Consider the following 117,450-nt stretch of genomic DNA (forward strand, 5'->3'; position numbering starts at 1 on the left):
CACTGGACCACCAGGGAAGTCCTCCATATATCATTCCTTTATGACGAACATTCATATTATTCGCTTGTATGGATATGCCACCTTTACTGATCGTGCATCGGTTGGTTGAAATTTGGATTGTTTCCGCTTTTTAGCTATTATAAATAAGGCTGCTGTGAGCATCGTGTACTAATTTTTCTATGAACATATATTTTCATCTCTCTTGGGTATATACCTAGGGTGAAATCTCTAGGTCATGTTAAACCTAAGTCATACTATGTTTAACATCTTGAGAAGCTTCCAAACCCTTTTCCAAAGTGGCTGAACCATTTTATATCCTCACCAACACTGTCTGAAGGCTCAATTTTGTCACATCCTCACCATAACTTGTTACTATCTTTCTTTTATTTTAGCCATCCGGGTGGAGGTAACATGGCATTTCACTGTGGTTTCTTTAAAATGTGTTTTATTGACGTATAGTTGATTTATCGTTGCTGTTCAGTTGCCCAGTCATGTCCCACTCTTTGCGACCCCGTGGACTGCAGCACGCCAGGCCTCCCTGCCCTCACCATATCCTGGAGTTTGCCCAAGTTCGTGTTCATTGCATCAGTGATGTGGTCCAGCCATCTCATCCCCTCACACCCTCTTCTCCTCTGCCCTCAATCTTTCCCAGTGTCAAGGACCTTTCCAATGAGTCATCTGTTCACATCAGATGACCAAAATACTGGAGCTTCAGCTTCAGCATCAGTCCTTCCAGTGAATATTCAGGGTTGATCTCCTTTAAGATCGACTGGTTGATCTCCTTGCTGTCCAAAGGACGTTCAGGGCTCTTCTCCAGCACCACAGTTCAAAGTTGATTTATAATGCTGTGTTAATTTCTGCTCTACAGCAAAAAGGTTCAGCTATACATGTATGCATACATTCTTTTTCATATTTTTCCATTGTGATTTATCACAGGGTATGACTATAGTTCTCTGTGCTATACAGTAGGCTCTTGTTGTTTATCCATCCTGCATATAATATAGGTTTGCTTTTGCCAATCCCAAAGTTCCAATCCACTCCTCCCCTCCCCTTCCCCTTGGCAACCACAAAGATCCTTCTTTTACCATTGCTTTGTCATCGTTGTCATAAACCAAGTATCCATATATATTTGTGCTTATTTCTGGAGTTTCTATTTTGTTCTGTTAGTCTATGTACCTATGGTTGCCCCTATTCCAATCTGTCTTTATTACTGTAATTATGTAAGAAAGCTTGAAAAAAAAAAACCAGTATTGGAAATCTTCCGATTTCGTTATTCTTATAAGATTTTCTTCGCTTTTAGCATTTTTACAAGTGCATTAAAATATAATCAGATAATGAAGGATGGGGACTTCCCTGGAGATCCATTAACACTCTGTTGCTGCCAGTGCAGGGGGCACAGGTTCAGTTCCTGGTTGGGGAACGAAGATCCCACGTGCCGTGCAGCTTAACCAGAAATTTTTTTAAAAAGTAAAATAATAAAAGGATAACTAGCCTGCTGTGGATTGAATTATGCCCTCCCCCAATTATATGTAGAAGTTCTAACTCCCAGTGCCTCAGAATCTGACCTTATTTAGAAATAGGGTCTTTGCAGATGTAATCAGGTTAAGATAAGGTTACGTTGGAGTAGGGTGCGCCAATATGTTGGGTGGGGTTCTATTCCAATATGAATAGGGTTCTTATAAGAAGAGAAATCAGACACAGAAAGAGATGGTCATGTGACAATGGAGGCAGAGACTAGAGTGATGAGGTGGTAAGTCAAGGGATACGAAAGGGCAATGACTACCACCATAAACTAGGAAGGGTAAGAAAGGAGTCTCCTCTACGGGTTTCAGAGGAGCATGGACCTGTTGACGCCTTGATTTCCAACTTCCAGCCTCCAGACTGCGAGACAGTAAATTTCTGTTGTTTTAAGCCACCCAGTTTGTGAGATTTTGGCAGAGCAGCCCCAGGAAACTAATACAAAGATGTTATAACAGAAAATTTTATTCTAACACATTCAAAAATTTACATGAAATAGACAAATACCTAGGGAAACACACTTAGAAATTGATAAAGAAATAAATGTTTTGAAATCCTCATATCTATTAAAGAAATTGAATCTGTAATTTAAAAAACTTTTCTCCACGCAAAAACACTATAGCCCCAGATGACTTCACTAGGGATTTTACCAAACTTTCAAAGATGCAGTTTTAAACCCTCGGTAATGTGGAGAACTGGCCAACATCATAAATAGATGTTATAAGATCCCAGGGGAAAGTGATGGAGACTTAACATTCTTTCAGTGAAAATGGGATGGCAAAGACAGGACGGATAGAAGAGATTTTAGGGAGAAAAGGCAGAATCCACAGAATTTGTGGATGTTCCGGACATGAAGGAAAGATGATGGACTGACATCCTTGCTCAGGTGTCTTGCTTGGACATCTGAGTCAACAGTTGTAACATTCGCTGAAACAGAGAACATGGAAGGTGCAGCTGAAGGAGGGGGTTGTAGGGATCAAAATTTGACCCATTGAGTTTTAGGGGAATGTTCGAGGATGGAAGTTAGCTACATAGTGGATATGTAGTTCAGGCGTGCAGTGTGGGTTGGGGGATACAGTTAGGAGCCCACTGTGTGATATTTGAAGCTGTGAGAGTGGCTGAGATCTCCCCAGGAAGGACTGTTGTCTGGAGAAGAGGTTAAGGACAGCAGCCTGAGGAATATAAAGACCTAATGGTTGTCAGTCCAGAAACTATTGCAATTAAAAAACAAAGTCAGGATTTCCCAGGTGGTGCAGCGGATAATAATCCACCTGCCAGTGTAGGGGACACGGGTTCAATCCCTGGGCTGGGGAGAGTCCACATGCCTCGGGGCAACTGAGCCCCAGCACCACAATTTCTGAGCCCGTGCTCTAGAGCCTGTGCTCTGCAAGAGGAGACGCTGCAATGAGAAGCCTGTGCGCTGCAACTAGAGAGCATCCCCTGCTCACCACAACTAGAGAAAGCCCGCAAGCAGCAGTGAAGACCCAGAGCAACTAAAAGTAAATAAATAAAATGTAAAAGACCGAAAACAAAACAAAAAGCCCTCTCCACCTAGGTGGAATGATAAAGAAAAAATGCAATTATGTATAATGCGTAACAAGTGGTCTCAAGGTAGGGTTGGTGGATAGGTGGAAAGGACCTGGATTCACTTCCTAGGGCTGTCATTAAAAAATCACACCCATTGGATGGCTCCAAAGAATAGAAACTTATTGTCTTATAGTTCTGGAGGCTAGAAGTCCAAAATCAGTTGTCAGCAGGGCCATGTTCTCTCTGAGGCCACGGGAGAGACACCAGTCTCTGCCTCCATCGTCACATGGCCGTCTTCTTTCTGTGTCTTCTTCTTACAAGGACACCAGGCAGATTGGATTAAAGGCGCATCCTACTTGAGTATGACCTTAACTAATTACATCTGCAGCCCATGACAGACCCTTTCCATCTTTCTGCTCTGCCTTCTCAACCTACTGGCTTGGCTTGAGTCTGCTTTCCTCACGATCAAACCTGTCAACGGCAGTCCCAGGCCCCACCTCCAGCACAAATAGTCAATTCCTAGAATTGGCTGGTTTTCCTGGAATCCAGGTAACTAGGTGAGTGATAAGAGGGGGCAGTGGGTTTTGATTTACTGCTGAGCAGTGAAAACAGGTTTACCAAGACAGAACTCAGTGTTCTGAGCTCAAGTTCAAACCCAGCCACATCCTGAGCTCTGAGTTACAGATAAGAGGTCGTGATTGTGGGGGAAAGCTTAGTACATATTTCCTCATGTATTTGCTGGTCCACACACCTGTCTCCCCATATTTCAGATGTGCCTATGGACCATCCCTCTCCACCTACTTCTCTCTCTGCACATTTATTGTGTAGCTTCACGTATACACATAGCGATCTAGAGACAAGTCCATGTTCTGGCGTTTGCTACTGGAAGACCTCTCTCAGCCCCCATTGTCACAGCCGTGAAACAGAGATAGCAACTGCACCTTTCACAGGATTGTTGTGAGATCTGAGATCATTGTATAAATAAAAACAGGCGTATGGAATTGTTATTATGGCTACACTCTCTCTACACATCACATCGTCGGGCCAACTGACAGTTGATTCCCAAGTGTTGGATGAGTACAGTTTTAAAAGTGAAGTCGCTCAGTCATGTCCGACTCTTAGCGACCCCACGGACTGCGGCCTTCCAGGCTCCTCCGCCCATGGGATTTTCCAGGCAAGAGTACTGGAGTTTTAAAGGTATATTTATATTGTATGATTCCATCTATATGACATTCTGGAAAAGGCAAAACTATGGACACATTAAAAGATCAGTGTTGCCAGGGCTTGTGGAGGGATGGGGGTGCGGGGGAGGAACAGGCAGAGCGCTGAGGGTGTTTTTGGACAGTGAATCTACTCTGCAGGACATTTAGTGATGGATATGTCTGTCCAAACCCATAGAAGGTGCAGCAGCAAGAGTGAAGCCTGATGCAAACTACGGGCTGTGGGTGACGGATGTGCCAGTGTGAGTTCATCATTTGTAACAAACATACCAATCTGATGGGGGATGTTGATCATGGGAAAGGCTATGTCTGGGGGTGGTTAGAGGGGTACATGGAAAATCTGTGCCTTCCACTTAATTTCACCATGAATCTAAAACTGCTCTAAAATGTCTTTTAAAAAAAGTATATTTATAGCCTTCAACTTATACCCACCTACATATGTCTATACCTAGAGAAACACTTGCTTCTAGCATTGCATATAAACATACACACATCTTTCCACTTGTCTACCTGTCTTTCCAGCAGCTACTGCATAAACAAGTTCTGCACAGAATCTCCATAGGCGACACTGATATATACAACTTTCTCTTCTTATGTAAATGAGAGGTGTGCCAGTCCTGGGCCTCTAAGAATCAGATGCCCATGTGGAATTAAATGGACAAGCATTTTACTAAGGAATGCCTGTGATGGGGTCTGGAGAGGGAGACAGGGAAGGTAAGGAGAGCTGTCAGACTGCTAGGTGGTAAGTTTGGTCTGAAGTGAAGGAGAGAGAAGGAACGAGGGAAGGAGTCTTCCTGGACTGCGTGCAGTGGAGAAAAGCTTTGGCAAGGCTGTCGGGGAGTCCTATAGCTGGTCGCTCATCAGAGGGGTCCCCGTCTCCCAGGAACAGGTCTTTCTTAGCATCCCTGCCAGGATCCGTCCCTGGTCTGGAGCAGTCCCTGGGAGGTGTGGCCTCGACACCAGCCTCCTCCTCCCCCCACCCCCACCTGGGGATTTCAGAGCTGCATCTGGAGCCCTTGATCAATTACCCTCGGTGCAGCCCAGGGATGGGGCATTCTCACGGCCGCCCTAGGAGGTGCCGTTTATTTTTGCAGTTGATCCAAACACTCCAGAATAAAAAAACAGATTAAACAGTTCCAACTTGGAGAATTCACCTGGGGACAGTACCGGCTGTGTGGTCCTCTCTGCCACCATGGCTTTTCTAGATGGAGCCTCTGCTCAGAGAGGCTCTTCAGGCTGGCCTCCGGAGGGCCAGGGCTGGCCAAGAACTAGGTGTGTGCTCTGCTCCGGGCGTGCCTTGGGGAGCTCTGACTGAGCTGCCTCTGCTGCTTCCTGGCTGCCTTCAGGGAAGATTCCTTACCCAGGGCAGAGGCCAGGACACTCTTGGCTGGTTTCTTCCAGGAAGCAAACCTCAGATCAGGAACAGGGGGATGGGTAGCACCCCCTAAGGGATTCCCATCATGTCTCCCTCTCCCTGGGGTCCATGCCCTCCTTTGAGGCCGGGCTGCCCATCCAGCCCTGATTAGAGGACAAGGGACCAGGGGAGGCCAACCAGGCCAGTGACGTGGCATCAATCACCTTGCGTCCAAGGCTGGGTCCCACTGATGAAAGTGCAGAGCCACAGTGGCCCAAGCCCAGTACTGTACAGATGAAAGTCTTATTTATGTGAAAGATATATCTACAGAGGGAGCAATAAACTGCGAAGCAAAGTATGAAGGTTTGCAGCAAATGCTGTAAAGTTTTATATTCCTGAAAACTAGGGATAAAAGATATAACCATTTAAAGCAAAGTGGATGAAAGGGGCTTCCATGCGATTGTAAAGCATCCTTGCAATAGTTAATTGCTAGTTTCTTATTACAGCGGAGAGAGTCAAAATAACCTTTAAAATAGCCATCGTTGGAAAGTGAGAGGGAGAGGGGTCAAGGACAGGAGGGAGTGCTCTGCCAGAGAGAGGGTTGGGGCCCCAAGCGATCTCAGAGGAAGGACCACTGACATTCCTGCAAGGCGGTCCTGCCCCCAGTACTAAGGGACCGGTCGCTGCTCACTCACAGCTGCAGAGAACTTGAGTCACCGGGACAGGTCACTTCGCCACCCTGGACCACAGCAGGTTTTTCAGAAGGAAAGAGTGCGTAGTGACCTCCCGGGCCCTCCCAGCTGCAGCGCTGTCCGACAGTGCCCCACATTCCAGGCACTGTGTTAGGAAGGTGGAGGGGCGAAGGCCAAGATTCTGGGAATGGTGGCGATCACTGCCATTCCCATGTGATATGCTGTGGGACAGGGGTGTGCGCGGGTGTTATGGACACTCAGAACTCTCAGAGAAGATGACAACTGAACTGCATCTTGGGATGGGTAGGGACTTGCCAGGATGACATCCTAGGCAGGGGGACTAGCATGTGTAAAAGGCCCAGGATCAGAGCTTCCTGAGTGGTTCTTGAGGTCTGTGTAAGTGTTCCTTCTGGGGTTGTACGGTGCACAAGCCGTGCAGCCCGGCACAGCCACCCCATGAAGCTGGGGCCCAGGTGCCTGCAGGGGATGGTCCGGCTGGTCCCAAACCCTGCGTGCACCACAGCAGACCTACGGGGTTGGACCTCTCTCCTCCATCCCCTTTCCCACCAGTTCACTTATACCAGGCCCCTTACAGGTGCTACTGCTTAAAAGTGGGCTGGCCCCGGGGATTTCTGCTTTCCTCCCAAACTCTGGGGAAGCCCCAGAGAACTGTCAGGAAGCTAGGGAAAGGCCCAAATCCATTTTCCCCTTTAGCAATACAATTGCCCTTTCTCTCTACTCTGCAGGAGGGCATATGGGTTTCCTCCTCCACAAAAGGGATTATTAACAAAAAGTAAACTTTTAAGACAGTGGTTTGCCTTGGGATTCCTTGTCAATCCAGCCCCAACTTTCAACCCCATGGGGCACATCTCCTGCTAGCAGTGCCCGCTCCACAGTGCACCCCACCCCCACGTTCAAGCTCAAGCATCTCTGAGGGGGAGGGACCCCCAGGACCCTGTCCTTCGGATGAGGGGGGTGCAGGGAATGGGAGCCTCAGAGCCCCTCCCTGCCTGCCTCCCAGCCCCGCCCCCCCCCCCACTTCCTGCTCCAGAATCAGCCCATCCTTCTTCCTGGGGGCAGGGGGGCAGAGGCCCAGGGAGGACTCCTTGCAGCTAGCTCTACTGAGGACATGCGGCATTTGACCTGTGACCCCCCCACAGGAAATCCTTCCAACCTCTGAGACCAACCTCAGGAGGGAAACCATGACCCCGGAATGGACAGAGGGCAGTGCGGAGGCCTCCGCTCCCCTCCCCCAGCCCACGATGGCTCAACTCTCAAAACTGCCGGCGTGGAGGCTCTCAAAACTGCCGGCGTGGAGGCTCTCGCAGCCAACCAGCCGGCTTAGGTCTCAGCCTTGGCAGAGGACCAGGGGACCAGAAAAGGGGAGTAAGCTGCCTGCACGCCGCCTGCTCGGGACAGCCCATATGCAATTATTAATGTCATGGTCTGCGTGCAGGTTGGAAAAGAATTCCCACACATGAGGCAGAATGAGAGGAGAATAAAGTTTATTAGAGAGGGAGATGCTGTTAGAATAGCGGGCTGGCTCAAGGGAGAGCCAAACCCTTTCACAGGCTAGTAGCCAATTTTTATAGCTTCAAGACAGAGACAATTCCTACTGGAACAGTGGCATTAAGTGGTGGTTAGGATGCTATAGGGTGGGCATATTACCTAATATGGGGTCAGGGAACTGGCTGGTTTAGATCCAAGGCTCATGGCAACAGTTGCTATGGGGCTTGGTCAGTTCCAGAGACTTTTATCCTGTGACCTTGGTACAGGGCTCCACATCTGTGACCTTGATACGCGTGCTGTGCTTAGTCGCTCAGTCGTGTCCAGCTCTTTGTGACCCCATGGACTGTAGCCCACCAGGGGCTCCATAATTAATTGTGCCTCCATTTCCAGTACAGAAACGCTCTGGTCTGGCTGGTAATTACAAGATCATCCTGGCAGAAGGGGACTCACATGGAATCCACATCACCAGCCCCTTCATTCATTCGAATATTGAGCTCCCGCCCTGAGCCTGGTACAGGTCTGGTCCTGGAGACACAGAGCTGAGTAAGAGGCAGACAGTCCTGATCTCGGGTGCCCTCAGCCTGCAACAGCTTGGAGCGGGGCTTGGGTTCCCAGCCGGAGACTGAGGCCCAGTTAACCGCGGTGAAAGCACCAGATCCTAACTCCTAGACCAGTGGTCAGTGACAAGGGCTTGGCCCTTTGGCTTTGCAAAAAAGAATTTCCACAAAAATGGAAAGTAGTGAAGCAAGCAAAGTATTTATTAAGAGGAAAAAAGAGTACAGTACATGTGGATAGGCACACAGGCAGACTCAGACGGAGAGACCCTGAGTCACGCCCTAGTGGTAGTTTAAATCACTTATATGAGGCATTTCTTCTGGTTTTTCTTTGGCCAATCATTTTGATTTCCCTGGGTCACAGTCCGTATTTGGTATATCTCAGGATCCTTCCAATTGTGTGCGCCCATCTCTTAGCCAAGATGGAGCCTACCGCTAAGGTCTGTGGGTAGCTCACCTTTCACCTCCAAGGAGCCTTTCCACACATGTGTGGTCAGAGAGGTCTCCTGACTTTGAGAATGAGAAATATGTGGTCTGGGAAGGGCCCAGCCTCCTCCCTTAATTGTCTTGCTGTTCTCATCTTGGAGTTTCTCGGTCCATAGGGAATGAATCTCCAATTGCTTTACCCTAGGGGGGCCTCCCCACCTTCTGCCTGAGTCTGGGCTATGGGAGCTCACAGATTTTGGCTGCTACAGCCCCAAACCGACTATGGCACAGCATGGAGGTGCTGGGGGAAAGTGCTTCACTCTCTTCATTCCCCACCTCCAGATTCCCCAGTGCTGTTTTGGCTGCCTGGGTCTCTCTTCTACCTTACTCCCTGCTCCCCACCCCAACTGGCATTGACGGGGAGGTGAAGAGTAGATTAGAGAAGGGGTTGCAGATAAGGGCTCCCCTTTGCACACCAGGCGTCTCTTTCTCCAACCATAGCTCATTCACTCATTTGCCCTCTAAATGCCAAGCATGGACTATGTGCCAGCCCTGGGTGAGTGGTCAACAAGATGAGAAATAACCTGCCTTGGGGACCTTACGGGCTGGGAGTCAGGATAAATGCTAAAGAAATCACCCGAAAATAAATAAATGAATTACAGTCCTGGAGAGAGTAAAGAAACAGGATGGGTGTCGAAAGAGACACACTGAGTGAGGCCAAAGCAGGGAGAGAAACACACCGCTCACCTTCACGTGACTTTAGAAGGGGGATCTTCTCGTGGGGATTTGAAGCCCAGTGACACACCCATCTGGTGGCTAGATTCGAGTTTCACGAGTGAGAGCAGAAAGATGAGTCCTTGGGTGGAAAGGACAAGGGGTGGATATGCCAGCAAAGAGAAAAGGAGAGAGCACAGAGCTGGCACCTCGGGCCGTGATGAAGTGTCACCAAGCGGAAAGGCACCATTTCCTGGCCCCTAACCTCGGAAGGTCCTCCAGGGGCTGTTCTATCCACCCCCCTGCCTGTACTACGGTCTCAAAGAGGGCAGATCAGGAGAAGGGGGTGTTTGTCTCTATGAAAGTCTTAGTAGGGAGGTGATTTTGCGCCCCATTCTATGTTTAACACCTGTTGCCTCAAGAAGCCCTAAGGCGACTGCCTAGGTGGTCCCATGGTTAAGACTTCGCCTTCCAATGCTGGGGGTGTAGGTTCAATTCCTGGTCACGGAACTAAGATCCCACATGTTTCTCGGCCATAAAACCAAAACATAAAACAGAAACAATATTGTAACAGATTCAATAAAGACTTTAAAAATGGCAGAATGATGCCCCGCCCCACCCCCCCGCCCCACAGATAACTTCTTCCTAACACCCAGAACCTGTGATTATGTTGCATTACAAGTCAAAGGGTCTTTGCAGATGTGATTAATTTAAAGATCTTGAGGTGGGACTTAATTCTGGATCATCTGGGTGAGCCCATCAGATTCACAAAGGTCATTATAAGTGAAGAGGGAGGCAAAACAGAGAGAGACATAAGAAAGAGAGATCTGAAAGATAGTATACTCCTGGCTTTGAGTCTGGGAAAGGGGCCATGAGCCAAGGAATAGAGGCTACCTCTAGGCAATGGCACCCCACTCCACTACTCTTGCCTGGAAAATCCCATGGACGGAAGAGCCTGGTAGGCTGCAGTCCATGGGGTCGCTAAGAGTCAGACATGACTGAGCGACTTCCCTTTCACTTTTCACTTTCATGCATTGGAGAAGGAAATGGCAACCCACTCCAGTGTTCTTGCCTGGAGAATCCCAGGGATGGGGGAAGCCTGGTGGGCTTCCGTCTATGGGGTCGCACAAAATTGGACATGACTGTAGTGACTTAGCAGTAGACTACAGAAAAGGCAAGAAAACACAGTCTCTCCTGGAACTTCCAGGAAGAGCAGAGCCCTGCCAATCCACTTTGGACTGTAAGATAAGAAATTTGTGTTTTTAAATCGGCAATTTGTTATTTGCAAAACAGAAACAGAGATACAGACATAGAGAATAAATGTATTGACACCAAGTGGGGGAAAGGGAGTGGGATGAATTGGAGATGGGGACTGACGTATATACACTGTTGATGCTGTGTATAAACTAGGTAACTAATGGGAACCTGTGGTACAGCTCAGGGAACTCCAGTGCTCTGTGGTGACCTAATGGCAAGGAAATCCAAAAAAGAAGGGATATATGTACATGTGTAGGGGATCCACTTTGCTGTACAGCAGAGACTAACACAGCATTGTAAAGCATCTATATTACAATAAAAATTAATTTTAAAAAGAATCCACAAGGGAAATGAATAAATAAATTGGTAATTTGTTACAGCAGCAGCAGCAGACTAATGCATACAGCTAGCATGCTGCAAGAGCAAAAAGTTATGGTTGTTGTCCTGGGATGGGTGAAGAAGTCATGCCATTAACTCTGCTCAGGACCAATATCATCTCTGGTTCTTACCCCAGAGCCTTGGATGAGTGTCTCCCAGGGTGCACCTTCTCTAACTACTGACCTCCACCCCCACCCCCACCTTCCCGGCTCCTGCTCTGGGCAGCCCCTCACTCTCACTTTTCTCTTCCTAGGACCATCGAGGATCATCTCAGAGCCTGTGTGATGTGGGCTGGAGTTGGGGCCCTAGAGACATGGGCAGAAGAGAAACGTGGGGAGTCCTTCACGGACCTGTGTGTGTACGGGTTTTAGCTAAAACGGCTCCTTTCACCACGAGGTACCGATATCTTCATCACACAAGCAGAAAGGGGGAAATAAACTAGATGCGCAGCTTGGTGTGGGCTCGAGGCCGGAGCACAGAAACAAAAGAGGCTGCTGCTGAGGGATCAGTATGGGCACAGCCTCTGCCCAGAGCATCAGAACAGGGCACCGAGCTCTCTGAAACATGATCCTTGGTGCTGGCCAAAAGGAAGGGGCTTGCCTTGAGAAGAGGTGACTCAGAGACTCCAGAGGAGATGGGGCATTTGGGGGGAAGTGGGGGGAAGTGGGGGCAAAAAGTGTTTCGTAGGCCCCTCCATAGAACTTCTGGACTTTGCCGCCACCTTGTGGACAGAGTCTAGAAGGACAGGGTTGTGGCTGCTCTTGGCTGAAGTCTCACACCAGGCCCTGTAGGATGGTACTTCTTTCTGAGCTTTGAGTGGGGGGTTCTTCAGGGCACATGGAAGTGAATCCTAGGTTCCCATGATTCCGACTGTCTTACTCATGTTGTGTCCCTCTGCCAAGAATCTAGTTATCTTTGCAGACAGGGACACAGGAGGTGGAATTGAAAAGAAAAGATCCAACTCGAATCAGGATAATCCACCCAAGTGTTGCCCACTATCCACAGGCTTTCCCAGAGAACTTGAAGCTGTGGTTTTAGGAAGGAACTCTGTACAAAGGAGCCTTGGAGTGCTCAAGGGCAAGGCAGAGGGGGTAATGGAGAAAAAGGGACAGGAAGGAACAGGACATAGAGATGTGGATTCAGCCTGGTGTGGACAGAGCTGGCCTTAGAGTGAGTGAGTGGCCAGCTCACTTTTTCCTGCCCATTTCTAAAATGGAGACAACAGGAAATGGGAGAAGTTCTCACCCATTCAGAATGTGATGTGAGCAGATCAAGGAAGGGTCTATATGCCACTCAACATCCCTCTACTCCAGCCTCACGACCTCCCTGGGCTTTTTCACCAAGCTGGGAGTGTGAAAATCAGCTTTCTCCACAGCCCCTATGAGCCAGTACTAATGTGGGCCCATTTTTCAGATGAGAAGATTGAGGCACAGAGGAGTGAAGTGCCTGTCCAAGGTCTCACAGTGAGCGTGGGGTAGTCCACTCCACATAGCATGTTCATATTGTACCAAATAAATATACAGCAAAAGGAATTGGGCGACCACACTTCTGGTGTCCTGGCTCTGGGTCTCTCCCAACTTGAGCTCTGACAGAAAAATGATGCAGTTTTCTCCCTGGTTTGCCCCTTCCCAACCTAGATAAAGGTCTCTCTTCAAAGGCTTCTAGGAAACGAGGTTCCATTCTTCCCTTTCAGACTCCCAGTCTCATGCATGTCAGGAATATGGCTCTCAGGAAGTTTCTCCTGCAGTCTAAACTTCACTCATCTTCCTTCAGGTCAAGTCCAGATAGAAGGTCCCAGATAGGAGAGAGAGAGCATGTGGACAGGCTTCTGTCTCAGAGAAGGGTATTCTTGGTCTCTAAAAGCAGAGTTTAATTCTCTAACCGTGACAGTCAGGGCCGGCCAATCACAGGCCTTAATGGGAGAGCTCAAATTATAGAGGACCAAGTTAGAGGAAAGAAAAAAAAAATCAACAAAACCCACCCAACTCCCAGCCCCTGGTACTGCAGCTGATAGGTAATTATCCGCTGTTTGTGCGCGCTGTTCGGGTTCCAGCCATGACTACTCGGGATGGACAGTGTGGGGACCAGGCCATTGGGCTGGTGTCAGGCCAAGACAATTGAGAGGGGCCCCGGCCAGACCCTTCTCGACGTCTTCCCCCCTCTCCCACCCCTCCACTCCCCTCCAATCAGGGGAGGAGCTGCCCTCTCTTGCCCAACACCCTCCCTGCAAACCCTGGGAGGAGAGAGGAGTGATTAGCATGGGGCATTGTCCCCAGATAATGGGCCCCAGCTGCCGCTTGCAAGAAGAGACAAAGCGCCCGGCCGCTCCACAAGCATTATCCCCTCGTTAAATCTCTGTTATTAGATTAGATTCAAAATGTATTGATTCAGAGTCTGGTGGGGGCGGGGCGGGTGCTGAGGACGGGGATGTGGCTGCGGAGTGCGGAACCACACCTCTCCGAGGGCGCGCCCTCCCCCTCCCCCTCCCCCTCCCGGTCTCTGAGCGGAATCTCCCCTAAGCCCAAACCCTGACTCTGGGTTTTGCTGCTCGCCTGGACCCTCGCCTGAGCTGCGGAATGTCCACTCTTGCGGGGATGGGTGGGGGGAGGGGGGCTGGGGTCGTGGAGCGCAGATGAACCCCGCCGCTCGGGAAAGGCAGCCTCGCTGAGATGCAGCGGTGAGCTCCACAGCTTGGAGCCCTAGACAGGGCTGGGTCGCCCAGGCTGGGCGCTTTCAAGTCCTTTAAGGCAATCTTTTGAGTAGAAATGACAGGTTTGGAAAGCAGTGCGGATGGGAAAGGAGGTGAGAACTGGGACTGTTGGTAGGTGAGTGGAGAAGGCTGCAGCAGAGGAGTGGAGATGAGCCATAGAGAACCTGTCTAGTCAAGGCTATGGTTTTTCCAGTAGTCATTAAGGGATGTGAGAGTTGGACTATAAAGAAAGCTGAGCGCGGAAGAACTGATGCTTTTGAACTGTGGTGTTGAAGGACACTTTTGAGAGTCCCTTGGACTGCAAGGAGATCCAACCAGTCCATCCTAAAGGAAATCAGTCCTGAATATTCATTGAAAGGACTGATGCTGAAGCTGAAACTCTAATACTTTGGCCGCCTGATTCGGAGAACTGACTCATTTGAAAAGACCCTGATGCGGGGAAAGAGTGAAGGCGGGAAAAGGGGATGACAGAGGATGAGATGGTTGAATGGCATCACTGACTCAATGGACATGAGTTGAATAATCTCTGGGAGTTGGTGATGGACAGGGAGGCCTGGCATGCTACAGTCCATGGGGTCGCAAAGAGTCGGACACAACTGACCAACTGAACTGAACTGAATTGGGCTCTTCACAGAAGCATTTGTTTTTAAAGACTTGGGTGGAGAATGAGAAATATCATATGATATCACTTATATGTGGAATCTACAAAGAAATGATACAAATGAACTTATTTATAAAATAGAAACAGATTCACAGACTTACGAGAAGGAACATTGTGGTTACCGGGGGAAGAGACAGTTAGGGATTTGGGGACGGACATGTACATGTTGCTATATTTAAAAATGGATAAACACCAGGGACCTACTGAATAGCACAGGGAACTCTGCTCAATGTTATGCAGTAGCCTGGATGGGAGGAGAGTTTGGGGGAGAATGGACACATGTATATGTCTGGCTGAGTCCCTTTGCTGTCCACCTGAAACTATCACACCATTGTTGACTATACTCCAATATAAATTAAAAGTTTAAAAAAAGAGACAATTGGCTTAAATAAGAAAAAAATAAATTAAAGATAAAAATAGAAAGATAAGAGAAAAAAGACATGGGTAGTTTCTGGTTTTCTCTCTCTGCCTAGGACAGAAAAAGAGGGAAGGAGCAGAAGTGGCTGAGGAAGGAAAAAGGGAAATTCTGGGAGAGATACAGGTGGTGGGAGCTTCCGTGTGTTCTCATATCCCAGTCAGGGTAAAGGTCTGCTTGGGCGGTGCCCAAGATCGATACTGATGGACAGGAGTGAGAAAACCAGGGGATTCTCGGCCCCAGGCCTCAGTTTCCCATCCCTGGGCAGCACAGCCTGGTTGTTGGATCGATGAGCTGATTGGCTATGGCCAGTGGAGCAGGGGATGTTACACGTGGCGGTTCATTCTCCAGGTGGTTAATTGGCTGCCTCAATGCTGGGCTCTGTTGCTCCATTGATTGTGGGTGAAGAGTGGGGAGGGGGAGATGGGGAATCAATAGGTTGATGAGTGTCTTAGTAGCTGTTTGGTTGGACACTTTGTCAATAGCCACCCACTTACTGATCAGCGGTGCATGGACAGTGCCAGACCGTCCAGCTTTCTTTCTCTGTCTCTCTGGCCTGAGACATGAGACCCATGACTGGCCCATGACTGCATGACTTGGCCCAGCAAGTCCAAGTGGAAAATGGAGTGAAACAGCTTTGATCCCAAGATCAGGCTCCCAAGCATAGGCTGCCAGGACCATCCTGAGAAAGTCGGGATAAACAGGAGAAGCAGGGTCAAGATAAACATCTTTAGCCCAATCTTTTCTCAGCGGAAGGCAACTATTGTGTGCTTGTGTGTGTGTTTAGTTGGTCAGTCATATCCCACTCTTTGCGACCCCTTGGACTGTAGCCCACCAGGCATCTCTGCTCATGGAATTCTCCAGGCAAGAATACAGGAGTGGGTCGTCATTTCCTCCTGCAGGGGATCTTCCCGACCCAGGGATCCAACCAGTGCCTCTTATGTCTCCTGCATTGGCAGGCGGATTCTTTACCACTGCGTCACCTGGGAAGCCCGTTGTGAATGGGAGCCACTCTCCAGCCCCACAGTCTCCTGCTTTTTTTCTGGAAAACCTACGCACCAACAAAACAAAGTAAAATCCTTTACAATATCAAGAGCACACATGTCTGAGGTGGAAGTAGCAGATGAAACTCATCCCAGCTTATATTAGGAACCAACAACTGGTTAGATAATATTTCATGAGTTCCTTCTGCTGGGGAAGCTGGGTGAGAAGCAGCTCCAGGAATCTAAACCAGACAAGCCTGCTTCCTCAGCCTCTAGGCTTTTTCAAACAGGAAGTTCTCAAGGCTCTGCCTTCTATCCAGCCTCCTTGGATGGTCTGAAAACTGGAGATGCAAGAGCCTGGGGTCAAGGGAAGGTGTCAGCTCAGGTATTCTGCAATGAACCCCTTATAGTTGGGCAGCCTGGAACAGCTCATCCTAGATATTTTAAGAAGTCCTTTTCATTTAGCCTGGAAGACTTCAGTTCCTAAGAGACAGGCAGCCCAAGACAGGGAGAATGATAAGACGGGAATGAGAAAGGAAGAACCAGAGACAGTCTCAGGCAAACACAGCAGACTCTAAGCCATCATTCTTAGTGGGTTCTAGCATTCCTCTCCTCTGAATACTTGTTAGGTGGAGGGAGTGATGGAGTCTGGACGTTCCTTGTGCATGCCTGCATGCTCAGCTGCTTCAGTTGTGTCCGCCTCTTTGCGACCCAATGGACTGTAGCCTTCCAGGCTCCTCGGTCCATGGGATTCTCCAGGCAAGAATACTGGAGTGGGTTACCATGCCCTTCTCCAGGGGATCTTCCTCACCCAGTGATCAAACCCGTGTTTCCTGCATTACAGGCAGTTTCTTTACTGCTGAGCCACTGAGGAAGCCTGTGATGTTCCTTAGTGTATCTTTAAACCCTGATGTGTGAGAGAGGGGCCAGGATCTGATATGTAAGATCAGAGACCATGCCTTGGACTCTCCCTCCCTCATGGTCCTGCTTTCTGGTGGCTATGCTGGGGGCTGGCTGCTAAGAGTTCCCAAAGGAGCTAGGTAAGTGCAAGACTTAGCATTCTCTGCTTTCAAACACCAAACCAGTGGGTGCTGGCCGTGGTGCTGATGTTCTTGCTGGAGGAGAGCGGGCTCCCAGTTTTCCCAAGAGGCCATGAGTCCACAATGGTAACAGGACTATGTAGACCCTTCCATCATCTTTCCAGGGGATTACAGAACTGAGCATCATTCTCCCCACCTCCCCACTGCTAAGTGTTCCTGGTTCTGATATTCACATATTGAATCCCACCTCCAATTGTCTCCTTCAGAACAGCCATTTGGTCACCTCTTAATTCCTTGGGCCAGAAAGTACCAAACATCTGAAACCACAGATAATTCCCCAACCTCATTACCACCGATAACTTCAGACCTCATCTTCCATCTGCCTGGATGCTGACAAAGGGTCAATAAGAGAGTTTAGGGATTCATCGCATTTTATTACCTCCTTAATCTGATGGGTGTTCAGGGAAGTGGCCACCGGTGAGCAGGGAGACCTTAGGGTTGGATGAACCTAATGCAGAGTAATGAGGTCCATGTGGCAGAGAGCTGGCTTACCTTCCACCTCAAAACAAGGCTGAGGGGGTGAGCAGAATTCCAAATTGCCAGTTCAGGGAAATGCCCGTGGGGAAACTGAGGCTTGATGTTTAGACAGAGTGAAGTCAGGCCATGTGTGTGTTTCTTCTGATCCAAGAGTGTGTTTTAAAGCCATAATGGGCCTGTATGGGAGTGGATGAGGATGGAAGAATCTTAAACACCAAGTTTGGGGGAGGGAGAGTGAAGGCCCTGGTTTGGGACTGCTGAGATGCATTGGCACTGGAAACAGGCAGGAACTATATATGTGCCTTGAGAACATCACTGGTGCCCCTTGGCCCTGAAATTCCCCCATCCCCATCCTAACAAGTGCCATCACCCCCCACTCCCCCCGTGGCCGGGCGCTGGGCTGGACCCACTCAGGAATACTGCCAAATGGACCAGAGTGTGACCAGGGTGATGCTGTAGGCCAGCACTGCCAGCAGGTAGATGCGGAAGAGCAGCCGGTCCAGCACGGAGCCCACACGCAGCCAGTCCCGGGCCACCTCTCGACTCCCCTCCCGCTTTTCCAGGAAGTGCCGGATGGAGGTTAGCTCCTGCAGCAGCCCGCGCACCGCCAGGGAGGCCTCCCGAGGTGGCGGGGGAGGGCTGCCTCTGCCCCTCGGGGTCTTCTCCAAGTCCCGGGGTCCCCCCAGATGGCTGTAGTGGTTTCCCATGTCTAGAAGAAGGACAGAGCATTGGCAAAGGAGGGAGGCCCGGCAGGCTCGTATGAACACTGGCCTTTACATTTCTAAGGCCTCAGACATTTTTACAACGTATGATTTCAGACCTAAAGAGTATGGAGAGTAACTTACATCTTTGGGTACCCACCGTCCAACTTAAGCAAATAAAGAAAGCCAATGCAGTTGAAGATCACTGTATATCCTTCCACCTTAGTCACATCCTTCATCCCTTCCCAGGTCAGCAAGACCATGAATTTGATGTTTATCCTAAACACACACATTTTTTTTTTAACCCAAGGGCTTTCCCCAGCCATTTGATATCCATTATATCATTTGAACCTCCTGGCAGCCTCATGGAGAGGCTGACTTAGAGTGATTACTAACCACACTCTTCACATGAAGATGTGAAAGCTCAGAGAGGTTAAGTGACTAGCCTGCGGTGACACAGCCAGACCATCATTTAATGGTGAGGCTGCCGAGGTCCAGGTATCTGGACTCCAAATCCTCTGCTTTGTCCACTGCATCATATCACCTCCCTGCACTCCTCTCCATGACTTTGAATCCTTCTGGACCAGAAAATACACCCTCGGATCATTGCCTTCACCAGATGAAGAATAGAATTAGGCATTAGTTTATGGCACGAGCTCATGATGAGATGGTCTTAGGTTAACCAAACGTCTTCTACAAAAGGCCAGGCCCTAGCCAGGACCCAAAGGAGGGGAGAAAGGTGGAGGGTTTAAAACACCAGCTTGGAGTCAGATGAGCCTGGGTTCAAATCATGCCTTCGCCAGGTCCTGGCTCTGTGACTTAGGGCAAGCTCTTTGGCCTCTCTATGCTTCTGTTTCCTCATTTGAAAAATGAAAATGAGGATCCTATTGGGTCACCATGAGAACAACCTGTGATAATGCACAGAAAATGCTTTGCACACATCTGGTAAAGTGCTCAAGAAATCAACAAACCAGTCACTACCACCACCACCGACAGAAGCATGAGGAATTTAGTATCCCTCTGTGCCCTGTCTCTCTGCCTCATAGGTGTTTGAAATTCTAAAGGGCCTGGTCTTTGGCTGATTCTAATGAGAGAGCGTTAGGAACCAGGCTGCAGAGTTGAACTACAGGAGGGTAGTTGTCCCATAAGTGCCTTTTGTTGTCATTGTTTAGTTGCTAAGTCATGTCCAACTCTTTTGGTACCCAAGGGACTGTAGCACACCAGCCTCCTCTGTAGACCCCATGGAATACCCCAGGTAAGAATACTGGAGTGGGTTGCCATTTCCTTCTCCAGGCAATCTTCCTGACCCAGGGATCAGATTCGAGTCTCCTGCATTGCAGGTAGATTCTTTACTGCTGAGCCATCAGGAAAGCTCTATAAGTGCCTGAGGGGCATCCACTTGACCTCCCTTGGGATCCATCTCAGGTGAGGTCACCCTCAGCCCAGAGGTCTTAGGTTCTGACATGCTCAGTCTCTGGGACTCCTAAACCCTCTTCCCCTCCACCCAGGCTGCTGCTGCTGCTGCTGCTGCTGTTAAGTCACATCAGTCATGTCCAACTCTGTACGATCCCATAGATGGCAGCCCACCAGGCTCCCCATCCCTGGGATTCTCCAGGCAAGAACACTGGAGTGGGTTGCCATTTCCTTCTCCAATGCATGAAAGTGAAGAGTGAAAGTGAAGTCACTCAGCTGTGTCTGACTCTTAGTGACCCCATGGACTGCAGCCCACCAGGCTCCTCCATCCAAGGGACTTTCCAGGCAAGAGTACTGGAGTGGGTCGCCAGTGCCTTCTCCACCCAGGCTGATGTGTGAATACAAAGTGAGGAAGGGGTTTGACTGATGTCTTTGGCTGAAGTCTGCCATGAATTCTCGGTGCAGGACGGTACCCAGTTCGCAGGCCCTGCCCAGGCTCTCTGGCCTGGCGAGCCCTCCAGAGAGTCCCCCACCGCCAAGTCCCTGCCTCCAGATCAGAAGTTCCCTTCCACGTGGGACTCTCCCGTTCCTGTCTCACCTGAGCAGTCATCGGTCTTGGCAGCCTGGGAGGTGGCTGCGGGCCTCTGGGCTGTCGACTGGTCCCCTAGGCAGAGGAGCAGGGTGACTCTCTCAAGAACCAGGTGGCGCAGCCAGGCGGGCACCGGCTGCTGCAGGTCCTGTTTGTGTACCAGCCGCACAATGAGGATCGTCTCGGCCAAGCTGATCACCAGGAGAGCCATGCACACGACGAAGTAGACACCTATGCGCCCCGGGACGGGGCGGGGCGGGGGACACACACGGCAGGTAGGAGAGGCTCAGGTCCCTTGGCCCCAGGGAGCTCTCCCCCAGGAGCCCGCCTTACCGATGAGCGGCGTGCCGATGGCCGTGGCGGGCAGCGTGTCGGACACGATGATCAGGAAGACCGAGTAGCCCAGGAGGAGCGTGATCTTGAAGGAAACTCTCTCACCACTGTCTGGAGGCAGATAGAAGCCCACAATGTCCACAACCATGAGGAAGATACTGGGCAGAAGCAGGCTGACTGCATAGAAGAGGGGCCGTCGGCGGATGACCACCTGGATAGAGAGAGGAGCTCAGGGGAGTTGGGGCAGACAGGTTCTGGAACCCCAGGAACCCCCCCTCCCCATCCCAGATCTTCTTGCTTCATGGAGCTTTCAGCCTGGACTGCTGAAAAATGTAGACAAATCCCATATACTGTCTCTGGATCAAAGCTCATGGCTGTTCAGGAAAAGTTAAGAGACAACGCAGCTGTGTTTCCCCAACCACTTTGTTTAGGCTGCAGGGCACCCTGGAGTTGGGAAAGGGCTACGGAGGTTCTTCCCCATATGCCTCCTGAAGTCTGCCGGGGTGTGCCCCACTCACATAGAACTTCATCTCTGCGTAGCTGTCACTGCTTTCTATACTGAACTCCTGAAACTGGGTCAGCACCCCCAGCAGCTCCCACTCGCCCTGGTTCATGAAGACACTCCTGTCGAACTTCACCTTTTCAGGCAGGCGCCACAGGGAGATGTTGATGTCCTGGACTGAGACAGGAGAAACGGGGCAGCTTTGGAGCCCAGGCCAGGGGCATGCCATACCCTGTGAGGGAGGGGCAGCACCCACGTGGCACGACTCAAGTCTCAGCTCGTAATCTTCAGCCTGTTTCTTGGCTGTAAGATGAGGTCATGGTGCACCCTGTACCTGTCTGTGCAGGGGGGCTGTACAGAGGGGACGGGTCCTGGATGGAGACACAGCAAAATGCAAACAGCTGGGCAAACTATTTATTAGAATGCCTTCTCCTCTTTCTGTCTCTGTCTCCTTCTCTCTCTCTCTCACACACGCACACTCATACTTTCAAGCATTCCTCTAGGTTTCCTGTTAGAATTTCTCATGTAGGCAGTGAGCAAGAGGCAGTTTTTCTCATCCTTGCCTTGACAGAGCTGCCTGCCTTCATATTTATTTATTTATGCAGCTACGCCGTGCCTTTGCTTTGGCATGTGAGAGATCTTACACATGGCTGTGGCACGCAGGATGTAGTTCCCTGATCAGGGATCCAACCCAGGCCTCCTGCTTTGGGAGTGTGAAGTCTTAGCCATTGGCCCACCAGAGAAGTCCCTGAGCTGCCTGTCTTTAAAGGTGAATTAGGAAAATAAGCAGAATCCTCTCTTACAGAATAGCAGTTACACTGCTCCGCATCTATACTAGCAAAACAGATATACATGTGCAGCAGAAGACAGCAGTATCTGTTGCAGCAAAATGCTGCGAAAGATCTGAATTCCCACAAGTCAGGGAAATGCTTAATAAAGTTTATGCAGTCCAAACCTTGAACTATTCTACAGCAGTCAACATTGATGAGGAAGAACTAAATCTATACTAACAGGAAAAATGCCCAAGACTGGTTGTTAAGTAAAAAGACTCAGGTACAAGTATATATTGGAACACAAAACATTTTACGTTTATGTAAAATAAAAACCCATAAAACATTTCTGGACACTTTCCATAGATGTGTATGTATGTGTATGTATTCAAAGGCTGGAGAAGGATCTAGAAGAACATATTATATAAAATATATATCAGTATATATATGTATATCATGATACTGATAAAAATTAAGTCTCGGTGTAGGGAGTTGTTGGTAAGAGTTTGAGATTGAGAGTAGAGGTCAAAAGTCAAAGATTATTTGCAATTATGACTTTTGTTCAAGGGAGTTACATATTACGTTTGTCATTTACAGTTAATAAAATCAGGATAGCACTGGAGGATGCCTTTATGCAGCAGAGAGAGGCTCACTTCACTAGACCCTGAAGGCACCTAGCATGCGTCCACTCAGTGGAAGTTTGCCAAGCATCTTCCTTTGTGCTAGGCACAGCTAATCATGGCCAGAAATCCTGTCCCTGCCCTCTCTAAGTTTCCATCTGGTGGAGGAGTAGACGTTGAAATAAGTCTTTACAAATGAACAGAAGTAGAGAGAAAACAAGAGCCTATAAAATTGGGTGATGGAGGTGACTTGTTTGGGGGACGAATGGGGGTTTACTGAGTAACTGACATGGACACTGTGATTAGAAGTTGTGTAGAGTGACTTAGCAGCAGCAGCAGAGGCAGAGGGACTTTGGGCTTCTCTCTGGTTCAGACGGTGAAGAATCTGCCTGTAATGCGGGAGACCTGGGTTCAATCTCTGGACTGGGAAGATCCTCTGGAGAAAGGAGTGGACAGAAGAGAATCGTTACCCACTCCAGGACTCTTGCCTGGAGAATTCCATGGACGGAGGAGCCTGGTGGGCTGCAGTTCATGGGTTGCAAAGAGTCGGACATGACTGAGTGACTTTACTTGCACTTTCTTTCACTGAGGGACTTCACGGGAGGTCCAGTGGTTACGACTCCACGCTTCCAATGCAGGGGCCACGAGTTCCATCCGTAGTCGGGGAATTGTCCCTAGTCCTGCTGCAGGTGTCAGAGGGCAGGAGGGGCGCCAGAAGGAGAAAAGGAGAGGGAGGGGCAAGGTGTCCAAGGAGAAGCAGCAGCATGTGAGTAAGGGAAAAACAAGGGGTGCTGGGGCCGGGAAGGCAGGCAGCTGGGCTGGGGACTGAGTGGCAGGGGAAGCCGGAGTGGTGTCTGTGCGCAGAGGCCTGTAGACCAGGTAAGAGAGCTGGATCATGTCTCAGGAGGGCTGGCGAAACTCTGAGAGTTTTAAGTCGATAGAGACATGATCAGATTTGCAGGACTTTTCAATTAAAAAAATTGGGGGGAGGGGGGGCCACACACATGGGATATTACTTCCCCAACAAGGGATGGAACCTGAGTTCCCTGCGTTGGAAGCTCTGAGCTTTAACCACTGGACTGCCAGGGAAGTCCCCAGATTTGCGTTTGCATAAGATCTCTCTGGCTGCTGTGAGGAGCATGAATTGGTGTGGGGGTGGGGACTGGAGGGGATGAGAATGAATGGGGACGGACTGCTGGGAGCTACTGCAGTAACCTGGGCGGGAGATGAGGGTAGCTGGCACTTGGGGGGAGGGTCCATCAGTGAAGAAGTGGGTAGATTTGAAAGACACTTCCTGCCAGATCCTACTTGTGACTTGGGAAAAGCATCATCCCTGACCAAGCATCTTGCCCTCAGTTTACACCATCTCATTCCATCCTTAGGACAGCTGAGGGAGGCGACGAGGGTTACACGGTCAGTGCCATTTAGAGGATGGGGAAACAGAGGCTGAGCAACATGAACAAATAAGAGGTGAGCGAATTGGAGAAGGGAGACTACATCCCCAGGGGTGCTCCTCATGCAGGCATCCCTGGGCCCCTACCTGTTCTCCCGCCTCCCAAAGCCCCTGGACTCACTGGTGTGCAGCCAGCTGGTGAAGGTCAGCGAGCAGTTCTGTACGTCGAAGGGGAAGTTGTAGATGTCCAGGGTACAGGCGGTCATCACCTGGAGGGGCTTGTAGTTCTGGACCTCGCCGTGATGCCGGACATAGACATACGGGATGTTTGGAGACTTCCCCACGTCCACACTGTCCAGGGAAGAGGGGTGGGTTTGGGGCTCAAGAAGCAGGCCAAGCCCTGGATGTCAGAAGGTCTCTGAGCAGCTCGGCAGGGGAAGAGACGCAGAGAGGGTCCAGACAACAGGACAACCTGGCAGTTTTGTCTGGCCTCGGCGTGTCTAAGCTTCTTATCTTAGGCTTCCTTACCTGCCATCGCCAAGGCCACTTTTCAAGCAGTTAAAGAGCATTTCTCCTTTATTCCCCTGGCAACCTAGCCACAAAATGCAAGCCAGGAGTCCATGGACCCCAAAGCCCCAGGCCATAAGAAGAACACCCAGCTGTCCCCCACATGCCGCCCACCCGGGATGGGCAGAGCTCAGCTCCCAGGATCGACAGCCTGGTGGCAACAGGCAGGCTTGGTGGGAGAGCAGACCCTTGGGTTCCATCCCTAGGAATCCTTGAAATTAAAACAATCATTTCCAGGGTGGGGGTGGGAACAGAACTGGAAAAATCATTGAGAAGAATTAGGGCAAGTAACAAAGTCCTGTATGAGCTCATCCCACTCTCTTTGGGCAGACCCCAGGCCGAGCTCCCCCAAGGGAGCCCTGGAGCTAAGCCTGGGGTCCTGAGCCTGTGGCCTTCTGTGGCATCAGGCTGAGAGACAAGAAGTCAAGGCCAAGGCTACTTCAGTGTTGAAAATGGAGATCCAGCCTGAAACTAGAGATCCCCAGTCCCTCCAGACTCAGCTCTGCAGGGAGTGAGGCTCTCAGTCAGCTGCCTCCCTGAATTGTGAGCAGCACCCCCTGGACATGGGCGATGCAGTGGGTACTGGGTGGAGGACAGCTGGCCCCCACCACCTTCTCCTTCCATCTGTCTCCCCAGCCATCTTCCCAGACCTTGGATTCAGAAGCCCAGGCAGTGGAGCCTGAGGGATGGGGAGAAGGAATGTTGGCTGCTGGGAATAAAGGCTGGTGGGACCTACTTCATCCCGGGGTGCAATCTGTGCCCACTCAGGCACATGTTTGGCTTGAAAGTTTGAGTGTCTCCTGGCCCCAAGTCTCCTCTGCCAACCATCGCTGGCACTTTATTCCTTTCAGAAATATTCCTGTCCCCTTTAAAAACACTGTTCCCCACTAGACTATTATGACAATGTGGATTCATTCACTGGCCTCTTTTCTCCCTGGAAAGGGATCCTTGGGTCAAGGAGAAGAGCAAAGTTTCAGCATCAGACATAGAAAAAGGGGAGTTTTTAAAAGAAAAGAAAGGGAGAAAAAGATAAAGGGGAACGAGGGCCCAATGCAACTTTACCTCCATTTCTGCAGGTCTGGTGGAGCATCTCAAATACAACATCAGTGATCTTGTCTCCTGACCCCCTGCCGTCCCCAGCACGCCCCCCCCCCCCGCCCCACCCCGCCCCTGGCTGCCACACGTCTGATGACAGTACTCACAACTCATTGATAAGGATGTCTGGGACCCAGATGCTGTCTGTGGGGATGGACAATTTGGTGATGTTGTCAAAGTCCTCAGGGTTCCACTGGAGAAACTCATCTGTCCAGTACTAGGAGAGGAGCAGGAATGATCACGGGTGACCCAGTCCGTCATGGGCAGGGTGGTCCGCAACTCAGGCCAACTTCACCGCTCAGAGCCCAAGCAACAAGGGAGGGCATCTTCTTGGGAGAATCTGGGTGTCAGTGGCACCCAGGTTACTCAGTGGTACCCAAGAATCCCTTCCCCTCTGCACTCACACATCCCTACATGCGAATATATACAACACAGGCAGATGTAGCCTCTCCCTGGGGAAGGTATCCAGTCATTTCTAATATTATAAACCACCTAGCCATCAACTGAGGTATGTGTGCTAAGTCACTTCAGTCATGTCCGACTCCTTGCAACCCTATGGTCTGTAGCCCACCAGACTCCTCTGTCCATGGGGTTTTCCAGGCAAGAATACTGGAGTGGGTTGTCATTTTCTCTTAGACAAATCCCTTCTTGGGTCTTGATGTACACATACATAGACAGGGATAATGGTATGCACCTCACAGGGTAAGGTATGGCTATAGCTAAATCTTGATCAATGCCTCCCCCACTCTCTTGCCAGAACGACTGGTCTAAAATGTAAATGCCACCGTGTGGCTCCTTTGCCTCTGAGTCCTCCTTGCACCCTGCCTGAGCGGTGCCCATCAGAAGCTGGAGGAGTGGGGAAATGGCTGGGGATAGGAAGATTAAGTGATGGGATCATCCTGTTTCAGTCACCCTGTTTGGTTGTCATCCAATTTGGCTTTCATAGAGGGAAGAACTTTCTAGCAATCAGAGCTGTTTGAAAGCAAAGTGGCTGCCTTCCGAGCTGCCAGTCACCGAGGTGTTTGATCAGGAGAAGCGGGACAAGCGCTTGCTGGAGAGGCTGTGAAAAACCTTGGAAACCGGGGAGGTTGGGGGATTTCTCCTCCGCTGATCTTTAAGCCGCCTCCCTTTTGCAGTCCTGAGGTTAGAGGGGCCCAGATCCAGGAGACCCCAGATCTCATGAGCATGCCTCTCCCCTCCCCTCCTCTCCCCTTTCTTCCCCTCCTTCCCTTGCCCAAGGCCTCTTAGATTCCCAGCTCCTCTGAGACAGAGGTGCGCCCTCAGCAAGGGTTGCCCACACCCCAGTCCCAGGAAATGGGGATGGGGGAGGGGCTGGTTTGCTCACCTGCCGATACCAGATGTAGGTGGTCAGGACCTGATTCTTCTCATCCTGTGGAAGGAACGGGAGCTCGGCAAAGGCAGCCCTGTGGGCTGGGAGCCCGCCTTGCACACACCAACCCCAACAGGAGCTGCTGCTCTGTGAGCCTGCTCCCTTGAGAATGAGGAAATGGGGTGGGGAAAGGGGCCAGCCAGGAAAAAATCGGCCTTTTACTAGGACACACCTAGGAAGAAGTTCAAGGATTTCTTTTTTAACATATGTGTGTGTGTGTTCACACATATATGTCTTCTATTATCTTCTATTCAGTTGTGTATATTTCACATAAACATATATAATATAATAACATAATAAAAGATAATAATAGAAGACATATATAATGACCGTGAAGAAGGCTGAGCGCCAAGGAATCGATGCTTTTGAATTGTGATGCTGGAGAAGACTTCTGAGAGTCCCTTGGACTGCAAGGAGATCAAAGAAGTCAATCTTAAAGGATATCAACTCTAAATATTCACTGGAAGGACTGATGCTGAAGCTGAAACTCCGATACTTTAGCCACCTGATGCAAATAGCTGACTCTGGAAAATACCCTGATGCTGGGAAAGACTGAGGGCAGGAGAAGGGGATAACAGAAGGTGAGATGGTTGGATGGCATCACCGACTCAATGGACATGAGTTTGAGCAAACTCCGGAAGCCTGGTGTGCTGCAGTCCGTGGGGCTGCAGAGTCGGACACAACTTAGCAACTAAACAACAACATAACAACATCATATATATGTATGTCTATACAATTATATCTGTACGTATGTATCTACACCTATTTCCTACCTTAGCATGAAGTCAAAAGGTACAGACCCACATAAAATGAAGAATTCATCACTCTCCCTCCCTTCCATCCAATTCCCAATCTCCCTTTTGGAAACAGCCAGCTGACTCTAGTAGAGATGGCCAGAGAAGTCAGTTCTGCCCACCCTACCCCAGGGCAGCACCTGCATCTCTGAAGTTGCCTTCTTCTTTATCTCAGCCCAGCATCCAACCCCCTCTGCTGGGCAGTGTACCCCACCCTACTTCAACAATTGATTAACTGCTTTATTTATGATTAATTCTTCAACCACGATTTAGTAACACCTGCCATGTACCAGAGACGTGTGTAAGACAGTGAGGGTGTAGAGGTGAATAGGATGGTCTGCACCCTCACCCAGCTCACCTAGGGAGATGTGATGTGTGAAGAACCACACGTACGCACAACCCGTGGGCCGGAGGGTGTGGGAGAGGCAGCCATGCAGGTGACCCCAGTTTTCAGTTTGGGGAGCATCCTGAGCTGTGGTATCAGGGCTCAGGGGCTATGGGCAACCAAAAGCCCACCATGGACTGCGTCTCACATGGTCTCCCACTCAGAAGGTCCACCCTGGAGCAGGGCAGTGGGGCCGGGCGCTCACCACGCTGAGGATGGCGTAGACAATGACGTCGATGGACACAGTGGTCGGTGTCCTCCAGTCCCGCACGGGCCGCACGCCCTTCTTGTAGTTGGCCAGCAGGTGATCTGACAGCCGCAGCAGAGCCGGCCTGGAGGCGTTGGGGGGCTGGGGGTCCCCCCTGTGCTTGGCTGGGAAGGACAGACAGCGCAGCCTGAGTCTGCCCCAGATCTCTGGCCCTGGTTTCGAAGCTAGTAAATGTATCCCCACTTAATCCCACCTCCCAGAACTCCCAGATACCCCCACAGACTGAAATTCCCATCTCCGGAGCGTTTTTTTGCCTACAGAGGTTCCTGCCAAAACCTAAAGGTATTCACAAGGGTAGCCCCAGCCCCCGTTAATATGAGAAAGGAAGCTGGGCTGTGAGAGCAGGTGGCACAAGGCAGGTGAGGTCTCGAGTCGGCCAAGGATGAGAAGGGTTGAGAGTTGCTGCCTGCCCAGAGGAGGTGGGCCTCTGGGGCCTGGACGAGGGGCTCTGGGAACCCAGGGAAGCTGGCCCTGGCAGGAGATCCTAGAGAGTGTGGCCCCAAGTGCACAGATTCTAAGCCCAGCGGTCTGCAGGGTGTCAGCCTCAGCAGAGGTCAGAGCTCAGTGTCTGCACAGCTCACGGTCCCCAGGACCCCAGCCTTCAGCTGACGAGGAGAGAAGGGTGGGCACCCAGCGAACGCAGACATTCCCTCTCCGACCTGCAAAGCCCACCCCAGGGAGAGCCCGTCTGCACGCTCACGTGAACTCCCGAGGAGTCCTTGCTGGGCCCCCTTCTTAGTCTAGCTTTCTGGGCTGGTTTGATGGGGTTGGGAAGAGGGCTGGGGTGGGGTGTGGAGGAAGCCAGTAGAAACCAAGCTGCTCCCAGATCCAGAGGCCTGCAAAGATAAAATCGTGAAACCCCACACCTAGGCCCTCGCCCCGCTCTGCGGGGATTTCACAGGAGCGCCTCAGCTGTCTCTCTGGGAAACAGTAAGAGCATTTCCTGAAAGATGCCAGAAACACAAAGGGGAAAGACGGGGTTAGGGGGCATTCTGGAGTACACAGGGCGCTGCTGGGGGCGGCGGGGGGCAGGGCCTTTCACAGCCCAGAGCCCGGCAGGCCAGGCTTTCCCTAGACAAGCCTGCTTCTTCTCCCACCTCATCTACCCTGCGTGCAATGCCTACAGCAAATTGGTCCTGCAGGTTCCCTTTACTGCCCACCCCACCCCCGCTCCCCAGTAAACTTTCAGAAAAACAACAGCAGAGAGAGAGGGGAAGATGAGAGGATTACTGAGCGTCCCCTTTGGGAATAATACCAATGAGCACATCGTTCATCTCAGTACCAGCCCCCTGGGCCGGCTGCTACCAGAGCCCACGTTACTGATAAAGATGCCCAAGGCTCAGACAGGCAAGTACTGTGTCCTGCAGGCAAGGGAGCTGGGATTCAGACCCAGGTCCCTGCGTATCTTCACTGCACCAGCAACAGCCCAGGTCTTATCGTCTGGGATTCTGACCAGACTGGGCGCCGCAGACCTCAGGGCCAAGGACCAGTGCTGGGAGGGACAGAGCTCCCCTCAACCAGACAAGCCCCAGACCACAGTCGTAACTCACAGCCCGGGCCTGCTCGTCCAGCTGAGCTACCCCCAACGACACGAGGAAAACCATCGTGCCCCTAAGCCCTTCAGAGCTGTCCATTTAAGCACATCCTAAACTGTGCCCGCCCTGGCTTCAAAGAGCTCTGGCTGGAGAGAAAACCTTCCCACGAAGGGTGGAGGTGGGGGATGACTATTGTCTGCAACAAAGGAAATAGATTCTTTTGTGGCTAAAACTCCTTGTATCCCCAGGAGGCGGGAAAGGATGGGTGAGGGAATGCAGAGAGAAGTTTGGTGCTATCTGAGCTGAGCCCTGGAAGGAACTTTTCTAGAAGACGAAGGCCCAAAGAGCTTGTGCAATGAAAGCAGTGAAGTCAGGGAAGATGACATCTGTCCTGGTCTCTACTGCTGCGGAGCTGTGTGACCCTGGGTAAAATCTACCCACCCTGGACTGCAGCATTCCCGTTTATAACAAGAGAGAGGGGATCAAGACAGCTCCAACTTCCCTTACAGCTGCCCTTCGATGAGTCTGGGGGCCCGAGCAAAGAGGAGAGGAGCCCGCTAAGCATTTCCCACACAGCAGGCTGTGCCACGCCCCACTCTGCAAGCTCTGCTCTCACCCTTTGCTCGAGATGCCCAACTTTCTAGCTGTATCCCCAGGGCGTGGAAATTCCCTCTTGCCCACATGCGGTAAGGTCCCTGACTTTCCTGTTGCCTCACCCACTCCAAAGCCCTCCTTCCTTCAAATTTTGGAGGCGCTAAGCATCCCCTGCCCACCTCTGTCCTCTGCCTGCCAGGTGCTGCGTGCTGTCCCACCGTCTCCTTACCCTCTCCCCGTGGTGCCAGCAGCGTGGGCAGAAGCAAGCCGAGCAGCGCCCGTGGCAGCCAGGGCAGCATAGTCGCTTCTCTCAGAGCGGCCTTCAGGGTGAGCGCTGCGGAGGACCAGCCTGCCCGCTGCGCTCCACCAGCCTCATATCAGCCAGCCTCCCACACCTCCTGAGGCTGCAGCCTTACGCTGCCTCTGGCCACCAGGGCTGGGAAGCCGCCAAGTTTTCCTGCAATCAATCCTTCCGCTGGATCAGGTTTCAGGGCGGGGAGGGCAGGGGAGGAAGCCCGCCAGGCTGATGTCACGGGGCCAATGGAGCTTAGTCCTCCCGTTCAGCCAGGTGGCCTGGCCAAGTTCCCCAAGGAGTAACTTGGGGACAGAGGGCTGCAGGAGCCCCTGGAGCAAGGGGGCAGCCTGTCTGTTGGGAGCCGCTCTGGGCTGCTGCCTTCGCTTATGCCCCTCGCTAGCATTGAGCCAGGGCTTTTCTGGTGGCTCAGCTGTAAAGAATCCACCTACAATGCAGGAGACCCGGGTTCAATCCCTGAGTCAGGAAGATCCCCTGCAGGAGGGCATGGCAACCCACTCCAGTGTTCTTGCCTGGGAAATCCCATGGACAGAGAAGCCTGGTGGGCTATAGTCCATAGGGTTGCACAGAGTCGGACACGACTGAAGCGACTTAGCAGCAGCAGCATTGAACTGGGGCAGAATGGGGTGAGGTAGGAGAAGCAGGAGGACCATGCTCTTCCTCCACACGTGACACCGTGTCCCCAGCTAAACAGGTGACTGCGCATCATCAGTAAAGACCAAATATACATTTAACTGCTCCCCAGACACACCTAACCATTGTCCCTAAATGTCCCATTCTGTGTCCTTGGGGCTCCCTGTATGAATCGGTGAGGCACCCCCACTCCCCTGTTTCTTGCTGCACGTCCTGGCCTGTATGTCCTGGGGGCCCGTGCCTTCCACCAAGTCAGGCACCCCCTCCGCCCGCCCCCGGAGACAGAGCCGGGAAGGTAGGAGCTTCAAACAGTAAACTTGTTCTACAAGGGGTAGTACCAAAGCTGGAGGGAAAATACAGCAAGAGGAAGATGAAAAGAAGCAGAAGGTAAAACTGTAGAAAAGACCTGGAGAAGAAGGGGGAAAAGGAAGGAGAAAAGGAAAAGATGGGGAAATTTGTAGGAAACAGAAGGAAGAGGAAAATAGAATTAAAAGGCAAGAAGGAGGGGGACAAAAAGGGGAAAAGAAAAAAAGGAGGAGGAGGAGGAGGAATCAGACGCAGCAGGAAGATGCTGAGCCCTGAGCCCAGGGGGGCCTGAGTGTAGCTGTTCCTTCCGGAATGGGACCCTGGCTCTTGGGGGTTGGGTGTGGATCACCTCGGGACAGTGAAGAAGCCTGGAGACCCCGTCCCAAGAGCCCACATTGCTGCAGTGAGCTCCTGGGACCCTCCGAGACTGCCCTATTGTGTTGGGAGCGGGGGAGAGCGTGTCATGGGCACAGTGTGTGCATTTGAAAATTAGCTTCTTAGGTAACAGGATTAGAGCGAGCTGGGCAGGCCACAGCCTCCGATGGAGATGTATTGCCCGTGCGTCTCTCTCTGATGGAGCAGCAATCAGGTTTCCCCTGAAGAAATTTCCTATTAATGGATTTGATGGCGCACCAGACAAAGGGAGTTGGAGCCGTGGCCAGTGGCGGGGTGTAAATTGCCTCCGATGAAACCGTGGACTCACTTTTGCCCCTTTTAAACAAGATAAGAATTAGTGCGAGGCCTTGATGAACTCTCCTTGGCCAGTGGCGATGAGGGATAAACAGAGGCCTGGCTAATTTGATTCCTGAGCTCTGCCAGTAGACGGCCAGGCTCCTCCCAGGGAGCGGAGGCAGACACGCAGATGGCAGCTGGCCAGCGTGGGTCATGAAAAGCTCGGAGGCTGCAGGGCCCAAAGCCCCGGGCTTCCTTTGAGTCCGGCTGCTCCATGCACCGTGGGAAGGAGGACTGTTTGCACACATGTGTCTGGAGCTTCCCACCCTTTGTTGTACTGTCTCATGACTTACCCCTGATTGCTTTTCTTGCTCTCAGTTTCCAGGTTCAAACACTCCAGAGTCCAGAGCGCCTCCAGGACTTGCCTCAGCTCCTAAAGCTAGTTACGGATGGAGCTGAGATTCAGCTTTTCCCATTACAGCTGCGTGTTTCCCATCTTCCCCAGTAGATTTTTTACTGGTCTGTAAAACTTTTATCACCAAAGAGCCTGATCTTTTAACACCTATAAACCTATAAAAATTCTGCAACAAACTATAACATCTGGCCCCATTAGGGGCCCACCTGCTAGAGAAGGGCTGGGGCAATCGCGTGGCTTCTCACCATCGTCCTAAGTGGGAGATACAGCTTCTTACTCCCCATAGCCATGAGGAGAGAGATTCAGGAAGCCCCACGGTTGGTTGGACACTCAGGCTTGGCACTTTACTGAGTCCCTGCGAGACCCACCCCTCTTTCCTCTGGGGGAGCATTGAAACGAGTGGAACCCTATGGGCCTTGCCCACCATGTCCTCAGCCTGCGTTTTGACTGTGAAAAAGCTTCAGCCAGAGAATAAATTTAATCAAAAAAGCGAGAAAATGCAGAAATAGTCATAGCTTAGTCGTTAAGCATAGTCAATGACCTTTCGTTCCTCCTCAAGGGCTTTAGCAATGGAACAACGATGATACCAAGAGCTATGGATAATGTTCTGAGCCATATCCATGAGCTGGCTTACAGCTACTGAAACCCCCACCAGGTGGAAGAAGTTAACTACACGATGACCAGACTGCTAGCTCTACTGCCACAACTCTGAGAACTGGCCTCAAGGAAATGGGAACAAACGGACCTTAGAACTGAAGATTAATTGTACTTAAAACAATCAAGATGATTGATGCTGGTCAGACTACCGATGACCAATTTCGAGATGACTGTCAGAGCTGGCTGTGCGGTTTCTACATGTAGCCCCCACCCCAGCCTATAAAAACTCTTGCCCATTGGTTGTGATGGCTGGGGTGGGGGTGCTCAGCCTTTGAACAGAAGTCTGCCCTTCTCCCCAGGTGCCACATCCAAAATAAAGCAAACTTTCCTCTCCACCAGTCTTGCCTCTTTATTGGCTTTCGAGCGGTGAACAGCTGGATCCCACTTTTGGTTATAGCATGGGGGCAGCCTTTCTACTACCCAGTTCTGGGGATCTGACATACTTTGGCATGGAGGCTGGGCCACTTAGGGGTTGTCTGCTCATGGGAAGGGTGGAAGCCAGGAGGATGGGAAGATGCCTGCCTCAGTTTCCCTAGTCCCCCTGCCCAAAGAGGCAGCAGTGGCCTTTATAGGGAGGAGAGTAGAGGAATCGCATTCTCAGACACTGGAGGGTCTCTTCTGTCTTGGTCTTTCTTTCCTCGATGTCCCATCCCATCCCGCCATGACCTGTTCCCTAATAAGGACCCGATCTGATCCTTGGAATGGCCTGGGCCTGGCCGCCAGCAACAATACCTGCTATTTATCAAGCATTCTATGTGCTAGGCACTGTGCTAAGCTCTTTATCGTATTTAATCCTTACTTCCTGTGAAGAAAATATTACTCCCATACTGCAGGTGAGGAAACTGAGGCACAGAGAAGTTAAGCAACCTTACATAGCGATTAAATGGAGAGTGTGGTATTAAGTCTTATAGACTCAAAAGCCTGAGCATTTAACCACCTGCTTGCACAGGGTCCCAGAGCATCTCTTTGAGATCCAGGCTGATGGGACTCTGGCTCCAATCCCTGGAATGGATGGGGATCCTCGTTCTTACCTTGATGAGTTTTGTTGAAAAGCTAAGCTCCAGAGTCTACTAATTAAAGATATTTTTATTGAGGAGTATCATAAGTAAGAATATATAATGACTTAATGGACTGTGAAGTGTACCATTTTCACCACTACAAAATGGATTCAAAAATACCACACACTACCATTCAGGTCCCAGCAAAGCCCATTTCTGCAAATGTCAGGTGTGGGCTGCACAGTGAATGTGGGACTAGTGACTTCTGCAGTTCCCCCTCACGGTATGAATGTGATGCTAGAGAATTTTACATATAGATAATTTTAGTTATTTTGGCTGTGCTGGGTCTTCCTTGCTGCTCGGGCTTTTCTCCAGTCGTGGCTGCTGCTGCTGCTAAGTCACTTCAGTCGTGTCCGACTCTGTGCGACCCCATAGATGGCAGCCCACCAGGCTCCCCCGTCCCTGGGATTCTCCAGGCAAGAACACTGGAGTGGGTTGCCATTTCCTTCTCCAATGCATGAAAGTGAGAAGTGAAAGTGAAGTCGCTCAGTCGTGTCTGACTCTAGCGACCCCATGGACTGCAGCCACCAGGCTCCCCTCCGTCCATGGGAACACTGGAGTGGGTTGCCATTTCCTTCCAATGCATGAAAGTGAGAAGTTAAAGTGAAGTCTCTCAGTCGCGTCCGACTGCTCGTGACCCCATGGACCACAGCCCACCAGGCTCCTCCGTCCATGGGGCTACTCTCTAGTTGCGGTGGTGGGTTTCTCATTGTGGTGGCTTCTCTTGTTGCGGAGCATGGGCTCTGGGGCTTGTGGGGTTCAGTGGTTGGGGCGCCTGGTCTCAGTACCTGCAGCTCCCTAGCTCTAGAGCACAGGCTCAACAGTTGTGGTGCATGGGCTTAGTTGCTCTACAGCATGGGGGATCTTCCCGGATCAGGGATTGAACCCATGTCTCCTGCACTGGCAGGTGGATTTTTTACCACTGAGCCTCCCAGGAAGCCCAATGCTAGAGTTTTTAAATTTATTTTTACTTATTTATTTGGTCAAGCCATATGGCATGGGGGAGTTTAGTTCCCTGACCAGGGGTCAAACCTGTGCCCCCTTCAGTAGAAGCACAGATTCATAACCACTGGGCCTCCAGGGAAGTCTCTAGAATTCTTAGAGTCTAATATTATTCTGTGGAGTATGGGCAAATGGGAGTGAGGCTTCATTAGAAGGATGCGGTTATTACTTGGGTCCTGCCACCTGGGGAAGAGGCTTTTTCTAGCCCTCCAATCAGACAGGATGGAGATATTGAAGTAAATGCACACTGGGGATTTTTTCTGTCTTGATCCCCGAAGGTCAAGATGAACAAGGATTTGTTCCTAGGAGGTGGCTGCTCGTATTTGCCACCTTCCACATGCAGACAGGCAAGAAATAGGAATGAAGAAACCAGGCAAGAGGCCTGTGAAGTTTAGTGTTTCTCTGGGACCCTGTGAAGCTACTGCGGGGCACTAGGTCTGGGAGGACTGAGCACCCTGTGCCCACAGCACAGTGTCTCAGGCTTCACCTACCCCTTTGCTCGCCTCCCTCATCCCTTCCCTTAATACGCACTCATCTGGGACTCCTCCACGCTAAGAGGAGGAGAAGGAAGGGACGTCGCTCCGTGTGCGTGGTGGCAGCAGCAATGGCCTGAGAAGGAAGCCCCGAGTGCAGTGAAGCCCAAGGGACCACGATGGGCTGCTTGAGTCCCCTGCCTGGAGATCTTTCTGCTTCTCATCTTCGGAGATCAGTGACTCGTTTTCACAAGGGAGCTGGTAACCCTTCCCACAAGCCTTGGTGGGGGAGTGGGTCGTGGGTGTGAGAAACAGCAGAGCAGGCAGCGTCGTCTGGCACAGAAGGATGGAGGTCTCACTCAAGTCCTTGCGAGGATCCAAGAAGACGATGGCCCAGCCTCTTGAATATGTCTCCTACCTAAAGATGAAACTTTCCCACTTCTCCTCTCCCCAAACCTCCATCAAATTCCAGCCTTTTTACTTCCTTGAGCTCAAAGCTCATCTTCTGTACCCGCTCCCCCCGCCCCTGCAAATAAAGTCATTTCTAGGGTGGTCTCCAGGGTAGAAGGTCATCCTGAAAAGGGCATCTAGAATTAGCAAGCTGATAGCAAAGGCAAGCCTTAATGGAGATGGTGATGGGTCATTAGTCCACCTGGCCACCCCAGAACCAGACCTGGGACAGAGGCTTAAGTTTGGCTTCAATTTCTCTCTCACTCGAAAGAAGGAATAATTCCAGGGAGGAAGGAACCAGAGAGCACATCTTATTCCTAGTGAATGGCCATTCATCCATCTGGCCACCCCAGAGCTGGACATGGGGACAAAAGATGATTTGGCTTAAATTTCTCCCTTACTTGAATTCCTATCCAGGAAGGAATTTGATAAAAGCAGCCAGGAGTGGCCTTTTTATCCATGCCTTTGTTTTTGGAAAATTAGAGTCTTAATATGTTGTTATTAGCATTTTCTGAGAAATTTTCAAAGAAATCTCACAAACCCCTTTGGGATTCCGAAACTTAGTTTCTTCCAATATCTTACTTTAATTGCACTTCGTACAGTTTGTATCATTTCCTTCCATCCTGTAGAAATGAGTTGCATCTCTATCCATCTTCTCCATTGTCTCTGAGAGGTGGTGAGAACACAGTGGTCATTTCCAGACTCTTCCAGAGAAAAGAAAGCAGAGGCAGAGAATACCAACCATTGTACCACACTGCATGGATTACAATGCACTTTGATGCACAGTCTCGTTCCCTTTGAAATGCACTCGATCTCTTTGAAATAGGTGACATTATCCCCATTTAATAAATGGAGAACTACCATACCAAGATATTTAGTAATTTGTCCAAGATCAGTCAGCTAATAGGCAGCCAGTTCTGCTTGGGAACCTAAGCCAAGCTAGGGTGACACTCATGAAAAATGGGTGCTGTCTTGCACCTTTTCTACTGAAGTAAGAAGCAAAGAAAGAACCCCAACCCACTGTAATGCTTGTCGCCTCTAGGGCAAGTGGAATGTGGATCTAGAAATAGGATAGGCTGGGTGGGGAGGTAGATTTTTCTGTATCTACCTGTTATGCTGTTAAATTTTGTACTATGTAAATATATTACCTATTTTAAAAATGTGGTTTTAAAAAGAAGCTATGGGAAGAATGGAATATAAGCTGGGTAGTCATGGCTCCATCATGACTGTGTGACCTTGGGTAAGCCAGCTAAACTGTCTATACTTCAGTTTCAGCACCTATCAATGAGGATAAGGAATAATTGTCCTGACTACTACATTCACCAGTCTATCGAGTTCACAGGCTTTTTTTATTGGAGTATAGTTGCTTTACAATGCTGCATTAGTTTCGGCTGTACAGCAAAGGGAATCAGCCACACACATACATATATCCCCTCTTCCTTGGATTTCCTCCCCATTTAGATCACCACTGAGCATTGAGTAGAGTTCCCTGGGTTATAGAGAAGGTCCTCGTTAGCTATCTATTTTATACCCAGTAGTGTATGCATGTCATTCCCAACCTCCCAATCCATCCCACTCCCCCTTCCCCAGCCTTGGTTCTGTATGAATGTGACTCTATTTCTGCTTTGCAAATAAGTTCATCTGTACAGTTTTTCTAGATTCCACATATATGCATTAACTCATAATATTTTTCTCTTTTTGACTTACTTCACTCTATGTAAAAGTCTCTAGATCCATCCACCTCTCTGTAAATGACACAGTTTTGTTCCTTCTTATGGCTGAGCAATATTTCACTGTATGTATGTGCCACATCTTCTTTATCCATTCCTCTCTTGATGGACATTTAGTTGCTTCCATGTCCACACAGGACTTTTTTGGAGAATAACGGAGTTCAGTAACTATTAATCTGGAATGGGAAAGGCAGTATCAGCATCACCTGGCTGAAACTGTGCCTGCCTCCTCTCCCAGATATTCTGATACCTACTCCCCACTTCCCCATTACACAATCAGGAAAACCATAATTTATAACCAGTCTGAGTTACAAAAACCATGGATGCTGAAGGCAGGCTAATCTTGAGCTCAGATGTCAGTTGCTCAACTGACTAGTTGTATGATCCTGGCCAAGATACCTAACCCTCATTTTTCTCATATCTAACTTAGGCACAACCATACTTGTCCTCATAGGCTGTCGTGAGCATTAAACGAGATGGTGGATGTAACGCATGTAGCACAGTGCCCAGGACCTCGTATGTACTCGAAAGCTGTATAGTTTCCTTCTCATTACAAATAAAAGGGATCAATGGAATTAATAGCCACCATCCATTCTACTCTCTGTTTATTTGAGTTCAACTTTTTAAAAAAGACGATTCTACCTATAGGTGATACCATACAGTATTTATCTTTCTCTTATGGCTTATTTCACTAAGTATGATGGTTTCAAGTTCATCCATGTTGTCACAAATGGCAGGATTTCCTCATTTATGGGTGAACAATAAATATTCCATGTGTCTATATGCCACATATTATTTACATCTTGGCTGTTTCCATATCTTGGTTATTAGACGTGGGAGTGCAGATATCTTTCTGAGAGTCTGATTTCATTTTCTTTGGATACATAACTCAGAAGTGGGATCGCTAGATCTTACCACGTGTGTGTGCGTGCTAAGTCATTTCAGTTGTGTCTAGCTCTTTGCGACCCTATGGACCGTAGCCCACCAGGCCCCTCTGTCCATGGGACTCTCCAGGCAAGAATACTGGAGTGGGTTGCCACGCCCTCCTCCAAGGGATCTTCCCGACCCAGGGATCAAAGCTGCATCTCTTAGTTCTCCTGCATTGGCTGGGAGGTTCTTTACCACTACTGCCACCTGTGAAGCCCCAGATCTTACCATTCAGTTCAGTTCAGTTCAGTTGCTCAGTCATGTCCAACTCTTTGTGATCCCATGGACTGCAGCACACCAGGCTTCCCTGTCCATCACCAACTCCCGGAGTTTACTCAAACTCACGTCCATTAAGTCAGTGATGCCATCCAACCATCTCATCCTCTATTGTCCCCCTCTCCTCCTGCCTTCAATCTTTCCCAGCATCAGGGTCTTTTCCAAGTGAGTCAGTTCTTCGCACCAGGAGGCCAAAGTATTGGAGTTTCAGCTTCAGCATCAGTCCCTCCAATGAATAATCAGGACTGATCTCCTTTAGGATGGACTGGTTGGATCTCCTTGCTGTCCAAGGTTTACCGTAGTTGTTTTAATTCCCCCCCCCCCATGGACTGTAGGATGCCAGGCTTCCGTATCCTTCACCATCTCCCAGAGCTGCTCAATCTCATGTTCATTGAGTCAGTGATGCCATGGACATGAGTTTGAGCAAGCTGTTCTAATTTTTAAAAGAACCTCCATAATGTTTTCTATAGTGACTGTAACAGTGTACAAGGGTTCCCTTCTCTCTACATCCTCACCAACACTTCATTCTTATTTTTTGATAGTAGCCATCTTAACAGGTATGTTGTGAAGTGATGTCTCATTGTGGTTTGATTGGCATTTCCTTGATGGTTGGTCAGGTTGAGCACCTTTTCACGGACCTGTTGGCCATTTGTATATCTTCTTTAGAAAAATGTCCACTCAAGACCTTTTCCCATTTTTCAGCAGACTGTTTGTTGTTTTACCAAGTTCTATCTGTTTCTCATGTTTTAGATGTGAATCCCGTATCAGATATGTGGCTTGCAAATATTCTCTCCCATTTCATAGGTTGCCTTTTCATTTTGTTGTTTCCTTTGCTGTGCAGAATATTTTTACTTTGTAGTCCCACTTGTTCATTTTTGCTTTTGTTAATTATGCTTTTGGTGTCATATCAAAAAAAAAATCATCACCAAGTCCAACGTCAAGGAGCTTTTGCCCTGGGAGTTTTATGGTTTCAAGCCTTATATTTAAGTCTTTAATTTTAGGTTAATTTTTGTGAGTGGTATGAGATAGGTGTCCAATTTCATCCTTTTGCATGTAAATATCCAGTTTTCCCAACACCATTTATTGAAGATACTGTCTTTTATAGGCGCTTCCCAGGTGACTGACTTCCCAGGTGGCCCAGCAGTAAAGAACACACCCGCAATGCAGGAGACCCGGGTTCGACCCCTGGGTCAGGAGGATCCCCTGGAGGAGGAAATGGCAACCCACTCCAGTATTCTTGCCTAGGAAATCCCACGGACAGAGGAGCCTGGTGGGCTACAGTCTGTGGGGTCACAAAAAGTTGGACATGACTGAGTGACTACATAACAATCCTTTACAGGCAGAGATTATTTTTCCCATCTGTTCTGTTGGTTTTTGAATTCCCAGAACCTGGAAGGCTGCCTGTGACATAGTAGATGCTCAATAAATATTTGTTGGGTGAATGAGTTAATGGCTTAGCAGAAGGGAAGAAAAGTGGGACTATCTAGGAAACTCCTCCAGTGCTCGTTAGCCCTCCTGGCCTTCTTGGATGGGAGGGTGGGGGGCCTGCCAGCTGAGGTAGGAGTGTGTCACCAGCCCTGGAGCTGGGGTCTTGGCAGCCTTCTCTGGTTCTGGGGATGTTCTGCGCAGACTGTCATGGTCTAACTGTTGCCACGACTCTGGTCTGCTCCTCCCTTGGACATATGGGATTCAACTGGCTACCGAGCAGCTTGTATTGACACAATAATGCATTTCTTGGAATGGAGAATGATTTGGGCCCCCTGAGCTGCCATTACCTGGAAGAAGGAAACACTCTGGGTCCCAGAGCCTGGAGTCCTGTGTGAGAACACAGACAGGTGGACAGTAGGGCGAGGCCAGGCCCAGAGCAACCCCAGCCTCACCCCCGACAAGGGGAGGCAGTGAGGCCTTGAAGCAAACTCAGTTAAGGAACATTCTGCCCACAGAACCCGGTGGAGAGGTAAGGCCCACCGAGAAGCCTGCATGCCCCCCTGCTTCAGAGGCCACCGTCTGATTCACCTCGGTGCTCATGGGAGAGCAGTCTGACCCTCAGATCAAAGCAAGACTCTCAACACAACCCAACAGCCACAACCTGCCTTTGTACCAATGTCCTCCAGAGTGGCAGATACCTGAGAAAATTCCCTCAGGCCTTAAAAACCATCTAATCCAGCCTCCATCCAACACCCAAATCTCTATGACATCTCCAGCAAATGGTCTTCCAGCCTTTGCTTGAAGACGTCCAATGAGCAGAGCCCATCGGATTTTTGCAGAAGCCTTCCTTCTCTTGTCTCCCAGATCTGTTTAGCAAAACCTTCCACCCATCCAGTGCCTTCCTTTGGGACTGCTCAGAGGAAGCCGAACTCCATTTCAAGGTCAGAGTCGTCCCATCATCACACCGTCTCTAGGCCCCTCCCCTCACTTCTTTCAGCAGAGTGTAGAGCAGGAGGGACACTGCACAGGGAGGGCTGAGGCCGTGCGTGACCCAGCTTAGAGTCTGCAGTGCTGTGCCATGCCATGTGCCTGGGGCCCCATGGGTAATGGACAGTGTCCCTTGAGTAAGTGGATGAAGCAAAGAATTGGTGCAAGTGTCTAAATGTAAGAGCAAGGAAATGCATCTCAGAGAGAATGTGACGTCAGCAAGGCCAACAATCGTTCACACCAGAACTAGTGCTAGTTCAGGGGATTTTCTCCGGAGTCCCTTACCAGAAGGTTTAGAGAACTTGCTTCAGTTTGTCTTCTCTCTTCTTTCTGGGTTTGGCCTCAAGCCCATCTGGCCCGTGTTCCCTCTGTCCTTACTTCTCTGTCCCTCTTCTTATGACCGCCTCCCCCATCACCCTGTCCACCCTGCCTTAGACCCTTTACTCTAGTTCTCTCTGCCCAGGGCTCTCTCCCCCGACATGCCCGCTTGGCTAATCCCTCCTTCCTTCCTTCAAGCTTTTGGCTTTATTTTACTTGCTTGGTGAGACCAATCATGACTACTTCATTTAGTACCTTCACCTGCTCCCATCCTGCCCTGGCACACCTGATCCCTCTTACCCTGCTGTGCTTTTTCTTTCTCTTTTTTCCCATAGCCCCTTCACCTCCTAATATTCTACAGGATTGACTCATGTTGATTCTTTATGTTCTGTTTCCACTGATAGACTGTTACCTCCTTGAAGGGAGGGAACTTCGGGGGCTTTGTCAGCTGATATGTTCAAGATACCTAGAACAGTGCCTGACACCTAATAGGGGCTCAATAAATATTTGTTGGATGAATCTCCTACTCAGAGAACCCAGCAAGGCCCCAGGTCTGAATTGTCTACCATACGGCACAATAGGGGCTGAGTACATATTTCTTAATAGTTGGATTGATTGATTACACGACATAGCTTTGCTGTTCTATAGCACGTGTACTGGGTAGGCAGCTGAAGCAAGACATGTGTACACAGGCTCTCCTGCAGTCACCACAGAGGTTGCCTCCATGGCCATGGGGGTTCCCTTGTGCCAATCCCAAGCAGATCTGTGCAGTACAACTGGGTTCATGGTTGCCCCCTTTGCTTTCCAACCCATCTCACATGCTCCACGTGGCAAACTGAATAATGGCCCCAAAGATACTCAGGGATTAATCCCTGAATCTTTTGAATGTTACTTTATATGGCAAAGGAAGGTTGCAGGTATGATTAAAGATCTTGAGAGGGTGAGATTCTCCTAGATCATCCCAGTCTGCCTTAAATGTAATTACAAGTGTCCTTGTAAGAGGGAGGCAGAAGGAGATGTGATGACAGAAAAGGAGAAGGCCGTGTGATGTCAGAGGCAGAAACCAGAGTGGTGAGCCTTGAAGGAGGAGGAAAGGGATGCAAGCTGAAGAATGCAGGCAGCCATGAGAAGTTGAAAAAGGCAAGGAAACAGATTCTTCCCTCAGAGCCTCTAGAGGGGCCAGTCCTGCCCAGACACCTTGACTTTAACCCTGTGAAACTGATTTTGGATTTCTGACCTCCAGAGCTGTAAGAGCACATACCTGCATGGTCTTAAGCCACTAAATTTTTGGTAACTTGTTACAACAGCCATAGGAATCTACTGCAGGTCAGTCCACAGGCAGTTTCCCTTCACAGCCACCAGCACAGGTATGTTTTCTCACGACAAATAGAACCTCAGACTCTCACAGACTCACGTTTGGGTGGGAGGATGCTGCAATTTCCTGGGTGATGGCAGCCCTGATAGCCTCGTGTTGCTCACAGTTGATCCATCGCATCCCTTCCTTATCTCTCCTCCTCTGGAGCTTTACAAATGCTTTCCAAAGGTTTTGCTGCTCTGGAGAAGCTTCCCTGGGAAGACCCTCTCCATCTTCCTGCTTCAAGTATCTGTTGCTGCTGCTGCTGCTAAGTCGCTTTAGTCGTGTCCAACTCTGTGCGACCCCATAGAGGGCAGCCCACCAGGCTCCGCCATCCCTGGGATTCTCCAAGCAAGAACACTGGAGTGGGTTGCCATTTCCCTCTCTAATGCATGAAAGTGAAAAGTGAAAGTGAAGTCTCTCAGTCATGTCCGACTCTTAGCAACTCCATGGACTACAGCCTACCAGGCTCCTCCGTCCACGGGATTTTCCAGGCAAGAGTAGTCTAATTAGTTCTAAATGAAGAGTCTTCCAAAATGTACAGTGCTTTGCATATTTGCTGATATAATCATATTTATATGCTTGCTGTTGCTGGTGATCGTCAGCCTGGAAAATTTCCTCCCCTCTGGGTCCCCATAGGTTATTTCAGGCACACTGAGAGCAGCAGCACTTTCCATAGCATGTCCCCTTATTTCCTGGGAACCTTCCAAATTCTAACGCTCCACTTGTCATTTCACCAAACCAAGGTTGAGCTGACCGTCCCCTGAGTATTGATTCCCCCATGGACACAGATCACATGGACACAGATTCCCCCATGATACAGGGTTCCCAGGATAGGGCTTTTTATACAGTAGTCAGCACAACAGTCCTGAAAGGTAGAATTATTATTCCCTCCTTACAAATGAGGAAACAGGTTCAGGATACTGTGGAATGTGATTAGAAATCAGATATGGTGACCATTCATACTATGATCCAAATATTCCAACTGTCTCCTTTTCTGGGCACTTGGAAGAACCAATGAGTCAGTTCTTCACATCAGGTGGCCAAAGTATTGGAGCTTCAGCATCAGTCCTTCCTTTGAATGTTCGGGACTGATTTCCTTTAGGATGGACTGGTTGGATTTCCTTGCAGTCTAAGGGACTCTCAAGAGTCTTCTCCAACACCACAGTTTGAAAACATCAATTCTTTGGCGCTCAGCCTTTTTTATGGCCCAACTCTCACATCCATACATGACTACTAGAAAAACCATAGCTTTGACTATACAGACTTTTATAGGCAAAGTAATGTCTCTGCTTTTTAATACACTGTTTAGGTTTGTCACAGCTTTTCTTCCAAGGAGCGTCTTTTAATTTCATGGCTGCAGTCACCATCCACAATTTGAGTTACCTCCCCCTCAAACACACACACACACACACATACCCTCTACTGTTCAAAAGAAGTGGCACAGGTGACCCCAGACCTACAGAGCTAAAGGGCTAAAGCTGGAGCTCTGCTCAGTGACCTTCAGTTCTCCAAGTTCAGAGAGCAGGGAGAGGCAGCCTATAGACAACAGGGCAGGCCGGGTAGGGGAGACAGGCCAAATGATCAAAAGGATCAGCAAGCTGTTGGGCGCCCTGAAGGCCTGGATCGCAGTCCCAGAGCCATCTCCTGCAGCCCCAGAAGCAGTACCCCATAAAACCGAATGGATGTTTGAAAGCAGAGAAAGTCTGGGAGGCAAGAGAGCTCTCATCTCTCCCGGGACTGGGCCAGAGACATGGTGGCGCAGACACGGGTGGGGAGACAGAGCGTCGCCTCCACTTAAGTGCCTCCTCCCAGCACTGGCACCTCTGGAAGGCAGGCAGTGAGGGGGCGATGGTGGCACGGTGTACCCTCTCACCTGGGGTTCTTCCGCTCCCCAACCCCAATACCCAGAGCTTTGATCAGGGGTGGCAGCAAAGCGCTTGTCCCACTGCAGCTTGGCGGGCGGCCTTCCGGGGAAACTGGAGCGCAGATTAGCACCTCATCCCGAACTCCCAGTGCGCATGCTCGGTGCAGGCTTGCTCTACAAGCCAGCACCCACGCTCGCGTCTCAGGTGTGCCGCCACCGGATGTTCTGATGCACCAGATTCTGGGGAGTGGCGAGGATGTGGGCGAACAACTTTGCTACCTTCATAAGAAGGCCAGTCCTTTAGAGGAAGCCCCTCCCATGAGGGAAGGGATTCACATGATGGAGGTGCATGGAGACACGTGACCATGACCTGGCTAGCGGGAGGGCTCAGGAGTTTGCTGCACTGAGTTTGCTCCAGCACAAGTGTGCTCTGGAGGAAAAGGGGGGCGCCCGATGGCTGGTGCTGGCAGACTGGTTCTCCAAAAACGAGGATGTCTGCTGTCAGGGGAAGGAGGACAGTGGCAGGGGCTTCACTCCCCTCTCTCTTTGGACGGCACACACAGAGCCATCTCCGCCATCTGCCCACAGCCTATAATTCAGCCACCCAGCTGCACTGCTCTGATTGTGGGGAGGGCAGATTACCGAGTGGAGCGCGATGATTGGCAGGTGCCCCGGGGCCCAGCTGTCCTGGTAGCAAAAACTGGCTGCACGTGACACTGTACAGCTCGAGAAGCCCCAGCTCCCAGAACTCCTGTGCGTCTCCTTCACAAAACGCAGACTGGCCCGCTTTGCCTTCATCGTTCTTTAGACCCAGGCTTCTCCAACTGTCAAGTGCGAGTGAATGGTCTGGGATCTGGTTAGAATTCAGATTCCAGTTTAGAGCCAAAGATTTTGTATTTCTAGCTAGTTTCCCCAGGCCCCTGCTGCTGCTGATCCAGGTACCACGTTTTGAGTAGAAGTCTTTAGAGTTTACACAGCTTTTTTATGTATATGATCTCTGGGCTCACCTAACAACCCTGTGGAAAGATGGTGATAATATTTATTAATTGCTATCATTCTCAATGCCTCTAATGCACAGCACTGAACTCAGCACTTCACAAACCCTATCTCAGTCCTTACAGCACCTCAGCAAAAGAGTTCTTTCTCAGAATTTGCAGATGAGAAAAAAACTGATGTTTTGAGATAATTCAGTAACTTACCCAGAGTCATAAACCCCATGAGGGGTAGAATTAGAATTCAAATTCCTATCTTCTAATGCTGGGTACCTCCTCTAATTATATATAATGTTGGCAAGTTTAAGCTTATTTTAAAAACTAATGGTCAAGGATGTAAGCTCTGGAGCCAGTGTGCCTGTTTTTAGCAAAGATCCCAAGAGTCTGAACCCAACTTAGATTTGAACGCTAGCTTTGTTACTTGCTGCCCTGGTGGCTCAGACAGTAGAGAATCAGCCTGCAGTGCAGGAGAGCTGGGTTCTATCCCTGGGTTGAGACGATTCCCTGGAGAAGGGAAAGGCTACGCACGCCAGTATTCTCACCTAGAGAATTCCATGGATAGAGGAGCCTGGTGGACCATAATCCATGGAGTAACAAAGAGTTGGACATGGCTGAGTGACTAACACTTTCACTTTTCACTTTTTTCTTTCACTTGCTAGCTTGGTGATTTTAGGCAACCTACTTAACCCCTCTGCGCCTGTTTCTTTCACTGAAATGGGGATGATAATCCTAGAGTTCTTATGAGGATTATGCAGTCAGCTTTCTGTCTCTGTGGGTGTGGAACCTGCAGATATGGAGGGCTGACTATAAGAATCTTGAGTATTTACAGATTTTGGTATCCCTGAGGGAGGGGTCCTGAAGCCAATCCTCTTCAGATACCATGGGACAACTGTATATACCATGATATCTCATATATATGTACAATCTTTGTAATAAGCACAGTATTATCTACCTATTGTTGACCTTAAATAGATAGTTACTTCTTCAGCAGTGATGGGTTTATTCAGGTCAGCAAAGAATTGCAATCTGGGGTCTGCAACCATGGCGAGTGCAAATCTCCTGCAGCAAGGAGAAAAGAACTCTTTTATAGAAAGGAAAGGAAGCTGCAGGGGCTATAGTAAACTAAGCGTCCACTTCGGGAATTGAGAAGTCTAAGCGGAGTGGCTTTTCATTGGTTGAGCTCTTGCCAGGCCAGAAGAGAATGTTTTTTCTTCTTCCTGTTGGACACTGCTATCATCTTGGGTGTGAGAACTCCCTCTTCTGACTTCCCTATTTTAATTGAGGTTCCTGTTTATTAATGTTTATATTATCTATCTAAAGAGATTACAGAGAGAGAGCACTTAGAGAAGTGTCTGGCACCGAAATCAGTGATATTAATTACTTGTAAAACAGTGATATGGATACTAAGGATAAAAACCATCATTTAATCATGGCCTTAGCTTGTGTCAGACATTTTTCTAAGCACCTTAATGTAGTAACTAATTCTCATAATAACTCTATAATCTAGGTGTAATATTCATCACACTGTATAGAAGAGAAAACTGAGGCTCAGAGCTTTCACGACCTGCCCAAAATCACACAGCTAATAAGTGATGGAGCTGGAATTTGAACCCAGTGGGATTCACACAACACATCTTGACAGTGATTGAGTGTTTCCAATGTATCAGGCACTGAAAATACAGCAGTGAACACAATAACCCCCTGCTCTCCCAGGACTGATGTGCTAGGGGTCCTAGAATAATACCCACTGAACACTCACCATAGTGACTGACACGTGGCAGAATCAGCTCTGCTTGTTCTCTGCCTCTTTTCTTGCCTGTGGCAGACATCACTAATTGATCACAGTACAGCTGTGATTCTTTCCCGCAGAGCTGGCCTGTGGCCCAAAAATCGGTCTCAAGACAGCCCTCCAGGCAGCCTCTGCCTAAGCCTCAGGTTTGCACTGAGACCAAAGCTATGTCAGTTCTGAGTCACTGTCTAGAGTGGGACAAATGAGCGTTTCTGCCCCAAAGCCTGTGGTGTCAGCACCAGGAGGAGGCAGTTAGGACAGAGATAGACAGGGATGCGCATACGGGGAAGAGCAGGGAAGCCAAGATTGACCAGGGTGGGGGGTAAAAAGAACGGCCCACAGCCCTCAATCCCTGGTTCTTGGCCTGGAGCTCTCCAAAGAGGATGAGCAGGGTGACGAGAGTGGACTCTGATCACGGGCTGGTCATCTACCTGAGGTTTGTCCCTCGAGGCACCAATTAGGACTGAAAATCCAACAAGGCTCAAGTGGGCCCCAGGTCTTGGGAGCCTGGTGCTAGGCTTGGGGAGAAGTGGAAGGCAGGGTAAGGGGTGAATAAGGGGCTCCCCACCCTGGCTCTGGATTCTGTTGCCTGCCACCCAGCCCACCCACTGCCCAGCAGTTGCTTCCCAGCCAGCAGAAGCCGCGCTGCAATCCCCACTTTACGGTCTCTGCTAAATGAAGCACGAACTTAACTACATCACCCCTCTCCAACCCTGATAGGATGGGGAGGGGCTGGAGTGGCATGCTGGGCTGCTTCAGCCCCTAATCTAATCACCGGTGTGGGTCATTTCAATTCCGCACACCGGAGTGCGCTGGGGGCGTGGCAGCTCATAAAAGCCTCCATGCTGGTGCTCAGCTAATTGTGAAGCGCTTACTGTCTTGCAGGTGAATAACTCAGGACTGAGAGCTTCCAGCTGCTGAGATGGCGTGTGAGCCGGGAAACGGGACAGGGAGAAGCCTGGGATGGGCCCTGTGGCAGGGAGAGAGGCATTGCCTTCTTGGAGGGGACACAGTAAGTTCAGTCTCTGCCCTGGGGTGACCACTCACCACCTGGGAGTTGGCAGAGAAGCTCTTTACCTTAAACCCGAAGACCTGAAGTTTTCTGGAACCTCAGAACCACAGACTAGGGTAAAAATTTAAACCCTGCCCCTTTCTACTAACCTTGCCTTTAGATGTATAATTAGATCCCTGAGAAGTGAGAGGGCCTGGGAGCCCTTAGGGCTATACCCAGGGGAGGGCTGATGCCTTCGGGGGCAGCTTTGTGCTGGTGGCTCACAGGGCTGCTCTATGGTTCACTTGAGGACCTAAACCATCCAGCTTCAAGCTGGCCCCTGGGAGACTGGCTGAGTCATGGAGATATAAGAGGCCAAGGGCTCAGCATCCTTAACTACAGGGCTCCTCTCCTGTAGGACAACTGGGGGAGAGGTGGGGATGTCCTGGGAGGAAAGTGAGACCCCTGTGGAAGCTATGGGAGATCATAGCAGAAGCCCTTGGAAGTTCTCCTGAGATAGAATGACAAACGGAGGGCTGCCTGCCTAGCCAGGGGCTGTGCTCCACCAACTCTTTATTCTAGATATCAGTGACGTAGAATGGCAAACGGAGGGCTGCCTGCCTAGCCAGGGGCTGTGCTCCACCAACTCTTTATTCTAGATATCAGTGACGTCTCCAAGAGCTGGAGCTGTGATTTCTTGGTGAGTGCTGAAAAGACTTGAGATTCTGGGAAACAGCAGATGGTAGGAGCAATCACAGCTGGGAAAACCCCATTTTTGCTCTGTTCCTCAGTTTCCTTCCTCTGTGAAACAGGAATCATGAAATTGATAAACACTTGGAGAGGCTGAGCTAACAATGCTTTGTAAGTAAGGGCTGCTGGTGCCCTGTCTTCCTCCCACTGCAGAGGGGCCCTCTTCCGGGAGGGGGGCTCTAGTGCCATTTGCTGATGATGGCTTTGCTTCAGGATGCTGACCTGACTGAGGGCTTAGAATGCGTCCCCGGCTGCCATGTTGCGATCAGGGCCGCTTGGCAACTGGACAGAGGAGATCCACACACTGGGGCCATGCTTAGCATCCAGGCTTCACTCCTGAAGGGCTGCTTCCTAGAGGCTGACCTTGAGAACCTGGGAGCTATTCCCTGGGCAGGGGAAGCCAAGGCGAACTGCATGGGAAATGAAATGGGAAGTCCCTTGGGCAGCGTCCCCCCACCAACCCGAATTGCCAACAAGGAGGCATATAGTGGCTTCAGCCCTTGGCCTTTGGATTCTGGAACAAGGACACTTCTGTGGAATCCAGTCTATAACTGTATTCTGATAGAGACAGTTAGAAGAGAACCTCACGCCGAAGATTCAAGATTGGAATCCATCTGCTGATAGCAGGCAGGCTTTTTATTTCATAATATATGACTTATCTTTCAAAGTGTGCTTGAGTACATTGCTTCATTCTCATCCTCAAAATTCTGTGATATGGGCAGAATAAATATACACAGTCCTGATGTCAAACAGTGTAGGGTGAAGCTCTGAGAGATCAGTCTCAAGTCCCCCTGGCTAGGTAGTGATGGAGCCAGGAGCAAAGTCAGGTGCTTTCTCCAAGACAGATGGAAAGGATGGAAACCCTGTGGTGGGGACTTACTGCAAGCCTTTGCCTCCTCTAATAACCGAGGAAGTGAAGAGAGATTTAAGGATCAATTTAGAGGCTAACAGAGAAGGTAAAGGCAGAGGAGGCCAGAACAGGAAGTAGGAAGCAAGGAGAGAAACAGGTGGAGGTTTGCATGGACACTTCCTGTTCACAAACTTCTTCTGCTCCTCATTTCATTAACAGCAGCAGTGGAATTTCATGGACAATTGGCGTTGAGCACTAACTGGGAGGTAATGAGAGAGGGAGGAGGCAGGTAAAGGCTGTTTGAATTTAAATTCTCTTTCTTCGGGGGGATGGGGGGGCAGATTTTTTTTTAAAGGCAATTTCAGTGCTGGAAAAAGTTCCAAGCAAACAGCAGTCCTCTGTGAGCAGTGTTGGGAGTGACGCCTGTCTCTCAGTCCTCTGTGTTCTACCCACCAGCTCCTAGTGGCTGTTCTGAGTGAGGGATGCTGAGGGCCTGGGTGTCTGACCCTTGGCAGACTCAGTCCTTCAGACTTGTGGAAACATGCTAGAAATCTGTCCACCATCAGCGGTGAGCTAGAATGCATATCTCTGCAATAGTTACAGCAGAATTACCGTGAAAAAAAAATTCTGTATGGACCTGGGCCAAGATGGGAATGAGTTAGAAATAGAAAACAAGATTTCTGTTCTAGGAGTGTGTGATTGATCTGACAAGTGATGCATCTGTGCACACACACACACACAAGGCCATGAAATATCTAAGGAGAGGAGAATGAGATTAGGTACGTCTAAAGTTAGAGACGGAGAAGGCAATGGCACCCCCACTCCAGTACTCTTGCCTGGAAAATCCCAGGGGTGGAGGAGCCTGGTGGACTGCAGTCCATGGGGTCGCGAACGTCGGACACGACTGAGCGACTTCACTTTCACTTTTCACTTTCATGCATTGGAGAAGGAAATGGCAACCCACTCCAGTGTTCTTGCCTGGAGGATCCCAGGGACGGGGAAACCTGGTGGGCAGCCGTCTCTGGGGTCGCACAGAGTCGGACACGACTGAAGTGACTTAGCAACAACAAAGTTAGAGAAGAGCGGACACAGTCATAGGGCAATCAGGTGGGAAGGGTGGGAGAAGGAGGCTGGAGTTTGAGCAGCGTCTTCACACAGGGACATACAGATGGATGAAACAGAAGACTAGAAGTACAGGCTTAGGTGGCAGCAAAGCCTCTCCTGAGGAGGCTGACAGGCAGGCTGGCTTGGCTAGATTGAAGACTCTAATAGAAAACAAGAGGGACTGGCTGTCCAGTGATTAAGACTCCATGCATCCACTGCAGTGGGTCTGTGTTTGATCCCTAGCTCGGGAACAAAGACCCCACATGCCATGTGATGTGGCCAAAAAATAATAAAAATTATTAAAAAAAAAAAAGAAAGCAATGAGAAATGAAGAAAGTCAAACACTGTGGAAGGCTTCAGTTCTAATCTTAGTCTTCAGGTTATGAGGTCATAGGAAATGGCATAAGATCGGTTCACCAATCCGGAACTGACTACTGAGGAGACTGAACCAGAAGTTGGTTACTTACCCAAGTGCAAGGTGATCAGGGCTCTTCTATCTAGACAAGTGGCTGTGGGCACAGATGGGAAGCTAAGGGGCCATCGAGACTCTGATGGCTAATTTCAAGTGTCATCTTAGCTGGGCCACAGATATTTGTTCAAAGATTATTCTTGATGTTTCTTTGAAGGTGTTTCTTAGATGTTTAAAGTCTTAAACCAGTAGACTTGGAGTAAAACAGATTAACCTTCTGAATGTGGGTGGGCTTCATCCAGTCACTTGAAAACCTTATAGAGAAAGAGCAACCTCCCCAGAAGCAGAGAGAATCCTGCTAGAAGACCAGCCTGGGACTCCAACTGCAATTCTTGCTTGGGTCTCTAGCCTGCCAGAATACCCTCTGGATTATGGACCTGGCAAGTCTCCACAGTCAAGTGAGGGTTATGGGCTGAACTGTGTCTCACTCAGATCCTTGTGTTGAAGTCCTAATTCCCAGCACCTCACAAATGGGAATGCATATAGAAAAAAGGGGCTTTTAAAGAAGTAGTTAGGATTAAATGAGTTCATTAGGGTGGGCCACTCCAATATGACTAGTGTCCTTAGAAGAAGAGGAAGGTTGGACATATATGTGCACACACAGAAGAAAGACCATATGAGAACCCAGGGAGAAGGCAGCCATCTGCAAGCCCAGGAAGAGGTCTCAGAAGACACTAACCCTGTCAACACCTCAACCTTAGACTTCTAGCCTCCTGAAGTGTGAGAAAATCCATCCGTTTAAGCCCCCACAGGTCTGTGGTATTTTGCTATGACAGTTAGAGCAGACTAATGCACGGACAGTGGATTATAAACTCCTGGAAACTCCCAAGGGCCATGCATTAAGCTTTCCCCCCCAGCTCAGCGCCTCACACGTGGTGTGTGTTTATGAGATGTGCTAGGTCTGGATCCCTTCCAATAGGAACGCACAGGGGAGATGGACTCACCTGGGCTGGTGGGAACCAGAGCTCCAGGAGACAGACATGGCTCCGGGATACAGAACTTTGTGTTCTGGTTGGAACAAGGTTCTTCAGGAAGCAAGTCAAGTGAAGAATAACCTGAGATTGACTTATTCTGTATTCTCTGGTATGCCTAACATAATGCCTGGGGCTTCACGGCCACTCAATACAAGTTTCGCTGAATGACTAACTGAATAAGTAACCACGACAGGGCTGGGAGAAGGAGTGCATTCTTAACACCTTTTAAAAACCAGTTTAAACATACACATATGTTTGTATGTGCTTAGAAACGTTCTGAAAGAGGCTGCTAATGGTGGTCCCTTCTGGGGAGTGAACTGGGAAAGAAGGCAGGCTTACTTTTCCCCGGATACCTCACACTGTTTATGCATTTTCATCATGAGCATATTATTCCTGGGTCATTCAATAGCACATTAGATGATGTGTGTTCTGGGGTAAGTGAAAAGAAGAAACGGGCTGGAGAGCTTTTTAACTCACCATTCCTCTCCTTCCAATATCTCCTTAAAAAATGTTCAGCCTTCCCCAAGTGCCAGGAGAGCCCATGGATGGACACTAGCAACCCTGGGTCTTCCTAGCCACTCCACGACACCCAGAGGGAGCATAGGGTGACGGCATAGAGCCCCAGCACAATGAGGTAGCTTTGGAAGAGCAGGCGGTCAAAGCGTTCCAGGAGGGCCAGCCACCCAAGCTCCTGTCGGTCCACCTGGTCCTGGGTTTGGAAGTAGCTGCTGATGGATCGAAGCTGGGACCAGACTTCCTTCAGGGTCCCTGATGGGGCCTGGTCCTCTTGACAGACGGGGGACTCTGCACAAGAGGAAGACACTGTAGGTGAGCCAGGGGACATCATGGCTCCCCCTGCCTACCCATTGAAGCCAATGGCTTTATCCTTCAAGGAAGGTTGTGGGCAAAAGTGGCCAATGGGCTGGAAGATTGGGGATTCTCTCCCTATCCACTGAGGGGAGGCAAGGCTGTGCTGAAGGAACCCCAGAGAACACAGCAAGCAGGGTGATGAGTCCAGGTTACATCCTTCTGGGAGATTTTTCTGAGGTAGCACAGCCCTCATTGACTTAAAGCTTTAGGGCAGGGATGGTTCTTTAAATTGAGGTATAATTGATATGTATCATTATATTAGTTTCAAGCATACAACATAATGATTCAATATTTGTATATACTGTGAGATGATAATCATAAGCCTAGGTAACACCCGGAGAAGGCAATGGCACCCCACTCCAGCGCTCTTGCCTGGAAAATCCCATGGATGGAGGAGCATGGTGGGCTGCAGTCCATGGGGTCACTAAGAGTCGGACACAACTGAGCGACTTCACTTTCACTTTTCCTTTTCATGCATTGGAGAAGGAAATGGCAACCCAGTCCAGTGTTCTTGCCTTGAGAATCCCAGGGATGGGGGAGCCTGGTGGGCTTCTGTCTATGGGGTCACACAGAGTTGGACATGACTGAAGCGACTTAGCAGCAGCAGGTAACACCCATCACCTCACACAGTTACAGATTTTTGTTCTTGTGATGAGAACTTCTGGAATATAGTGTCTTGTTGACTTTCAAGAATACAGTAAAGTTAATGGGAAGTTGCTGTATAACAGGGAGCTCAACCTGGTGCTCTGTGACAACCTAGAGGGGTGGGATGGGGTGGGAGGTGGAAGGGAGGTTCAAGAGGGAGGGGACATAAGTATACTTATGGCTGATTCACATTGTTGTACAGCAGAAACCAACACAACATTGTAAAGCAATTATTCTCCTTAAAAATAAATAATTAAAAAAACACAGTAAAAATATGTACCACTTCATGACGTTGCATGTCATCCTTGCCCAGGGCCCATACTCACCTTTGTATCACTCCAATTTTAGTGTAAGTGCTGAGCAAGGGGGCACTGGGATGACCTGTATATTTTGCACATTTGGCAACTAGAACCCAAATGTATGCAAACTATTTGTGCATGTGTGTGCGTGCGTGTGCAGGCATTTTGCTACTCTGAGGTCGGTGGCTCCAAACTGGTAAGTAAAACTAGCTAAGGGGATGAGGGGCTGATCTCTAGGCTTTCCAAAGAGCCAGCAGAAGACTGTCTTGTCTCCAGAGAGTTGATGTAAAATGCAGGGCAGAGGCTAAGAAGCAGATGTTTCCATTTTTTCACACAGTGATGCGTGGCCTAGGCTCCACCTGTGGGCACTGGGGCTGAGTGATCAAGCGAGACAAACAGGGACCTCAAGGCTTCTCACAAACCTGTTACCCCAGCAAGCTGGGCCCCGGGATCCATTTGACACTGGTTGGTATCCATGTCCCCTCGAAGACACAGGAGGGTCTGCTCCTGCTGGCTGCACCGCTCATCATAGAGGAATTTGACCAGCAGGATGGACTTGGATAAGCTAAGAACCAAGAAGGCCATGCAGACCGTGAAGAAGACCCCTGAGGGAAGGAGACGGAGGAGGTGGGGTTAGCAGGAGTCTCTGGGCCCCTTGCTTCCCTGTCTGAAAGGCAACATCAGATCTTGGACAGAAGTAATGCCAGATGGGCACCTGGACTTCCCTGATGGTCCAGTTGTTAAGAATCCACCTGCCAACGCAGGTGACATGGGTTCCATCCTTGGTCTGGGATGATCCTACATGCCCTGGGGCAATTAAGCCCAGCGCTGCAGCTACTGAACCCACCAGCCTAGAGCCTGCGCTCTGCAGCTAGAGAGTAGCCTCTGCTCCCCTCAACTAAGGAAAGCCCATGCACAGCAATGAACGTCCAGCACAGTGAAAAATAAATGAATAATTTTTTAAAAGGCCTGGTGACCCCGGGGCTGCTCACCAATCAGAGGGGTGCTCCCTGCACTCCTTGGCACCTCATCAGACATGTTGACCCTGAAGACGGTGTAGCCCACCAGCACGCTGGTCTTGAACAGAATCCTGGCTTGGCAGGTGGGCGGGAGGTAGAAGCTGCCCAGGTCCACGAGCATCAGGAAGATGCTGGGGATCAGCAGGCTCACCACGTAGACCAGAGGGTGCCTTGAATCACGACCTGGGCAGGGACACACAGTCTGTTGACAAGAGGGTCCAAGCCAATGGACTAGCCAACAACACTGCCGTCCCAGCATTTTTACATAATATGAAAAGTCTACATAATTTATTTTTATTTTTTAAAAATGTATTTATTTAGCCATGTCAGGTCTTAGCTGCAGCACATGTGATCTTCGTTACATCATGCATGATCTTTCACTGTAGCACACGAAGTCTCTAGTTGTGGTGTGCAGGTCAGTATTTGCAGCCCACTGGTTCCAGAGAGCACGGGTTCAGTAGTTGAGGTGCATGGGCTTAGTTGCTCCAAGGCATGTGGGATCTTAGTTCCTCCGCCAGGGACTGAACCTGTGTCCCCTGCATTACAAGGCAGATTCTTGACCACTGGCCCATCAGGGAAGTCCCTCTATGTCGCTTAGAAATAGGAGGTTATTTTGTGGTTTAGAAAATAGGAGGGGAATCCTTTAAGCTTTTCCGTATAAAAATATTAATAATATTATTCATAATTATAAGAAGAAGAAGCCACCATTTATTTAGCACCTGCTGTGTGCCAGGCATTGGACTAAGCGTTTCATATGATTTGTCTTCTTTAGTCCTCACAGTCGGAGAAGGCAATGGCACCCCACTCCAGTACTCTTGCCTGGCAAATCCCATGGATGGAGGAGCCTGGTAGGCTGCAGTCCATGGGGTCGCTGGGAGTCAGACACGACTGAGCGACTTTACTTTCACTTTTCACTTTCATGCACAGGAGAAGGAAATGGCAACCCACTCCAGTGTTCTTGCCTGGAGAATCCCAGGGACGGGGGAGCCTGGTGGGCTGCCGTCTATGGGGTCGCACAGAGTCGGACACGACTGAAGTGACTTAGCAGCAGCAGCAGCAGCAGTCCTCACAGCAACGCTGGGGGCTGAGTATTATAACCTCCATTTTAACCAGGAGACAGAGGATCCTAGAGACTAAATGGCTTGTCCAAATTCACATAGCTGGAGAGTGAGAAACTGTTTTAAAATCAGGTCTCACACCCAAAATCTTTCTTCTTAAACCACTTAGTTTGCAAAATATTACACTGGTTTTGGTTTAGTCTCTTCTTTCTTGGAATGCACACACTTTAGTACCTGTGTGTGTGTGTCAGAGACTGGCTAGGAGCAAATAGCACAATGAAACTAGGAAAGCCGAGGCGGGCTTGACAAGAGGTGGTCGGGACATAAGGCGATCACAGGAGGAGGGCAATCCCCCAGGGACTGGGGCACTGGCTGAGCTGTTCCTATCTGTAGGCCTGAAGGGGCCCAGGGCCGGCAATGTGGTTGAACCTGAGGGGACAGAAGGCTGGGGGACGTGTGGCGTCCTCTTAGGAGCCCGGACCGTGGGTGGAGGCTCCTTGGAGTGGGGAGAAATGGAAAGATAAACACCTCACTCGGTCTCTCCCTCCCTCCAACCTCCGGCCACTGCTCCCCCTGCCCGCTACTCCCAAACTGGACCAGGGCTCCCATCTCTACAGGCCACAGTCCAGCCTCCAAGAGCAAAAGTAGCTGTGAAGTGGGGCAACTGCAGAAATCCACCAGAGCCCACAGCATGGCTGGGCAGAGAGCTGGTCCGGTAGCCGGGAATTGTTTTTTTTTTTTTTTAATTAATTAATTTATTTTTTGGCTGTGCTGGGTTTTTGCTGCTGCCCACAGGCTTTCTGTAGTTGCGGCGAGTGTGGGCTCCTCTCCAGTCGCAGTGTGCGGGCTTCTCACTGCGGTGGCTTCTCGTTGCAGAGCACAGGTTCTAGGGTGCGTGAGCTCCGTTAGTTGCAGCGTGCGGGCTCTAGAGCGCAGGCTCAGTGGTTGTGGTGCAGGGGCTCAGCTGCCCTGTGGCGTGTGGATCTTCCTAGGCAAGGAAACAAAGCTGCGTCCCCTGCATTGGCAGGTGGATTCTTCACCACTGGGCCGTGAGAGAAGTCTTATAGCTGGGAATTTAAGTCTCATAAAATTACAGTGAGAGCTGCTGCCATTTTGTTACACCCAGCTTCTCTGAGATGGTCATAGTGTTAGTGTTCGTCGCTCAGTCGTGGCCGACTCTTTGCGACCCCATGGACTGCAGCCCACCAGGCTCCACTGTCCATGAGATTTTCCAAACAAGGATACTGGAGTGGGTTGCCATTTCCTTCTCCAGGATGGTCATAGGACGTGCCTATAATGAACACAAAATCTATTCTCATCTTTCCTGGAGAGAAACAGGATATGACAGGGCTGCTTCCCCCATCAGACTATGGGCCCTTTGAGGGTGGGAATAGTAATTTTTAATCCCTCATGGGGTCAAAAATAATGCCTATTTTATGGCAGAGGATGGGATGGTTGGATGGCATCATCAACTCTATGGACATGAGTTTGAGCAAGCCCTGGGAGTTGGTGATGGACAGGGAAGCCTGGCGTGCTGCAGCCCATGGGGTCGCAAAGAGTCAGACACGACTGAGCGACTGTACTGAACTGATTAGTAGCTCAGCGGTAAAGAATCACCTGCCAATGCAGGAAACATGGGTTTGATCCTGGATTTGGGAAGATCCCCTAAAGGAAATGGCAACCCAGTCCAGTATTCTTGGCTGGAGAACCCAATGGACAGAGGAGCCTGGCAGGCTATAGTCCATGGGGTCACAAAGAGCTGGACATGACTCGGAACTGAAAACACACATACATTCAGTAAATGTTCACTAAACAAATGAATGTTCTGGGCCTGGTGCTGCTAGATTTGAAGGAAAAAACAAACAAACAAACCAATGTCTGAAACCTCCCACTTCTCTGGTTCACCAAACAACTGAATGATTTCTGCATGTCAGAAAGTGTGCTAGACTCTTTTTCACATGGGATGTGATTTATTTAATACTCAGTGTGAGTTTGTTGGCAGGTAGTATGGCATCCCACTCTGTAGATTTTTGAGAATAAAGTTCAGCCCCGTAAGTAAGCTGAGTAAGTGGGATGTGCCCATGCACCTTCTGGTTCCAAGCTCCGCTGTTTCCCAGACAGCCTCCTCTCAGTTTGATCAGACCTCTGAGCTGAGTTCAGGGTCTTCTCTCTCACCTTGGCCTCCCTGTTTGGAAAAGAATTGCATAGACGGAAGACGGAGCAGAAGGTGGTAGGGGAGGAGCCTGGCTGGGTGAGATGAGATGTCACCTTGCTGGTGGGAGTCAGGGCTCCTCAGCCTTTGGGTCTGGAAGCATATCCTGACTCAGTGGAGCTCAGTAGACCAAGGCCATTTGGCCAATTGTAGTCTGACTGTGGTCTTCCACATTAAACTTAATTGCCTGCAAACATCTAAACCAGACTGACACTCACTGTTTTGCCATCATTTGGTTAAAATACATTTTTACCAAAGTGCAGTCAACAAGAAAAACCATGAACTGTCAAAACCCTGCATCTCTCTCCTTGCTTTGTTGTGCTGTGACAGGCGTGGCCGCGGTAGGTGGGTTGGGGAGAAGGGAGTTCAGGGCCAGAGTCCACACAAAGTCTTGTGTTGTGGGCCCCACCTGGGCTGTGGGGATGGAGGGGCGACCAAGTCTGCTGTCTCTGGAGGGTAGGAGCAAGAAGATCCCCTGAGACTTCATGGTGGATGTTACATAAAGGAGATGAAGAGAATAAGAATGCTACCCCAAAGAAAAGCACAAGCAGGCATGTTGGTTAAGCAGAGAGAGCCCAGACTTAGAGTCAAAGGAACAGCAGAGGCCCTGAGCCCCTCCATTCTATGTGCTGGTTTCAGGGACTCTGGATGGTATCAAACCTCTCCAAGCCTTGATTTTCCCCCCGTTTTTAAAGAACAGTTTACTTTTGCCTCGCCAAGCATCTTGGGTACAATTGAGATCAGCTGCTGTACTCTTTAAATAAAGTTTCCACGTAAATAGCACATGCTGAGACGATTCCTCTCCACCCAGATGTGGATGCTGAATAGAAATCTGGGTCAGAACCAAAGAGAAGCAGTGTGGCTCCTTAGGGTCCCTGGTTCCCAAGAAAGTGCAATTTCACCGAACCTCAGGTTCCACAAGGTGTCAGGGCAGAGGCATGGCAAGAACTGAGAGGCTGGGAGGCAGGCTGGCTTCATGCAGTCATAGGGAGTCCTGCACTTAGAAGGGCCCCATGCTTGGCTTGGTGTCATTTTGATGTTCTCAATAATTTTTAAACAAGGGACCCTGCATTTCCACTTTGCATGAGGCCCCACAAATTTATGTAGCCAGTCTTGTTGTGAGGATATTCCTCACTGGATTTCGAGAGTAGTTGAAAGTAGAGAGGAAACAGGGGTAGACAATTAGCTTGGGCTGTGACATAAAGCAGAAAGTTCTCCAACTCAAAAAATTGTATAAGTTACAAGCTGACATAAAATCATAAACTTAGGCCTTCCAAAACCACTTCATCCATTCTTCTGCCTTTTAGCGAGGATGAGCCAGTTCTTAAGTTCGGTCCAACAGTACCTGTAGTTTTGCTTTTCTTAAGAACAAAGGACCCACCTTTTTCTTTAGGATGATTTGGGGGCAATACTACCTCTGGACTAGTCTACTTTTCTCTACAAGCCCAGTGCGGCCTAAAGAAACTCTAATTTTATCCTACAGTTTTGAGAAATGTCTTATTCCCATGATCTCATTTGAGCCTCAAAGCCCTTTATGCTCATGTTCAAGAAACATGAATTGAGCATGAACAGAGGTCAGGCACAATCCTAAATCCTAAATGCTAGAGTTAGAACTGCTGACAGGACAGGTCCCTGCTCTTGCCCCTTACTACTGACCCCACATCTTATGGGATCAGGAACCAGATTCTGACAGTTAGATGTTTCACAGGTCTGCAGACAGAAGTTTGCCCCGGAATGGACCATACCCAGAGTCTATGCTTGATTTGATGATAACATTTGGGACTTTCTGAGTTTATATTTAGATGATATTTTCATCTTAGAGGGCTTCCCTGGTGGCTCAGACTGTAAAGAATCTGCCTGCAATGCAGGAGACCCAGGCTTGATCCTTGGATCAGGAAGATCCCCAGTAGGAGGGAATGGCTATCCACTCCAGTATTCGTGCCTGGAAAACCCCATAAACAGAAGAGCCTAGCGGGCTGCACTCCATGGGGTCACCAAGAGTCAGGCATAACTGAGTGACTAACACTTTCACTACTTTTTGGTCTTAGAATCAGTACTGAAATGGGTTAAGATGTTTGGGGATGTTGGGATAGGGTGACTATATTCTGCATGTGGGACAGACATGAATTTGGGGGAGTCAGAAGGTGGCAGACTCTACTGGGTTAAATGTTGCTGTTATCACCAGTTCTGTCCAGCTCTTTTGTGACCTGGACTGTAGCCCACCAGGCTCCTCTGTCCATGGGATTTTCCAGGCAAGAATATTGGAACGGGTTGCCATTTCCTTCTCAAGGGTATCTTCCCAACCCAGGGATGGAACCTGTGTCTCCTGCATTGGCAGGTGGATTCTTTACCACTGAGCCTCCTCAGAAGCTCCACTGGGTTGAATAATGCTCCCCAAAATTCATGTCCTTCCAGAAGCTCAGAATACAACCTTATTTGGAAATGAGATCATTGCAAATGAAGTGTCCCTGTAAAAAGAAGAGATGAGACATACAAAGGATAATACCTTTGTAGGCATGTGAAGATGGAGGCAGGCATTGGAGTGATACATCCTACAAGCCCAGGGAAGACAAGGTTGCTAGAAACCACCAAAAGTTAAGAGAGAAGCAAGAAGCAGACTGTCCCTCAGAGTGCCCAGAAGGAACCAACCCTGTGTACACTTTGATTACAGGCTTCTGACCTCCAGAACTATGAGAGAAGACAGTTCTATTGTCTTAAAGTGGTACTTTGTTACGGCAACCCAAAGAAACTAATCAGGTGGGGACTTCCCTGGTGGTCCAGGGGTTAAGAGGCCAGGCTCCCAATGCAGGGGGCCCAGGTTTGATCCCTGGTCAGGAAACTAGATCTGGCATGCAATAACTAAAGGATCCTGCCTGCTGCAACAAAGACCCGGTACAGCCAAATAAATAAAATAAATAATTAAAAAAAAAAAACTGATACAGGCGACCTGGCCAGTAACACACAGTGGGAAAATGCCACAAAATGGACTGAAACATACTGCTTCTCTTTAGCTGTGTGTCAGTCAAGTCCTGGTTCCACTGGTCACCTGTTAACCTTGGTTAAGTTGCTTAACTTCTCTGCACCCCAATTCAACCACCTGTAAAAATGCGGATATGTGGAGTCCTCATCTCGTAGAGATGTAAGGATTAAATACAGAAACTTTTAAAATGCTGTCTAATATAGACTCAGTGCTTGGTTTTGTGGTCACTGTTATCGTGCCTCCTTGGACAGATTTTGAGGCCCGTGAGAGGAACCTAGAGTCTTGTTTTATCCATGCTGGTGTCCTCGGTGCTTAGCAATGAGCTTGGCACAGGATAAGAACTCAAAAGAAGTGCATCAAGTTGTATTAGAGTCTGCTAATAATGGTTCTTTTAGTTCCAATGGGTGAGAGAGTGGAGTGAGCCCAAAGTGGGGCTCCCCTCTTGAAGTCAGTCTTCTGGGGGCCACTTCTCTGCAGCTCATGTCAGAGGCAGTGACCCCCGTATGCCAGGGGGATGGTACATCACCAGCTCGGCAAGACACTGCTCTCTGCAGAACTGCCCCTACCTAGAGCCCATCATTTCTAATGGACTAAAGGAGCTGGTGCCTTTAAATTCCACAGAAAGGGAAGAAAAAGCACTTTAGTTTCAGTCCGTGTTCTCCATTAGACACCCTTCAGGTGTTAGCAATATTATGCCACAATTTCATTATCCATTAAAGCCAGGTAATAATAAGTACACAAAGGTATTTGGAGCCTATTGATGTTAATGAAAGAGATCAATCTAATTCAGAATGTGTGTGTGGAGAGCTCCTTGGAGATGGAATAGGCCCCAAGGTTAGCCTCTAACTGCCTCCTTGATGATAGACCCCACCAGTACTCAATTTTGCATGACCGTCTTTATGACATACTTGGAATTTTGACGGCCAGACTCACGCTTCATACAGAAGCCCATTTGCCTCCTCTCCCAAGCCCCTCCCAGCATTCCCAATTCAGAAAGAACGGGAAAGTTGCTGCCATTTAAGTAAGATCCTTGTGCAAGAGTGAGAGCTTCTTGGATCTAGACCGTGAGTCAAGTTGGTTTAGCAGAAAGTCCATGATTCACCCTGGAGGGTTTCTAGGGGTCCAAATTCTCTCTTTCTCTCTCCTCTCTGGAGTGACCTGTAGAGCTTGGAAGGATCTTCTGTCAAGTTTATGAGCTGGATTCAATCGATATATCAACAAAATGAATCTAATATAGAAAGGAAAATTACATCTGAAAAATAGGATACATGAGGCATATTCCTTTCACAAATGCCCCTCTTCATTTTTCTAGGAGGCCCCTGTAGGTCTCCCAGTTCCTGCTCGCATGAGCATTTACTCCGAGAGAGGATATCTGGGGTCAGGCCTCACTACAGCTCCCACAACTGTCTGCCAGTTTGCATCCAATGCGTGTATGCTAAGTCACTTCAGTCGTGTCCAACTCTTTGCAACCCCATGAACTGCAGCTTGCAGAGTCCTATGTCCAAGAATACTGGAGTGGGTTGCCATGCCCTCCCCGAGGGGATCTTCCTGACTCAGGGACCAAACTGGCCTCTCTTATGTCTCCTGCATTGGCAGACGGCTTCTTTACCACTAGCACCACTTGGGAAGCCCTTGCACCCAATAAGAGTTCTAAAGTATCATTTCTACCTCCTCACACTTCTACCGTCATTCTTTAGAAAACAAAAAGGAAACAAAACACTGCCACACATGGGCTTCCCTGGTGGCTCAGTGGTAAAGAATCCGCCTGCCAATGCAGGAGACACAGGTTTGATCCCTAGTCTGGGAAGACCCCACGTGCCACAGAGTAACGGCCCATTCACCACAACTATTGAAACTGTGCTCTAGAGCCGGTGAGCTGCAACTTCGGAAGCCTGAGCACTCTAGAAGCCGTGCTCCACAAGAGAAGCCACAGCAATGAGAAGCCCGAGCGCACACCAGCCAGAGAGTAGCAGCCACGCAGCAATGAAGACCCAGCACAGCCATAAATAAATAAATAAAATTACTTTTTCAAAAAGCACTGCTGTACAGAAATTGAATGCTCATCCTGTTTCTGGGAACCAGCGCCTCCAACAGTGTATTGAAGGAAGCCTCCCCTCCCGTGGCCGCTGGCTTGGGCACCAGGCTGCTCACAGACGTGCCTCTGCTCTGGGCTCCCTGTGGAATGCAGCCTGACTCCAAGGTGTCAGCGGTGCTCTCTGATCAACAATACATGTCCTGGAGCCACAGACAGACTGCACGTTAGCAGGAACCAACGGGCACCCGAAGCATTTGATTCAGTGTCAGCAGCAGCGTGTACATCAGGCCCAGGTGGAACGTGTATTTAGATCTTTGTTCCTCCTTCTGCCGTATCTGTCCCCAACCCCGTGCTGGGCAGCCAGGATGGGGACACAGCAGGTGATTAGATTAAGAGGAAGCTGGCCTTTTGCTGTCAGGACCCTGGAGAGTCCAACGTGGGCAGGAAACTGGGCTCTGAATTTTACATCATTGCCTGAAGGTTGTTGAAGGACACCAAGGTGACTTGACTGCTCAATTCGGAGTTGGATATCTGGCGCGGAGTAAGAGAACATGAGCCATCATTGTGCTCGTAGTGGGAACGGGGGAGTCGTGGAGGCTGAGAGAGGTCAAGGGGGCCGAGAACTGACCTGGAGAGTCACTCAGTCTACTTTGTCTTCCAGAGTTGCAGAAATGTTCCTGAGTTCGGCTCCCTGCCTCACCAAGCACGATCTGTGACTCTTCTCAAGATTCTGCTCCCGAGGGCCAGGGTGGAAGGCAACCCCGCTCCCCCCACCCCAGCAAACAACCCACCGTAGCCCCCACGGCAACCGAACCCTGGGAAAAGCTCCCAGAGCAAGAAATCGGTTCACTGCCTTCTCCGGCTGCCCTCAGCGTAAACCCTGAATGGAGAAGAAGCATGGCACGGAAGACAGCAAAGAAACGCGGACCTGTTCCCTGTGATTCAGGGAAGCCTCTCCTCCCTTTAACAATATTTTATGCCTGTGCTCATCATATTTAAAATGGAGCTAGGACACAGAAAAACTTGACCAGCGTTGAGAAGACAATATTTAGGTTAGAGGGTGGCGTGTAGCTACAAACAGCGGCTGCGCTGTGCAGAGAGGGGGAGCCAGTGTGTGTGCGCGCCCTCCCACACTCTGGCTTACCTGCCCCTTCTCCCGTCTTTGTTTTTCTCCTCCGTGCAGTGTAGGTAATGGTGTGTGCAGCCTTCTCCGGAGTGCTTGGTAGGTGACTGTGTTCCACCTTGCACGTGCTACTCCCTCACATTTCCCTTTAATGCTCTCCATTATTCGGGCTGCATTAATAATGTTTGCAGGCTGATATCTTTAAAATTAATGAGGTGTTTACTCTGAGCCAAGAAACTCATTGAAATTAAAAAAGCTTTCTTTTCCGCACCCCCCTCCCTTTCCCTCGGTAAAAAAGTGGACAAACAAGCCACAGTGTAAGCTTTGCTAAAAAAACAAGTAGAAGAGGCAAGGACTCAAGCCCTACCACAAGGAAGGCGTGAATTGGGATTAGGTGGTGCCCAGCATTATACATCAGTCAGGTTCAAATCACAGCTGTATTTAAGAGGCCTTGTTTTAACAAGTGCTTTACTAGAAAACTGCATACCACACCTTTTAACCAATGGAGGGTTTCTGTGCCCTCAATAATCACTTATTTCACCACCACCATCCTCCTTAGCAGGTAATTATCCATTGTAACCATAGCACCTTGGTGTAGTCTAAATTTTCCCTTCTTGTCCAAAAGGTTTGTTTCTAGGAGAATTCAGCTGTGCTTAATCCTGACCTGTCTGTAGTCTCTAGCTCTCAGGCAGGTTACCTGGTCTGAAGGACCCTCCCACCCCCAGCTACCACCATCACTAGCTGACTTTGTGCAGAAAAGCAGGGTTGAACGCAAATGACAAGTCTACTGGCTGCAGAAACTTGCTGCAGACCACATGTCAGGATGGTTTGTCAGGCGGGAAGGAGGAACGGTGCCTCTGGACTGCAAAGCAGCAGGCTTCACTGTCCTGCTCCCCACTGCCCGCTCCAGGCACCCAGTGGACACACTTCCCCAGGAACAATACACCCAAAAGCACTCCTGGTGGCGTATCTGAGAAGTCTGGGTTTTTATCAGGTCCTTGCTGAGCAGTTGTACTTCTCAAATCTGGAAACCACCAGTGGTCTCTGAGGATCCTCCTGATGACAGGTTAGCTAATCCCTCAAGATACTTAAGTTAATAATATGGTAATTTTATGCATTTGCATCTGGAATAATTAATAATTTACTTAATGTCACACAGGACATTCATATTGAAGAGACGTTTTTCTCCTAATTTTGGTTGCTGTGTGTGGGTTTCTTCTTTCTTTTTCCTTCTCAGTAGCAATTAGAAGTGAGAATGTTATATGTGCTGAAAGGTGTGAGGACTCCTGCTGCAGTGGCTGGTTCGGGGCTCTGTGTCTGAAAACCATTCTCTTTATGTTCATGTATGGAACCACTCCAGCAGGAGTCCAGGATCTACGGCTGAACCTCTGGTCTCAGATGCAAACGGATGTCTGGAGCCATCTGAATCAGCTGTGCTTAGGGGATACGATTGAGAAGATGCAGGAGAGCAGAGATTGCTCAGCCTGATAGGGAAGGTGAAAGACTGCAGAGAAGCAGGCAATAGGGACAGGAAGAGGGGTGGAACCTACATTGAACTGAATCTGTGCAAAATCTCCAGCGCTGTTCTGCAGGATGCTGTAGGTTGAGGACACAGAAAGAAGTTCCCACTCACTGTCATTCAAAAATGCCTTTTGGTCATGTGTAATGTCTTCTGTGCTTCTCAGGAAGGCCAGGTCTACATCTTCCACTGAAAATAACAGAAACAGTTGATTTCCCATAGAAACAGGCACCAAAGACAGCCCACTTTTCTAATTCCCAATTAAAACCCTTCCTTTTAATTCTTGCTCCCATATGGACAGTCTTACTGAGATGGGGTTCAATATACCATTTTGAATTAGGGGTAATGATGAGGAACAAAAACTTTCTGGTCATGAAAAAAAAAAGCAGCTATGAACTTAGGGTTTGCACTCCATTCTATAGAACGAGAATTCTATAATGTTCTCAATGGCAACGGAGGCCTAATATTGTGTTTTCAAATCAACAGCAGCAAAGGGCCCTATCTCTGGGCACAATATTGTGGTTAGTCTGAATTGCACCAGGAGCCAAATAACTGCAAGAAGATTTTAGATTTATAAAAAATCAGTGATGTGCAAAAATAAAATCAATTGAGGGACCACATAACATAATTTCACCTTTGCGTGCCCACCCAGCACAAGTGTATTTGCCCACTAGCAGACTACACCTCTCATGACTTACCTGTGTGCAGAATGCTACTGAAGGTTAGGCTGCAATTCTGGACATCAAATGGAAAAGCATATGTCTCCAAATTGCATGCAGAGACCACCTGGATGGGCTTGGAGTGTTTAATGGTCCCAGATGAGTTCACATAGACATAGGGAAGGTCAGGTGATCTTTCAATGTCCACACTGTGAGAAACACAAGAGATCTTGTGGTTACAGAGTGAGCTTTCATCATTCTAATACATAAACAGAACTGATCATGAGATGGTTCAGTTCAGTGCAGTCGCTCAATCGTGTCTGACTCTTTGCGACCCAGTGAATCGCAGCATGCCAGGCCTCCCTGTCCATCACCAACTCCCGGAGATCACTCAAACTCACGCCCATTGAGTGATGACATCCAGCCATCTCATCCTCTGTCGTCCCCTTCTCCTCCTGCCCCCAATCCCTCCCAGCATCAGAGTCTTTTCCAATGAGTCAACTCTTCACATGAGGTGGCCAAAGTACTAGAGTTTCAGCTTATCATCATTCCTTCCAAAGAACACCAAGGGCTGATCTCCTTTAGAATGGACTGGCTGGATCTCCTTGCAGTCCAAGGGACTCTCAAGAGTCTTCTCCAACACCACAGTTCAAAAGCATCAATTCTTCGGCGCTCAGCTTTCTTCACAGTCCAACTCTCACATCCGTACATGACCATTGGATAAACCATAGCCTTGACTAGATGGACCTTTGTTGGCAAAGCAATGTCTCTGCTTTTCAATATGCTATCTAGGTTGGTCAATAACTTTCCTTCCAAGGAGTAAGCGTCTTTTAATTTCATGGCTACAATCACCTTCTGCAGTGATTTTGGAGCCCCCCAAAATAAAGTCTCCCACTGTTTCCACTGTTTCCCCATCTATTTCCCATGAAGTGATGGGACCAGATGCCATGAGCTTCGTTTTCTGAATGTTGAGCTTTAAGCCAACCTTTTCACTCTCCTCTTTCACTTTCATCAAGAGGCTTTTGAGTTCCTCTTCACTTTCTGCCACAAGGGTGGTGTCATCTGCATATCTGAGGTTATTGATATTTCTCCCGGCAATCTTGATTCCAGCTTATGCTTCTTCCAGCCCAGCCTTCCTCATGATGTACTCTGCATATAAGTAAAATAAGCAGGGTGACAGTATACAGCCTTGACGTACTCCTTTTCCTATTTGGAACCAGTCTGTTGTTCCATGTCCAGTTCTAACTGTTGTTTCCTGATCTGCATATAGGTTTCTCAAGAGGCAGATCAGGTGGTCTGGTATTCCCATCTCTTTCAGAATTTCCCACAGTTTATTGTGATCCACACAGCCAAAGGCTTTGGCATAGTCAATAAAGCAGAAATAGATGTTTTTCTGGAACTCTCTTGCTTTTTCCATGATCCAGCGGATGTTGCCAATTTGATCTCTGGTTCCTCTGCCTTTTCTAAAACCAGCTTGAACATCTGGAAGTTCATGGTTCACATATTGCTGAAGCCTGGCTTAGAGAATTTTGAGAATTGCTTTACTAGTGTGTGAGATGAGTGCAATTGTGCGGTAGTTTGAGCATTCTTTGGCATTGCCTTTCTTTGGGATTGGAATGAAAATTGACCTTTTCCAGTTCTGTGGCCACTGCTGAGTTTTCCAAATTTGCTGGCATATTGAGTGCAGCACTTTCACAGCATCATCTTTCAGGATTTGAAATAGCTCAACTGGAATTTCATCACCTCCACTAGCTTTGTTCGTAGTGATGCTTTCTAAGGCCCACTTGACTTCACATTTCAGGATGTCTAGCTCTAGGTGAGTGATCATACCATCGTGATTATCTTGGTTGTCAAGATGTTTTTTGTACAGTTCTTCTGTGTATTCTTGCCACCTCTTTTTAATATCATCTGCTTCTGTTAGGTCCATACCATTTCTCCAGTATGGACCATATATCATCTGGTTTCCGGTAGTGACCATATATCATCCCAGACTAGCCCAGAAGTGCAAAGACTGAATCACATTGTCCATGAGACAGTCACCTGGCAAATGTGGGTTCAGCGATGACAGCCTCATGGGTCAACTCACTTGCTACTGTTAAAACATAGACATAATCCATGGGTAACATCAAGCATTAGCAATCAAATCTTTATCTTAAAGGGCTTCCCAGGTGGCGCTATTGGTAAAGAACCTGCTTGCCAATGCAGGAAATGGAAGAGATTCAGGTTCAATCTCCGGGTTGGGAAGATCCCCTGGAGGAGGGCATGGCAACCCACTCCAGTACTCTTGCATGGAGAATTCCATGGACAGAGGAGCCTGATGGGCTACAGTCCATGGGATTGCAAAGAGTTGGACACGACTGAAGGGACTTAGCATGCATGTACACACTGTATTTTAAATGATGTCAACTCACGGTTTTGATACTGCTAACCTGAATGCTCCCAACAATACAGCTCCTCTTCAAGTTGAGAGACAAAAAATAATAACAATGTCTGAAAGGAAGCAGCAACTGGCTTGAGTATTCTAAGCAGTCTACACCCCACAGAAACACACCCGAACACACTTACTACTCATTTATGATGATATCAGGGGCCCAGATGGCACTTAGAGGTAGAGAGATCTCTCTAATCTCATCAAACATGCTGGAGTTCCAGGATAAAAACTCATCATCCCAAACCTGTAGCCAAAAAGAAAATGTCACAAAGAGGTAATGTCAGCCCCATCAAAGAACTGAAGAGGAATTTAGATGAGTAACTCAATTGATCAGCCTGTTGCTACTATCTGTTAGGGGAGAGGACTTCTCATCCAACTCCTAAAGATGTTTGCCCTAATCAGAAACAACAGCCATATATCTTACTTGGATTCTAATAAATCAGGTCTGCTGCAGATGTAAGGAAATTTAAAAGGAAAGATAATATTTATTCCTGGGACTTCGCTGGCAATCCAGTGGTTAAGACTTAGAGCTTTCACTGCAGGGGGCATGAGTTTGATCCCTGGTCAGGGAAATAAGACCCCACATGCCACATGGTGCAGCCAAAAAAAGAAAAAAAAGGATAATATCTATTCTTTCAAATAATTACATTTTTCAGCAGATCAATTTCAGGAGTCCAGCATGCATAGAAGGAAAAAAAAATAATCATTTACCTCACGATACCATATGCTTGTCTTTAATTTTTGATTCTGTGTATCCTGCAAAGCAAAAATTAAATACACAGCAAATCTTAGAGAGTCAGTAAATCAAAGCCCAATTCAACAGTATGACAATTCAGAGGAAGAAAATTGCATCCAGGTAAATAATGCTGATTTTAAAAACATCACCTTGACTCTTTAAGATCTGAGTATTCCCAGTTATTTATTACATACACCTGTTGCTATAAGCTTTACTGTATTATCTATGACAAAATGATGCTTTAACCACACTTGACATGTTAAATGATTTGCTAATCTCTTTCCTACTTTAATAGTTACTCTGCATTAATCAGACTAAAACATGATATATAGTCATAGCCAATTCTGGACTAAAAAGATGAGACCAAGCTCTTATCTGTAATTAAGATGTTATTCCTAATCTTCGAATGAGTATTATTAATATTTCAATTGCCATTGGCAGCCTTTCCTGTTGTTACCTTATGTTTGGATTTCTCTGCTTATATAACAGATTGAATGAGCTTAATCCAAGTGAGGTATATTTTTGATGATATAAATAGATGTGATTCCCCATTCTGCAATGAATCAGTGATTAAAAAAGCAAAGACCACCCCCCCAAACAAAAAAAAATCCTCTTCATTAAATTTTTTTCATATTGAATCTAGTAAAAAAACAAAAACATGCTATAGTTACTATGTTCTTAGGGATTAAAAGGAATATTTCATACCACATTCAAACATTAACTCAAAATGGATCATAAACCTAAATGTAAGAGCTAAAACTACAAAACTCTTAGAACAAAACATAGGAGTAAATATTCATGACTTTGAATTAGGCAATAATTTCTTAGATAAGACACCATAAGCACAAGCAACAGAAGAAGAAGTAAATGGGACTTCATCAAAATTTAGAACTTTTGTGCTTTAAAGTCAAATGACGGGAAGTCGATGACAACCCACAGTGTGGGAGAAAATACTTGCAAATCACACAGCTAGTAAGAGGTTTGTATCTAGAATATATAAAGAACTCTTACAAGTCAACAATAAAGATAAGTAACCAAAATTTAAAACAAGCATCAAAGAACATAATATAGTGAGAAGGAAACTCATGGAATGTGAGAAAATATTTGTGAATCATATAGCTGATAAAGGGTTATTATCCCAAATATTAAAGAACTTCTACAACTCAAAACCAAAATCCTTATTTAAGAATGGACAAAAGACTTGAACAGACATTTGTCCAAAGTAGATATTCAAATGCCAATAAACACAGGAAAATATGCTCAGCATCACGGCTATGGACCAAACTGTGTTCTTCCAAAATTCATATGTGGCTGTATTTGGAGACAGGACTCTCAGGAGATAACTAAGGTAAAATGAGGTCACAAGGGTGGGCCCTCATGCAAGAGGCTTGGTGGCCTTAGAGAAAGAGGAAGAGAGAATGATCTCTTTTTCCTCCATATGAAGACACAGTGAGAAGGCAGCCAACTGCAAGCCGGAAAGACAACTTTTACTAGGAACCAAACTGGCCAGAACTTTGATCTTGAACTTCCCAGATTCCCAAACTGTGAGAAATAAATTTCTGTTGTCTCAGTCACCATGTCTATGATATTTGTTATGGCAGTCAGAGTCAGAGCTGGCTTATATAATCTCTAATCACTAGGGAAATACAAATTGAAACCCACAATGAAATACCATTTCACTCTCATTAGGATGGCTACTTTGTTTTTTAAGCAGAAAATAAGTGTTGGTGAGGATAATTGGAATTCTTGTGCACTGTTGTTGGGAATGTAAAATGGTGCAGCTGCTGTGGACAACAGTGTGCTGTTCGTAAAAACTTAAAAATAGGACTACTACGTGGTCCAGCAATTCCACTCCTTGGCGTTTACCCAAAAGAACTGAAAACAAGAACTAGGTCAGATATTTGCACATCCGTGTTCACGGCAGCATTATTCACAGTTGCCAAGGGGTGGAAGCAACACAAGTGTCCATCAATGGAGGAATAAATGAACAAAAAGTAGTGCATACATACAATGTAATATTTACTCAGTCTTTAAAAGAAAGGAAATTCTGACACATGCTACAATATGGATGAAACTTGAAGACTTTATGCTGAGTCACGAAGTAAGCCAGTCACAGAAGGACAAGGTGATTCCACTATACACTAGGTACTTAAACCAGTCAAATTCAGAGAGACAGAAAGTAGAATGATGGAGTGTTTCCCAGGGGCTGGGAAACGGGGAGTTAGTGTTTAATGGGTATAAAGTTTCAGTTTCAGAAGATGAAGAGTTCTGGAGATGGACGGTGGTGATGATTGCAAAACAATGAGCATGTACTTAGTGCCATTGAACTGTACACTTAAAAAATGATTAAGATGGTAAATTTTATATTATGTGTATTTTACCACAACAAAAATAATAATTTAGGGACTTCTCTAGCAGTCTAGTGATTAAGACTCTGAACTTCCAAAGCAGGAGGTATGGGTTTGAATGAACAGGGAACGAAGATCCCACATGCTGTGCGGCCAAAAAAATTTTTCAAATGACTACTCAATGTTCTGTAATGACCTAAATGGGAAAAGCATCTGAAAAAGAATAGGTATGTATATGTATAGCTGAACCGTTTTGCTGTATACCTGAAAAGAATATAATATTGTAAATCAACTATACTCCAATACAAATTTGAAAAAAAAAATGAGCAAAGGACTTGAATAGATATTTCTCCAAAAGAGATATACAAATGTGGCCAATTAGCACTTGAAAAGATGCTCAACATCATTAGTTATTAGGGAAATGCAATTCAAAACCACAATGAGATACCACTCTACCCCATTAGGAGGAATAAAATTAAAATAACAAGTGTTAGGAAGAATGTTGAAAATTGGAGCCCTCATACATTGTTAGTGGGATTTTAAAGTTGTGCAGCCACTTTGCAAAATAATATGGTAGTTCCTTAAAATGTTAAATATAGAGTTACCATATGACCTAGCAATTCCACTCCTAAGTGAATAATCAAGAGACTTGAAAGCAAGTCCACACATTCAAAAATACCTGTACAGAAAAAAAAAAAAAAAGCAAACCTGTACAGGAATGTTCACAGCAGTTAAAAAGTAAAAATAAGCCAATGCCCATCAACTGATGAATGGATAAACAAAATTAGTATGTATCCATTCAATAGAATATTTTCCAGCACTAAAAAGTAATGAAATATGATATATGCTACGATATAGATGAACCTTGAAGACATTATGCTAAATGAAAGAATTCGGTCACAAGAGGCCATTTATTGTAAGATACCATTTATATGAAATGTCTAGAATGGGTAGATCTATAGAGGTAAAAATTAGATTAGTGTTTGCCTAGGGCTGGTGGGGATGGGATGCAGGATGTGACTGCTAACGGTATGAAGGCTCTTTTTGAAGTGATGAAATGCTCTGAAGTTAGATAGTGGTGATGGTTGCACAGCTCTGTGAATATACTAAAACCACTGAATTGTATACTTTAAATACATAAATTTCGTAGTTGGGTTGTACATCAATAGAGCTGCCATTTAAAAAATGTATGAATAGAGAAAAAGGAAACCATCTTTGAAAACATTTCCAGGGAATGTATAAGTAAGGAGGCTGATATAGACTGCAGATAAATCCATTTCTTCCCATGGGCTTCCCTGATAGCTCAGTTGGTAAAGAATCTGCCTGCAATGCAGGAGACCCCAGGTCGATTCCTGGGTCAGGTAGATTCCCTGGAGACGGGACACGGTACACACTCCAGTATTCTTGGGCTTCCCTTGTGCTGGTAAAGAAGTCACCTGCAATGCAGGAGACCTGGGTTTGATCCCTGGATGGGGAAGATCCCCTGGAGAAGGGAAAGGCTACCCACTCCAGTATTCTGGCCTGGAGAATTCATGAACTGTATAGTCCACGGGGGTCCCAAAGAGTTGGACACGAATGAGCAACTTTTTCACTTTCATAATCCATCATTAAAAGTTGCATCATTCAAAGAGAATAGAGATATAGAAAATCCAAGATGAAAATATGTAAAATAAAATGTGAAACGCTTCTGCTGATTTTGGTTCAAAGGTATAGAGTCATTTAACTAACATTTGTACTTCTGTAATATTAAGTATAATATCAATTTCAGTAAAACAATGGAGCTGGGGAGTTATGGCATGAAAGCAAATAACAGGTCCATTTTCTTCCCTAGAACAAGATACATTAAATTAATTATCCAGTGAATTATCCAACCACATCAAAGATAGATGATGTTTGTGCATGGGGCCAAGACTACCACTGTCCTCAATCCAGGCTGGGTGGGGCTGCTGCTGCTGCTGCTAAGTCGCTTCAATCATGTCTGACTCTGTGCGATCCCATAGATGGCAGCCCACCAGGCCTCCCTGTCCCTGGGATTCTCCAGGCAAGAACACTGGAGTGGGTTGCCATTTCCTTCTCCAATGCATGAAAGTGAAAAGTGAAAGTGAAGTCGCTCAGTCGTGTCTGACTCCCAGCGACCCCATGGACTGCAGCCTACCAGGCTCCTCCATCCATGGGATTTTCCAGGCAAGAGTACTGGAGTGGGGTGCCATCACCTTCTCCGCTCTTTGGAGGGGGTGCACCTGGAATTGTGCAATACTCAATACTATATAGGTGTGCACAGGGGGTGGCATAGTTTGAAAGAGAAACAATAAACTTTTAAAGCTCCCCCTTTCTACAATCAAGAAAGCAAGTTGTTATTGCATAAATATTTCTAGGTACCTTTAGAAAAAAAGGATGGTTCAAAGATACAGTAACCCTGTTATAGTTGTTCAACAAAGGCTAGCCTGAGTGAACTTACTCTAAAACATAAAAAACTTACAGATTTTTATGAACTTCAAACAGATACTTGGGAAAGGCAGGTTTTAAAATGGTATACAGTTATCCCTCAGTATCCATGGGGGATTGGCTCCAGTGGCTCCAAAACCTTCTTGGTTATCACAATCTACAGATACTCAAGTTCCTTATGTGTAAAATGGAGAAGTATTTGCATATAACCTCCACACATTCTCCTGTATACTTTAAATCATCTCTGTGCTGTAATTGCTTATTTGCTTTGGTTGTGTCCGACTCTTTGCGACCCCATGGGCTGTAGCTCACCAGGCTCCTCTGTCCATGAGACTCTCCAGGCAAGAATACTGGCATGGGTTGCCATGCCCTCCTCCAGGGGATCTTTCTGACCCAGGGATTGAACCCACGTCTCTTGTGTCTCTTGCACTGGCAGATGGGTTCTTTACCACTAGCACCGCCTGGGAAGCCCAAATCGTCTCTAGAATACCCATAATTACCCAATACAATATAAATGCCATGTAAATAGTTGTCAGTGCACGGCAGGCAAATTCAAGTTTCATTTGCTGGAACTTTCTGGAATTTAAAAAATATGTATATTTTTGGTCTAACGGTTAGGACTCCATGCTTTCACTTCGGAGGGCCCACATTCAATCCCTGTCAGGGAACTAAGATCCCACAAGCTGCTGGGCATGGCTAAATAAATAAATAAAAATATTTTTGATGCAGAGTTGGTTCAATCCACAAATATCTGCAATCTCCAAAGATATGGAGGACTGATTGTACAAAGTGAAAGCACTGAATTCACAGCATTTCCCCAAGAAACAGCTTGGAAGAGGGACAGAGGGGACTCCCAGACAATATCAGCTCTGTGAGGCTCAGGGTGGAGAGCTTACCTGTGGCCAAAGAATCAAAACATAAAATAGGAGCAACATTGAAACAAATTCAATAAAGACTTAAAAAAATAAGACCTCTAGTGAGAGCTCTGGGTTGGGCACACCTCTTTCTTCCAAGTTCCACTGGCTGAGACAGCCTGAAATGGATCATGTCTCACCCACGAAAGCACGAGAAGACTTCGTTCTAGGCTTAGTTGCTTCCTAGGTGGCTCAGTGGTAAAGAATCCTCTTGCCAATCCAGGAGACACGGGTTTGATCCCTGCGTCGGGAAGATGCCCTGGAGGAGAAAAATGGCAACCCACTGCAGTATTCTTGCCGAGGGAGTCTCAAAGAGTTGGACACTACTGAGTGTCTGAGAGTATATAGGCTTAGTTCCAATCAACCAGGGAGAAATCATCATAGGGAGAAGAAGTCCAAAATGTAGTTTCCATTACCAAGTAATACAGCTTTTCACTACTCTCTCCTAACAAATACACTTCTACATCTAGGAAGTGTCGGGACCAGTTTCTTCCCCACTGTATGTCTTGTTGACTCAGTCACACGGCTGGAGAGGAAGGTCTCCATATCCCAATGTTTCCTGTCCACTGTCATTGTACCCAGTTTGGTTCTTGTTAACTGCCATGTTGATGCCTTTGCTTGTTTTTCTCTTCCTGTCCAGCCCTTTGTCATGTTACACATAATAATAGTGTTAAGGACTTTTTTTCCTAACATCTTAGAGGGGGTGTCTGGGAGGATTGGTTATTCAGCCCTAAAGAACACAATGTCAAAAAGAAGTTTGAGGCTAAAACTGAAGTTTTTTTTTTTTTTTGTCAAGAGAAACAAGTTTCTCAATGCCAGCTGGTGAACATAATTGGTTCTCTGGTGGCATTATTCACAGCTTTTCCCTCTGTGTATCTCTCTCTTTTTTTTTTTCTTTAGATACCTTCCATCCTGCTTGTTAAAAGCAAAGGATATTTCAGAGAATTGGAATTCATTAGTCTTCCTAACAGAGGGAGTCTATTTAGATCTAAATTGGTGGTTAGCAAATATACAGATAATTCCCGCACATTCTTATTTATCTTTCCCAGTTCTGAAGACTATAGAAACAGATGCCTCAACGTCTGGCTGGGAGGCTCTAGTCAATGGACTGGAATACAAAGGTATCTGTGATTCGGAATTGACAAAACTCAATAGAAACAAATGGAAACTCTTCACTGTTGAGTAGATTATCTCTATAATCAGATTTCCCTAAGGTACTCATAATACCCAGAAATTCTAAGACGAGACTGTAGTCTTTCATGTAAATAAAACAGGAGGCAAAACATTATAATGGAAGTGAGGTGCAGTGATGAAAGCTGGGCTGAAAGCACTTCACTCTAAACAAAAGTTGCCAGCAGTTCAGCTGCTGGCAGATGCATCCAGCAAGTTATCTATTCACATTGGGAATGTCCTTGCCTGAGCAGAATCTGTGAGCAATTTTCATCAAGTTCTTCAAACCAGTCATGCCTCTGGAATGAACCTTAGGATCAGCCCACCTGAATGTAATATAGACATTTGCAAAGCATATTAGACTAAGTCATTCATAAAGATGATTCTAGAATTGAATTCACATATCCTAATTAACTGATTAAGCAAATATCTACACAGCTAGCTTTGAAGGAAGATGTGTGTGTGTGTGTGTGTGAGTGAAGTCACTTCAGTCACTTCCAACTCTTTGTGACCCTATGGACTGTAGCCCACCAGGCGCCTCTGTCCATGGGATTCTCCAGGCAAGAATACTAGAGTGGGTTGCCATGCCCTTCTCCAGGGGATCTTCCTGACCCAGGGATTGAACTGGCATCTCTTATATCTCCTGCCTTGGCAGGCAGGCTCTTTACCACTGAGCCACCTGGGAAGCCCGAAGTAAGATATATTGTCCTGGATATTGTGGTAAATAGGATCATGAGTTTGAAAACCCTTCCCTCCAGTAGCTAGTTTTAAATAGTGTTATTATTATTATTATTATTACTGTTGATATAGGTTATGTTTAAATCTTTATTGAATTTGCTACAATATTGCTTCTGTTTTACGTCTTTTTTTTGGCCACGAGGCACGTGGATCTTAGCTCCCCCAGGTATTGAACTGGCACCCCCTGCATTGGAAGGTGAAGTCTGAACCACTGCGTCACCAGGGAAGTCCCTCAAGTAGCTATTAATACATTAGGGTGTGAGACATTTTGGGTTTGCCAGATGGCTCAGTGGTAAAGAATCCGCCTGCCATGCAGGAGATGGTGGTTCAATCCCTGGGTTGATAAGATCCCCTGGAGAAGGAAATGGCAACCCACTCTAGTGTTGTTGCCTGGAAAATTCCAAGGACAGAGGAGGCTGGTGGGCTTCAGTTCATGGTGTCGCAAAGAGCTGGACACAACTTAGTGATGAAACAGCAGCAGCATAGTATGTGTCATTTTAACAGTCAACCATGTGCATAGAGAAATACACATACTTCACTGTATTCAAAGGAAGGAGACATTGCTGCCAGATTGGAGAATTGAGTAAAATCTCTTTTAGGAGCTGAGATTTGAGGGTTCTAATCTTTTGTAGATGGAGAATGATAAAGAAGACACATTCAGTTGAGGAAACAGCAGAATGAACAGCATACAGACAGGATCCAAGAAGTTCAGGTTCATTGTAACATTGAGTACACGTAGAAGATAAAGTCAAGACAGGAGATAGGGAAGAAACTAGAGGGGTGGAATGTAAGATTTTTCCATATTTCAGAAGACAAGTTTTCCATATCCAGTAAAAGGATATGTCTAACATATTCTTGTAAAAAATAGTATATTTCACAACAGCGGAGTAAAGCATTATCTTTGGAAAAATAATAGTGTTCTCCTTACCTATCATAATGGATATGATTTGTTTTCTCTTATTAGGGTAGGAAGAGTTAGACCAAAAATTCAAATTCGATACCTTCAACTAGTTCAGACAAGTGAAACATTTTTTTAAAAACCACTATTTCAAAAGATATTAATAATTCTCATCTCTTGATGTGATTGTCATGTAAGCGATCTAAAATTGTCAGTTGCCCTGAGGTATTGGGTAGGCAACAAGGAGTGGAGTAGCATGAATTGTACTGTTCTCGAAGCTTTGGCCTACAGGGCATTTCTTTGCACTTATGTGGACAGATTTGGATTCCAGATGTCATGTGGGCAGCTAAGCGTTGCCAGACCAGAAGCTCCAAGTTCACTGTCATTGATGGAGTGATGCATTAAGTTCTTGCAGAGGCCTAGTGTTTTTATAGTTTACAGCAATGATAATCCCAGGCTTTAAGGGTGTCAAATTATTTGGTGAATGTTAACTAATTTGCCCTGGTTTTCAGTAATTCTTTTGGTGATTATTGTTTTTTTTTTAATAAACACTAAACTTCTAAAAAAAAACCAAAACTCAATTTGATATGGTTGTTCCAAGGGAAAATATTAATATAACGACTTTACTCCTTTCCCTTATCTCAAAATAAGCCTGTAAAGCAAAGTCTGAGCAAGTCTACTTTACCTTCATCAATATGAAGTCAGAAAGTAGAAGGATGAGGAAAGACCTAGAAACCTGTCTTCGTCTCTTACTCAAAGCTGATGTTATCCCCGTGTTGGAGTTTCATGTAACATGGTTCATATCATGTCTTTTTCAAATCATGCTTCTCCCATTGGACAATGTCCAATAAACAATACAGACATAATAACCTACTGACAACTAAATAGCGAGGACTAATGAAATACGCCAAAGTCTTTGACTGTGTGGATCATAATAAACTGTGGAAAATTCTGAAAGAGATGGGAATACCAGACCACCTGACATATCTCTTGAGAAACCTATATACAGGTCAGGAAGCAACAGTTAGAACTGGACATGGAACAACAGACTGGTTCCAAATAGGAAAAGGAGTACATCAAGGCTATATATTGTCACCCTGCTTATTTAAGTTATATGCAGAGTATATCATGAGAAACGCTGGGCTGGAAGAAGCGCAAGCTGGAATCAAGATTGCTGGGAGAAATATCAATAGCTTCATATATGCAGATGACACCACCCTTATGGCAGAAAGTGAAGAGAACTCAAAAGCCTCTTGAGGAAAGTGAAAGAGGAGAGTGAAAAAGTTGGCTTAAAACTCAACATTCAGAAAACGAAGCTCATGGCATCTGGTCCCATCACTTCATGGGAAATAGATGGGGAAACAGTGGAAACAGTGGCTGACTTTATTTTGGGGGGCTCCAAAATCACTGCAGATGGTGACTGCAGCCATGAAGTTAAAAGATGCTTACTCCTTGGAAAGAAAGTTATTGACCAACCTAGATAGCATATTCAAAAGCAGAGATGTTACCTTGCTAGCAAAGGTCCATCTAGTCAAGGCTATGGTTTTTCCAGTGGTCATGTATGAATGTGAGAGTTGGACTGTGAAGAAAGCTGAGCACTGAAGAATTGATGCTTTTGAACTGTAGTGTTGGAGAAGACTCTTGAGAGTCCCTTGGACTGCAAGGAGATTCAACCAGTCCATCCTAAAGGAGATCAGTCCTGGGTGTTCTTTGGAAGGAATGATGATAAGCTGAAACTCTAGTACTTTGGCCACCTCATGTGAAGAGTTGACTCATTGGAAAAGACCCTGATGCTGGGGGGAATTGGGGGCAGGAGGAGAAGGGGATGACAGAGGATGAGATGGCTGGATGGCATCACCGACTCGATGGACATGAGTTTGAGTGAACTCCAGGAATTGGTGATGGACAAGGAGGCCTGGCGTGCTGCAATTCATGGAGTCGCAAAGAGTCAGATATGACTGAGCGACTGAACTGAACTGAATATCTCTTAAGTAGGTGAAGATGCAGCCCCATAAAATTGTCTCTAAAATTCTAGATCAACATCAAAATAGAAAAGAGATTTAAAGGAGTTTTCTATTGGAGCATTGTGTAAGACTACATTGTGGAGAGTAAGAGTGGGCATTTTCTGCCATTTGATTAAAAAGTATTTTCTAGGATCCTGGATATAGTGCTTTTACTAGTGCGAATGGGAAAGTAAAGCTGGATAAAGTGAAACTGTTTGCTAAATGGGGGATTTTTTGTGTGTGCTCCATTTAAATGCACGTGCTTATGAGGAACTAATGAGTAGGGGTTTATCTAAGCTAGAGAAAAATTATGCTAAAATAACTTACATCAGATAAAAAATAATTTGAACCCTGTTATAACAGATAATTTATACTTTTACTTTAAACTATTTTCCATCAGTTTCAATACCTGAATCTCAGTCAAAAAATCAGAGTCTGTAATTCATAGCATAGCACTCAAATATTAACGTAGAAAACCACCTCCATTAAAATAAATTAAAGAGAAATTATTGAATTATTTTTAACAAACTACATTAAAATAATAACATTGTATTGTAGGATACATTATGTATGCAAATGTAAAGGGAACAGGTCTGTGGAATTTTACTGTTGTAAGTTTTGTGTATTTTATAAACTATAATAACATTAATTCTAAGTACATTATATTAAGTTAATGATGGGTATGGAAACCCCTAAAATAACATCTAAAAATAATACACAGAGGGACTGCAAAAAAGTCAATTTGATTTTACAGGAACTAAAATCAAATATTAAAAAATATTTAGTTTATCCCAAATAAGGCAGGATAAGAGGAGCAGAAAACAGATGAGACAGCTAGAAAACAAATAGCAAGATGGTATTCATAAATGGATAAAACACTCCAATTAAAATGCACAGATTGACAGGTTAAAACAGCAGTACCCTGGAACTCAGCAACAAAAAGGAGTGAACAATTGATATACACACGGAGACCTGGGTGAACCTGAAGGGAATTCTACTGAATGAAAGAAGGCAACCTCAAAGGGAACATACTATGTGGTTCCACTTATATAGTAGTCTTCAAATAACACAATTATAAAGATGGAGGAGAGACCCATTGGTTGCCAGGAGTTGTCAGAAGAAAGGATTGTGTCTGTAAGTGAGCAGCATCAGGGAACCCTGTGGTGAAGATCGTGTAGATGGATGTGGTGGTAGTGGAGGTTACACAAAGCTACATGTATAATAAATTACAGAGAAACACACACACAAATACACATACACACAAAGAAGTATATGTAAGACTAGAAAAATCAGAATAAGCACCAATGTCAATTTTCTAGTATTGCTGCTATACCAAATTTATGTAAGATAAATACAGGGGGCATTGGGTGAAGGGTGGACAGAACCTCTCTATAAATTTACTTGCAACTTCCAATAAATTTATAATTATTTAAAAATAAAAAGTTGGGAAAAAGCAAGACCAAACTACTTGCTCTAAGAAATGACTTTAAATACAGTGCCACAGATACTGAAAATAAAAGGAAGGCAAAATATATGCCATGCAAAAAGTAAGCATAAAAAAAAAGCTTCAAGAAAAAAAGTATTACCAGAGGTAAAGAAGGGCATTTCATAATGGTAAAAGGTTCTATTTGTCAAGAAGACATAATCTTAAATGTATATGCATCTAATAACATGACAGAAAGGGACAAAGCACAATTATAGTTGGGGATTTTTACACACCTCTCCATGAATTAATAGAACAACAACAAAAAACACTGAAGTTTTAAGAACCCTTAGCAATACTGTAAACATGTTTATTGAATTTATATTTATAGAACAGTGTACCCCTTCTATTCAACATTGTACTAGAGGTTTGAGCCAGTGCAATAAGCAATAAAAGAAAAGGTATAAAGATTGGAAAGAAAGAAGTACAACTTTCATTATCTACAGGCAACATGATCTTCTACATAGGAAATCTGAAAAAAATCTACAAAAAGGCTCAAAATTTAATGTAATGGCAGGGTTAAGGCCAATATATAGAGATCATTTATATTTTGTATACTAGCAAGAAACAGAAACCTACAATTAAAATATCATTTATGATAGCATCAAAAATGTGCATTACTTAGAGATTAAATTTAACCAGATATGTACAAAACTGATGAAGAAGGCAATGGCACCCCACTTCAGCACTCCTGCCTGGAAAATCTCATGGACCGAGGAGCCTGGTGGGCTGCAGTCCATGGGGTCGCTAAGAGTCGGACAAGACTCAGTGACTTCACTTTCACTTTTCACTTTCATGCATTGGAGAAGGAAATGGCAACCCACTCCAGTGTTCTTGCCTGGAGAATCCCAGGGATGGGGGAGCCTTGTGGGCTGCCGGCTATGGAGTCGCACAGAGTTGGACACGACTGAAGCGACTTAGCAGCAGCAGCAACAGTACAAAACTGAAAAATGCTAAACATTACACAAAGAATTAAAGAACTAAACAAGTGGAGAGATACAGTGTTGTCATGGATTAGAAGTTAAGATTCTGACTCTCCTTTAATTGATCTATAGATTTCATGTAACCTCAATAAAAAATATGTCAGTCTTAAAAACAGAAATGAGTGAACTAAATGAATGAGTGAACTAAGTAAATGAGTGAACATACATTCTTAAGTGTGTACGGAAATGCGAAGTACCTTGAAGAGTCAAAACAATTTTAAAACAGAAAATTATGTGTGGAAGACTCACACCACCTGATTTCAAGACTTCTGTAATGTGCAATAATTGACACAATATATTGATGTAAGTAAGGAGAAATATATTGACTAGCCTGACAGAATAGAATCCAGAAATAGACTAACACTCTACAAAGAACTCTTGCAACTCAATAATAAGAAAGCAAACAACTTTTTTTTTAAAAAGTAAAAGATTTGAAAAAAAGGTAAAAGGTTTGAGTGAATACTTCATTTTAAAAGATAGATAGTTGACAAATAAGCACACAGAGAGATGTTCAACATCATTAGTCTTTAGTGAAATGAGTTTAAAACCACATTGAGATACCACCACAAAGCTAACAGAATGGTTACCGTTTAAAGAGATTGACAATATCAAGTGTGGTAATCATGTGGAGGAACTGAAATGCTCATAATTTGCAGGTGGAATGTACAATGTCCAGCCACTGTAGAAAGCAGTTTGACAGTTTTATTTGTAAAGTTAAAATTGCCTTATACAACTCAACAATCCCACTCGCAAGTATTTATCCAACAGAAGTAAAAACATATGCAAATATTTATAGTGATTTTATTCAAAATTGCTCGAGCTCAGAAATAACTCACATGTCAAACAACTGGTAAACACATAAACAAATTGCAGACCATTTGCACAATGGAATACTACTACTGATACATGGATCACACACACATACAACACAACGTGGATGGATCTCAAAGGCGTTATTCTAAGTGAAAGAAGCCAAAGGACAAAGAGGAAAACACAATATGATTCCATGTATATGAGAAAGGCAAAAACATAGGGAGAAAAATAAAATCTGTGGTTGCCAGAGACTGGGGTCAGCGGGGGAAGGGATTGGCTTTAAAAAGATGAGTTTCAGTCTGTATAATTTATACCTCAAATTTTGAAATGCATCAAAATTTCATAAGATGCAGTTAAGTTCGTGTTTGGAGGAAAACTTATAACTTTAAATGCTAAAAGTAGGAATGAAAATAGGTTTAAACTCAATAATACAACTTTCCATTTTAAGAAAGTAGACAAAGAAGGACAAATTAAGTGCCCAGCAAGCAGAAGAAAGGAAATAAACATAAGAGTAGATAGAAGTGAAATAGAAACTGAAACGAAAATTCAAAAGCAACATTTGGTTCTTTAAAGAAAGAAATTGATAAACAATTTGACAATATTGGTCAAGGGAAATAAGAGAAAACACAAACTGCTAATATGAGGAATGAAAGAGGTAACATCACTGCTGATCCTTTGGACATTAAAAGAATTAAAAGGGAATATTATGAGAAAATAAGTTTACAACTCTGATAAAACAGACAAATTCCTTGAAAAATGTAAATTCCGAAAGTGACACAAGAATAGAAAATTTGAAAAATTGTATATTGTTAGTGAAATTGAATTTATATTTAAAAACCTTCCCACAAAGAAAACTCCAGCCCTAGATGGTTTTACTGGTGAATTCTATCAAACATTAGGGGAAAAAAATTATCCGTATTAACACAATTCCTTCAGGAAACTGAGGAGGGAACACTTTTCATTTGGTTTTATAAAACCAACACCAAAAACAGACAACTACATTACAAGAAATAAAACCATAGCCCAATACTCCTCATTAACATAGATGCAACCTATCATAAGTAGGAATTCAAATTCAGAAATATATAAAAAGGTTAACATATCAGTATCAAGTAAAGTTTATTCTAGGAATGCAGGAGTGGTTTACCATTTGAAAATCAATCAAAAATAATTTACCATATTAACTGCATAAAATAAAAATCATATGACCATTCAAATTGATTGAGAAAAATATTGGTTTAATTCATAACATTCATGATTTTAAAAATATCTCTCAGTGTACAAAAATAGGAGGGGACTTCTTCAACTTGATAAAGATCATTTATGAAAAATCTATAGCTAACACCATATTTAACGGTGAAAGATTTTTCCCTGAGGATGGAACAGATTACAGATATCTGCTCTTGTCCCTCCCATTAACACTGGTAGAGGTCTTGGACAATGCAGTAAGACAAGATAAGAAGAATAAAGGGCACACAGATTAAAAAAGGAAGTAGTAAAACTATTAGCAAATGAAATGATTGCATATATAGAAAATATTAATTTTAAAAGAACTACTGGATTAGTAAGTGAATTTTGCAAAGTCCCAGGATACAAAGTCAACATACAAAATTAATCCAGTTTCTTTATAATAGCAACAAATAAATAGAACATTTAAAATTTTAAGTAATATTTATAACAGCATCAAAAATACTATGGAAAAAGTTTAATAGAAACATGTACAAAACTTCTACATTAAAAATAATACACTGCTGAAGACCCAAATAAATGGAGAGAAATACCATATTCAACAATTGGAAAACTCAATATTGTTAAAATATCAATTCTCTCCTTAAATTTCTCTGTGGATTTCACAGCATTCCAAACAAACTCCCAGCACGTTTTTTTAAGTAAAATGTGATAAGTTGAATATAAAATTTATTTGGAAGTACAAAGGTCCTAAGAAGTCAAACTATCTTAAAAATGAAGAATAAAGTTCAAGGACACATACTATCTGATTTCAAGATAACAAATAATCTGACACTTCTCAGTTAACTTAATTTTCAGTCAAGATACCAAAGCAATTCAATGGAAAAAGGGAAACTTTTTAAAAAATGGTGCTGGAACAAATTCTAAATGCAAAAACAAAACACACATCAGCAACAGTGAAAACCCTGACCTATACTTCACACCATTATACAAATTAATTCTCAACATATCATAGAATTAAATATAAGGAACTAAAACCCATAAATCTTCTGAAAGAAAATATAGGAAATGTTTTGATGAACGTGGAGTAGATTTCTTAAGACAATATCCAGAAAACACTACCATAAATAAAGGAACTGGTAAAATTGGACTTCATTAAATTTTAAAATTTTGTTCATCATAAGCTCCATTAGGGAAATGTGTAGGCAAGCCAGAGTGAGAATAAACATTCACAATACATAGATGACAAAGGACTTGTATTCAGAATACACAAGCAATTCCTATTCATCTATAATAAAAACAACAACAACCAACACTATAAAAAAGAGGAAAAGACTTAAACAGATACTTCACTAGGAAAGATACACACGTGGTCAATAAGCACATTAGAAAAGAGTCCCTATTTATTAGTCATGGGATGTATAAAAAAACACAACCACAGTGAAATACTCCTACATGTTTACCATAATGGCTAAAGTTAAACAAAACCGATAATACCTGATGCTGGTGAAGATGTGGGGAAATGGGAACTCTCATAGCTGACGGGTGGGAGGTATAAGGTACAATCACTTTCTAAAACAATCTGGCAGTTTCTCATTAAATATACATCTATTCTATGAGAAGTGGTGGTTATTCCACGTCTAGGTTTTGCATATGTACAGCAAAATACTTGTACAGAAACATTCATAGCTTTATTCATAATATACTAAAACTGGAAACAACACAAATGCTTATCAACAGGAGAGTGGATAAACAAATCACGGTATAGCCATAACCAAATAATACCTATCAATAAAAAGAAAAGCTACTATGTACAACATGAATGAACCTCGAAAAACATTTCAATATACATTAGGTTCAGACAAATATTGTTTGATTCCACTTATATGAGGTACCCAGAATAGCCAAATTCAGAGAGTCAAAAAGTACATTGGTAGACGCTAGGGGCCAGGGGGTGGGGTGGGGTGGGGTGGGGAAGGTATATGGGGTGTTAGCGTTTGATGAGGACAGAGTCCCAGTTTAGGAAGGTGAAAAATTTCAGAGATGGATGATGATGAAAGTTGCATAATAGTGTGAATGTCCTTAGTGCTACTGAACTGTACAGTTAAATATCATTAAAATAGTATGTTTTATATTACTTGGCTTCTACCACAATAAAAATATTAAAAAATAAATAAACACAGGGGAAAAAATTATGCTGAATGAAAAATCCGGACACAAGAAAGTACATACAGTAAATTTTCATTCTTATGAAGTTCCAGAATTGGCAAAAATAATCTATGATGACCGATATCAGAATGGTGGTTTTCCCTGCGGATGGAGGGGATGGTGATTGGAAAAGAAATGGGGGATCTTTGTAAGGTGATGGAAACGTTTGATATATGGATAGGGATATGAATTATGTGGGTGCGTGCAATCATCAAAACTCATTGAACTGTACACTTAACATTTGTGCATTTCAATATCTGTATATTACTTCTCAACTGGAAAAAGGTTTTGAAAAGTAAATTGAAAAAAATTTTAAACCATGTTAACAAACAAGCTCAGTAAAGTCTGATTTTAAAAGAAATCAAAGTAAATCTAGAATCTATTAATATTGAAGACTTTGTAATGAAGAAAAAGGAGAAGGAAGAAGCAGAGATAATTATACAGTCTATCATCTACTGAGGGTTTACTAAGATCTCTAGTAACTACATGCATTTTCTCATTTAATTCCCACAATAACCTATTTTTAAGCCATAGTAGGAAAGACACACTTTAATAAACAAATCTTTCTACCACCCTTAGCAAATGTCTTAGGTATAAAGTCCCTTAAAAACTCAGGAAACCAAGACATTTTTTTTCCCTCATTTTAAAATTGCAAGCAGTAAGTTGTAGAAGTTGTTTTCATAAACCTACTGTTACCACTAAGAAATGCGAACCACAGAAAATAATATCTATTACCATTTCTGGTTGCAGCAATACTCATAAAATATGTGTGTGACCTATGCCCACAATTCTGAAAGCATCTTAATTCTGTGAAATTCCTATTTCTAGACTATCTGCCCCTCACAGTGTAAGTTGGGGGCGAGTTAGCATGATTTGCCTAATAAATAGATACCCCAGGCTCACTGCTAAGATGAATCTAACACTAACTTCTCTATCGGCTCAATGAGAGTCTCAAGAAAAAACTTCTCTTGCATAAATAGCTGGTAGTTTTACAAAAGAATCATGGGACTAGGAAACGGTAGGATGGTCCTTACCACATCCAGCACGGCGTGAACAGACACATCCAAGTACACAGTGGTGGCCTGGGTCCAGTTGTGAACTGGCCTTACTTCCTTCCGATACGTCTGTAATAGCTGCTTGGTGAGATGATGCAGAGCAGGACTCCTGGAATGAGGCATACCTATGGCCAGGATTCCTGAAAAAGAAAGCTATCACTGTGAGGGTGAAAATAAGAACTTAGCATCTTCAGGAGACTTCAGACTGCCCAGGGCTTGGTGGCTCCTGGAAGAATAGTTTTTAGCTCACCCCAATCTGCTGAAGTTCACAACCAACTCATGGACATTTTGTCAGACACATTTAAAATACACTGATGATACAGAAAACAAATTTACAGTGACCAAATGGGAAAGAGGCTGCTGCTAAGTCGCTTCAGTCATGTCCAACTCTGTGCGACCCCATAGACGGCTGCCCACCAGGCTCCCCCATCCCTGGGATTCTCCAGGCAAGAACACTGGAGTGGGTTGCCATTTCCTTCTCCAATGCATGAAAGTGAAAAGTGAAAGTGAAGTCGCTCAGTCATGTCCGACCCTTCGAGACCCCATGGACTGCAGCCCACCGGGCTCCTTCGTCCATGGGATTTTCCAGGCAAGAGTACTGGAGTGGGGTGCCATCACCTTCTCTGAGGAAAGAGGGGGTTGGGATAAGTTGGGAATTAGGGATTAACAGATACACAGTATATAAAATAGGTTAAAAAAAAAAAGCCCAAGGACCTACCATACAGCACAGGGAACTATATTCAACATCTTATCATAACTTACAATGGAAAAGAAACTGAAAAAGAATAGATATGTGTAAGTAAAAGTGCCTAGTCGTGTACAACTCTTTACAGCTTCATGGACTGTAGCCTGCTAGGCTCCTCTGTCCACGGAATTTTCAAAGCAAGCGTACTGGAGTGGGTTGCTATTCCCTACTCCAGGGGATCTTCCCAACCCAGGGATCAAATCTCTTGTGTCCACTGCAGTGGCAGGTGGATTCTTTACCACTAGTGCCACCTGGAAAGCCCATACATGTGTGTGTGTGTGTGTGTGTGTGTGTAAATGTGTCACTTTATTGCACACCTGAACACTGTAAATCACTATACTTCAGTAAAGAATAAAACAATTAAGTCAGCTGATGGCCTAAATGCCCAATGGAGAAATCTCACTGTAAAGATAAATAAATCAACTCCATCTCTGAGGATGCAAACTTGCTCTACGTTTCCATTTTTACAGCTATCTTGCATCTTGAAGACAGCATCCTTTCTTTATTCCTGTATCACCCCCTCCTGGTACACAGGAGAAAGCTTCTGATGCACTTAACCAGCTTCCTCCTTGGATTTTTCTTTTGATTTTTCCATTTATAATTCAAAAATCACATAAAAAATCTAAGCAGAAACATGGACAAACCACTTGAATCCAAAGAGCTGTGTGGATTTCTAAATAATGGATCAAGGAGAATCCTATTCATATTTTTCTCCTCAAAACTCATATTTGTTCTCTCACTCAGTCTGTCTTAAAATGCACTTGTCAGAAAACGAGATCTTCATTTTGGGAAAATTCTCTGAGGTTCCAGGGAACAACCATTTCCTGTGACCCAGGAATCTTGATTTGTGGAGGAACTGTGATGAGTGTCGAGGCTGGAGAGGCCAGGGGGAAGCAAGCAAGAGAAATGAGCACCAGCAATTGGAAGTGACAAATCTGTGAGGGCTTTCTCGAAATTGCAAAAAGATATTTTGTTCACCAGCTTTGTTGGCCCCTGGGGGATTCAAAGCTTCCCTCAGTCATTGGACTGAAGCAAATTGCACACCCCCCGCCACAGCGCGGGCGAACTCTATCCATGGTGTCCTGCGCGTGAATTCACCGCGACTCTCAGCGGTTTTGATGGTTATTTTGATGAGCTGCTGAAGGTACGCAGGCTCCAGCAGGAAACTGGAAATGAGGTACCTTCCCCCTGTGCGACAATCCTGTTTATACCCATCTCTTTATGAATGATGCCGTGTCACTTGCCGCCACAGGCAGCAATTTCTATGATTTATCAATGTCAGTGTGACCAAAATGCTAACGACGGTGCTGGAGGGGACGTTCCAGACTCATTGTGGGCAGTGGAATATTCACTTTCATTACCATCCGAGCCGGGAATCTAATGAGCGTTTTAAACTCCCTAACCATTCATCCAACAAGACGCCAGAAGAGGCAGCCGCTCTTTAGGCATGCGGGAACTAAGGTGGGTGGCTCACATCACGCATCATCTTTAGTTTTTGTGAACTGCGATGGTCAAAGATGTGGTATGAATCTCTGTTTTGCTGCTGTTCACTGGCTAAGTTGTGTCTGGCTCTCTGTGACCTCATGGACTGCAGCACGCCAGGCTTGTCTGTCCTTCACTATCTCCTGGAGTTTGCTCAAACTCCTGTCCATTGAGTTGGTGATGCCATCCAACCATCTTATCTTCTGCCCCCTTCTCCTGCAATCTCTCTGCTTGGGACTGTTTCTTGCTGGCCGACCCCATGGGAGAGAATTCTGGACCCCAAAGAAAAATTAGTATGGTGTTTTTCTTGTGAATTTCACTTAGGGCAACTTCAGTTTTACCTCGCTTGGAATCTCCCAAGTCCCAGCTGGGAAAACACGGAAATGTGCGTGTTTCAATATAGGAAACCACCCGAGACAGAGTTAATAATTCTGAGAAATGAATGTTCTCTACACCCTCTGCTCATAGGGCCTCAAATTCCCCTCTGATATCTTTCCTGGGGATATAGGTCCCTAATGGATAAACATATTTTCAAAAATGAATCAAAGTCGTTGGGTAAAAAGAGAAAGTTCTGGAAGCTGGAAACAAGAACAAAAGAGAAACCGGGAGTGATAGGAGAAAAGAAGCAAAGGGAAGCATGGCTAAATAAACTACAGGGGGAAACAGTTCTTTGTTTAAAATGGGAAGAAATAATAAATTACATTTCTACTATGAATACAAATTTGCCTGAGGAGAAAGATCAATTACAGGAGAGAGATTAAGGATTTAAGTGACCATTAATTAACAGTAAATTATGCCCCTTGAAAGCTAATGTGACATTCACACAAGCACTAAATGACTCACAGTTCAGTGATGTTTCAACAGACACTGATGGAGGCTATCAACAGACCCAGGAAAGACACCACACTAGCACTGCCTCCTTGAATGCTAATAACCAGCATCAAACAATGCACTTGTAAGATTTCTGAAAAGTAGAATTGAGTTGTGAAGCACTTCTAGGTAAAGAGAGGTTTTAAAAAGATAAGAATATAATAGAATTATTCCTTTGCTTTCCTTATTTCAATGAGTTACATACACACCTATCTTAAAGTGTTCTGGGCACTTTGATGAAAAGAGCTGTTTCTGGTTTATGAGTATACCACCTTTAGGATATAAGAGACTAGTACTGCAACAGGCTGGGACCTGGGACCTAGGGTCCTCTGCTGTAGTGTTTGTACCTGGGCAAACGTCTCCTGGAGAAACAGAATACAAAGAAGCTATAAGGGACTAAAAATAACCACGTGCATGTGTAGTTGGGGCAAATTATGAACAAGATACAAAAAGACTAAAATCCCAAATGCCACTTCTGAAGAGTGGGGAGCAAAAGCAGGGTACCGTGTTTGCCCCCTGCTTACAACACTACCAAAGTGGTGGGCAAAACACCTAAGCCACGCCTCTGGCTCGATCACAGACATGCCCCTAGCTTCATCGCATGTAAAGAGCCAGCTCAGCTCTGAGTGTGAGCTAGGGAACCTGTTGTGTAACTTCTCCCTGCTGCAGCAGGGGTCCCAGTAAAGACTTGCCTGAATTTCCTGTCTAGTCTCTGATCAATTTCTATTGAACAATAGATAACAATACATATATCTGAGAGGTTACAAGGTTTAGGTGTGTGGTATTATTAAATATCTAATACTGATTAAATGACTTGCTGTGTGCCAGGCACTGGGCTGAGTCCTTTATGTAAATTATCTCATGTAACTTCTACCAGAGCTTTATGAGATAGGTACCCTACAACCCTGTTAGGACTCACAGGTGAGGGACTCTAGGCTTGGTGAGGTTAGTACTGCTGAAGATCACACAGCTTGCAAGCGAAGAGGATGGAATTGAAACGAGGCAGATCTGGATCCAAAGACCAAGCTCTTACTCTGATACTACACCGACCTGGCTCCCTGAGAATCCTGGGAACAGCGTGAGTAGCCCTTCAAAAGGAAGACTTGCATATGCCCACTACCATGTGTAAAACAGCCAGCCAGTGGGAACCTGCTGTAGAGCACGGGGAGCCCAGCTCCACGCTCTGTGATGACCTAGAGGGGTGGGATGGTGCTGGGGGGGAGGGCTAAGAGGGCGGGGATTTATGTACACACATGGCTGATTCACTTTGTTCTACAGCAGAAACTAACACAACCTTGTAAAGCACTTATACTCCAATAAAATAAATAAATAACATTTAAAACAAAAAGGAAGAGTTGCATGGTGTACAGTTTTGGAAAAGAAACAGCTCATTGTTATTTTCTGGGTTTGTGTGTTTTGGGGTCAACAATATCTTAAATTTGCATTGCACCTGATGATTTCATAACGCTTTCTTATTTGGCCTTCATGAATATGCAAAATAAAAAGTTAACTTACAGGGAAGCAGAATCTCTGAGGTACATGGACTCACCCAGGGTCACATGGCTGGTGAGCAGTGTGATAGGACCACGAGGTTCTAATTCAGGCCTCCTATCCTATTCCAGCACACTGCCTCTGGGTTCAGCTCTAAATTGGTGGTTTGTTAAGTGCTCTTATATTTATAAATCAACCTGATATTAACCCAGTAAAATTTTCAAAGAGTAAATTTTTCTGCAACGAACGTTCTCAGTATGATTTATGGTCAAGTGCTGACTATGAGATGCTATTAAAACACTTTCTCTGCCACATTTAGAACAAAAATCAAGCGCAATACAAAACATTAAAAAGAGAAATCATTAAGAAGAATTTCTTCTATTTTCAAAACCTTCATTTTTCTATTTTATCTTGCTTCGTTTAATGTTGACAATTATTTTCTGCTAAGAAACCCATTTGGCATTTAATGAAATTTCCTCTGTTTTCATTTTTATAATTAAGATGCTTTTATCCTTTAAGTTCAACATCCAGGATTTTTAAACTTTAATGATAAGTGGCTATTTTTCTTCTCTATCCAATAAAAAAATCATTTCCAGCTGCTTGGCCACCAAATTCCTTCCTCATCTCTGTAATTGACTCATTCTACTTTCAGTTATATTTTAAAACATGGAAATTCAGATATGAGCTCTAGGAGAACCTTCAGGAACAAGGGGTGTTGGGAAACACTAGCATGAACATAAATTTTTGATTTGTGTATGTTTTCTAGGAACCAACTGTATTCTAACTCAAATGGTTCAATAGGGTAGAGTTAATACTGGCACCATGGAAGTTTAATTCCAGAAATGTAGGGGGGGATAATATATATATATATATATATATATATATATACACACACACAACATATATGTGTTGGTTTCTTAAGTATTTTTTTAGGGGAACTGTACATTCAAAACATGCAAGTTTCTACAGCTCATCTTTAGAGAAATACTCCACGTCTATACAGACTTTGTAGGACTAGATGTAAAACCCTAACACCAAAATGACACTCAGGTGCCTGTAGCTATGATGGATCCAAGGGACTCTCTCCGTGGGCTTCTAAAGACCAAGACTATTTTGGATAATAAAAATATACTCTTCAGACATAAAAGTAAATCTGAAACAGAATGCCCCAAACCCTCAGCATCAATTGTTGTAAACAGAGCTTGATTTCTAAGGAAGGAGAAATTTATCCAACAATTGTTAACATTTCAGAGCATAGTTTTAACTTTGTGGAAAGCCCCACTGCGTGTGGCCCTATGGATATACGCACCTATAATTGCAGGAGCAAAGTCACAACAAAGTGTTGGTCTCCTTGTAGATTCACAGGCCTGGCATTTTACAGATGGTAAATAAAAGCAAACACTTGTGAGGAGTTACACAGCACAACGTAGAAAGGCTTGTCTCTAGGTTCTAGGTGTGAATACTCGATGCCTAGTAAAACCACTGACGCACTCACCTGAGGCAGCTGCCAGGACGAAGGGCCACAGAGGAGCCATCACACCTGCCAGTATTCCCCAGGCACGTCCTGAAGATGAGAAACACAGCTTGCCTACTGGATAGAGTGTCACTCAGTCTTTCCTAAAAGAGCTCCTTTCTGCTCCATTCTTCTCTGTTTGCCGGTTTATGCCGTCCTTGCCGATGCTGTTTTGTAAACACTGAACGGGACGAAAGGCAGTACCAACACCACACAAATGTTTTGGAACCGATGCCATTGCAATACCCCTTAACTTCTCCATTTGGTTCTGCCCCAGGATCAGATCATGGCCAACATTTCAATTTCCCTGACAGGAGATAGCTAAGTGAATAATGTAATCTAAGAGGAGCCCCTAAGGAGGGGAAATTCCACACTAATATGATTTCCTTTACAGCCTTTACCTAAGGCAATGCTCTTGCTGACATTCAGGACACTAATTTCATTAATAATTGAGATCCAAATAGCTGTTCTAAATCAGACTTATGCAGAACATCTTCAGCATTTGACAATGATTATTGGACTCTTGAATTACACTAAGCTAATGGAAACCTGGTATCATCAAATGAACAGCAACTGCAAACAGTACAGTGGGAACAGTGTGTTTTGTTTTTCCTAACCCCCTTTCATTAAAAGAAACATTGATTTTTTTTTGATAGACAGAAATGCTTCTTAAATTCTCACTGCCCACAATTCAGAAAGTAACTACATAAGAGAGCATGGGTATAGGCTTATTAAAGATGAAACTACAAAAGTTTAATGTTCATTAAAAGTTTTTTTTTTTTTTTTTCAGTTTTCGATTGAGCCCCATTCACTGTTAATTATTAAGGAAAAAAAGATGCATCATTCCACATAAATTTATTTTCCATTAGTAGACTCCTAGATGCTCTAGAAACAAAAATTAAATTTCATACCGTTTCCAGCATCTGCCTGCTTTTTACTCTAAATCAAATGTAGAGCCCACTGGTTTGAGATAAGTTTTCACGGAACAAATTGAGAGGGGAAATATATACCTGATCCCTGTTCTCCTAATTATTTGATCCCTTTGTTTAGAATCACAAAGCTGTCTCTCAGTGTAGCCTGATTGGTTTCCCACTGTTGGTGAAAGAAGCTGCAAACACGGAAAGGGAGAAAACTAGGATGAATCCTGTAGTGTTGCGCTGGTTTTGGAAGTATCAGAGTGAGCCCTTGGTTTTCAACACGTGTGGCTAAATACAGAAATAAACACAAATGTAAAGGTGCGTGTGTGCCTCTGTTCATAAATGCGTATGTTCCTAGCTCTGTCCACTAGAGGGCCTGGGAGCAAGGACACCCCAACAGCAGTGAGCACGCCTAACACCCAGAACTTGGTCTCTAAACAGCACACCTACCTACAAGGAAGAAATGGAGAAATGTGTGATTCAGGGCTGGGACAGGAAAGTATAATATAAGAGCCTAGAACACCTCCTTGTAGCATAAAGAAGTACTAAAGAAATTATGGGAATGGGATACACGGACACAGCCAGCTTGAAGGGGCTCTCTCTGGCCCAATCTTTGATGACGGGAGCTTCAAAACCAGTAATGATAGCAAAGAATTACAACCTACAAAATAGGATATCAAATATTCCACAAGTCTATCCTGATTTAAATAGAGAGATGAGTGTGAAGAAGGGAAAGTTTTTCCTTTAAATTAGAATGCCAGCTAATAAATGTAGAAGAAAGAATGGAATCTTTACAGTGATAACTAATTTACAGAAGAAACATCAATGGGTGATGAAAGCCAGTTGGTGAAAGTTTGATGAGGAACAGGACATAGACACAAAATACTTATTAATTACAGAGATTAAAAAAAAATCTACTAGTGGAGAAGCCTGCCAGACAACACCTCAATCAAATAATGAAAATGAGCATCACCAGTTATGAGTTGTACACCAGGAGATAGGATCTGAGAAGATGCAATCTTCTGTCTTCATCCTGCCAAAAATTCATAACTTGAATGTATCCTGGAGGAAACTCCATATTGAGGGACATTCTACAAAAGGGCGGCATGTAATCTTCAAAAGAGTCAAGGTTATGAAAGTTAAAGAAAGACTGAGAAACAGTACCAAACAAAAGGAGATTAAACAAGTCTGACAGTTCAATGCCGTGTGCGGTTCTCGAGTGGATACTTTTGTTATAAAGAACATTTTGGGGTGAACTAGTGAAAGTCAACAGGGTCTGTAGTGACATAGCGATGTTAATTTCCTGATTTTGACTGTATGGAGATTATGTAAATTAATGTCCTTGTTCATAAGAATAACTCTCTAAGTACTCACAGGTGAAAGGTCATCATGTTTGCAAAGAACTCTCAAATGGCTAGCAGGGAGAGGGCAGTGAGTTATTTCTACTACGCTTCTAATTTTGCTGTGCATTTGAACATATTTCAGGAAAAAAAAAAAAAAGGAAACGTAACTTAGCAGAGGAAACGGAATACAAAGTTAAGGAAAGTTTCAGAAATAACCTTGAGAGAAAGTGTTTGGTGCAGAGGTAAAGAATCTGCCTGCAATGCAGGAGACTCGGGTTTGATCCCTGGGTTGGGAAGATCCCCTGGAGGAGGAAATGACAACCCACTCCAGTATTCTTGCCTGGAGAACCCCACAGACAGAGTCTGGAGGGCTAGAGTCCATGGGGGTCACAAAGAGTAAGACACGAGAGACTGAGCAGGTCTCCACAAGAGGTAAGATCACCGAGGACTGGTCAGGGCCTCAAAGTCCCATCACTTTCCACAAATGCTCTGAACTAAGAGATGAATTAGGACAGGAGAAAGGCAAGCTGCATGCAGCAGTGCACTTTGTCATGGGCAGGGGACACAGAAGCTTGCCTTTATGCAAAGGTTTAATTGAAACGGTAATCAACATTATCATCCAGCCACACACTTTAGTAAGCCATGGCTCTAAGTCAACCCCTCCGGGACATGCTTGTCCTCCCTTCTGTCTCGCCTTCTCATACACCCATCTGTTACTGGAAGGCCATTGCTAATGATGTGTAATACAGGTACATTATGACCTTCATTAGCTAATTTAACAACAGTCTGGTGATCCTGCCTATTACAGCTTTACACAGCTTTTTACTGGATGATGAATTCTGCTGAGACGGGAAAGGTTTGTATGAGTGACTTGTCTTCGAAGTAGTTTGCATCCAAATCCTTCCTGATCTTCCCTTGATCTCCCTGCTCTGCACCACCAGATGGCTCAGAGCTTTCTTTTCCCAACCTTACTGTCCCATCTGGGTTTAGTTAATATATTCAGTGCCTTTACATTTGGTGTCTGTCCCTTGCTCAACCTTTAATTTTCCATGGAAACTATGTCTTCTCACTGACTAAATCAGCACTTTTTACTCACATTGTTTCTTACCACCCATCAGTCAAAGATTTTTCTCTCCTTCAGTTCAAATCAGTCACTCAGTCATGTCCGACTCTGTGACCCCATGGACTGCAGCACACCAGGCTTCGCTGTCCATCACCAACTCCCAGAGCTTGCTCAAACTCATGTCCATCATGATGCCATCCAACCATTTCATCCTCTGTCATCCCCTTCTCCTCCTGCTTTCAATCTTTCCCAGCATCAGGGTCTTTTCCAATGAGTCAGCCCTTCGCATGAGGTGGCCAAAGTATTGGAGTTTCAGCTTCAGCATCAGTCCTTCCAATGAATATTCAGGACTGATTTCCTTTAGGACGGACTGGTTTGATCTCCTTGCATTTCAAGGGACTCTCAAGAGTCTTTGCCAACACGACAGCTCAAAAGCATCCTTAGACATATCTTCAGGGGGCTTCCCAGGAGACTCAAGTGGTAAAGAATCTGCTTGCCAACGCAGGAGACACAGGTTTGATCCCTAGGTCGGGAAGATCCCCTGGAGGAGGAAATGGCAACCCACTCCAGTATTCTCGTCTGGAAAATACCATGCACAGAGGAGCCTGGTGGGCTACAGTCCATGGGGTCACAAAGAGTCAGACATGACTGAGCACACACACAAGACATCTCTTTAGGAAGTATGAGTAAAAGGTGAGCCCTGTTCAGGCACTTCAAACAAATCAGGGTATTAAAGTAAAAAAAGTGGAATTGTCAGGCGATACTCAGTAAGCCTTCTTAAATATCACCAGGGAAAAAGAAAGACAATTTGAGGTTTAAATCTGCCATTCTCTAATAGCAGTTCAGGCCAGGTCAATCATTAAGAGAGCACCTAGAAATATATTTATTTCAGAGTTCCCTTCTCCACATTCCCATGAGTCCTTGCACACTTTGTTTTCCATTATTTCCAAGTAAGATATGACACCCTTTAGATGGGCCAGTCTTTTGAAGAAGCAGGGGGAGACGGTTTATTATGCAAACATAATAAGGAAGTGTTTATTATGCAAACAGCAACTGAGTTATGTGTCCTTTAAGACTACTAAATAGTTTTTAATTACTGCTATATCAGTAAATCCCATAAATATGCAAATGCAATTAGTTCACAAAATAGGCCTTAAATATCTTTATTCCTCTCCAACAAAGTTCTTTGAAGTTAATCGCTAACTCTCTTTGTTCACTCCCTTGGCAGTCGTGCGAAAATTGACAGGAATTTTGACAGATGTACATATTCAGGGGGAACCAAATTTTCTGAGCACATCTGGTCAGGCTGGAGGAGGAAAGCAGAAATGGTCGCTGAAGCCAAACTCAAATATTTAATGAGCAGAGTCCCATATGAAATTTCTTCTGCTCCATAGCATTGTCCTCTGAAATAAATATCAAGGTAACCACTTGGGTTCCACTTCAAGTTCAAGGCTACATTCAACATTTGATTTTTTTCCTTGCACAGGATTTCATTTTTTAATACTAATGTGCATTTTCTGGTCCCTAAAAATAAACAAATAGGGTGACCCCTCATGACCCTGACCTTTTGTGGTTATGTGACATGGTTTTCTATGAGAACGTAGGAGCTAAGGTTCCAGACTTTGGAGTCAGACATATCTTATTTTGCCTCCCAGCTCCATCATTTGTTAGCTGCTCATGGCTTTGGTCAAACTGCTTATTGCTTCTAAGCTTCATTCTTCATATCTGTAAAAAGGGTATAATAGGCTCTCTTTAGTTTTCTATGGTTGCACAAGAAATTACGACACACTTAGCAACTTAAAACAAAGCTCATTTGTGACCTCAAAGTTTTCTAGGTCAGAAACCCAGGCACAGCAAGGAATAAAATTCTCTGCTCAGAATCTCACAGGGCAGAAATCATGGTGGTCTACTGAAACGGGCTCTTACTGCATCAAACGGGCCAACAGTGGGGACCTCCCTGGTGGTCCAGTGGTTAGGACTCCACGCTCCCACTGCAGGGGCCATGGGGTCGATCCCTGGTTGGGGAACTAAGATCCTGAAATCATCCAGAATGACAAAGAAAAGGTGGGGTGGTGGGTGGAACTGTATACATCCCTTCCAAACTCTGCGTTCAATGATATTAGTTAGTAGCTTGAAATCAGCCATGCTGGGAGTATTTGCCACACGGGAACCAGCAAACACTAAAAATCAGGGTCCCTCCCACCAGCTGGTCACTAAACACCCACTAACACACTTAGGACCTTGAACTTACAAGGCTTCACAGACCCCTCCATGACAGCACTTATTCAAGTGTATTATCATTACTTGTTTACTCTCCTATCTCTTTCAGGATTCTGTGGAGTCCTTGTAGGCAGAGCACTGTATCTTATTCATCTTTATGTCTCCAGCACAGAGCTTGGTACCTAGTGAGTGCTCATTAAATGTTTGAGAAGGATGGAAAGAGGAGAGGGAAGAAGGAATTAATAAATAGAAAAGAATTTTGGTTTGTGCAAGAAAGATGGTACCAAGAAGGGCCTAGCTTTTTCACAAGCACATCCAATATGCTCTTCTCTCACTATCCACCTCGTGAAGGATGGGGGAAAAAGATGATTTGGGTTTAGAGCAAGATTGCTTTTATTTGGTTTGCTCCAGAACCTGCCAGCAAGTCATGCAAAGGATAAACATGGAGACTTGCTCAGTGTGCCATGCTGGCCAGGCCTTATGCACAGGTCATGAGCCTTGAAGCCTTGCTGTGCCCGCACTGGGGAGTCTCCTGTGACCTGTGGCTCACCACAGAGCCCAGGACTTTCTGTTTAGGTTCATTCAGGAGTGGAGAGGCCTGGAAATGGTCAATAACAGTGGCCAGTAAGATTTTTCTGGTTTGAGTCTAAATTTAAGGATATTTCAGTCTCTGCTTTAGACTCAAGATAGGCAAGAGATTTGACCTTCTAGAGCTTGTTTTACTTGTTCATCCATTCACTGTATGGAGAACTGTGGTAGACACTGGAGACCTAAAGATAAGAGGGTTCAAGGATCTTGGGGTGGAGGTAATGGATAAGAAACACCTAGAATACAGTGAGATAAATGCCAGCAGATGGGTGAACCGGGGAAGATGGAATAAAAGAGGGCTTCTCTAGTGGTCCAGTAAAGGAAGCTAAGATCCCACATGCCGTTTGGTTCTGGCAGGGGTGGGTGGGGAGGATGGGGGAAGAGCCTGGATGTGGGGGAGGTGAGGAGAGGATTTTTTACAAATGGCATTTGTTCTGGGTGAAGATCATAGTCAGCTAGGGGGGGAGAGACCTTGGAGAGCAGAAGGAAGCCGACAGTGAGATGAAAGAGCACGGTAGCACTAAATACCATTCGTAGCAACTTGGATGGACCTAGGGATTATCATGCTAAGTGAAGTAAGACAGAGAAAGACAAATATCATATTATACTTCTTAAATGTGTAAGCTAAAAAAAAATGATACAAATGAACTTATTTATAAAACAAAAATAGACTCAAAGACATAGAAAACAAATTTATGGTTACTAAAGGAGAAAGGAGGAAGAGGGATAAACTGGAAGTTTGGAACTGACATATACACACTGCTATACAGGTGGGCTGGTAGCAAAGAACCCACCTGTCAATGCAGGATCCATGAGACATGGGTTTGAATCCCTGGGTGGGGAAGATCCCCTGGAGGAAGGCATGGCACTCCACTCTAGTATTCTTGCCTGGAAGAATCTCATGGACAGAGGAGCCTGGTGAGCTACAGTCCACAGGGTCGAAAAGAGTCAAACACGACTGAGCGACTAAGCATGCGCACACACATATATATAAAGTAGATAATCAAAAAGAACCTAGTGAAATCACCAGGAAATCTACTCAATACTCTGTAATAACCTATATGGGAAAAGAATCCTAAAGTATGTACATACAAACACAACACTGTAAATCAACTATATTCCAATAAAAAAAAATTTTTTTTTAAAGAGAAGGAAAAAAAAAAGCACATACTTTTCAGGGGGCTTGCAAGCCCCACTTTGTAAAACTAGGGGGCAGAGAATTCCAGGTTCACATGAGTTGAGTGGATTAACAAGTTCGTGTTAAAAAGTGTCAAGGGGGAAAATTAAACAGAAAAGTGAAATATTGTATAAGTCGATGTTAAGTGCTGTTATTATAAAGCTGTCTCCAAATGGCCTGTAGCAATTATCCTAAAACTGACAACAGCTGTATTTGTCCCCTTTCTGCCACGGCTGAAATTTACACTGTCATTGCTCCAGGAGGAAGACTTGGCACTAATAATAGGCTGGCTGACTATGGCTGGAGTGTGACAGACCTCTAGTTAGAGCCCTTGAAGACTGCGGAGTGGGAAAATGGAACGCTCTCAGAAGAGCAAAGTGAGTGTGGTCAGAGCGCGCCTCCTTGTGGCAGCAGTCATAACTGCAGCCCCAGGAATCGCCAAGCTGTCTTCTATTTTATTACACGGTGCACTTTTAAGTGATTTTCAAGTCCCATCTGACCTCTGTTCGTGTTACCACTCTTTTTTCTTTGTTCTGAATATCCCTCTTTATATTCCCCAACATCAACTCACACCAACCTATCTAATCTACTTCCACTCTGTTTACAAATGTCAACTAATGCCTCCCCGCTCGTTTACTTACTCTCCTTCCTCCAAACGCTTTGTTCCTGGGAATTTCCCAGTGACTCGGTGACTTCTCAAGGGGTTACTTCCCTACTCTGTTCCTAAGAGCAGGAAGACGTAAAGCCTTGATGCTCTTTATCTGGAAGGTTATAAATAGTGTTACTGAATGCATGTCAGTAATTGCCCTCCACTCTTTTCCAGCAGCACATTGGATGCCTTCCGATCCAGGGGCTCATCTTTCGGAGTCCTATCTTTTTGTCTTTCATACTGTCCGAGGGGTTCTCGAGGCAGGAATGCTGGAGTGGTTTGCCACTCCCTCCTCCGGTGGACCACGTTTTGTCAGAACTCTTCACTATGACCTGTCTGTCTCGGGTGGCCCTGCACAGTACCGCTCACAGCTTCATTGAGTTATGCAACCCCCCTCGCCACGACAAGGCTGCGACCCATGAAGGGGATAATATTACACAGAAAGAATACAATTAAGTGAAGTTGACTGTCTTAAATTGTTTTTTATTATATATTTATTAAATATCCGAGATAAGAATTTGTGAACTCATATTTATTATAGAAGTACTCACAATAGAAATAACTAGGGAGAAACAATGGCTTTAGCTTGACATGGCAGTGAAAACCATACTAAAAGACTGTTCATTAGTAAGGGAGCCTGGCTGGCACACCACACCTGTCAGTGGTTGGCTTTGAGCCGGGGTAGGGGAGTGGGGGTAGGATGGGGTCGTCAGGGGTGAACTCCCAGGCATTTCCTGCTCTTTTCTTGGGCAGACAAACTTCAATAGTCCAAGGGAAGCTCTATGAAAGTTCTAACTGACTGCGTGCCTGCTCAGTTGTGTCTGACTCTTTGCGACTCCGTGGACTGTAGCCCGCCAGGCTCCTCTGTCCTTGGGATTTCCCATGCAAGAATACTGGAGTGGGTTGCAATTGCCTCCTCCAGGGGATCTTCCTGACCCAGGGATGGAACCCCAGTCTTCCACGGCTCCTGCATTGGCAGGCAGATTCTTTACCACTGAGTCAGCTGGGAAGCCCCCTTTAATTAAATGTTTACATGTGTGTGTGTGTGTGTGTGTGTGTATGCTCAGTCCCGTATGACTCTTTGTGACCCGTGGACTGTAGCCCACCAGGCTCCTCTATTCATGGGATTTCCCAGGCAAGAAGACAGGAGTAGGTTGCCATTGTCTACTCCCACGGGTCTTTTCGACCAGGGATCAAACCCATGTTTCTAGTGTCTCCTACATTGGCAGGTGGATTCTTTGCCACCAGCGCCACTTGGGAAGCCTATGAAAGTTCCAGGTATTGGCATTTGGAAGCGATAGCACACGGAAGTTCAGAGAAGGGAGCCCAGAAACAGTGAAGAGAAATCTGAGATCTGGGAAGACTGCTGGAGGTTTCCACTGCAGAGTCCACGAAGATTTGTGGGAGGCACTAATTTTATTATTTCTTCAGAAGACTATTACATTCCAAAGAAACTGATAATCAACTTTTCCAGAACCTAAGCCTGGCAGGCTACAGTCCATGGGGTCACAAAAGAGTCAGACACAACTTAGCAATTAAAAAACAACAACAAATCATATAGAAATATAAAAAGTTACCTTCAAATTAATATTGGTGGTGGTTTAGCAAAGTTGTGTCCAACTCTTGCAACTCCATGGACTGTAGCCCACCAGGCTCCTCTGTTCATGGGATTCTCCAGGCAAGAATAGTGCAGTGGGTTGCCATTTCCTTCTCCAGGGGATCTTCCTGACCAAGGAATTGAACCCAGGTCTCCTGCACTGCACGCAGATTCTTTACCAACTGAGCTACTAGCCCCTGCCAAAGAAAGCTCTTCTTGCCCCAAAATACTCAATGATGATTTTGCTATAAATTTTAGCAGTTGTTGTTGTTCAGTTGCTCAGTCATGTCTGATTCTTTGTGACCCCATGGACTGCAGCACGCCAGACTTACGTGTCCTTCACCATCTCCCAGAACGTGCTCAAACTCATGTCCATCGAGTCAGTGATGCCATCCAACTCTCTCATCCTCTGCCAGCCCCTTCTCCTCCTGCCTTCAAACTTTCCCAGTATCAGGGTCTTTTTAATTGAGTTGGCACTTTGCATCAGGTGGCCAAAGTATTGGAGCTTCAGCTTCAGCATCAGTCCTTCCAATGAATATTCAGGATTGATTTCCTTTAGGATTGACTGGTTGGATCTCCTTGCAATTCAAGGGACTCTCAAGAGTCTTCTCCAATACCATAGATCACAAGCATCAGTTCTTCGGCACTCATCTTTCTTTATGGTCCAACTCTCACATCCATACATGACTACTGGAAACACCATAGCTTTGACTATACGGACCTTTGTTGGCAGAGTAATATCTCTGCTTTTTAATATGCTATCTAGGTTTGTCATAGCTTCTCTTCCAAGGTGTAAGCATCTTTTAATTTCATGGCTGCAGTCATCGTCCACAGTGATTGATTTTGGAGCCCAAGAAAATAAAGTCTGACTATTTCCATTATTTCCCCATGTATATGCCATGAAGTGATGGGACTGGATGCCATGATCTTAGTTTTTTGAATGTTGAGTTTTAAGCCAGCTTTTCCAGTCTCCTCTTTAACTTTCACCAAGAGGCTCTTTAGCTTCTCTTTGCTTTCTGCCATAAGGGTGGTGTCATCTGCATTTCTGATGAAATTTTAGCAGAGGTACATGATTTCTAACTTGATCACATCATTTAAGAATAAGATATAAAATCCAAAATCTGAAGTCTAAACTATAATGGCACGAAGCCTAAACAAGAAGTTTGCAATCCTGGCAGCATGTCGGGAATCACTGGAGTATTTAAAAACTTAAAAAAAAAATTACATGGGCCCCACCTTCACAGACTCCGATATTATGGTAAAAGGTGGACCAGGCACTGGCATGTTTTTGAAACTCCACAGGTGACATGTGCAATCAGGTCTGAAAATCACATGTTTAAATCAAAGCAAATAGATTCACTTACAGATGGATGGAATGAATTTCCCTTCATTCAATATTATTGAATTCTACTCTGATTCTTGTAAACAGAAGCTGTCGAGATGTTCGCCCTGTCTCACTTCCCTTCGAGGATGGCCTTCTTCTCCAGTTCCAATGGCCATGCGTGGACTGTTCTCCCACCCACCCTGATCCGAGCCAAAAGGACAAGGGATGGTCCCAGTGGACCACTAGACTCTCTCCCAGAACTTGGGCAATAAATCACCAGCCAATTGGTTAGTGGTGCTGGGACTGGAAAAGTGTCATGGACCCAGGGCTGGGTTAGCAGGGGTGGGGGGTGGATGTCCATTTCCACAGAGAAGCAAGGAATGATGAACAACTGAGACTGAGAAGAAAACAGACCTGTAGAGAGGTCAAGGATGAGAAGCCAGTGTGCAGCAAGTAGAGGAATGACCTTGATTGCCGACATGTCTCCAAGAACTGGCTTCAAAGCTTGTGTGGCCCAGCTACACCACCAAGAGGTTGTTGCCTGTGGTTCAAAAAAAAAAAAAAAAAAAAAAAGCTCTTGCTGCTCCTTTTCACTGGGAGCTGTTTTGTGCTGGTTTCTCTTGCTTGCAACTAAAAAGTGAAAATGAAGTCGCTCAGTCGTATCCGACTCTTTGCGACCCCATGGACTGTAGCCTACCAGGCTCCTCTGTCCATGTGATTTTCCAGGCAAGAGTACTGGAGTGGGGTGCCATTGCCTTCTCCAGGGGAATCTTCCTGACTCAGGGATCGAACCTGGGTCTCCCACATTGTAGGCAGACGCTTTACCGTCTGAGCCACCAGGGAAGTCAAAAGCCTTTGTTAAAACTATGGTAGGGACTTCCTTGGTAGTCCAGTGGCTAAGACTCTGCACTCGCAGTGCAGGGGGCTGAGGTTTGATCCTTGGTCAGGAACTAGATCCCACGTGCCGCAACTAAAGTTCTGGCACAGAAAATAGAAAAAAGAAACCAAACCCATGTTAGTTTGGCAAGGTGCTAAGTTTATGCCGCAAATATCTTTCAGTTAGGTAAAGGATGTGAGCTGATGGTGCATATACATTTCTGAACCTGTGTGAAATTATTCTTCACCACCATGATTGTCTGCCTTATAGAACTAGAGGCCCCTTAAGGGAAAGAGGCCGTGCCTTCATCATCCAGCCGGCACCGGGCATAGTCAAATGGTACTGTGGATATTCAATAAATGACTGTTGGATTCAACTCTGAGGCTTGTCAAATAATATATGTATAGTCTGCAAGGGCTGTCATAACACAATATTACAGACTGGGGGGGCGGAGCGCTTAAACGGTAGACATTTATTTTCTCAGAGTTCTAGAGGTCGGAAGTCCAAGGTCAAGGTGTCAGTAGCGTTGCTTTCTTCTGAGTCCTCTCTCCGTGGCTTGCAGGGAGCTACGTTCTCACTGTGTCTTCACATTGCTGCCCCTTGGCCTTTTTTCCTGTGTCCTGATCTTCTCTCTTTATAAGGATTCCAGTCGTATTGGACTAACAGCCACCCTAATGACCCTATTTTAACTTAATTACCTCTTGAAAGGCCCTGGCTCCACATATTCTCCATGTAGTAGCATTCTGAGGTACTGCAGGTTAGGGCCTCTACATGCAAATTTGGTGGGGGGTGGCGGGTGTACACAAGTCAGCTCATAACAATGTCTGCTCCTTTATTTATTTATTCGACTTGCTTTTATTGATTGTAATGAAACAAGCCTAGTATGATCCTTCAAACTAAAATTCTTGGGTGCTCCATCACTACTAAATATGCCAACCCTTCATATCCTTAGTCTGTAACTTTCAAAGACTCTTAGAGATTGAATTTGCTCCAGATTATATAATTAGTCCTCAGAGGAAATCTAAAGCTACAAACTTCAGAAAAATTGGTAAGTTCCTAGCAAAAAATCTTATTTATTAAAATTAGCATGGATTCAGGTTGGGTTTTTTTTTTTTTTTTGGTTTTATAAAAATTTTTTAAAGATTTTTTTTTTTTTTATGTAGACCACTTTTAAAGTCTTTATTGAATTTGTTGCAGTATTGCTTCTGTTTTTTATGTTTTGTTTTTTTGGTCGCAAGGCATGTAGAATCTTAGCTTCCCAACCAGGGATCCAACCCATTCTCCCTGCACTGGAACTAAGCACAATATTCTACAGGTTCCTCCATGTTGTTGCAGATGGCAAATTTTCCCTCTTTTTCGTGGCTGAGTAGTATTCCATTCTACGTGCCTATATCTATTCATATGTTGATGGGCATTTAGGTGGTTTCCACATCTTGGCTGTTGTAAATAATGCTGTTATGAACACAGGGATGCATGTATCTTTTTGAATTAGTTTTCTTTCTTTTGGATATACACCCAAAAGTGAAACTGCTAGATCATATGGTAGTTCTATTTTTAGGTTTTAGAGGAACCACCATACTGTTTTTCAAAGAGACTGCATCAATTTATAGTCCCACCAATGGTTTATGAGAGCTCCCTTTTCTCCACATCCTCACCAACATTTGTTATTTGTGGTCTTTTTGGTAATAGTCATTCTGACAGATGTGAAGTGATATCTTATTGTAATTTTGATTTGCATTTACCTGGTAACGGTAACAGTGAGCAATTTCTCTTTTGCTTGTTGGCCATATGTATGACGTCTTTGGAAAAATACCTATTCAGGTCTTCTATTTTCTGATCATGTTCTTAGTTTTTATTATTGAATTATATAAGCTGTTTATATATTTTGGATATTTACCCCTTATCAGACATATCATTTAAAAATATTTCTCCCATTCAGTAGGTTGTTTTTTAATTTTGCTGATGATATCCTTTGCTGTGCAACAGCTTTTAAGTTTAATTAAGTCTTATTTTATTTTTGTTTTTTTCTCCCTTTGCCTGAGGAGTCAGATCCAAAAACAAAATTGTTATGAATTATTTGCATTTGCATTGAAATTTGCTATGAAATTTGATTTGCATTATCCTATCAGAAGTGTTTGCCTATGTTTTCTTCTAGGAGTTTCTTCTAGACTCATGTCCATTGAGATGATGATGCCATCCAACCATCTCATCCTCTGTTTCCCCCTTCCCTTCATGCCTTCAGTCTTTCCCAGCATGTAATGAATATCCCCGGAGAAGGCAATGGCAACCCACTCCGGTACTCTTGCCTGGAGAATCCTATGGATGGAGGAGCCTGGTGGGCTGCAGTCCATGGGGTTGCGCAGAGTCGGACACGACTGAGCGACTTCACTTTCACTTTTCCCTTTCATGCATTGGAGAAGGAAATGGCAACCCACTCCAGTGTTCTTGCCTGGAGAATCCCAGGGACGGGGGAGCCTGGTGGGCTGCCGTCTATGGGGTCGCACAGAATTGGACACGACTGAAGTGACTTAGCAGCAGGAGCAGCAGCAGCAACCAATATCCCAATCAAGCACATTTCCAAAATTTTTCTTCATGTTCTTTTTCTACTCTGTTTAACACATCTTTGCCTTCAGAGTTTTATATAATTAGAATCATATATAGTGTATTCTTTCACACCAGTCTTCTCTTTCACAATTAAATGTTTTTGAAATTCAATTACATTGTTTTTGTTTTTGAAATTCAAATATATTGTTTTATATTTATAAATGTTGTTATGTATAACAATAATTATTTGATTTTTATTGCTGAGCAATATTTTATTACCTGGATATGACAGAATTTGTTTATCCAATCTCCTATCGATAAACATTTAAGTTATGTCCAATTTGGGACTATTATGAATAAAGATACTATGGACATTCTTATTCAAGTCTTTTTATGGATGCACACTTTTTATTTCTCCCAGGTAAAAACCTGGGAATGGATTGCTAGTTATTTAGAACATGTGTATGTTTAAAACAGAAGAAACTCTCAGTGTTCCAATGTGGTTTTACCACCTTTTACTTCCACCAGTAATGTATATGAGTTTGAGCTTCATATCTTTTCCAAAACTTAATAAAGTCTTTTAAATTTTAGTCATTCTAGTGGGTGGGTAGTAATATCACATTGTAGTTTTAATTTGTATTTCCCTGGTGACTACTGATATATTGGTCATTCATATATCTTACTTTGTAAAGTATGTGTTCAAGTATCTTGCCCATTTTAAAATTGAGCTATCTTTTTCTTAATAATCTGTAGGCATTCCTTATATATCAGGTTATAAATAATTTTATAAGATACATTTATTGTAAATATGTTCTCCAACTTTGTAGCTTTTCTTAATAGTTTTTTGAGGAACAGAAGATTTTCATTTTGATGAAGCCAATATATCAATTTCTTCTTTTATGTTAAATGTACTTTCAGTTCAGTTCAGTAGTTCAGTCGTGTCTGACTCTTTGTGACCCCATGAATCACAGCACGCCAGGCCTCCCTGTCCATCACCAACTCCGAGAGTTTACCCAAACTCATGTCCATTGAGTCAGTGATGCCATCCAGCCATCTCATCCTCTGTCGTCCCTTCTCCTCCTGCCCCCAATCCCTCCCAGCATCAGGGTCTTTTCCAATGAGTCAATTCTTCGCATGAAGTGGCCAAAGTATTGGAGTTTCAGCTTTAGCATCATTCTTTCCAATGGACACCCAGGACTGATCTCCTTTAGGATGGACTGGTTGGATCTCTTTGCAGTCCAAGGGACTCTCAAGAGTCTTCTCCAACACCGCAGTTCAAAAGCATCAATTCTTCCGCACTCAGCTTTCTTCACAGTCCAACTTTCACATCCATACATGACCACTGGAAAAACCATAGCCTTGACTAGACGGACCTTTGTTGGCAAAGTAATGTCTCTGCTTTTGAATATGCTATCTAGGTTGGTCATAACTTTCTTTCCAAGGAGCAAGCGTCTTTTAATTTCATGGCTGCAATCACCATCTGCAGTGATTTTGGAGCCTAAAAAAATAAAATCTGACACTGTTTCCACTGTTTCCCCATCTATTTCCCATGAAGTGATGGGACCGGATGCTATGATCTTCATTTCCTGAATGTTGAGCTTTAAGCCAACTTTTTCACTCTCCTCTTTCACTTTCATCAAGAGGCTTTTGAGTTCTCTTCACTTTCTGCCATAAGGGTGGTGTCATCTGCATATCTGAGGTCATTGATATTTCTCCCGGCAATCTTGATTCCAGCTTGTGCTTCTTCCAGCCCAGCGTTTCTCATGATGTACTCTGCATAGAAGTTAAATAAGCAGGGTGACAGTATACAGCCTTGACGTACTCCTTTTCCTATTTGGAACCAGTCTGTTGTTCCATGTCCATGTTGCTTCCTGACGTGCATACAGGTTTCTCAAGAGGCAGGTCAGGTGGTCTGGTATTCCAATCTCTTTCAGAATTTTCCACAGTTTATTGTGATCCACGCAGTCAAAGGCTTTGGCACAGTCAATAAAGCAGAAATAGATGTTTTTCTGGAACTCTCTTGCTTTTTCCATGATCCAGCGGATGTTGGCAATTTGACTTCTGGTTCCTCTGTCTTTTCTAAAACCAGCTTGAACATCAGGAAGTTCACGGTTCATGTATTGCTGAAGCCTGGCTTGGAGAATTTTGAGCATTACTTTACTAGTGTATGAGATGAGTGCAATTGTGCTGCAGTTTGAGCATTCTTTATGTTCTGTCAAACAAATGTTTTCTTGTGTCTAGGTAGAAAAGATACTCTCTTATGTTGTCTCATCTCTAGAAGCATTGAAATTTTAGTTTTACATTAAAAATAATTTTATTTATTTATTTTTGGCTGTGCTGAATGTTCATTGCTGTGCAAGCTTCTCACCGCGATGGCTTCTCTTGCTGTGGAGCACAGGCTTCCGTAGTTATGCACGTAGGCTCAGCAGTTGCAGTTTCCCAGCTCTAGAGCACAGATTCAATAGTTGTGGTGCACAGGCTAAGTTACTCCACAGCTGTGGGACCTTCCCGGACCAAGGATCAAACCCGTGTCTTCTGCATTGGCAAGCAGATTCTTTACCACTGAGCCACCACAGTGGTTTTACATTTAGATCTTTGGCCAATATGGAATTAGTTGTTGTATATAATATATAGCATAATACTATAATATTAATATAAGTGTAATACTATAATATTATGTATATAATATTCATTGTTTTTATACAAATATCCATTTTTAATCATCATTTATTGAAAATGCTTTTTCAGTGAATTGGATCAGCACTTTTCTGAAAATCAGTTGACTCTGTAAATTTATTTCTGGACTCTTGCGCTGTTGCATTGATACATTTGTCTATCACAAGGCTTCTCAATTTCACAAGGCCTCTCAGTTTCAGCACTGCTGATGTCTTGAGCCAAATAATTCTTTCTTGTGGAGACATTTGTTGTCCTGTGCATTATGCGTGCGTGCTAAGTCCCTTCTGATGTGTCTGACTCTCTGCGACCCCATAGACCTGCCAGGTTCCTCTGTCCATGGAATTTTCTGGGCAAGAATACTGGAGTGTGTTGCCATTTCATACTCCAGGGGATTTTCCCAACCCAGGGATCAAACCCACATCTCTTGTATCTCTTGCAGTGGCAGGCAGACTCTTTACCCCTGCATCACCCACCCGACTCCCCCTCCAACAACTCCTCCACAGTACCAAGTCTCAAGAAGCCACAGCTCAGAGATCCTGGCTTGCCGGGGTCCAGCCCTGGCTGATCCAGGGTATTCGAAGGAGAGACGGCATAGGCGACCTATTTATTTAAATATTTATCAAAGATATAAAGAGTAATAGAATGAGGATAGCTCAGTGAGGAAATTCAGTGGAGAAAAGAGGCTGAGTAGCTTGGTTTACGTGGGAGACCAATAAAACTTCAAGACAAGAAGTTTGCACCACTTACGTAGGCCACAGGCGTCCTTCCGTTCTCCCAAAGGAGAGGAGACACTGAGGCCTCCCCAGTCAGATCTTAGAAGCCCAGGCATAATTAGTAAGAATGGTGGGTTCCGCGCTCCAGATAGAGACTCAGCCAGAGTGAGAGAGAGAGAGCGACATGGGGAGACCAAGTTTCGGTGAACAAGGCCCGCACTTTATTTTCCAAAGTAGTTTTTATACCTTAAGTTATGCAAAGAGGATAATGGGGGAAGGGGTGGAGTCATGCAAGGACAGCAGTTCCTGGTCCTAATCGAAGCCAGGAAACTTATCATATGCAAAAGTTCAGGTGATTTGCATCATCTTCTGGCCCAGAGGCCTGTTAACATTTTAAGAAACTTATTTTTCTCTAAAGGTGATTATTCCAAAGTCAGGCGCCAGCCTCCAAAAAAGCATTGGACAAAGCTGCATTCCTATAGGACAAAGGTGAGGTGGGCTCAATCAAGAAAAGAATTAACTCAAGGGTCCAAGGTTACAAACATTGAGGCTACTACTTACATTTCTATACACCCATTATATCAATCAATACACTGCCAAGGACACAGTAGGTAAGGAGTATGGAGACTCAGCAGCAAACATTGGCCCAATAAGTGAAAAACCCTTCACCAATACAATTTCTAATCAATCTTTTAACTACTCAAAAAATCTGTGTTTAGACAGTTTAGAACATCTCCTGCCTCTCACAGTTGGGAGGCTCTGAACAATCACATGTGGCTGGAAAAACCTATTCAGGCAGGCTAGAGGATTTCCAAAGGAGTTTGTAGGTTGAAACACTGTCACACCCAGGAATTATTAACTGGAGCTGTAAGCTAACTCTTCTTTCAGAGAGAGGTAGTGGGGGACAGCCCGCCTGTGAAGTCAGAGGTGTAGGTGAGAGCACAAAGCAGAAAGTAGGCAGACTCTGGTTTGGAGGTAGATGCTCGAGAATTTCCACGGGGACTCCTGAGGCTCGATCCCGCCTTTGCGTATGCCGAGCCTCCTTCCTCACGACCTTTGCCACTGGCAGAGTTCCTCACGCTGGCTCCTGGCAGTGATAGAATTCCAGTTGAGCTATTCCAGACCCTGAAAGATCATGCTGTGAAGGTGCTGCACTCAATATGCAATATGCCGGCTCCCGGCACTGGCTCTCACTATGAAGGAAAATGTTTTATAAAGTAATCCACCCCACACAACAGGGACTTGTAATTTTTGCCCAACTTACATGCCGTGCCCGTGTTTTCCCACTCCTTACCCACCCATTCAGCTCTCTGCATAGACTTGCACTATCCCCTATGGCAGCCACTAACATTGCTATTTAAATTTAAATTCACTAAGATAAAATAAGAGATTTGATTTAGGTCATACCTGAATGGTCTGGTAGTTTTCCCTACTTTCTTCAATTTAAGTCTGAATTTGGCAATAAGGAATTCATGATCTGAGCCACAGTCAGCTCCTGGTCTTGTTTTTGCTGACTGTATAAAGCTTCTCCATATTTGGCTGCAAAGAATATAATCAATCTGATTTCGGTGTTGACCATCTGGTGATGTCCTTGTGCAGAGTCTTCTCTTGTGTTGTTGGAAGAGAGTGTTTGCTATGACCAGTGTGTTCTCTTGGCAGAACTCTTAGCCTTTGCCCTGCTTCATTCCATATTCCAAGGCCAAATTTGCCTGTTACTCCAGGTGTTTCTTGACTTCCTACTTTTGCATTCCAGTCCCCTATAATGAAAAGGACATCTTTTTTGGGTGTTAGTTCTAAAAGGTCTTGTAGGTTTTCATAGAACCATTCAACTTCAGCTTCTTCAGCATTACTGGTTGGGGCATAGGCTTGGATTACCGTGATATTGAATGGTTTGCCTTGGAAACGAACAGAGGTCATTCTGTCGTTTCTGAGATTGCATCCAAGTACTACAATTCAGACTTTTTTGTTGACCATAATGGCTACTCCATTTCTCCTAAGGGATTCCTGCCCACGGTAGTAGATATTATGGTCATCTGAATTAAATTCACCCATTCCAGTCCCTCTTAGTTCACTGATTCCTAGAATGTTGATGTTCACTCTTGCCATCTCTTGTTTGACCACTTCCAATTTGCCTTGATTCATGGACCTAACATTCCAGGTTCCTATGCAATATTGCTCTTTACAGAATCAGACCTTGCTTCTTTCACCAGTCACATCCACAGCTGGGTATTGTTTTTGCTTTGGCTCCATTCCTTTATTCTTTCTGCAGTTATTTCTCCACTGATCTCCACTGATAGCATATTGGGCACCTACTGACCTGGGGAGTTTCTCTCTCAGTATCCTATCATTTTGCTTTTTCATACTGTTCATGGGGTTCTCAAGGCAAGAATACTGAAGTGGTTTGCCATTCCCTTCTCCAGTGGACCACATTCTGTCAGACCTCTCCACCATGACCCAGCCGTCTTGGGTGGCACCACAAGGCATGGCTTAGTTTCACTGAGTTAGACAAGGCTGTGGTCCATGTGATCAGACTGGCTAGTTTTCTGTGATTATGGTTTCAGCGTGTCTGCCCTCTGATGCCCTCTCACAACACCTACCGTCTTACTTGGGTTTCTCTTACCTTGGACATGGGGTATCTCTTCACGGCTGCTCCAGCAAAGCGCAGCCGCTGCTCCTTACCTTGGATGAGGGGTATCTTCTCATGGCCGCCCCTCCTGACCTTGAATGTGGAGTAGCTCCTCTTGGCCCTCCTGTGCCCACGCAGCCGCCGCTCCTTGGATGTGAGGTTGCTCCTTTTGGCAGCCGCCCCTGACCTCAGGCATGGGGTAGCTCCTCTTGGCCATGCTTCTGCGTGGTCTATCGCAGCCTGGGCACTTCTGTGCGGTACCAAGGGAATATTTCATGCAAAGATGGGCTCGATAAAGGACAGAAATAGTGTGGACCTAATAGAATCAGAAGATATTAAGAAGAGGTGGCAAGAATACACAGAAGAACTGTACAAAAAAGATCTTCATGACCCAGATAATCATGATGGTGTGATCACTCACCTAGAGCCAGACATCCTGGAATGTGAAGTCAAGTGGGCCTTAGGAAGCATCACTATGAACAAAGCTAGTGGAGGTGATGGAATTCCAGTTGAGCTATTTCAAATCCTGAAAGATGATGCTGTGAAAGTGCTGCACTCAATACGCCAGCAAATTTGGAAAACTCAGCAGTGGACACAGGACTGGAAAAGGTCAATTTTCATTCCAATTCCAAAGAAAAGCAATGCCAAAGAATGCTCAAACTACCACACAATTGCACTCATCTCACACGCTAGTAAAGTAATGCTCAAAATTCTCCAAGCCAGGCTTCAGCAATACGTGAACCGTGAACTTCCAGATGTTCAAGCTGGTTTTAGAAAAGGCAGAGGAACCAGAGATCAAATTGGCAACATCTGCTGGGTCATGGAAAAAGCAAGAGAGTTCCAGAAAAACATCTATTTCTGCTTTATTGACTATGCCAAAGCCTTTGACTGTGTGGATCACAATAAACTGTGGAAAATTCTGAAAGAGATGGGAATACCAGACCACCTGACCTGCCTCTTGAGAAACCTATATGCACGTCAGGAAGCAACATGGACATGGAACAACAGACTGGTTCCAAATAGGAAAAGGAGTACGTCAAGGCTGTATATTGTCACCCTGCTTATTTAACTTCTATGCAGAGTGCATCATGAGAAACGCTGGGCTGGAAGAAGCACAAGCTGGAATCAAGATTGCCGGGAGAAATATCAATGACCTCAGATATGCAGATGACACCACCCTTATGGCAGAAAGTGAAGAGAACTCAAAAGCCTCTTGATGAAAGTGAAAGAGGAGAGTGAAAAAGTTGGCTTAAAGCTCAACATTCAGAAAATGAAGATCATGGCATCTGGTCCCGTCATGTCATGGGAAATAGATGGGGAAACAGTGGAAACAGTGTCAGACTTTATTTTTTGGGGGGCTCCAAAATCACTGCAGATGGTGATTGCAGCCATGAAATTAAAAGACGCTTGCTCCTTGGAAAGAAAGTTATGACCAACCTAGATAGCATATTCAAAAGCAGAGACATTACTTTGCCAACAAAGGTCCGTCTAGTCAAGGCTATGGTTTTTCCATTGGTCATGTATGGATGTGAAAGTTGGACTGTGAAGAAAGCTGAGTGCGGAAGAATTGATGCTTTTGAACTGTGGTGTTGGAGAAGACTCTTGAGAGCCCCTTGGACTGCAAGAGATCCAACCAGTCCATTCTAAAGGAGACCAGTCCTGGGTGTTCTTTGGAAGGACTGATGCTGAAGCTGAAACTCCAATACTTTGGCCACTTCATGCGAAGAATTGACTCATTGGAAAAGACCCTGATGCTGGCAGGGATTGAGGGCAGGAGGAGAAGGGGATGACAGAGGATGAGATGGCAGGACGGCATCACCGACTCGATGGACATCAGTTTGGGTAAACTCTCGGAGTTGGTGATGGACAGGGAGGCCTGGCATGCTGCGATTCATGGAGTCGCAAAGTGTCAGACATGACTGAGTGACTGAACTGAACTGAACTGAACTGTAGATGAAATAAAATTTAAAAGTC

At 45.6% G+C, this 117,450-nt stretch overlaps 2 protein-coding genes and 1 non-coding gene across 3 annotated transcripts; all 3 read right to left on the reverse strand.

Annotated features, from left to right (window-relative positions):
* Positions 1–17,813: 17,813 nt before the first annotated feature.
* Positions 17,814–30,786, reverse strand: HTR3A (5-hydroxytryptamine receptor 3A). Its single transcript, XM_005891905.2, has 9 exons — positions 30,674–30,786; positions 28,253–28,419; positions 26,824–26,868; positions 25,586–25,695; positions 23,998–24,167; positions 21,050–21,210; positions 20,532–20,742; positions 20,208–20,429; positions 17,814–18,204 (listed from the first exon to the last, which is right to left on the reverse strand). Exons 1-9 carry the CDS (start codon positions 30,741–30,743, stop codon positions 17,906–17,908), a joined length of 1,455 nt encoding a protein of 484 aa, XP_005891967.2. The 5' UTR covers positions 30,744–30,786; the 3' UTR covers positions 17,814–17,905.
* A 23,014-nt stretch (positions 30,787–53,800) lies between these two features.
* Positions 53,801–95,184, reverse strand: HTR3B (5-hydroxytryptamine receptor 3B). Its single transcript, XM_070383110.1, has 9 exons — positions 95,145–95,184; positions 89,041–89,201; positions 70,791–70,835; positions 70,214–70,323; positions 67,688–67,857; positions 67,021–67,178; positions 56,036–56,264; positions 55,466–55,648; positions 53,801–54,033 (listed from the first exon to the last, which is right to left on the reverse strand). The coding sequence occupies exons 1-9, from the start codon at positions 95,182–95,184 to the stop codon at positions 53,801–53,803; spliced, it is 1,329 nt and encodes a 442-aa protein (XP_070239211.1).
* On the reverse strand, positions 55,013–55,116 carry LOC138991057 (U6 spliceosomal RNA). The gene has a single exon (XR_011467105.1). It is a non-coding gene; the product is annotated as a U6 spliceosomal RNA (small nuclear RNA).
* Positions 95,185–117,450: the final 22,266 nt, after the last annotated feature.

This window comes from Bos mutus, chromosome 15 (assembly GCF_027580195.1).
Source record: "Bos mutus isolate GX-2022 chromosome 15, NWIPB_WYAK_1.1, whole genome shotgun sequence".
Lineage (NCBI taxonomy): Eukaryota > Metazoa > Chordata > Mammalia > Artiodactyla > Bovidae > Bos > Bos mutus.

Coding starts and splice junctions, on each gene's coding strand:
- HTR3A (XM_005891905.2), bottom strand. CDS start 30,743: ATGCTGCCCTGGCTGCCACGGGCGCTGCTCGGCTTGCTTCTGCCCACG. Junction 28,420..30,673: donor GCTGGCACCACGGGGAGAGG/GTAAGGAGACGG, acceptor TGTCCTTCCCAG/CCAAGCACAGGGGGGACCCC. Junction 26,869..28,252: donor TCTACGCCATCCTCAGCGTG/GTGAGCGCCCGG, acceptor TTCCTTCCACAG/GATGAGAAGAATCAGGTCCT.
- HTR3B (XM_070383110.1), bottom strand. CDS start 95,184: ATGGCTCCTCTGTGGCCCTTCGTCCTGGCAGCTGCCTCAG. Junction 89,202..95,144: donor CGTCCTGGCAGCTGCCTCAG/GTGAGTGCGTCA, acceptor TTTCTTTTTCAG/GAATCCTGGCCATAGGTATG. Junction 67,179..67,687: donor CAGTAGCATTCTGCACACAG/GTAAGTCATGAG, acceptor TGTTATTTTCAG/TGGAAGATGTAGACCTGGCC.